Genomic DNA, 144,179 nt, shown 5'->3' with positions numbered 1-144,179 from the left:
CAATGAATCATTAGATATAAAAAATAGTTTGTATAATTGTCTTCATGGTTATACACATCAGTCATAGAACACAAATTACAAGTCCTTGTCAATAGAATAAACACTTCAATTTGTTTGATTTCTACAACTGCTCATTTTCTCCAATACTGAAAAATAAAATTACAGTTGTAATGAAATAAATTAACTATGATTTATCTTTGGTGTTTTAGCATGTCTTACATGAATAGCATATATGATTCATTTGCATTTAGCATTCAAGTCATTTTTGTGATAAGTTCACATATTCACCTGCTAATCCCAACAAGTACCAGATATCAAAAGTAATATAAGAACTCTAGTAAACTGCAGGCGATATCTACCATACATTTGTCTTTATACATTTGTGGTAGGATGCTTTATACAGTAATATTGTCTAGTGAAAATATATTTTAGTAACTAACGCCTAATTATGATGAACTGAAAGTAGTTACTACGTATATATACATATATATATGGATTAAAACTGACGTGGAAAGGTAACACATGCCCACCGAAAGCTTTACTTTTGTGAAGCCCAGGTGGTCCGGTGGTCTAGCCGGACGGCTGCAGTGCAGGCGATTTGGTGTCAGGATATCACAGTAGCATGGGTTTGAATCCCGGCGAGGGAAGAACCAAAAATTTGCGAAAGCAAATTTACAGATCTAACATTGTTGGGTTGATGTTTAGACGAGTTGTATATACATAAATATATTGTCACGGGTTTGGGTAGCGTGTACGTGACACATTTAACTCTACTAATAAAAAAGGATGTGGTTCATGCGATTGGGAAAATTACGTTAATCAAATCGAGAAATAATGTAATACATGTATACAATATATGATTTATTTGACTTCTAATGCTATTTTTATGACAGGATTTCAAACGTTACAATAAAGTTAATTTGTTCTTTAGTTGTCTTTTTCTTTACTTTGACTTCATGAGCTAATCGTTTTAAACGGGTTAGTCTGCCTTGTACCAAATATTCGAGCCTTGTACCAAATATTCGAGCCTTATATCAAATCAATATATCGAGATTAACCCCGTATATGAATAAATATATGTACGCAAATGTTCTCTTTTCGGAATTATGTCCGACTAGAACTCGCTTCAGTCACTTTAATGTTGAAGTATAAATTTATATTTTCGTCCTGAATAGCTTGTTTCTTCTTGAAATTTGTAATAAATTGTGAGAATCACCTCAGTAAAGTAATTTTAAAGCTTAAATAAGCTATACAATATATATGTTTTTATATTAAAATCATTAAATAAAATAAATTTTCTCTGTTCCTTTTCTTTTTGTGAATTTTGTAATTTTTCCCGTATGTCCTATCCTCTTTGATTGTCGAATCCCAGAACCTCGAATAAGCCAAACGCTCTTGTTTTTATATTACGATGCTATGTAGCTATAGCAATTGCTAAAATTTAGCTGTCCCCATGGTGTCCCCATAGTTACAGCTAAGAGTGGCGCGAAATTCGCCATCTCTTAGGTAACGACTAGAATCTCGTATTTTCATCCCAACACCGTGTTACTTCTTTTTACTACCAATATAATACAGCTTTCGTTAAATAAACCTCAAATAAACTTTATTTCATTGAAAACTATTACCAAATATAGAATCGGGATGAATTTACCCATATGGAGCCTCTGAAAGTTTCCTTCTATTTTCATCCAAGTACGCACATGCGCAAAGTTAACTTTCGAATACACATCCTCTATGGAATTTTGTACATCAGGAGTTTGTAAACATTGACCGATAAGACAACAATTTGAAACAAAAATGAAATGTTGGCATGCTTAAAAGTAAGACAAGAAGAAGTCCAACCGACGTATAACCTCTGAAACAGCTGCCATGTGCTTAAACGAAAGAAATCCTTTAAAACCTGAAAACCAGATGTCCCACTTCGTACACAAACTGTATCATGTAGGTTGACTCCTCCACATGTGCTTACATTTACCAATCTCATATACCAAATATTTATGTAAATGAAATATACCATTAACTGTAACATACGTTACGTTAGGTATAAGTAATGTGCAAAGTTAATAACTTGCACAACCTCTTGTAATAAAAGGGGGGGGTCAGTTTGTAGATCATTACAATATATACGAGTCTAAATTGAAAACTACGTTCAAACCTATGATTGCGTTGGATAAAAACCGCAATTTTTATACGTGTGCATGTCAAACAAATTTCGTTGTAGAAGGGTCTAAAAACAGCACAAACAAGAATGTGTCCATAGTACACAGATGCCCCACTTGCACTATCATTTTACATGTTCACTGGACCATGAAATTGGGGTCAATACTTTAATTTGGCATTGAAATTAGAAAGATCATATCATAGTTAACATGTGTACTAAGTTTCAAATTGATTGGACTTCAACTTCATCAAAAACTACCTCGACCAAAAACTTTAACCTGAAGCGGGACGAACGAACGGACAAACGAACGAACCGACGAACGGACGAACGGAGGCACAGACCAGAAAACATAATGCCCCTCTACTATGGTAGGTGGGGCATAACAACATTTTCCAAAAGACCAAAAAAGTGAAAAAGTATATTTAAACAAAACACATTTGACTAACAGGTCGAACAACTGATGTTCTTTAACCCTGCTGACTGCCATTGACGATTGCCAAATAAAATTGATCACAAGATGTAACATATATATATACATTTGAATTATCCTTTACTCTGATCATTTCATGAACTAATATTCTTGACTTGAAGGCATATTGACATAATCATATACGCACATGACTAACATTTGAACACAACATTTGTAAGGGTTCCGCGGAACCTAGTGTCTCGCCTATTTTTGCTGTAAATCTCAGGCTCAACAACAATGAGGAATCAAAGCAATAAAAATATTCCTCTTGTTACTATTTTATGATTGTAAGAAAAGTCCATTTAAAAGTAAATTCGAGAAAAAACAGAGTAATCTTTTTACAAACTTTACTTCTGGATACAATCTTATGATTATAAATAAGCTTCTGTCCATGTTTGGTACAAACCCAGGCTAGTTTAAGAATATAATTAAAATTTTAAAAACTTTAACCACAGAGTGAATGTAATGGTTCCCAGCAGAAAAACTAAGTCCATTTAAAAGTAAAATATGGAAAAAATGGATTTATTTCTTTACAAAATTTACTTCTGGATACTATCTTATGATCACAAACAAGCTTCTGTCCAAGTTTGGTACAAACCCAGGATAGTTTAAGAAAGTTATTAAAATTCTAAAAACTTTAACCACAGAGTGAATGTTTTGTTTCCCCGCAGAAAAAACTTAGTCCATTTATAGTAAAATACGGAAAAAATGGAATTTTATTTTTACAAAATTTACTTCTGGATACTATCTTATGATCATAAACAAGCGTCTGTGAAAGTTTGGTAGAAATCCAGTATAGTTTAAGAAAGTTATTAAAATTTCAAAAACTTTAACCACAGAGTGAATATTTGTTGACGCCGCCGGACGACGACGGAATGTAGGATCGCTTAGTCTCGCTTTTTCGACTAAAGTCGAAGGCTCGACAAAAAGGAATTTTACCTTTAGATTGATATCTCAACAGCTAATAGATTGCATGTGTTGTGTGGTCTAGATGTCATGATTCTGAACTTTAAGAGTGTGAACAAATTAATGTTAGATATATATAGGAAGATGTGGTGTGAGTGCCAATGAGACAACTCTCCATCCAAGTAACAATTAAAAAGTAAACCATTATAGGTTAATGAAATTGGGGTCAATACTTTAATTTGGCATTAAAATTAGAAAGATCATATCATAGTTAACATGTGTACTAAGTTTCAAATTGATTGGACTTCAACTTCATCAAAAACTACCTTGACCAAAAACTTTAACCTGAGCTTCACACTATCTTCTTTTTTGTTCAGTGGACCATGAAATTGGGGTCAATACTTTAATTTGACATTAAAATTAGAAAGATCATATCATAGGGAACATGTGTACTAAGTTTCAAATTGATTGGACTTCAACTTCATCAAAAACTTCCTTGACCAAAAACTTTAACCTGAAGCGGGACGAACGAACGGACAAACGAACGAACGAACCGACAAACGGACGAACGGAGGCACAGACCAGAAAACATAATGCCCCTCTACTATTGTAGGTGGGGCATAACAACATTTTCCAAAAGACCAAAAAAGTGAAAAAGTATATTTAAACAAAACACATTTGACTAACAGGTCGAACAACTGATGTTCTTTAACCCTGCTGACTGCCATTGACGATTGCCAAATAAAATTGATCACAAGATGTAACATATATATATACATTTGAATTATCCTTTACTTTGATCATTTCATAAACTAATATTCTCGACTTGAAGGCATATTAACATAATCATATACGCACATGACTAACATTTGAACACAAAAATTTGTAAGGGTTCCGCGGAACCTAGTGTCTCGCCTATTTTTGCTGTAAATCTCAGGCTCAACAACAATGAGGAATCAAAGCAATAAAAATATTCCTCTTGTTACTATTTTATGATTGTAAGAAAATCTAAGTCCATTTAAAAGTAAATTACAGAAAAAACAGAGTAATCTTTTTACAAACTTTACTTCTGGATACAATCTTATGATCATAAATAAGCTTCTGTCCAAGTTTGGTACAAACCCAGGCTAGTTTAAGAATATAATTAAAATTTTAAAAACTTTAACCACAGAGTGAATGTAATGGTTCCCAGCAGAAAAACTAAGTCCATTTAAAAGTAAAATATGGAAAAAATGGATTTATTTCTTTACAAAATTACTTCTGGATACTATCTTATGATCACAAACAAGCTTCTGTCCAAGTTTGGTACAAACCCAGGATAGTTTAAGAAAGTTATTAAAATTCTAAAAACTTTAACCACAGAGTGAATGTTTTGTTTCCCCGCAGAAAAAACTAAGTCCATTTATAGTAAAATACGGAAAAAATGGAATTTTATTTTTACAAAATTTACTTCTGGATACTATCTTATGATCATAAACAAGCGTCTGTCAAAGTTTGGTAGAAATCCAGTATAGTTTAAGAAAGTTATTAAAATTTCAAAAACTTTAACCACAGAGTGAATATTTGTTGACGCCGCCGGACGACGACGGAATGTAGGATCGCTTAGTCTCGCTTTTTCGACTAAAGTCGAAGGCTCGACAAAAAGGAATTTTACCTTTAGATTGATATCTCAACAGCTAATAGATTGCATGTGTTGTGTGGTCTAGATGTCATGATTCTGAACTTTAAGAGTGTGAACAAATTAATGTTAGATAGATATAGGAAGATGTGGTGTGAGTGCCAATGAGACAACTCTCCATCCAAGTAACAATTAAAAAGTAAACCATTATAGGTTAAAGTACGGCCTTCAACACGGAGCCTTGGCTCACACCGAACAAACAAGCTATAAAGGGCCCCAAAATTACTAGTGTAAAACCATTCAAACGGGAAAACCAACGGTCTAATCTATATAAACAAACCAGAAACACGTATATATTACATAAACAAACGACAACTACTGTACATCAGATTCCTGACTAAGGACAGGTGCTACTATGTCTACTAGCGCTAATAACTTTCACTTGTGATATTTACTATTAAAAGTTCCATCTGATCACAAGGAAAATTTACAAATCAATATTTTACAATTACTTTTTAAAAGACCTATTGTGAATGCTGTTAGTATCAAATTCCTTATACATGCATAAACCATGTGTTATTTAGGCATAATATTCAATAATAAATAACAATGAACAAATACTGTTAGTTTGTACAAATAGCATTTGCTTCTTTTATCTTCCTATTTATTGTTATTGTTAAACTCTTAATGTTTAGTTCATACCCGTAGAGGGGGTTTGGAGGGTTCGTCCGAACCCCCCTTGAAAACAAATAAGCACTGTTAAAGGCAATGTTCTGTTCGAATTGTGACTAATAAAGTCCAGTTTGTGAGTCCAACGAACCCCCCTTGGAAATTCCTGCCTACAGGCCTGCAGTTTCACTGTACCTACCTGAGCCATTTTATGTAGATTTTCAAACACAGCAGCCATCATAGCAGTAACACTGATTTCAATCAAGTTCTGCATGTAGTGTACAGCTTCTTCATCATTCAAATGGAGAACAAATTTATCTTGTACCTGAGAAATATCAACATAAAGTAATTAATGTATTAAATCAATCACAACAAACAAAGCTGCATCATATGGAACAGGATCTGCTTCTCATTCCTGAGCACCTAAGATCAGTTTTTACTGGATGCATGTTTGCTCAGTTTCTATGTAGTGTTTAGAAGACTAGGTATTTTGCGTTTTTGCCTAAGTTATGTTAGATCGTTTTCCATTTATTGAGTTTGACTCACTTTGATAGATTTGCCTCCTTCTTACGCATATTAATCAATGATACAGATTCAATGCAATAATTCATCTATCATTACAAAATAAGATTATTGAACTGCATCATGTAAAACTGTATATATACTATTTCTAATTGCTTATATTAAAATAATAAAAGACATATTCAAATTACAAACACTGGATAGTCAAGTGGACAATAAAATTAACGTTTAAACAAATGTCATATCTAGCTAGAGGCAGCCCCAAAATTCTAAAAATTAATTACATAAAGGCATTACCTTTTTCACAGTTTTGTCGGGCTCTAGTGCAATATCAGGAATGCTGGCATCTACAACCAGGGCAAACAAATTCAATATCAGATTGGCAGACCTGTAAATATATAGAAAAAATACACCACCCTAAACTATTTGACTCTTCAATGTCTGTACTGAATGAACATGCAAGTACTTCCTATCTTCCTTCAATCATTACTATGGTAACTTAAAATCACAAAGTTGTTTCTTCATTCAATTATCAAGCAAGTTTTTTACTAGTCTTTTTTCAATCATTACCAAATCTTTCCCCATTACATTCCAATGAAAAATATGCATTTACCTTCTCAGAGCAAGAAATGAAGTGTAGCAGTGTTTCTTGAAGTCATGGAAATGATCAGAGTTTGTTCCGCCCATGGCGTCTACCATTTCTCTGCTGAGTCTCATTGGTGGGGGAAGAACCTTTGGATCACGTCCAAGTATATAACCAAAATCTACATGGAATAATTTTCCTAAAAAAAAATAACATGTCTGATATATAATATCCAATAATCTATACAGAATTTTTTTATTGGAAATAAAAGAAATGGTCAAATATAATAGAGGATTCATTTCTGAAATTCTTTTGTTTCATTATCTTTTGACACAAAAACTGAAATATTTTGAAGCATTTCCCTGTAACAGTCAATTCAAACATATTATTCTAAGAGCTATCTGAACTGGAGGCTCTAAAGAGCCTGTGTCGCTCACCTTGGTCTATGTCAATATTCAACAATGTTTTGGTGATGGTGATGTGTTTGTACATCTTACTTTACTGAACATTCTTGCTGCTTACAATTGTTACTATCTATAATGAACTTGGCCCAGTAGTTTCAGTGGAAAATGCTTGTAAAAATTTACAAATGTTATGAAAATTGTTATTAATTAACTATAAAGGACAATAACTCCTTGGGGGGTCAACTGACCATTTTAGTCATGTTAACTTATTTTTAGGTCTTACTTTACTGTACATTATTGCTATTTACAGTGTATCTCTATCTATAAAAATATTCAAGATAATAACAAAAAACAGCAAAATTTCCCTTAAATTACCAATTCAGGGGCAGAAACCTAACAACAGGTTGTCCAATCCATTTGAAAATTTCAGGGCAGATAGATCTTCACCTAATAAACAATTTCACCCCCATGTCAGATTTGCTCAAAAAGCTTTGGTTTTTGAGTTATAAGCCAAAAACTGCATTTTACCCCTATGTTCTTTTTTTAGCCGTGGAGGCCATCTTGGTTGGTCCGCTGGGTCAAACAACCCATTTTTAAACTAGATACCCCAAAAATGATTGTGGCCAAGTGTGGATTAATTTTTCCCAGTAGTTTCAGAGGAGAAGATTTTTGTAAAAGATTACTAAGATTTACGAAAAATGGTTAAAAATTGACTATAAAGGGCAATAACTCCTAAAGGAGTCAACTGACCATTTTGGTCATGTAGACTTATTTGTAAATCTTACTTTGCTGAACATTATTGCTGTTTACAATTTATCTCTATCTATAATAATATGCAAGATAAATACCAAAAACAGCAAAATTTCCATAAAATTACCAATTCAAGGGCAGCAACCCAACAACAGGTTGTCAGATTCATTTAAAAATTTCAGGGCAGATAGATCTTGACCTTGTTAACAATTTCACCCCATGTTAGATTTGCTCTAAATGCTTTGGTTTTTGAGTTATAAGCCAAAAACGGCATTTAACCTCTATGTTCCATTTTTAGCCATGGCGGCCATCTTGGTTGGTTGGCTGGGTCAAGCCACACATTTTTAAAACCAGATACCCCAATGATGATTGAGGCCAAGTTTGGTTTACTTTTGCCCAGTAGTTTCAGAGTAGAAGATTTTTGTAAAAGTTAACGACGACGGACGACGACGACGACAGATGACGCCAGACGCCAAGTGATGAGAAAAGCTCACTTGGACCTGTGGGCCAGGTGAGCTAAAAAGAGCACTTAACAGTAAAATCACAAAAATACTGAACTCAGAGGAAAATCTAATCGGGAAGTCCATTATCGTATGGCAAAATGTATCTCAATAAGACAGCAACCCAGCAACACAAAAAAGACCAGAAGATTTCTGGACATATATAAATGATCTGCATCAAAAACAATTGTGGTGAAACATTGATATCCAACTATGAAGTATTGTTCTCAAATCCCTATATATCCAATGTTATCTTTTCATCCTATTTTGTAATCATAAAAAGTTGTGTTTACTAACCATTTTTTGTCAAAAGTAAATTATCTAAATGTCTGTCACCAACACCTAGTAAATATGTCACCACACAGTAGCCAGCTGTAATAAAGAATTAGATTACCAATTATGTATAACAACACCTAGTAAATATGTCACCACACAGTAGCCAGCTGTAATAAAGAATTAGATTACCAATTATATATAACAACACCTAGTAAATATGTCACCACACAGTAGCCAGCTGTAATAAAGAATTAGATTACCAATTATGTATAACAACACCTAGTAAATATGTCACCACACAGTAGCCAGCTGTAATAAAGAATTAGATTACCAATTATATATAACAACACCTAGTAAATATGTCACCACACAGTAGCCAGCTGTAATAAAGAATTAGATTACCAATTATGTATAACAACACCTAGTAAATATGTCACCACACAGTAGCCAGCTGTAATAAAGAATTAGATTACCAATTATATATAACAACACCTAGTAAATATGTCACCACACAGTAGCCAGCTGTAATAAAGAATTAGATTACCAATTATGTATAACAACACCTAGTAAATATGTCACTACACAGTAGCCAGCTGTATTAAATAATTATAATAATTATATATAACAACACATTTTAACGTAGATATCATCTACTCTTAAGGAGTAAACATAGCTCACTTTATAGTTCAGTGCAACTACAAACTTCACCATCATCTTTTTTTCCAATACAAAATGTTTGCTATCATGAACACATTGCTATTCTCTAAACCTGATCCTAGTTGAGAAAGAAAAACATCTGTAAATGTAAGAAAAAAATCTGTTCTTCTCTTACATTTACAGATGAACTATGTGATTTCAAACAAAGATTTTATATTTTGTGGGTTTTGTGGGTACATGTGTACCATGAAATAAAATGCTCTATATGCCTTGTATGCAGAGATTATCAAAACCACAAAATCAAATATCGACAAACAGCATTTTTTTGTTAATGATAAATCCTAAGAAAATAATTGAATCCAAAGAAGCAGTGGGAAGTATATTATTTTGTGCGTCTTGTACTAAGTTAATACAAGTGTGTATGAACGTTTTGGTAATATTAACCTTATAGCTGTCTAAAATGCTAGTTCTCAGGTCAACCAGATTAACCAAGAGTTGGGAAACAAATAATTAATAGGTTTAAATCCAAATTCGACTGACAAACTTACAGATTGAGGGACCTCAGTGGCCAAGTGGTCTAAGTAGTTCTACTACTGTAATTACTAACAAAACACTGAAGTTATCAAATAAAACTTAACTCATGCAGGTGTACTCGACTCCCATCTTAAAATTGACTAGGATTGTCAGTTTTTCTATCCAAGATTGAGGTTTTCTGCAGGCACTAAGGCTTCCTCCACCAATAAAAACTATCCAACACATATAAGCCCAAAAGTGGCGTTAAAACACCAAAAAAACCCAAAAACAATCAAATAAGAGTGTTTACAGTCAATAATTAAACCCTACCACAACTTTTGATGTAGTTGTCAATAACCTCTGGTGAGATACCATATGCTGCTCCTTCCATTGGAGCATGTTTCTTTAGAAAGTTATGTATAGTTCCATCTGTTGCTAATAGTTCTGCTAAAGGTAGGCACTCTTCAATCATCTGAAGAAAACCTGTTTAACAAAAGTATATAAATGTAAAGAGTCTTCTATTTCTTAAATTTGGACAATAAATCAAATTGAAAATATATTCATTCTTAAGACACATTATAGCTGAGTTGATTTTTTTTCATATACAATCAGGTCATTTTTTAATATATAACATAAAATTGAGAATGGAAATGGGGAATGTGTCAAAGAGACAACAACCCTAACAAAGAAAAAAACCAACAACAGAAGGTCACCAACAGGTCTTCAATGTAGCGAAATTCCTGCACCAGGAGATCATACCTGTAAGAAAGATGTGATTTTGTCAATGACAATAAGAAATATATCTTTGGTCATTTATTATAACTCAGATATAACAGGCTATTATTTGAACTTGGAATTATATTTAATTATGGGATTTGCTTGATTTCTTGTTATAGAAATTTTTAATAAATTCCACGTTTATTCTGTACTGAAATGTTCTGTGCTGCGCACAACACTTTCTATTACAAAGAAAATAGTATTTTTTCAATAGAATGTACTGTGCTGCGAACAACACTATCTTACCAAAATACATTGTATGGAAAGTGTTATTAACCACTCAAAAGATTATAATACCAAAAAAACATGGAATTTATTAAAAATTTTAAACTATGCAAATTCCATGATTAAAAATAATTCCAAGTTCAAATAATAGCCTGTTATATCTGAGTTATAATAAATGACCACAGATATTTTCGTATTCTCATTGACAAAATCACATCTTTCTTACAGGTATAATTTTATGAATTGATGTTTCCCTTATTACAATCAAATCCTTCTGAAGCCCACAACTCCCCCTCCATTTCTTCCGTACTGGTGCTATGTGTCTGTTACTCTTTGAATATTGAAGAAAATCTCTATTTGATAACTCCTTAATGAAAATGTAATTATAGCATGCCTCACTCTTTTTTCAAATGGAATACATTGTTATACCTGTTTATTCCAATAATGTATTAACAGTAACAATGTGTTATCTTTCTTGTTATAAGAAAGAAAGATCACCAGAGTACTTGTTGCTCCTTGGTCATTATTTTACAGCTTTCAATAACTTATACAATAAATTTGATTGATACAAGATTAAACAACAAGTGAAACTGCGAGCTACTGCTCACTGATGATACCCCCGCAGCAAGTGGATAATAATATGAGGCAGGCATTACCTGTAAATGGGGACGAAGTCTGTATGAATTATTTTTTTGTAACTTAAATATTTGTTAAAAAAAAGAAACGGAAATACCATAACGTTTCCGATTTTAGTTCTGTTGTTAGGGATTTTAGTTGTGACGTTATTTAAGTTATGACGTCATATGCAATGTAAACAAAGAAACGCTATCATCAGGTAACGTTTTTTCATATCAAGGAATTATTAAAAATGAAATTGGTATTGCGTTCCTTCCTATTTATACTAGACTTATAAATATATATTTTACTCAAACATTCATACAAACAAAACCGGAAAAAGGAAGTACATTGTAGATTTCTGCGCAGGTCGGTAAAAATATGCAAGTGTTCGGTAAACAGGAAGTTGTTGAGTGATGAATCTGAAAACGCATCACACAGTATAGCTGACTTAGATAAACCCTGAAACCAAATTTCAGAAATCCTTGTATTGTAGTTCCTGAGAAAAATGCGACGAAAAATATTCATGGGACGGATGGACTGACTGACAGACTGACGGAAGGACAGACAGAGGTAAAACAGTATACACCCTCTTTTTTAAAGCGGGGGTATAATAAACTAATCATAGATATCAGGATTACAATTTGCATTTACGCCAGATGCAAAAGATTAATCAGTGACACTCCAACCAAACTAGAGGCTCTTAAGAGCCTGTGTCGCTCACCTTGGTTTATGTGAATATTAAACAAAGGAAGCAGATGGATTCATGACAAAATTGTGTTTTGGTGATGGTGATGTGTTTTAAATCTTACTGTAATAAACTGTCTTGCTGCTTACAATTATCTCCATCTATAATGAACTTGGCCCAGTAGTTTCAGTGGAAAATGTTAATAAAAATTTACCAATTTTATGAAAAGTGTTAAAAATTGACTATAAAGGACAATTACTCCTTAGGGGGTCAATTGACCATTTTGGTTATGTTGACTTATTTGTCAATCATACTTTGCTGAACATTATTGATGTTTACAGTTTATCTCTATCTATAATAATATTCAAGATAATAACAAAAAACAGCAAAATTTCCTTAAAATTACCAATTCAGGGGCAGCAACCCAACAAAGGGTTGTCAGATTCGTCTGAAAATATCAGGGCAGATAGATCTTGACCTGATAAACAATTAAACCCCTGTCAGATTTACTCTAAATGTTTTGGTTTTTGAGTTATAAGCCAAAAACTGCATTTTACCCCTATGTTCTATTTTTAGCCATGGCGGCCATCTTGGTTGGTTGACCGATTCACGCCACACATTTTTTAAACTAGATACCCCAATAATGATTGTGGCCAAGTTTGGATTAATTTGGCCCAAAAGTTTCAGAGGAGAAGATTTTTGTAAAAGATAACTTAGATTTACGAAAAATGGTAAAAAATTTACTAGAAAGGGCAATAACTCCTAAAGGGGTCAACTGACCATTTCGGTCATGTTGACTTATTTGTTAATCTTACTTTGATGAACATTATTGCTGTTTACAGTTTATCTCTATCTATAATAATATTCAAGATAATAACCATAAACAGCAAAATTTCCTTAAAATTACCAATTCAGGGGCAGCAACCCAACAAAGGGTTGTCTGATTCGTCTGAAAATTTCAGGGCAGATAGATCTTGACCTGATAAACAATTAAACCCCTGTCAGATTTGCTCTAAATGCTTTGGTTTTTGAGTTATAAGCCAAAAACTGCATTTTACCCCTATGTTTTATTTTTAGCCGTGGCGGCCATCTTGGTTTGTTGACCGGGTCACGCCACACATTTTTTAAACTAGATACTCCAATTATAATTGTGGCCAAGTTTGGTTTAATTTGGCCCAGTAGTTTCAGAGGAGAAGATTTTTCTAAAAGCTAACGACGACGACGACGGACGACGGACGACGACGACGGACGACGGACGACGACGACGGACGCCGGACGCCAAGTGATGGGAAAAGCTCACTTGGCCCTTCGGGCCAGGTGAGCTAAAAAGAGAACCAGATGCTCCGCAGGGCGCAGCTTTTTACGACCGCAGATGTTGAACCCTGAATGGTTGGGGAAAGTATGGACACAACATTCAAGCTGGATTCAGCTCTAAATTTGGATTGTGATTTAAAAATAGTTGACACAGCATAGATTTCTGACACAGAATGAATGTGGTCTAATGAACTTTAAAAAAAATTTGCCTTTGAGCAATTCACTATGCTGTTGAATATTAATCCTCTCAAAAAAATATTTGAAGAAATTTTCTTTTTATTTATGAAATCTTAAATGAGAAAAACTTTCCCTTATTCCAAAACTGATCTCAATTCAAATTTCTATTGAGTTTGCAACAATAACTGCTCATTTAAATACATCATAAAATATTAAAATGTAAAAAAAGTGCTTGTTATCACTGAATGGTAAAGATTGTTTTAATTTATCAGTTGGTAGTAATGGTGAAAATACATTGTATATTGTATAAAACAATGATTTAAGTTGATTCAACTACTATTCTGGACAAAGAAAGATAACTCAAATTTACAAAGAATATTGAAAATATCTTGCTTTTGCACAAATATCTATTCTGGACAAAGAAAGATAACTCCAATTGAAAATTGATTGCTATTACACAATATTCTGCAATTAGATATTTCTTGCTATTGCGCAATACTGTCAATTGAAGATTTCTTGCTATTGAACAATACTGTGCAATTGAAAATTTCTTGCTATTGCACAATACTGTACAATTGAAGATTTCTTGCTATTGCTGAATACTGTGCAATTGAAAATTTCTTGCTATTGCACAATACTTAATATAATAATTTTGAATCCTGATTTGGACCAACTTGAAAACTGAGCCCATAATCAACCAGATGCTCCGCAGGGCGTAGCTTTATACGACCGCAGAGATTGAACCCTGAACGGTTGGGGCAAGTATGGACACAACATTCAAGCTGGATTCCGCTCTAAATTTGGATTGTGATTAAATAGTTGACACAGCATAGGTTTCTGACACAGAATGAATGTATTCAAATAAACTTAAAATTTTTGTTTTCTCTTAGAGCAATTCACTATGCTGTTGAATATTAATCCTCTCAAAAAAATGTTTGAAGAAATTTTCTTTTTATTTATGAAATTTCAAATGAGAAAAATTGAACCCAATTTTTTATTCACATCCCCCTTTCCCTTATTCCAAAACTAATTTCAATTAAAATATTCTAATGGAGTTTGCAACAATTACTACTCATTTAAATACATCATAAAATATTAAGATGTAAAAAAAACTGCTTGTTATCACTGAATGGTAAAGATTATTTAAATTTATCAGTTGGTAGTAAAAAGTGAATATACATTGTATATTGTATATAACAAAGATTTAAGTTGATTCTGGACAAAGAAAGATAACTCCAATTAAAAAAATTCTTGCAGATATTTCTTGCTTACTATACTGGACAAAGAAAGATAACTCTTAATTAAAAAAAAAATTGCTATTTCACAACATTGTGAAATTAGATATTTCTTGCCATTGCACAATACTGTGCAATTGAAAAGACTTGCTATTGCACAATACTTAATATAATAATTTTAGATCCTGATTTGGACCAACTTGAAAACTGGGCCCATTATCAAAAATCTAAGTACATGTTTAGATTCAGCATATCAAAGAGGCCCAAGAATTTATTTTTTGTTAAAATCAAACTTAGTTTAATTTTGGACCCTTTGCACTTTAATTTAGACCAATTTTAAAACTGGGCCAAAAATTAAGAATCTACATACACAGTTAGATTTGGCATATCAAAGAACCCCAATTATTCAATTTTTGATGAAATCAAACAATGTTTAATTTTGGACCACGATTTGGGCCAACTTGAAAACTGGGCCAATATTCAAAAATCTAAGTACATTTTTAGATTCAGCATATCAAAGAACCCCAAGGTTTCAATTTTTGTTAAAATCAAACTAAGTTTAATTTTGGACCCTTTGGACCTTAATGTAGACCAATTTGAAAACAGGACCAAAAATTAAGATTCTACATACACAGTTAGATTCAGCATATTAAAGAACCCCAATTATTCAATTTTGATGAAATCAAACAAAGTTTAATTTTGGACCCTTTGGGCCCCTTTTTCCTTAACTGTTGGGACCAAAACTCCCAAAATCAATACCAACCTTCCTTTTATAGTCATAAACCTTATGTTTAAATTTCATAGATTTCTATTTACTTATACTAACGCTATGGTGCGAAAACCAAGAAAAATGCTTATTTGGGTCCCTTTTTGGCCCCTAATTCCTAAACTGTTGGGACCGAAACTCCCAAAATCAATACCAACCTTTCTTTTGTGGTCATAAACCTTGTGTCAAAATTTCATAGATTTCTATTAACTTAAACTAAAGTTATAGTGCGAAAAACAAGAAAATGCTTATTTGGGCCCTTTTTGGCCCCTAATTCCTAAAATGTTGGGACCAAAACTCCCAAAATCAATACCAGCCTTCCTTTTATGGTCATAAACCTTGTGTTAAAATTTCATAGATTTCTATTCACTTTTACTAAAGTTAGAGTGCGAAAACTAAAAGTATTCGGACGACGACGACGACGACGACGACGACAACGCCAACGTGATAGCAATATACGACGAAAATTTTTTCAAAATTTGCGGTCGTATAAAAATCTAAGTACATGTTTAGATACAGCATATCAAAGAAGCTCAATAATTTAATTTTTGTTAAAATCAAACTTAGTTTAATTTTGGACCCTTTGGACCTAATGAAGACCAATTTGAAAACGGGACCAAAAATTAAGAATCTACTAACACAGTTAGATTTGGCATATCAAAGAACCCCAATTATTCAATTTTTGATGAAATCAAGCAAAAGTTTTATTTTGGACCTCCATCTGGACCAACTTAAAAACTGGGCCAATAATCAAAAATCTAAGTTCATTTTTAGATTCAGCATATCAAAGAACCCCAATTATTCAATTTTTGATGAAATCAAACAAAGTTTAATTTTGGACCCTTTGGGCCCCTTATTCCAAAACTGTTAGGACCAAAACTCCCAAAATCAATACCAACCTTCCTTTTATGGTCATAAACCTTGAGTTTAAATTTCATAGATTTCTATTTACTTATACTAAAGTCAATGAAAGTTATGGTGCAAAAACCAAGAAAAATGCTTATTTGGACCCCTTTTTGGCCCCTATTTCCTAAACTGTTAGGACCAAAACTCCTAAAATCAATACCAACCTTCCTTTTGTGGTCATAAACCTTGTGTCAAAATTTCATAGATTAATATTTACTTATACTTAAGTTATGGTGCTAAAACCTAGAAAAATGCTTATTTGGACCCCTTTTTGGCCCCTTATTCCTAAACTGTTAGGACCAAAACTCCCAAAATCAATACCAACTTCCTTTTGTGGTCATAAACCTTGTGTTAAAATTTCATAGATTTCTATTCACTTTTACTTAAGTTAGAGTGCGAAAACTAAAAGTATTCGGACGACGCAGACGACGACGCCAAAGTGATAGCAATATACGACGAAAATTTTTCAAATTTTGCGGTCGTATAAAAAGGACAAATGAAGTACAAAGTTGTAGAGCATTGAGGACCAAAATTCCTAAAAGATATGACAATACAGCTAAAAGCCCATATCAATGACCAAAACTCCCAAAAGCAATACCAACCTTCCTTTTATGGTCATAAACCTTGAGTTTAAATTTCATAGATTTCTATTTACTTATACTAAAGTCAATGAAAGTTATGGTGCAAAAACCAAGAAAAATGCTTATTTGGACCCCTTTTTGGCCCCTTATTCTTATATAACTGGGCCAATAATCAAAAATCTAAGTTCATTTTTAGATTCAGCATATCAAAGAACCCCAATTATTCAATTTTTGATGAAATCAAACAAAGTTTAATTTTGGACCCTTTGGGCCCCTTATTCCAAAACTGTTAGGACCAAAACTCCCAAAATCAATACCAACCTTCCTTTTATGGTCATAAACCTTGAGTTTAAATTTCATAGATTTCTATTTACTTTTACTACAGTTACTGTGCGAAAAACAAGAAAATGCTTATTTGGGCCCTTTTTGGCCCTTAATTCCTAAAATATTGAGATAAAAACTCCCAAAATCAATCCCAACCTTCCTTTTGTGGTCATAAACCTTGTGTTTAAATTTCATAGATTTCTATTCACTTTTACTTAAGTTAGAGTGCGAAAACGACGCCAAAGTGATAGCAATATACGACGAATATTTTTCAAATTTTGCGGTCGTATAAAAAGGACAAATGAAGAACAAAGTTGTAGAGCATTGAGGACCAAAATTCCTAAAAGTTATGACAATACAGCTAAAAGCCCATATCAATGATATAATTACTCGGGACTGGTGATACCCTATATTGGATTTTAAACTCCACCAGCAGTGGCATCGACCCATGCAGTGGTTGTAAATATACTCATCATACATACCAGGATCAAATTTGGTATGCCAGACGTGTGTTTTGTCTACAAAAGACTTAGTGATACTCAAATCCAAAAGGTGATGAGGCCAAATAAGTGTATTACCCAAAAAAGGTCTGAAATGACTTGAATGCATAATTTAAGACTAATCACTAGGAAATATTTACAGGGTTATTGCAATAACTTAAAGTGGAAGAAAAATGTGAATATATCCCCCAAAACAACTCTTTGATAACAGATGAACAATTTCAACATATATGACATTGTAATATGCAGAAATCCGTACCCCTTGAGAAATGCTGTTCAAGGAAACCTCATACTCCCTAAACCAAAAACAGAATTATTCAAAAAATCTTTTATGTATTCTGGACCATTCTTGTGGAATAATTTGCCAATACCGTTAAGAAATATTACAAATATTAATTCTTTCAAATACAAAATAACAGATCATTTATTGAAATCAACCTAGCTGTATAAATAATATAAAAAACTGATCATGTCATCATGTTTATTTTTTCATCACATTTTATCAAGTTGTATTGAACATTATTATCACACTTGACTTTTTATGCTAATGTATGTATGCAATGTACTAGTATATGTTTGTGTTTTGTTTGATTTTTCATTACGAGGGCCTCAGGGAAGATTTGTTATATAGCTAACTGTGTAACCCTCTTAAAATAAAGTATTGTTGTTGTTGTTGTTAATACTCCTGTGAAGAATAATAGATCTGGGTAAAAGCTATAGGATTTGACTATACAAATTAGGTAGCATTTTATCATGTCCACAAGTTATTCTGTCTGCATAACCAACCACCCAAAATCAATATACTTTAAGCCAGATTTAAATAAGAATGCACCTTATAACATGCATGGAACATCCTCGCTAGAAAATAAAAATATATCAGTAAATGGGATGAAAATATTTTTTTTATTCGACATGTTGTAAAATTGCAAATATTAGCAAACAGAAAGGAGTTATCCCACATATAACAAAATAGTTGCAAGTAACAAGTTAATATAGATAACTATATTCAATGTCATTTTGTTCTGTACAGAGGAACTGGGGAAACAAGGGTCTCGAAATTTAAATCAATCAATCAACAAATTTAAAATGGATAACAATATCCAGGTGTTGAACAGACAAACAAGACCACACACTTTCAATGCCAATGCAAGCTGCTGGCCAAGCATAAAGATGCTCTAGTTAGTCGGAAGGAAATACAGGGAGATTTCACTCTAGCAAATTTCATTTAAAGTGGAGTATAATTATGTAATTCACTTACCATGTTTGCTACTTGTAGCTAATACTTTATATGGTGTTAGTTTGAGGTCTAAATTTTCTGTCTGAAGTAACTGAAAATAAAATACAATCAGTAAAGTTGAATATAATTTATAATGGGAGGCAAAAAATTACAGCTACCAATAAAACAACAGTTACAGTAAGTTGTAAATTTACTGGGACTACATTAGGACAGACCAAAGATTTGTATACTTTACAAATATTTGGACAGACATACAAAGATAAACCAGTAGACTCTATCTTTTCTATTAAGATTATGATAATTAACTATTTGAATGATGTCCTCATCATGTTCATATTTGTTAAAATATTCCACACATATTCAGGACAATAAAATAAAAGGAGTAAATGATGATTAAAAATACATATATATTTAAAGTCTTCAAATATTTCAAATTGTTAAGCATACAAGCAGACAATAAACTTCCTCTAATTAAAGCAGCAACATATCGCGGCTACAAAAATATTTTAAGATATAAAAGAAAACCTGACAAAAGAAATATTCTGCCTTTTTTAAAATAGGTTTAATCTTGTTAAAAGTGTCTGAAATGTATGAATACATTTAAACAAATATTGCATTTCTCATATCTCATAAAGGGCAATTTTGTTAAATTGATTTTAGAAAAAGTTATAAGAAATTTAAGAGCAATCTAACAAATTGATTTGTAGCTGGTAAAGATTTTGAGTTATTTCCCTTTGAATGCAGTCATCTGATAGGTTAAATATAGAAAAGGGGAATTCCAATTATAATAGACAGCCATTTTCCTCAATTGGGAAGTGAAAGAAAATATTATTTAAAAAATAATAATGTAAAAGGTAAATCAGTAAATTGATATTAACAAAACCAAACTTCTATAAAAATATTAAACATAAATGTACACTGCTATTCATTAAAATGTATAATATGAATCATGTAGGATAAATTTAAAAGTGAAAGTTAGAATGCACCAAACATAAACACTGAAATATAACCAATGTGGCTGGGTAGGACTTTCATTAAAATCAGACATCAATTTCAGAGAGTGGATTACAAAACGCGCGTCTGGCATATATATAAAATTTAGTCCTGGTATCTATGATGAGTTTATTTACAACCACTGGGTGGATGCCACTGCTGGTGGAGATTTATTTCCCTAAGGGGATTATAAGCCCAGTAGTCATCACTTTTTGTACTGACATGAATTATCATTGATATTGTTATTTATAAATTAATTGTTTACAAAATTTTGAATTGTTTGAAATACTAAGGGCATAGATTGCCTTAGCCGTATTTGGAAACACTTTTGAAATTTTGGATCTCAATGCTCTTCAACTTTGTACTTTATTTGGCTTTTTTTTTAAAACTTATTGGATGTGAGCATCACTGATTAGTCTTTTGTAGACGAAACACGCGTCTGTTTTATATCTAAAACTTAGTCCTGGTATATATGATGAGATTATTTACACTTTTATGAAATACTTATGGGTGTCAAGGTCATTTTAGACTGGACCTTTGTCCCTATACAGAATGCATCAACAGACAAGACTAGGGGGTAAAACCACTCTAACTTACCAAGAAGGGCCTACACAGTCCGGTTACATTTGTAGTTGTTTATAACAGGACTTTAACAGACAGTTTGACCAAAATCATTCATGCATATCAAATATGTTTTGTTGATTTTTGTTTACAGAAATATTATATTAAAATAAAATATATTTTAGAACTATGGACAGAGAAGACCGAAGACGTTTCTTTGTTATAGGGTCTACTATACTTGAAGTTGTTACTCCAGTATTTAAACATAAGCTAGAGAACAATTACACTAACCATGGAGTAGCATGCTTTAAAGATTATTTAAACAGTCAGCCAGTGGTCCATACCCTGTTCCATTTAAGACACAGATATATGAAGTGTTGTAAAGACAATGGTAACTGTATCAGTAACAGAACCCTGCCAATCAACTACTGTCAATGGGACCTGCTGTATACAGAAAACCCAGGGCCAGGTCAACATTACTGTTACTGTAAATATACAGCTAAATCTGTCCAACTGGAGGATCTCGACATCACCCTGGCAGGCCTTATTCTTCTTAACTGCTGCACCCTGGGGCCAGCCGAACAACTAGCAATCAAAATGCTCAGGCAGTACAAGAATGACTACTTAAGCCACAACACAAAATGTGGCATAACAAAACATGAATATGATGCATTGTGGCCACATATCACACGTTTTGTTCTACAACTTGATTCAAGCAAACAAGATGATCTGGTCAGAATAAAGAATAGACCGATGGATGAACAACTTTGCACTAAATACTTCATTGACCTTTTGGATGTTCACAAGCAGTTGGATCAGGTACTACAGTGTTTTTAAGAAATAAGGGAAACTAGAAAATATCTTGTTATATCACTTATAATTCTATTATTATTTGCATATTAGGAATATGTTGATTTGATTATTTTAGAAGACTTCCGGAGAAGTTGTCCTTGAAGGTGTTTTTTTTTCAATAGTTGACTTTGACTAAACTTCTTTTTGTAACCAATGTAAACAAGATGGCGGAGATAATGACACAATCGTATAAGTGATAATCAAGATTTCTAATCAATCATGACTTTTTTGGATAGACCAACAAAAAACTTCAATTTTCTGGGATTTCAACTTAAGTGAGTTCAACACATCCAATGCTCATCTGTGTAAATAAGAATTGTTATTAAGAAAATAAGACTCCAATAAATATGGACTTTACAAAGAGATCAAAAACATTTTGATAAAGCATCTGAACAGCTACATAACCTTGTAAACTTTAAAAAGTTAAATGTTGATCATAATTAAACATAAATGGGGAACTGAATTATTACTCACTAAAATGTCTTATAAATCTTTCTTTTATTAGATTACACTAACAGTTCAAGAGTTGAATTCTACATTTCAAACATTAAGCACAACAGTCCATGGACTTAATACGTCATTGCAAGGAATTGGATGGAATATACATGGATCATTCCAGGGAGTAAACACAACTTTACAAGGAATACAGACAACAATGAATGTAAGTTATCACGTTAAAAAATGGCTTTACTATCAGCTAAGATCAACTAACAACTAAAATAGTTGTATTTGTAATTGTTATACAACTAAGAAATACTGTAAACCAATCATTAACGTGGGTACTTTATTTCACTTTTAGCCTTTTTTAGCACAATTCACATCAATTTAATTTTGAGATTTTTTTCATGTTCTTGGCGTAATTAGACAAGGCAAGATCTAAGTTTAAAATTTTGGCAAAGATTTATATTCATGTAATTTTCTTCTCATGAAAGTTGCGAAAAGAAATTGCTCGTGAAAATTAGCTTGTTTACACTATATATATTAAAGACTCAAATCACTTGCAAAATGGCAGGATTGAACATAATGCTTCTTAAACAACAGAGAATTCTCTATAGTATCAATACTAAATCATGAAATAATTCATCATCAGTTCCATGCAGCAGGTGCACTATTTCAACATATGTGCAATCTCCTTGTGAAATGATTGGGATCTGGGTTGAAAAGAACAAGTTGAATTCACAAACTAGTGTTCCACTTTTTCTGCCAAACATCAGCATACTAGAATCCAGCCAAGAAAAGGAAGATCAACAAAAGCTTTTTGCCTTGAAAATCAGTTTTGTCAAGATTGTGAAAAATTAATAGTTAAAAATATAAGCAACATAAGGAGTAGGTTTGATAATGCCCAAAAACTGAACCTTTTTTTAGCTTAAATTTGAAATTTGGATTTAGAGACCAAAACATGTATCACAATGAATTATCATTAATATAGAAAATAAGCTTTATTGTTAATAAATCATGTTTTGGGGTTTTATTAATGACTTCACAAAAGGTACTAACTTTTGATTTTTTGCAAAAAAGTCAATGAAAATGGGTAAATTTCAATTGATTATTGGACTGGTAACACAGAACGCATATGTCTATGTTCCGGACCATATGAGTATTTGAGTATGAGTATTTGGACCATGTATGGTCCGACCGTACGCATATAGTCGGGGTAATTAACACTCTGTTACAGTTTACTCTTAATACTTCCAAACTCTTCATATGGTGTGACCGTTCATTAAAAAGACGTTTTCATATAGATAATTTTATTATAATATTATAATAAAAAGATAAGTTAAATAAAATTAAAAGTTTCACATATTTAATTTAACTTACTTGTCAAAACTTTAAGCATATTTTATACCGAAGGTCATTAGCGATGGTCTTTACCGATTTGTTATTACATGTGAATGGCAATATGTCAACTGAAAAAAGTAAAAAATTTCTTGATGAACTGTTACACAAGAAGTCACTGAAAAGTAACATAGTTTATTTAAGTTGTCTTGTGAATATGGTGTATTGCAGTCATGTTATGATATTTGAGATCTAGAGCTTCTTAAAAACACTGTAAACATATCAGAATGGCCCTAGACCTTGTTATCACTGTACACAGCCATATAAAGGCTAGCTTTTGACTCACAAACAAAAGGTGTAAATGAAAAGGATCATGCACAACCAAGACTTGCAAATGCAAAACAAGAGGCTCTCAAGAGCCTGAATCGCTCACCTTAATTTTTTGGTTAAATCTCTCATCAATGATTATTTTGGCTTTTCAATTTATTTAAATGTTCTTTGAATCGTCCTATTTTCTTCAAAAGCAAAAAAAAATCATTTTCTCCTATGTTCTATTTTAGCCATAGGAGCTATGTTTCTTGACATACAAGGAAATGAAATATAAAATTTATACTAGATACTCTGAAACTCATTTAGCCTAAGTTTGGCTGAAATTGATACAGCAGTTTCAAAGGAGAAGATTTTTTAAAGTAAGTCAACATGATGAACAAATTGTGAAAAAAAGTCTTTAAAGGGCAATAACTCCTTAAGGGGTCAATTGACAATTTTGGTCAAATAGACCACTTTCGAGTTCATCCGTCACCGGCAAAAACTCGTCAATTATACACGCCTTTATGACGTCATTTACCAGATAGAGGGGCTCGCCTGTATCCCTGCACTTTTTACGTTCATCAAGCGTCTTAGTGATCGTCTTTGTGCAGGATAAACTAGAAATAATGGTTGCTCTGTAGGTACTTACTGACATTTCCCTAATGACAGCAGTGTTGATTGTCAATTTTGAGAATTCAATTTGCCGAATAATTCGTACAATATAGAATTATAATTTTCCAACCACTCGCTCAACATTGGAAGGAAGTGACGACGCCCCCTAAACGCACAAATGACGATGATAAAGGCGCGTATTATTGACGAGTTTTTTCCGGTGACGGATGAACTCGAAAGTGGTCTATTGACTTATTTGTAGATCTTACTTTGCTTAACATTTTTGCTATTAACAGTTTATCTGTATCTATAATAGTATTCAAGATAATAACCAAAAACTGCAAAATTTCTTTAAAATCATCAATTCAGGGGCATTATACCTGAAAAACCAGTTACCCAATTCGGCTGAAAATTACAGGACAGGTAGACCTTGAGCTAATAAATACTTTAACATCTTGTCTTATTTGCTCTAAATGATGGAGTTTTTGAGATATAAGCCAAAAACTGCATTTTACCCTGTGATCTATTTTTAGCCATGACGGCCATGTTTTTTGACGAAATAAAAAATAAAGCACAAACTTTATTTTATACACCCTACTGATCATTCAGTTGAAGTTTGGTTGAATTTAGATGAGTTGTTTTAGAGGAGAAGATTTTTTAAAGTTAGCAAATATGATGAACAAATTGTGAAAAATTATCATTAAAGGACAATAACCCCTTAAGGGGTCAATTGACAATTTTGGTCATATTAACTAATTTGTAGAACTTACTTTGCTGATCATTTTTGCTGTTTACAGTTTATCTTTATCTATAATAATATTCAAGATAATGACCAAAAACTGCAAAATTTCCTTAAAATTACCAATTAAGTGGCAGCAACCCAACAATGGTTTGTTTGATTCATCTGAAAATTTCAGGGCTGATAGATCTTGACCTAATGAACAATTTTACCCCATGTCAGATTTGCTCTAAATGCTTTCGTTTTTGAGATATAAGCCAAAAACTGCATTTGACCCCTATGTTCTATTTTAAGTAACGACGGCCATGTTTTTTTACGGATCAAAAATCAAAGCACACACTTTTTGCAGGATAATCTAAGGAACAATCATGCTAAGTTTTAACCAAATCCATTCAGTAGTTTCAGAGGAGAAGATTTTTTAAAGTTAGCAAATATGATGAACAAATTGTGAAAAATTATCATTAAAGGACAATAAACCCTTCAGGGGTCAATTGACAATTTTGGTCATATTAACTTATTTGTAGATCTTACTTTGCTGATCATTTTTGCTGTTTACAGTTTATCTTTATCTATAATAATATTCAAGATAATGACCAAAAACTGCAAAATTTCCTTAAAATTACCAATTAAGTGGCAGCAACCCAACAATGGTTTGTTTGATTCATCTGAAAATTTCAGGGCTGATAGATCTTGACCTAATGAACATTTTTACCCCATGTCAGATTTGCTCTAAATGCTTTCGTTTTTGAGATATAAGCCAAAAACTGCATTTGACCCCTATGTTCTATTTTAAGTAACGACGGCCATGTTTTTTTACGGATCAAAAATCAAAGCACACACTTTTTGCAGGATAATCTTAGGAACAATCATGCTAAGTTTTAACCAAATCCATTCAGTAGTTTCAGAGGAGAAGATTTTTTAAAGTTAGCAAATATGATGAACAAATTGTGAAAAATTATCATTAAAGGACAATAAACCCTTCAGGGGTCAATTGACAATTTTGGTCATATTAACTTATTTGTAGATCTTACTTTGCTGATCATTTTTGCTGTTTACAGTTTATCTTTATCTATAATAATATTCAAGATAATGACCAAAAACTGCAAAATTTCCTTAAAATTACCAATTAAGTGGCAGCAACCCAACAATGGTTTGTTTGATTCATCTGAAAATTTCAGGGCTGATAGATCTTGACCTAATGAACATTTTTACCCCATGTCAGATTTGCTCTAAATGCTTTCGTTTTTGAGATATAAGCCAAAAACTGCATTTGACCCCTATGTTCTATTTTAAGTAACGGCGGGCATGTTTTTTGACGGATCAAAAATCGAAGAGCACATTTTGTGCAGGATATACTAAGGAACAATCATGCTAAGTTTCATTCAAATCCATTCAGTCGTTTCAGAGGAGAAGATGTTTGAAAAATTGTTAACGACGACAGACGACGACGGACGCCAAGTGATGAGAAAAGCTCACATGGCCTTTTAGGCCAGGTGAGCTAAAAAAGCTATGATACCACGGGGAAGTAAATGTCAACCCAAGCCTACATGTACGAATGTAATTAACGATTAAAACTAACTATGGCATCAATGCTTAATTATTATGTAGTATTAAAATTATAAAACAAGAGGTGGTCACAACGACAGCAAACCAGATTTATTAACATTTATTTGTGTCCTGGCAATATCACAAGAACCATTACTGATGAATGGTGAAAGTGAAAATCATCAATATCAAATTTGACCTCCATTTTGTCATCAGTATCAAGGTATTAAAATTTGAAAAGCTTAGATTGAATGGTTCATGAGTAAATGCAACAACTTGAATGGAGATCTTTCAAGAACCATAACTCCTATACGATAAAAGTCAAAATGGTTATTATTGAACTTGACCTCTATTTTGTCATCAGTCACAACATATGAAAATTTCAAAAGCTTTGGTGGAATGGTTCATGAGAAAATGCACGGACACGACTGGAAACACCATTTTTCAATCTAACAAGAACCATAACTCCTGAACTGTAAAAGTCAAAATCGTCAGTATTGAACTTGACCTCCATTTAGTCATCAGTAACAACATAATAAAATTTGGGAAGCTTTAGTAGAACAGTTCATGTGTAAATACACGGAAACGACTGAAAACTCCATTTTCAATCTTTCAAGAACCATAACTCCTGTACGGTAAAAGTCAAAATCGTCATTATTGAACTTGACCTCCATTTTGTCTTTAGAAACAACATATTAAAATTTGGGAAGCTTTGGTCGAACGGTTCATGTGTAAATGCATGGACACGACTGGAAACTCCTTTTTTCAATCTTTCAAGAACCATAACTCCTAAACGGTAAAAGTCAAAATCGCCATTATTGAACTTGACCTTCATTTTGTTGTCAGTAACAACATATTAAAATTTTAAAAGCTTTGGTTGAACGGTTCATGAGTTAATGCACGGACAACATTTGATTGCTCCCCGCCCGACTTCCCACTGTACATCCCCAAATCAATAACAGACATTGTTGTCCCAAAAATCTGGTTAATAATACATTATCACGTAACCATCATTGTTTTTTTAGATAAAGTTTTTGTATTAATGAAACTTCTAATATGACGTCCTTATTACGCTTTGTAAACAAAGCCGTGTTCTAATGAGCATAAAAAATATGTTTGACACATGCGCACGAACTTACTGTGTATATTAACGTTATTTCCATCGTTATCCTTTAAAATGTATACATCTAAGAAGCTAGCATAAACTTTTATTATATATTTTTATAAAACAACATATATTTACCCTGCTCATAGTTTTTAAACTTATCAAATATGATATGTAATGCACAGACTCCTCGGGGAGGAAACGGGAAAAGCCAAACATTTTTACTGTATTTTCGTAAGCTCCGACCTATAAACATGCTGTATTTGTCATATTAGAATCGAAATAATTCCTTCGTGTCATGCTCTATGCTCATTTTAACATGGGTAGGAATTATATTTGACCACATTTTACACCTCGCTAACGCCCAGTGTAAAATGTCGACAATTATAATGCCTACCCATGTTAAAATGAGCATAGAGCATGACACGAAGGAATTATTCCTTAATTTTATAATGTAATTTAAAAAAACCAACTATATGGTCCAAATACTCATATGTTCCGGCCTGTTAATAATCAAACAAGTATCATACTCATATGGTATGACAAATATGCATATTATATTACTTTATAATATTAGTATAAAAATCACATGTATAAGAAATAAACAATTGACCTCAGATTTTAATCTAAATTTTAGTCTTATAAATTTGTTTTATTTTCAGAAACTACTCTACTATGCTGAAAAAGGTGTAACTTGTACATGTCAAAGAGAAACTCCCGATATCCAAAGTAAGTCACATATATTATTTTCAATGTTTATATAATAATTATCAAATACTGATATGTTTAATAAAAAGAGATCCAAATGTAGAATGCATACCTGTTTTTTAGGGCTCAGTGATTAAAAAATAACTTATAAGCACAATTTGTAAATTAGTGATTAAAATATCAATATTAAGTCATTAAATGTTTAAATTCCAAGTAGAGAATATTCAAATTTGTTTTCAAATTACAAATATTGTAAAATACCATATTCACATCCCAGCTAATTTTTGAATTTCTCTTCCTACTTTATTTTTTTTAAAACATTTAAATTTACTTTTTATCTTTAGGACAGCAAAGAAAATCCTACATACTAGGACAAGATATCTTTTACCAAATTCAGCAATTTACTACAATACCTTACAGTACATTCCTTCAAGAAAACAAAGCTGTGATAACAAATGATGGACATGTGGCCTATATACAATTGGATAATTGTTCAATAAAGATTTATAATACAGAAGGTTCACATGTTTGTACAATACCACTACAGGGTAAACCATGGGATATAACTGTAGTCAATAACTCTACAGTAGCTGTTACTATATCTTTCAGTGAAAGTATAGACATATGGGACATAAACAATCAACAGAAAGTGAAATCAATACAATTATCTTTCGGGTGCTATGGCATCACAACTATAAACAACAAGTTAGTAGTAGGCTGTCGGAGAAGAATGATGATTATAGATCCTCAGACAGAGGAGGTGGAGAAGACCATTGATACTGGTGATCGTACTCCTATCAGACTGTGTGGTTCTGGTGATGGTATATTTTACACAGATTACAACAGTTATCACCTGTACCAATACAGTTACTTTAATAACAAGATTACCAAACTAATGTTACCATCACAGCCCAGTGATATGACCATACTACAAGATGGTAGTGTGTATGTGATATGTATTAATGGATCAGTACAACATGTGTCAGCTGATGGAAAGAAGTATAAACAAGTTACTCCAAAGAGATTAACATCACTGGGATGTAGATTTGGAATAAATTATAATCCCAGACAAAACAAACTGGCCATTACTGATAAAAACTCAATTACAGTGTTTAATGAATGCTGATTTATACACTTAAATAACAATCTTCCTTAGTTTCATCACAATGAACTAGTTCTTGCAAGGTATTAAAGTGAATGTGAAAGATCTTGTGAGTGGATTCACTTTTAATATTTTATCTTTTTTGTTATCTGAATTGGAACATCAGTCAGAAAGTTTAAATAATTCATTATGACATCAAATTTTCTTGCTTTCCTCTGAATTTCCTTTTGTGACGGTTGAAAAAAGGCAACCATGTCTGATGACGTCATATAGAAAGAATACATCTTTTTGCAGATAATTCGAGAGGAAGGAATAAGTTTGCCTGCATTTTGTTTGAAAATCATTAGAGAAACAGATTCTACCCTCAAATCTCGTGTAATACGATATTTATCCATTCTCGACAGTTAAATTTTAAATATTTAAAACACTCTGCCAGCCTCGTGTTTTAAATTTGAAAATTTAACTGTTTCGAGTGGATAAATATGGTATCACACTCGATGCAGTGGTAGAATCTATATGTAGTTAATTTTATCGCTATTTTGTGCATTTTTCTTTTGATCTTTTTTTGTGATAATTTTCATATCATGCTTCTTGCTTGAGATGAAAAAATTATTGCTAGAAACTAAGGAGGACATGTGGCGTTGCTAACGAAATGGACATGAAATTGACAACGTCATCATAGGTAAAATAGCGATAAACAGATTATCATTGGTCATCTCAACTCGATTGCTTTTCTCACTTTCGCTGTACCAGTGAAAGCGAGAAAAATAATCTCGTTGAGATGATCAACTATAATCTATAAGTATATTCAGGACATAACATGGATTGGTTAGTAGAGAAAAAGAAAAGAAATAGATAAAGGAAGATGTGGTGTGAGTGCCAATGAGACAACTCTCCGTCAAAATAACAATTTAAAAAAAGTAAAGCATTATAGGTCAATGTACGGCCTTCAACAAGGAGCCTTGGCTCACACCGAACAACAAGCTATAAAGGGCCCCAAAATTACTAGTGTAAAACCATTGAAACGGGAAAACAAATGGTCTACTCTATATAAAAATACAAGAAACAAGTATAAATTACATAAACAAACGAAAACTACTGTACATCAGATTTCTGACTTCGGACGGGTGCAAACATTTGCAGCGGGATTAAACCTTTTAATGGATCCAAACCTTCTTCCTTTTTCTGAAACAATCGCATAACATCACAACATAGAAAACCACATGATAAAATATCAATTGGCAGGCTTAACTGAATCAAAAAACGTAAATTAAAATACTATGAACGAATAAATTTGTTCAGCGATATCTGAATGCAAATGCACAGTTAATAAAATATTAGGGACAAACATTCAAGGTCAAAAAGCAAAAAAACATGTCCAAACAAAGAGTATATATCTAATTAAAATCGTAAAAGGCAAGATATATAAATACAATAGCTTAAGGGGGCTCGCGGGTCTAAATGATTTTTTTAATTTAATATAGGATTTCGCTATATTTTTCTATAAATGAACTTTATCTTATCCTTAATAGAAAAATGAAATAAAAAAATGGGGTCACCGTTCATTTACGCTCACAATCTGCCTTTGAAAGAAGCATGCATTTTTGTAAAAGTCCTTTTTTTCTGTTGAACTAATAGGAGAAATAGCGGTAAAATCGAAATAAAAAAAGAACTTAATTACAGAAATCGCCCAAATTTTACAATTATTTAGTTTATGTACAGCTAATTCGAAAACAACAATAAAAAATATAGGTCACTGATGAGTTAAAAAAGACATTTCAATTTTAATGCCAAAAAAAGGCATTTTTGCACCAAAGGGAGATAATTTAGAGCTTTTTAAATGATATTGACTTTTTGAAAGTCACCTGGGGTCAACATGAATTATTTTTTTGGAATAATTTTTGAACCATATGATAAAGTAACAACTACTAAAGGTAATTAATAAAATTTGTAATGTAAAATAAAAGTTTATTTTTTTTCTAAAAATCTTATACCCGCGAGCCTCCTTAAAGTATAGATTACATGAATTTGATAATAAAATTTGCCCAAAATGTACTTTTTTATATTCATGAAGTTTTTAAGTCTGCTGGATTTAATCCTTTAAGAATGAAGTTTTTTTTACAAATAAGAAAGTTTTCCTTATTTACAGATTGATCCACCATCTGTATAGCCCTTTATATAATATATTGCAAATTGCTTTTATATGGCTGCTTTTGATTCTGATATGTATATACTTTCGATTCTAACTAAAGTCATAGATACTTGTAGATAATATCAAGCTTAAACATCGGTCATTGTTACAAGGCTCACCTGGCACAAATCAACATTAAATCAGTAAGGTAATTTTTTTCAATCACAACAAAAGTACAACTATCTAGGCATCACTAACCTTATCCATCAGAGTTATAATCTGTAATATAAGTTGATCCTGACGTAAATCATCACCATGTTTAAACATCGTCACATATTCACCTCCTGTACTTGTTTTAAAAGTCAGTCTACATGGCATCAACGCACTCTGTAAAATATTATTCAAAGTTAGACAAGTATTTATCTGTATATTCTTAATTCCCATAACATTTCAAATTTTTACTTATTCAACGTAAAATCTGAAGCTTGAGTAATAATCCATCCGTAAAGATAGAAAATAAGACAGAAAGTATACAAAACAAGAGTGCACACACTGAAATGTCTCGCCTTTTTTACAACCATTGATTTTATGTTGATGTTCCTTAATATAAAGCTTTACTACAAGTACACATAAAATGAGGACAAGGTAATATGATTCCTACCAGACAGACATATACACATTACAATCATTCAATACAACAAATACAGTTGACCTGTAATTAGTTATAGCTTAATAAAAACAGACCAAATCACAAAAACTTAACACTGAGCAAATGAACCATAAATAAAACATGTGAAACAAACATGTATATAATGAAAATATTTCCATACACCAAATATAGTTGACCTATTGCATATAAGAAAAAAAGACTGTAATTCATAAACTTAACTTTGACCACTGAACCATGAAAAGATAACGGTCAGCTGACAACTGCATGTTACACATGTACACCTTACAATCATTCTATACACCAAATGTATAAACACTTTTTACATTTTTGATCTATTCAAAATAAAATATGTAGCTTGATCAGTAATAATGATCTGTGAGATAGTAAATGAGACAGCAACTATACAATACAGGACTTTTTTTTCAAGTGGTCACTGAACCATTAACATGAGGTCAAGGGCATGGACATGTGACAGAAGGGAACTTCGTAACATAAGGAATCTATATACAAAGTATGAAGCAGCCAGGTCTTCTGCTTTCTGAAATATATAAAGCTTTTAAGAGGTGAACTTACGCCTCCGCCCTGCTGGATCACTATATCTCTATGTTGAGCTATCTGGAGCTAAGGTTGCAGCTTGACAATAAAAAATGACAAAAAATAGAGATGTGTTGACCTTGAAAAGTAGACCAGTGCCTACATCTTAATTAAGCTTAAAATGTTGTCCCCAATTAAATCAATTGTAAATGGAAAGACTCCATTCAGACACATCAACAGTGTTAAAATGGTAAATTTCAGTAGCAAGTAGAAGGGCATTGAAGACAAAGTATACCTTCACAATATAAAAAGGATAACTAACTATGTGGTGTGATTGCAAATGAGACAACTCTCCACAAGAGACCAAATGACAAAGAAATTAACAACTAGAGGTCACCATACAGCCTTCAACAATGAGCAAGGCCAATACAATATAGTCAGCTATAAAAGGCCCCTAGATGTAAATGAAAAATGTAAAATAATTCAAACGAGTAAACAAACAGCCTAAGGCCACGGTTTTTTAATTTGTTGGTTTACGGATTTTCTCTATGAAAAAGTCGGGTCGGTCGGTCGGAAAAAAAAAGAAAAAAAAGATCTTTCAAGACAGAAAACTGATATGCAAAATAAAAATATATTTCACCTTTCTAATATATGTTTGTCATACTATTTTTTCATCGTTCTTAAATTTTAGTTTGATAATTATTATTGCTCAGCTGTAAACATCGCATGACATTGTCTAATAATTTCCCGTAAAAAAAGGGGGGGTACACTGACAAAGACGAAATTAAATCGTCAATTCACAAACAAGAAAAACAGATTCACGTCAGTTATTTGACTTAGCTTTTAATCATAACTTGGTGAAAAATAATAAGCACGAAAACTAATAAAGAAAACAAAAAGTAAAAACGTCGTACGAAAATAAGTTTCAACACACGTGTCAAAAACGTAATAGACTCGTCCATTGGAAAAACGAGAATATCAGGTTAAATAATCTGTTGTCATGCATTCCCGTTTATTATCCAAATGGACGATATTTTTTTATTATCTATGAAACAAGAAAATATCAAATGATTTGTTAAAATTCAGTATTTTAACTTGATGTCTTGAACTTCCACCTGTCCACATTTGGACAAGTCTATTTATATGAGAACATGCATCTTACAGACTGGTGACAAATAAGGAAAACAAACTTATTGTGTAATTGGTTTTAAACACAGGTTTTGTTCCGCAAAATTATTTGCGCAAACAACCTTTCAAGGTCATTAATAATTGATTTGTCTATTTTTAGAAACGTAAACTGAAAGTTTCATTTTTCACAACAGAAAGTGTCATCACTTCTGTTAGTGATTAATGCATTTTATTTCATAAAAAAGGATATTTTAATTATTTTTCAGGGATAATGCATTTCTTAGGGTCGGCGAGAATAAAAAAAAGCCTGAAAATTCGATTTTATTTTTATTTTGGAAATCGGCAAAATCGGGTCGGCGGAACCGTAAACCAACAAATTAAAAAATCCTGGCCTAATTTATGTAAAAAAAAATGAAGGAGAAAACAAATATGAAACACATCACTAAACAACAACCACTGAATAACAGGCTCCTGACTAGGAACAGACAAATACATAAACTGTTATACACATTTAGATATATGCCATATATACTAGTAGTGCAAGTTTAAATATTTTCTCACCTTTAACAGTGTAGCCTTTTCAACACAGATACCATTCACTTTAATATTAGGATCTAAAGGTAGAGGCAAATCATCAAAACTGGCAAAGTTTATTTTGGTTACCTCAGGATCTTGCAGTAAGGCTCGAAGTCTTTCTATCTAAAATGTTAGTACATGTATATATGCTAAAAGTGTTATATAATAATTGCAGTACATGTATGGTCAGATCATGTTTTTGTTTGTCATATGAATTTGAACTATGCATGCTTTTTCAATGGAAAGTGTGACATCACAATATTAATGCATTCTTAATAGAATGAAAACCCATGAGACAATGATGTATATGTTTAAACTTTTATATAATATTTACAGTACATGTATATGTCGTGTACAAGTTGTGATTTTGTACAGGTTATAACATGTACAAAAATATTGTACATGTTATAACTTGTATAATGCAAAAATACAAGTTATAACATGTACAAAAATACCCTATACATGTTATAACCTGTACAAAATATTGCTTAAAAATGGTTTTAACTTGTACAAAATTTAAAATAAATCTTAAAGAAGTAAAATTTACATTTAAATTCACCAATGCATAAAGAACAACAATAATCTTTATATCAATATCTTTGGATCTATTCTTTAACATTGTTGGCCTTCAGCATGACTTATGTAAATCTATAACTCACTTTTTGTTTTAAAACTATAATATCATTGCATGAGGTGAATGTCATTTTGATGTTTTAAATATATATTATTTACTTTGAAAGCATTTATTTGTAGTCTTTGGATGTTGTCTGCTCCATTTGCGAGTTGTTGTCGTTAGACACATACCCAATTTCAATTTTCAATTTAATTTGTAGACACATCTATCCTGGATATCCTCTTATGTCTTTTAGTGTCAACTAGAATAAAAGTATTTTACTATTGCCTTCAAAGTGGACACTCACAATTATAATTCATCAAATAAAGATAAGTCCATAGATAGGCATAAGAGGATCATAAGACATGTCCTAAGATATATGGGTCGTTTTAAATGTTTTTCGAATTTTCAGTACACCGATGCTAACTTTTTTATTTCTAATGGAAATTTCAGTTGTAATGGTTTAAATGAAAGCTTGTCGATTTGTGATTCAGAACATTAATAATAAACACACCTTACATCTATTTTGATATTAAACTGCATTTAAGACCCATTTTGGGGGTATTTGTCTGCGTACAGTGTCAGAAAATCAAAATTCAAATGATTTTTTTTGCGATTTTCTGATCGGCTTGATATCTGCAAAAGGTACTTTTTAAGAACGTTAAATATTACCTAACGAAAAATCGTAGCTTCTAGATCATTGTATGTAACATATAATCTACAAACTAAATCGAATCTGCGTACAGGAGGTTCATGTCTTTCCTGTTACCGCTACTTAAATCAGCCATTAAATTATTATCCCTATGAATATTGAATCAGTCAGTGTTGATCTCAAAAGTACAAAGTAATCTTTAAGAATTATATAGAATTACTGTCTGTTGATGAGGTAAATATGCGGTTTTATTGACTTTTAAAGTGACTATAAATAAATGCTTCAAAGTAAATGATATATATTTAAAACATCAAAATGACATTCACCTCATGCAATGATATTATAGTTTATAAACAAAAAGTGAGTTATAAATTTACATAAGTCATGCTGAAGGCCAACAATGTTGAAGAATAGATCCAAAGATATTGATAATGAAGCCTGGTCCAATGAAAACTATTTCAGCTCTCTCTTGCTTTTACAGAGTAAGCATATACAACATTGTTTTAGTCTTTGCATGTTATAAACATGAGAGGGGGGAGTATTTCCCAAAATTATAAAGAATCGTTCTTAAATTTGTTGGAAGGATTTAGAAACTAGTATCTAATGTAATTGTCATTGAGGAATGCAAGCTTTTAATAAATAGTTTCACACTTATTTCAACCATGATGGACTGCATAAAACATACAATTACACGAAAACACATTTTGCCAACATTATTCATGAAACATATATTTCTGAAACTTTGTGAACATTGTCCTTAACAGAAAAAAGACATGTTCTGGCCTATTTATTGTTTGTTCTTTATGCATTGGTGAATTTAAATGTATATTTTACTTCTTTAAGATTTATTTTAAATTTTGTACAAGTTAAAACCATTTTTAAGCAATATTTTGTACAGGTTATAACATGTATGGGGTACTTTTGTACATGTTATAACTTGTATTTTTGCATCATGCAAGTTATAACATGTACAATATTTTTGTACATGTTATAACCTGTACAAAATCGCAACTTGTACACGACATATATATGTTTAAACTGTTATATAATAATTACAATCATCACTTTATACTTTTTGTTTTTTGTTCAAGAAAACCATAAATCACTGTTAGGGTATTTTTAAAAAAGCTTAATCTTATAGTATACTGAACGACTTTAGAAACGCAACACTCATTTTGTTGATTTTTTTTAACAAATCATGTTTGATTCTCTTATAACTTCTTTTCATGCTTATCATACTCCTTTCTCCTTACAAAAAATCAAAATCTGACTTATCTGTGGTTATTGGACATACCGAATTTTTGAAGTCGCACAAATTTCTTAAAGCGAAATTTTAGACCCATGAAAGATTGTTTCAAGTTTTTTTGCTTTGTGAAAGTTCTTTCAATCCTTTGCCTCACTTAATTCAGTTTAAAAATTTTGCATCTCCATTTGCCAAGACTGAGAAACAAAAAACTGAATTAGCCCTTAAGAATACTGCCAACATGAAAACATAAACGTGCTGCAACCATACTTTATGACTTTAGAATCTCGTCTTACTGTCAATGAAACAATGAAACAATGAAACATCAACAAAATTTGAATACGCAACGTCATTTGCAAGACAGGTTTATGGCCGCAACATTAACTGCTAATCAAACTGCCCAGTGCCATTGAAAACAGATTCATACCATAAATGCTTCCAATCTACTGAATTGCCAAAGAATTGACTGAAGGAAAACCCTTAAAGCCCTCAAGTTCCAACTGCATAATTGCCAAAACCAATTAACGGGTTAAACAAATGCAAAATCAGAAGGTGTAAAACAGAACCTAAAACATGTCAGACAGAATTTGTTGATCTTTCTGACCATCATTTTGGCGTTTGTAACAGGCAGTCAAGGCTTTTGACGGTGACACATTCATTCAAAAATAACACACAAATAATCTAGTGTTGCGTTTCTAAAGTCGGTCAGTATATTATATCATAATTTGTGACATTTAATATATTTCTTCGACTGAATATTCATACAAAACGTAACAAGCTCACAATTATATGCAGCTAACACAAGTTAATCTATGCTTTGCTAAAAGAATTTAGAAACCCTAAAATTCCTTCAGGGCAAAAGTATAAAAGCAAAGTCAAGACGTTATAAGGTTTGCCTGACAATGTTTTTTAATAAAATATTACACTGATGAAACAATTACCTTTTTCTTTCTATTCCCACTTTCTCTAGTCACAGCCTTTACCATGCTGACTAATCTCTCTATAAACATTTGTTGTCGCGCCAGAGTAGCTCTCTTTAACCGGCATTCCTGACCACCCTAAAATATAAATAAATAACATAAATTAATTGGTGTTTCCTCATTGTATTCCTAGTCACCCTACACTTAACTATGATTAAAACATTAGTATAAGTAATTTATAGCAATTTCTTAAATATGATATGCGTCTTAAAAAATTTGATTTCATGTCTATTTATATTTCTATAGTGTGGTTTTCGTTGAATTATATAACTAGAACTCTGTTTGAACTCATAAAACCTTGCAAAATACAGTTCTCTTCCCTATAACATGTTTAATAAGAATTATTTTCTCCCATTAATGACACCTTAAGCATGCATTTTAAGACTGTGTAATGTTTCATTAAATTTGTCTTGTTATGTTGGAGGAGTTGCATTTACAATACATTGCATTGGTTGATTCAGTAAGGGGGTGTCCCAGTGTTGGACCCCAATTCCTGTTATCAATTAAGACCATACTGAGGTGCAAATGACTAAAAATAAAATTTGTTTGATTTCATCAAAAATTGAATTCTTAAAGGTTCTTTTGATATGCTGATCTTAACCATGTATTTAGATTTTGGATATTAGACCATAATATGTTAATGTTTCTTAAGTATAAAAAATAACTAAACTTTCAAATTTCCATTTTTTCAGTTTTTCAGACCACATTCATTCTGTGTCAGAAACCTATGTTGTGTCAAGTATTTAATCACAATCCAAATTTAGAGCTGTATCAAGCTTGAATGCTGTGTCCATACTTGCCCCAATGGTTCAGGGTTCAACCTCTTATCACATTGCGAGATAGGTCAAACAAATTAACCAAATTAAGTGTGGTACTAGAAATGTCTTATTGAAAAAAAAATATTAGTTGAACATTTAAATTTCATGCATTTGTGGTTCATCTGTACCAACAAAATCCACAAAATTGGTATTTAAAATAACAATGAATCCACAGACACAGTAATACAAGGGTTCTAGCCTGAAAACTGTAGGAGAATATTACTGGATAAATCAAACAATGTACTCTATACATAACTTCTTGAAATAAATGACATTTACCTAGTTCAAGATCCTGTGTTCATTTCATTATACCCATTACTTACCTTAACTAAAGCCTGGCTAAATCTCTTCATGATACATAAATACATTTCATTAACTCTCTGTTCTTTAGCAGTTGATTCATCATTTTCACATTCCACAGAAACATACCTTGGAAAAAAGACATTGGGATTAAAGTATTCACTCAATAAAGTTCAACATTCCACATAAAAATACCTGGTAAAAAAGACATTGCAAACATTTGGGAAAAAAATTGTTAAGGGTTCCACAGAACCCAGTCTCTAGCCTTCTTTTGCTTTTAATCGCAGGCTCAACAAAAATGAGGTAAAAATTAATAAAACTATTCCTCTCGATACTATATTATGACTGTAAGAAGCTTTTGTCCATGTTTAGTAAAAGTCGAGTTTATGAATGTTATTAAAATTTTAAAAACTTTAACCACAGAGTGAATGTAATGTTTCCTGGCAGAATAACTAAGTCCATTTATAAGTAAAATACGGAAAAACAGGATTTTTATTTTACAAAATTTACTTTTGGATACTATCTTATGATCACAAACAAGCTTTTCCTATAGTTAATTGTCCATTTTTAGATGGTGACGTTCCCTTGTCACTATCTTACTGTGTTTATATATCTCAACTTGTACGATTCGCTCATTAATGTAACAATGTCTTAGATTTTAACGAGAGAAATCTATGTATTACTGAAAAATTATTACACCAGGGTTTTCGATATCACAAACTAGTCAAAACATTTACTAAATTTTATCATCAGTATAAGGACATCATTCGTAAATATAGCTCAACATGCAGACTTTTTATATGTTTAGGTATTTTACATCCAATCTTTTATGGAAATATTCTTTGTAAAGCTCAAAAATGTCAGCATTCACCTCAGAAACTAACAAACCCTTAAAATAGACTTATTAAGAAGGGATATAGTTACAATACTGTTGTCAATTCATTAAAGATTGCATATTTTGGCGTTAAAATTGATTCACTTATAGGGTCTTTGCATGGGAACTAAATACATTTATTCAAAAAACAGTTGTTGGCATGACACGGGTTATGTTCTTCTCATATATGTTATGATGGTATGAGACTAAACCCCTAACAGGAAGGATTGTGTCTGATATTCATATGATGAAATCATAGTATCTGGAGCTGGCATGTCAGTTAACTGCTAGTAGTCTGTTGTTATTTATGTATTATTGTCATTTTGTTTATTTTCTTTGGTTACATCTTCTGACATCGGACTCTGACTTCTCTGGAACTGAATTTTAAATGAGCGTATTGTTATGCGTTTATTTTCTACATTGGCTAGAGGTATTGGGGAGGGTTGAGATCTCATAAACATGTTTAACCCCCCATATTTTTGCGCCTGTCCAAAGTCAGGAACCTCTGAGTTTTGTTAAGTCTTGTATTATTTTAATTTGTTTCTTGTGTACAATTTGAGAATTAGTATGGTGTTCATAATCACTGAACTAGTATATATGTGTTGAGAGGCCAGCTGAAGGATGCGGGAATTTCTTGCTACATTGAAGACCTGTTTATGACCTTCTGCTGTTGTTTTTCCTATGGAGGGGTTGTTGTCTCTTTAACACATTCCCCATTTCCATTCTCAATTTTATTTTGTCTAAGTTTGATAGAAATCCAGGATAGTTAAATAAAGTTAGTTAAATTTCAAAAACTTTAACTACAGAGTGAACATTTGTGGACACAATGTAGGATCGCTATGTCTTACTTTTTCAACAAAAGTTGAAGGCTTGACAAAATGACATTGTGACTAGAATATTCACTAAATGAAGTTTTCCATATTCCACATACACATACCTGAGAAAAACATAACTTCAATAACTCATCTAAAATAATTGCAGCCATAAAATCTTTAAATGTAAGATTTAAATTTGTTGATGTAATATCAAAGCTAAGTGGTCTTTTTACAGTGAGGAAATCTATGATAAAAAAATACTCCACTTACTAGGTCAATCAGAAAAGGTATTTTAGAAAGTATAAAATCCATACTAATCGATATCTTTGAGGGAGGATACAGTTATGTAATGTTTTGGAGTGGAGAAGAATGATCTAGATCTTGAATTATAAGGAGACTTACCAGTAAAAGTAGTTAGCTAATGTGGAATTATCACAGGCTCTCTCTATAAGGAATGATGCAAGGTCACTCTGTTGAGGATAAGAAAATAATTAAACTTAAATAGAACAGAAAAGTGCATATTTTGCTACAGAATAAAGATCAAACTACACTGGCATATTATTTTAATGTCTTATTTTCTGGTTTAAATGCTTGTAAATGGGCTGTCAATCAGTTTCTTCTATAGTTGCCAACCTCTGACAATGACAAATCATGAAATGATATGACATGACATGAAGTGTGTGAAAACATGTACAGTAATTTTATAGTGTGTTCTTCTATATAGTGATGTTATACTATTGTTTCAGATAAGGATGAAGATTTGGTACCATTTAAAAGTTTCAGACTGCTGCAATTATTTGGACTTGTCCTAAGTCAGGAATATGATGTTCAGTAGAACCATGTTTGTCAATGTGGTTCATAATAGTTTCTTGTTTTTTATATAGATTAGAACATTGATATTCTTGTTTGACTGGTTTTATACTATCATTTTTTATGGCCTGTTATAACTTGCAGTTCAGTGTGATCAGGCTCTGTGTTGAAGTACTTTAACCTGTAAAAGTTTACTTTTATGAATTGTGACTTGAATAGAGAATTGTCTCAAACCACATTTTCTTATATCTAATTATCATATAACAGGGTGAAATTTTATCCAGCCTTAAAATTGTTTGAAATAACGTTTTATAAAAGAATATGTGGTATGATTGCCAATGAGAACTCTCCAAAAGTGACCAAAATGACACAGAAATTACCAACTGTAGGTCTCAGTATGGTTCTTCAACAATGAGAAAAGTCCATACCGTATAGTCAGATATAAAAGCCCCTAAAATGACACATGTAAACAATTCAAACGCGAAAACGGCCAAAAAATAAACCAAAATAAATCTGCAACACAAAAAATCAAAGCGCTGTAAGCACTGTAGGCAGTTAACCAAAAACCAAGGCAAACATTATTATGAAAACTGTGGCAATGTTGCTTCAACTTTTTTTTAAAGATTTAAAAGAACAACACATTAAACATTCATATATAATTGCACATGTATGTTCATTTAATGAATTAATCATTAAGGCAAATAATTCATATCTTATCAAGGTTTTCAATAGCAACACACAGGCCATGAATGGCCACGCGTCTTTCATGAGTCAGCAGTGGTACAAATTTGCAATGATTGCAGTTCTTCTAGTTGATCGTAATTGTTCGTATTAGTTGACTGTTAGTGGTTCTAGTTGACTTTAGTACGAGCTTGTAAAAGAATGAATGGACTTACTTTCCTGGAAAGAAAACTAAGTTTGTGTTGTACAGTACAAAAGTTACAAATCAGACAAAATATTTATTACTACAGGGATCAACGGTGGGGTGTGTCTGACCTGTCCATAGTAAATGTAAATGACTCCCACCTTCAACCCAAGTCCATAATGTCTAAGTTTGGAATAAAATGACAGGTGTTAGGGTCTAGCAAAGTGATATGCATATGGGTCGCCTATGAGATTGACCTTGTATGTCATTCAATCTTTTTTTAAATGACAAACAGGAATGAATATGGTTTAGGCGTTGGTATCTCAATCTTTTACAAGTTCCAAAACACACACAAGAGGGTGTGGGGTGGCCCTAGGGACTACCCCTATTTTTCATTTGATTTTTCATACTGTCCCATACATGAATATATATGGTTTATGGCTGTTTCCAATTTCTCAATCAGGAGGGGTAGGGTGACTGCAGGGACTCCCCCTATATTTCAATTAATTTAGAGTTGGGGATCCCATCTGTTTTAAAGTTCTTAAACATGAGGGGTAGGGTGACCACAGGGACTTCCCCTATGTTTCATTTGATTTGTTATGTAGTCTTATACATGAGTGTATATGGTCAAGGGGTGATGATCTGGAATTTTTCCAAGTTCTCGAACAGGAGGGTGTACAGTGACCATAAGGACCCCTTATAATTCATTTGATTTGTAATATTGTCCCATACATAAATATATATTGTTTAAGATGGTGGATCTTGACCGTTATAAATTCTCCCACGACCTCCACCTATATTTCATATGATTTGTTATATTGTCCCATACATAAATATATATGGTTTAGGGTGGGGGATCTTGACCGTTACCAAGTTTTGGTCATATTGGTCTCCTGTGGATAGTTGTCTCATTGGCATTCATACCACATCTTTATTTTTTATATATATAAGAAACTTCCAGCTATTTTAACTGACCTATCAAAATTGAGAAGAAAAAAATACCCCTTGAAATTGCAGATATATGTTTAACTTGAAAAGCATTAAACATGCATTACCAACATTTATCACTGATAAAGAAAATTTATACTGTTACCAGGAACATATATATTGTTAGATAAACTGTTCCCAGCTGTCACATTGTATTGGATTTTGACATTAAAATTGGTGTACAAAATATTTTCTGCTTTTTCTTTCTTTTGGTTTTCAAATCAAGTGTTTATATTTATTTACCATGCATAGATGTATTTTGTCACCTGTCTGGATTTTTTTAATTGAAAGCCAAAACCCGTGATTACCCTTATCCGCTTCCGGAATCTGATCCGATATTGTATTGTCTTCTCGCGGCAGCCATTTTATTTTTAATGTTGTTTTTGACAGATAGTGAGATCCATGTACGATTTTGCTCAGATTTACACATTATTTATCGGCGATTTTATGTATAAAGCTAGGATGAACAAATCGCTGTCATGAATAGTATTGATGAAAATTAAGTTTGAGATCGTTTATTAGGAAACTTTGGTAAAAATGTTTGCAAAGTTATTTTTTTTTCTTTCAAGGTCCTTCACGCATGTCAGGCGTAGCTAGTAACCATGAAGAAAGTCTGACTGCAAAAGTGGAAGGTCGCAGACCTGTGACCACCGCACTTGAACCCCTTCGTCCAAATTGAAAAGATACGAAAATTTTGTCTTCTAATTCAAAATTGCCGCCAACAGCGTGATCAGTCGAACTTATACTGACGTGTATATACGTAGTTGACTACGTATTGACGACAATCAATATTCCTACGACTTTTGCAATTTGGGAAATCTTAACTACTTGTCTTTTGAGATTTTCGGCAATTAAATATTTCATACATTTGTTCTTTGACATCTTAGCCAAAAGCTCGGGGGATAATAAACTACATAAGGATTCCTAATGTGCTCTACTTCCTTTGTGCAACTTCAAAACTTTTGGGAAAATCGACGATCATTTAAGGTTTTTCTGGTCATATTTTTGTAATCCAGAATGAAAAGTATGAAAAAACTGTCAAATAAGTTATAAATAATATAGTAGCCAGCTAGATGATAACAATGGCACGTATTTCAGCATTTATTGGGCAGCAAACAAAACCAGGGTGCTCGCATAAGGCAGCTTAACTGCCTAAAAACAAACAACAAACACTAAATTAGAGGCTCCTAAATTAGAACAGGAGAGTTGTCTCATTCCACATCTTCTTTTTTTTAATACATACAGAATGTGGCTGTGTTAAGCATATTAGAAAGCTTGATTGTTGATTGCTTAATATCCAGAAGAAAATGTCATGTTAATGTGTTTTTAAGGTTATAGAGATGAGTCATCAATCAATCAAAAAAATGTACAAATCTAAGAAACAAAGAACAAAATAGACCTTATATGACTTGTCAACAAGCATTACCAAAGATATAAATTTACCTCTTTGGATAATTTCATCTCAGGACTTTCTTCTTGTTTAGGTGATACCCCTCCTAATGCATCAATTATAGAATCATGTGACCCAGCTCTTGTAAGCATCGTGTGTGTCCTGAAAAAAAGACATTTATTTATCTATTCATTTATGATACCCCTGCTAGTGCATCAATTATAGAATCATGTGACCCAGCTCTTGTAAGCATTGTATGTGTCCTGGAAATAAACAGCTGTGCCATGAGCGCATGATACGCCCGTCGTCTTACGTGGAAGTTATATGCAATAATCATAAATAGTTTCTGAGAAAGTTGTAAGCAATAACCATATATAGTTTTTGAGACACGGCGGGGAAACCCCCCACCCTGGTTTCTTTTTTACAAAAAACTAAATATCACTAAAATAAAATTTTGAATCAAAATCAAAAAGTATACAGATCTAAAGATTAATATAACAAAGAAGTGTGTAAAGTTTTAAGCAATAATCATAAATTATTTTTGAGATACTGCGCGACATGTAAAAAAAAACTCCCCTGTTTAACAAAATACTCAATTACTCAAAAATAAAATTTTGAATCTTCACCAAAAAGTATACAAATCTTTAGATCAATATAACAAAGAAGTGTGTAAAGTTTTAAGCAATAATCATAAGTTGTTATAGAGATACGGCACAACATGTAAAATAAACAGCTGCGCCATGAGCGCATGATACTCCTGACGCCTTGTGTGGAAGTCTTATGCAATAATCATACATAGTTTCTGAGAAAGTTTTAAGTAATAACCATATAATGTTTTTGAGACACAGTGGGACATGTGTAACCCCCACCCTGTTTTTTTTTTTACAAAAAACTAAATATTACCAAAATAATTTTTTTTAATCAAAACCAAAAAATATACAGATCTTTATATTAATATAACAAAGTATGTAAAGTTTTGAGCAAAAATCATAAATTATTTTTGAGATACGGCGCGACATGTAAAAAAAAAACCTCCCCTGTTTCACAAAAGAAAAGAGGGACGAAAGATACCAAAGGGACAGTCAAACTCATAAATCTAAAACAAACTGACAACGCCAAAGCTAAAAATGAAAAAGAAAAACAGAAAAACAATAGTACACACGACACAACATAGAAAACTAAAAAATAAACAACACGACACAACATAGAAAACTAAAAAATAAACAACACGAACCCCACCAAAAACTAAGGGTGAAGTATACAGATCTTAAGATTAATATAACAAAGATATGTGTAAAGTTTGTAGCAATAATCATAAATCGATTTTGAGATATGGCGCGACTTGTAAAAATACCCTCCCCCTTTTTTATAAAATACTAATAACTCAAAAATGAAATTTTGAATCATCACCAAAAAGTATACAGATCTTTAGATTAATATAACAAAGACATGTGTAAAGTTTTAAGCAATAATCATAAATTGTTTTTGAGATATGGCGCGACATGAAAAAACCCTCCCCCTTTTTTGCAAAATACTCAAAAACTCAAAAATGAAATTTTGAATCATCACCAAAAAGTATACAGATATTAAGATTAATATAACTAAAAAGTGTTTAAAGTTTTAAGTCATGATCAAGAATCTTTTTTGAGATACAGTGCGACATGTGAAAAAAACCTCCCCCTGTTTTAGTAATAAAGTGCCGTAACTCAAAAAGTTGAAATCTTATTTTCACCAAAAGTATACAGATCATTTGACCATCATAAGAAACAACTATATTAAGTTTCATGAAATTTGGATAAGTCGTTCTTAAGTTACAGTGTGACTTGTTTACGCCGGACACCGGACATTTGTATACCATAATACGTCCCGTCAAATTTTTGACAGGCGTATAAAAACCCTCCACCTTTTTTACAAAATACTCAATCAATCAAAAATGAAATTTTGAATCATCATCAAAATGTATACAGATCTTAAGATCAATATAACAAAGACATGTGTAAAGTTTGTAGCAATAATCATAAATAGATTTTGAGATATGGCGCGACTTGTAAAAAAAACCTCCCCCTTTTTTACAAAATACTCAATAACTCAAAAATGAAATTTTGAATCATCACCAAAAAGTTTACAGATATTAAGATTAATATAACTAAGAAGTGTTTAAAGTTTTAAGTCATGATCAAGAATCTTTTTTGAGATACAGTGCGACATGTGAAAATAAACCTCCCCCTGTTTTAGTAATAAAGTGCCGTTAATCAAAATGTTTAAATCTAATTTTCACCAAAAAGTATACAGATCATTTGATCATCATAAGAAACAACTATTTTAAGTTTCATGAAATTTGGATAAGTCGTTCTCAAGTTACAATGCGACATGTTTACGCAGGACAGACAGACGGGCGGACACCAGACATGTGTATACCACAATACGTCCTGTCATAATTTTAAATCAAGAAATAAAATATTTATTATAACAGTGAAGTGAAATACAGAAAAAAATATCAATTATAACTTGAAGATTGATTGATTGTTGGTTGATTTATGTCCAGTGGCAAAATAAAATAGGAAGAACAGCAACTATATTACCGTCTTTTGGTATGTATAACGCGCACATTTATACCCTAGGTCATGTTTCTTGTAAGAGGGGTGCGTGTTATACATGACTACAAACAATTTCTTAGCCTTTTTTTCAGGTCCAAACTCCGACAAAGAAATTTCCAAGTGAAGTGAAGAGTACGGAATATTTTTGCTAAAACCTCGATTGTTTTTATGTTTTACATGTTATAATTGTAATATGTATCGTATTGTTCTTGATTTGTCATGTTTTATTCAAATAAAATACATTTTATATCTTTGTTGTTACGTTTATTGTGTAAATTTGTCCATCTGTTTTGCAATCCGGTAATTTGCCAAGTCTTAATAAAGACACAATAAAGCTGTTGCTGTCGATTAAATTAGCCTCTGTGTTCCTTGTTGTCATAACTTACTGTTTTTGTATGTGTTCATCATAGAGATTTGAAGAAAAGTGTATGAAAATTGAATAAACCACGCTCGTTTTGAAAAGATAAACCGCCATTTTTTCTAATGTATTGATCAGGTGATCGCAAGTCATGTGGGTCAGTCATGTGACTTTATATTGTAAAGTGATGATTTACTCTGAAAAATTTATAAGGAAAAATACGTTTTTACTTTGTAACTTTTAAACTTTTAAACAACTGTTTAAAACCATTCAAGAAATTATATTTGAAAACATGATAATCCCATAATTGTAACCTAAACGAATTTAATAAGGAACAAGGTCAACCTGTCACTGATTTGTTTTGACATTGATTAGACCCGTTGATTGAGGTGTGATAATCCGGATTAACAGCTAGAATCATCAAACAAAAAATAAAAACAATGAGATTTTAACAATTTATTACAGCAGTAATGACATTTATTATAATTATAATTATTAGACTGATTCATAATTATTTTATTGTTTGAATCAGAACAATAATTTGGACATTTAATCTTGTCCTTGATACTCAAACAATTTATTAAATTTAAATTAAAATATTTATCTCAAACTTATAAAATTCTTATTCATTTGTTAGAATACTTTCAATTTCATATTAATTACGTATTCCGTATGGAATTCTCCGACATTGGTGTTCATTTAAAAACTTCCTGTTTACCGATAAACTTCCTGTTTGCCGATTTTGGAGCTGTAACTTTTCTGAAAATGTCTAGGAGTATTATATGACCAATAAACTTTTTTTTCCTTGTTTCTTGGACCACAAAGGGGGTGAGCACTATACACAAATGCGCACTATACATACCAAAAGATGGTAGTCATGACCGATTATGACATTATTTATAAATCTTTGTTCTAACCTATAGACTTTTCTCTGAATATTTGGTATCTTGTCCACCATTTGCATCACTGCATGATTTTGTCTACGTTAATCTTCATGTTTATCGCTAAACACATAACACCCTATCTTACCTATCCCTATCAAATGGACTCCCTTCTTGATGTTATCTGGTCAGTGTCATGTGTATCCCCCCCCCCCCACACACACACACATAACAGCCTATCTTACCTGTCCCTATCAGATGTATCACAAATGGATTCTCTTCTTGTTGATATCTGGTCAGTGTCATGTTTAATTTTATCAAAGTCCTCATATCTCAAAGCTTGTACCAGTTGAAACAGATACAAAAATAAGTCCTAAAATGATAAATCATTAAAACCATAACCATAATGATAAAGATATAGAATAAACATGGGTTTTTTCTGATATAAATGACTAACATCCTAATGAACATGTGCCAAAATTATTTAACTACTTGAGAGTATACTATCTTGACCACAAACTTGATTTTTTAGATACAAAGTACTTAATTTATTGCTGATATAACTGTAAAAATATCTCAAATGCTGTCATTTTATAAATATATTGTTTTATTATCAAAATGTTTTATAGTGCTCTGATAGCATTCCCTATCTTGACTGGGTTTTTTTCTTCCCATACTGCAAATTCAGGAATTACTGTTATGCATTTATTATTGAGATTTTTCAAGATGAGATGAAATGCAAGTTTGAAAAATCTGTATATAGGTCTAAGTTTAAAAGTTTTCAGAATGTTAGTTCTTTGTATTGAGACACTCACCAAGTCACATTATTTGCATCAGTAGAAAGAGTTTCTAAATTTAAAGCATATGAATGTAAGCAATGTCTGTATACCTTACCTAATCATCAGATGGCATATTTTCTCACAGTCGGATGTGTAAAAGCTGGAGATAAAAGTTCTTAAGCATTGTACAAATGTCTGTATATCTTACCTCATCATCAGACTGGCGTAGTCTAGACACGGCATATTTCCTCACAGTTGGATGTGTAAAAGCTGGAGATAGAAGTTCTAAAGCATCGTCAGCATCCATTGGACTCCAGCGGCTCATTAGTTCTATAGCTTGTTTGGCTTCCTGTGGCATCTTCCAGTTCACACATTTCAAAAACTTTGTCAGTGCCTATGAATATAATAATAAATTTAATTATTGAATTTTCTGATCAATGTGTAACTAACCAATGTTAAATAAGTTTCTGAAAAGTATATAAGAAAAGAGAAAATTGTGTATCTTAAAAAAATTATTACTGTAAATTCAGAAATTATTGCAATGTTTTTATTATTGCGAAAAATGCAATAAATTTAACTTGCATTTTGAAATATTTTATATGAATTAAACAGGATTTTTATCAAAAATCGCAAAAACTCTAATCCCATTTAAGTCTAAAATGACAAATTTGCATTAATAAATGAACGCAATAATTTCTGATTTTACAGTTAGTGACAGGAAGATTGTTGAAGGACATCTGATGAAGAACTCACCTCTACTCTACAGATTAAATCATCAATCTTAATCAACACATGCTCATTTTTTAAAACTTTTGCGCAACAAAATTATTTGGTATCAGTTTTTATGGGAGAAATTTAAAAAAAACATTCCATTTGTCTTTAATAGAAAGTTCACACTTTTATTTTAATGATAAACACCTTTTCAAGCAGTCACAAAAAAAAAATATTGTCTTATGGTCACAGAGATGTAAGGTCTTGTGTGGCTAGGACATTGGTAAATGTGTACTACAAGCATAACCAAACAAATTCTGTATTTTTAAGGACGATATCTTAAAAATTATCAGATTTGTATGTCTTCACAAACCTATGTAGTAGGCACAGATAAATATTAAATGACATAACCTGTTCATCTTAGGAAGATGTAAGTAACCTCTCTTGCTTCAGGGAGGGAAAACTTTCCTTTGTCATTTATCACACCCTCAAACTCCCGCCCTCATCGCCACCCCAATAGAGAAAATATGTGTGGTGAACATGTTACTTAAAGTATTCATGTTTATTCCAGCAATTGTCAAGATATAGCACTCTGACAAAAGATACTTCATATAATGTCCATAATCTTTTTTTTCTCTTATTTTCAAAGAACATGTATATAAATGTGTTACCTTTTTCTGACTAGATAGATAGAACCTAAACTTCCAAACTAAATCCTGCTCTTCTGATGTCAACATTTTAGTTGGCGGAAACCCAACAATAGCCTAAAAACAATCAAATAAGTAATTAAACTAATAATCTGTATACAATATATAGAATTTCTTCTATAAAATACACTTGGAAATCTTTTAAATAATAATGTGGAAACTGTGATACATAAATTTTCATTTCAATTCTCTAAGATTAGCTGTTTAAATATAAAAAAGAAGATGTGGTATGATTGCCAATGAGACAACTATCCAAAAAGACACAAACATTAACAATTATAGGTCACAGTGCGGTCTTCAACAATGAGCAAAGCCCATACCGCATATAGTCAGCTATAAAAGGCCCCGATAAGACAATGTAAAACAATTCAAGTGACAAAACTAACGGCCTTATTCATGTAAAAAAATGAACAAAAAACAAATATGTAAAGTCCAGTATTACCCTAAGAAATATTTTACGATATATGTGGCTTTAAATAAAACAACTTCCCTGAATGTTTAAAGATGACAACTTCAAATACTCTTTTTTAAATGTGTATATAAAGAGATTTTAGCTTTTGGCATTATTTCCATATTGTGAAGTACAATACAACTAAAACTTACGTTTAACTGATCCCTAGTTTTAGCATCAGGTTTCATGTCCCTATCTGTTGGACCACTGTGGAGACTTCTAGCTAGTTTGTGATGCTTGCTTTCAACCAAGTTTTCCTTAAATTAAAAGAGTATATAATTCAATGAATGTGTATGTTGCAGATCATGTTTAGTTTATTGCATATAAAGTAAAAGGGCCATTTAAATATTTTGATTTGTTACAGTTATTTAGAATGAATTAAAGGAATTATACCAAAAATAATTTATTATCTTAAATGATTCATTTGCTTTAATCATCAAAAGGTAAAAATTATTGAATCAAGAGGAACTCCAAGTATAACAAAAACAGGTATTTGAAAGAGAGAAATATGAAAACTAAAATATTTGTTGCTACTTTTGTTAAAAAAAAAAATATGCATATTATTACAATCCTTACCGTCATAATTTCCGGGTCAGGAACACAAACTATTTCTGCCTGAGTACGATACTGGTAAGGTTCATCACCACCCTGCAAAATATTTAGGAAAAGGAAACTTGATTTATCTGAGTACAAAAACTGCAATATTTGACACACAAAAAGATATTTAGTAATATACAGCTACTAATTAACTTATAATTTTCTATTAATTAGCTTGAAATTAATATAATAAACATGGAGTATAGTGAAGTTCTCAAAAGAAGTTCTCTTATATAGATTTAAACTAGTCTGACTAAAGAAATTTATTGATGGTAAATGTTTGACAGCAAGCCAACATAATGATAGTGCATCAATCTTTAGCTTCTTTTTATTATATATATGTTAAGAAACATATACAAAAATAAATGGGGAATGTGTCCATGGGAACCAAATGATGCCTCCACTTTCAAATCATATACAATATAAAGATACATAACTGAAGAACTGTAAAAGTGACACTACCCAAAGTTGTACTTGATCTGAGTTTTGAGGTATTAAGTATTGTGTATAAGTTTCACAAAATTTGGTTGAGTCATAATTAAGTTAGAGAATGGAAACGAAAAAAATTCCATTTGTAAGGGAACATAACTCAAACAATTAAAGTGACAGCACCAAAATACAAATTTAATCTGTATTTTAAGGTAATAAGCCCTGTGTATGAGTTTGATAACATTTGGTTGAGGCAAACCCTAGCAATTTTTCATTGTAAAGGGACATAACTCTTGAACATTTAAGGTGACAGCATGAAAAATTCACATTTTATCCATATTTTGTGGTAATAAGCATTGTGTATTAGTATTGTAGTAAAGCAACTTTTCCATTTGTAAAGGAGTTTAACTCTAGAATGGTTATAGTGACGACACCAACATTTGGTTGAGACAAACCAGTTAGAGAATGGAAACTAATTTTGGGACAAATGTATGAACGGACATGGATAAGAAACGAGTGACTGGTGAAAAATTATGTTCTTCCAAATCTTGAACCAATGCATACAAACATCATAAACTTAGTCTTCTGTGCACGAATTTATCATTTTTTTCATTTAAATTTCATATAATCCTCAATTTTTTTTTCAATCAGTCAGTGTTGTTGTGAAAGTACAAATGTATGGCAGGTAATTTAAGTTCGTGTTTTGAAGCCGAAGTTTAACGATGGTCACCTGTTTGTCAACAATCGACAAAAAATAAACAAAAAAGCATGGAAAGAGAGCACGTGTTTAACATGTAAATTCAGATAATAGTTTATTTTAAGGACATCCATGCGTATTGTGATCACCGGATTTTTACGAGATGGGTCACACTGAGGTCACTTTGCATACGGAAAATATGTCGGGGGAATTGGTTGCTGGAAGCAAGCAATTAAAATAAAGTAAACTTCTTCTAAATATGAATAAATTAAATAATTTTCTTCAGAAAAAAGTATATGTACTTAAGTTTTATAATGAAAACTATCCATTGAGTTATAAAAAACATATGCATTATTTTTTTTGATTTGAGGTTTCTTATTACTTTAACTCTAGAATGGTTATAGTGACGCCACCAACATTTGGTTGAGACAAACCAGTTAGAGAAAGGAAACTAATTTTGGGACAAATGTATGAATGGACATGGATAAAACTAAATGCCTTTGTTGAAGGCATAAAAATTAAGCTGTAAAAATTAAAGTCATACTTATTTGTTTATATAGTTGTTTTACAAATAATAGAAAAGATGTAGGTATTATTTGGAAAAGGTGGAAATACCTACAAACAAATAGCATTTATAAATTGTAATTTTCCATTAATATTATAACAAATTGTATTAGCATATCCATGTATAATAGGGAGAAAACAAACAAATATAATGACCTTACCTTCTCAAAATAAATAACAGTATACTGTAAATCATTGTAATGGACATATGGGAACTCTATCATCAGATACATGAAGTTAGAGTCACGTTTCTGCTTCTCGTTGATCAGTTCTATTTCACGAAATGTCAGTCGGTCCAACCAATCAACCTTCACCATGTGTCCATCTCTGTGCTTCTTACTTAACTTTAAAAAGAAGTGAATAAACAATTAGGCAATGTGTCAGGTCTTGCCATCTGTAACAATAAATGCAATTCAAAGACATTACAAGACTGTAGACTCAATAAAAATGATTTGGAAAAAAAAGAGAAAAAAAATTATTGAAAAAAATCTACATTTCTTACATGTTCAAATTATTTTTAGAATGGTCCTCCTACACCATGTACAACTGGTTTATATTAAGAAATCTAATCTAATATATAGTCTTTTATCAAAATAGTTATAATCTCTGTTTTTACTAGAAAAGATACAACTTGTACATGTACTACAATTGCTTGTGGATTCTTGATTGTCAAGACCTGTCCAAAGTCAGGAACCTATAGTTCAGTTGTTGTTGTTTGATGATGTGGTTCAAAGTGTTTCTTGGTTTTTATATAGATTAGACCGTTTTTCATGTTTGAATGGTTTTACACTAGTCACTTTTCAGCCATTTATAGCTTGCTGTTTGGTGTGAGCCAATGCTCTATGTTGAAGAGTTGTGACCTTTAATAGTTTCTTTTTACAAATAATTTTTATAAGTTTTAGACTGAAAAGAAGACCAAAACGTACTTAGTGAGAGATAAATCATACTTTATAATCTATCATCTGATCATTATAATCCTAATAGTTTTATAAAACAGTTTTTGATCCTCAATGCTCTTCGACTTTGTACTTGTTTGGCTTTATAAATATTTTGATATGAGCGTCACTGATGAGTCTTATGTAGACGAATCCCCTGTCAGGCGTACTAAGTTATAATCCTGGTACCTTTGATAACTATTAACACCACCCAGTCAATGCCCCTGCTTGTGGACGTTTTGTCCCCAAGGGTTTCACCAGCCCAGTAGTCAAGATTTCGGTGTTGACATGAATATCAATAATGTGGTCATTTTTGTAAATTTCCTGTTTACAAAACTTTGAATTTGTCGAAAAAACTAAGGATTTTCTTATCCCAGGCATAGATCAACTTAGCCGTATTTGGCACCTTTTTGGAATTTTTTATCCTCAATGCTCTTTAACTTTGTACTGGTTTGGCTTTATAAATACTTTGATATGAGCGTCACTGATGAGTCTTATGTAGACGAATCGCGCTTCTGACGTACTAAATTATAATCCTGGTACCTAATAATAGTTACCTTACCTTGACAACCCATTAGCTGGACAACCCATATGACCATATTACCATTACTATACTGTGGATTCATTATTGGATACCAATTTTTGTGGAGTTCGTGGGTACAGGTGAACCACGAAATTAAATGTTCAACGAATAACATATTTTCCATCAGTTTGTATGCAGACTTTGCCAAAACCACGAAATTAAATATCAACGAACATGTAATTTTTCCTCTATCCACGAAAATTGGTACCCACGAAAATAAATGAATACACAGTAGGTTAAACATGGTTGGCTAAGTTATTTACCTTTGCGAGGCGACTCATTTGGTCATTAGTATCCTTAGTTTTACCAGGTGTGGTAGAATGGTTCTGTGGATCAGCTTCTACATTTGGCCAAACTTTTAAATCTATCATACCCTTTCTAAAAGTTCTGGAAAAGAAAGAAAGAAAATCAATATAAACCTATCAAGTCTTTAAATATAGATACTTTACAACAATTTACAAATATCTTTCAAGAGCCAGTGTTTTCCCTAGAAGGTCCATACATAATGAGATCACCATACATTTAGACACTTACCCTTTAAAACAATTTATCCCTTTGTGTTCAATTTGTTTTAGAAAAGACTTTGAAACAACCCGAGTTCACCCCTTTGGTCAATCTGTAGTTTCCTATGTAATGTTTGTTATTTATCTTAAGTCTTACTTCTTTTTTCTATTGCCTTGTCTGTTTCTTTCTACAATTGATTTGTTTAAATCACTGCATTGGAATTTTCCTGCTTTACTTAACAATCCCTTAGAAATTCTTTTTAGTAAAACTTTTGAACCAAGGCTAGTAAATGCATAAAATGCAATGTGTGTAAGAAAACAAAGATGCTAAGATTAGTATAGATGTTATGGTTCTAAAGGAATTTGGTTTTCAAATTAAATTCTTTTTTTCTTTCTACAAACAACTAAAATGTTGTTCTGTATCATGGTTATTCTATGTTCATACATTTGAAAATTATGTCAATCACAAATCAGCCATATTTTTAATACTTTGGTGAATAAATTCATAAACACATACAAAATTCTCTCAAGAGACTCTAGCTGAAATACAATATTCATGTAATTAATGTAAACATTAAAATCCTACCCCCTTTTTCCAAACAGACTGATGGCTGTTCCCCCTACTGGTATAGCCTTGTTGGTACCATAGATGTCCCATATCGTCATAGCCATCATAGCATTCCGCGGTAAGTCACTAAACTTCAATGGCAAAGTGATCCATTCATTCCAACTAAAATAAATGTATAAGTCTAATATAAATCTTCTCACAAACAATTTTTTGCTTTGCTAATTGTTGAAGGCCGTATGGTGACCTATAGTTGTTAATATTTGTGTCATTTTGGTCTTTTGTGGATAGTTGTCTCATTGGCAATCATACCACATCTTCTTTTTTATATGCATTGTTATGCAGAAAAAAACGTACCAATCTGACATGAATCATACCACACATCCATATTATTATACTAATAGTTGTGAAATAGTTTCTTTTTTTCTTATTTCTTTTATCAAAACAATTATCAATGATTATTCAATAAACTTCACAACATTAATTATTCTATCAAACAAATTTAACATTAATGAGAGAAAAGACTTGTAATACATTGATCAACATGATATTTGAAACTGAATTTCTATAGTGATATAAACTTTGATATGCAAATTGACATCATTGATCATGCAAGTCAGGAGCCTCTGGTTTTTGTTAGTCTTGTATCATTTTAATTTTAGTTTCTTGTGTACAATTTGGAAATTAGTATGGCATTCATTATCACTGAACTAGTATATATTTGTTTAGGGGCCAACTGAAGGAAGCCTCTGGGTGCTGGAATTTCTCGTTACATTGAAGACTTGTTGGTGACCTTCTGCTGTTATTTTTTCTATGGTCTGGTTGTTGTCCCTTTGATACATTCCCCATTTCCATTCTCAATTTTAACTTTGCAATTCTATAACAATGTAAAATATATTGGTCAGTAATTAAAGATATAGAGCTTACTTCCATCTAGTGCTAAAAGCTTTGTATGATGTACTAACTGCCAGTGACAAAGGTCGCCCATCTGAGTAGATTCTACAGGTCACATAGAGGTCAGAATGTCCTTCCTGATACGCACCAGAGAACTTTAACATTGGATCATTCAGAAGTTCTTGGTAACTTGGCCTCTGTCTCTCTCCTTCCAATGTACCACTACAAATAGTCCAGTTTATTGTTAGAAACTTTACCTTCTTTAAATTCAATGCTAGGAACCAAAATAATAACTGACAATTTTAGTGGCAATCTTATATCAAGAAAACCAGTTTGGTTGAGTGTGGTCCAATGTTCAGAGGGTGTCAATTTGCTATTGTGCAATACACTATGCTGTTGCTAATTGACCCCAGCCCCTCTTCCAAAAAAAAAAAAATACTCCCCTTTGTTTAGCCAAAAAAGAAATATTCAGAGAAATTTCTGAAATCTGACATGTCTGGAAAAAATATTGTGCCCCCAGTCCAATTTTTTTTCTTTCCCTCCCACTATTATTTTTTTTACCTTCCCCCTTTTTCCCCCAAAAAAAATCTTTCCCTTAAGTCATGCAAATAAATGCAACAGTAGTATACCGCTGTTCAAAACTCATAAATCCATGGACAAAAAAAAAAATCGGGGTAACAAACTAAAATATAAGAGGAGAACAAAGACACAACACCGAAACGCAACACACACAGAAACGGACCAAGCATCAGACAAAACACCACGAGAATAACAAATATAACATCAAAACCAAATATATGCATTTGGGATAGACAAGTGCCGTGCCACGTCTTATCTCAATATCTCAAAAATAAGAGAAAACACAAACGACTCAACGTTAAAATGCAACACACACAGAAACGAACAATAATATAACAATGGCCATCTTCCTGACTTGGTACAGGACACTTTTAAAGGGGAATAAAAGTGGTGGGTTGAACCTGGTTTTGTGGCATGCCAAACCTCGCACTTTAATGGCAAAGTTGAATATAACATTGAAATGACAACATAATATTACAGGACTACAATACAAATAAATAGGAGAACATATTAGACAAAGAAAAACATGATTAATAGATAACAAAAAGCATCAGGTTTAAAATTCAATAGGCCTTGTCCACACAAGACTCACCAGTGACGCTCAGATATAAAAGATCGAAAGTGAAAAAAGTACAAAGTTGTACAGCACTGAAGATCAAAATTTGAAAAGGTTTTGCCAAATACGGCTTTGTTTTTATGCCCGGGATAAGAACATTCTTATTAAATAGAACAATTCATGCTATTGCAAACAGTAAATTTTATCAAATGAATATGAAAGAGATATACATAATGAAACTGAAGTATTAACTAATTACAGAAAACTAAACCCGAATACATAACGCCCAGATGTAAAAGATTGAAAGTGAAAAAAGTACAAAGTTGTACAGCACTGAAGATCAAAAGTTGAAAAGGTTTTGCCAAATACGGCATTGTTTTTATGATTATGTATATCATTTTCATTTTCATGTAAGATATGATCTCAATGCAAATTCCAATGGAGGTTTTGCAACCATAATAAACCATTTGAATACTTTTATTACATCATAAAAGTCTTAAAATAGAAAATGATATACATAATCATGGCTCCAATTAGCAATTTCAAATACAAAAATGTAGTAATGATTAAATTGACAGCTTAAAATCTCAAGACAATACAACATATATTTATGCATCATTTAAAAGCAGTGAAAGGGAGGTAAACAAAAAATAATGTTGTGTTTGGATTACCTCCCTTACACTGCCTTTAAATTTAAATTGTCTGAAGCAATTGCCCATTACCCATGAAAACTCTTGTTTTCCCCTTTTTTGCCCCTAATTTCTTCACAGTGTATGCTATTACCCCTAAAAGCCAATCCTTATCATTCGTTTGACATTTGTGGTATGGAAACTTGTATAATTCCAGAGAGATTCTTACACCGTTCCACAAGTTAAAGAACTTATTGCTATTTGGAAATCTGTCCAGCCTGACCCAAGAATCTTTCCCACTTGAACTATTGATATCATACAACATTCACTTTTCCATTGTGGCATCCCATATTTGGAATTATGTTGTCAAAATTTTATAGGAGTCTGTGTGAAGTCCAGTAAATTGGCAAACAAATAGCAATAAGGTGTATTGTCTGGATACGAGAAAAATGCTAATAAGGGCCCTTTTTGGCCACTAATTCCTCAACTGTTTGGACCATAACCTCAGAAACAATCCTAATCTTGCTTTTGTTGTTATAATGCTTGTGTTTAAATTTCATAGATTTCTTTTTACTTACAAAATGACTTGTATATGACTAAGTTATTGTCCGAAAACCAAATGTCTTCAGATGACGTTGGTGCTGACGAAGACAACATGATATCAATTTAAGACTGCTGAAGTTTTTACGGTCCTATTATATGTTATATGGTTTGCTACTGACCCCCAACAGATCCATAGAGGGTAAATAAAATCCCCCTCTATGGATCTTTAGGGGGTCAGTAGTTAACCTTATAATGAATTTATCACACGCTAGACTTTTTCTGCTGCGTGTTGTTGAAAAATAAACAATGAAACACAACAACATTAATAGATGACGTCACCATTAATGCATCACAAAACCCCCTATGAAATTTACTAACCCCCGTAACAGTCGCATAGGGGGTCACCATGTGACGTCTTTAAACCAATCACAACATGATAATTCATCCGCAGTGGGATAATAAACATTGAATGTAGTTCCTGCACCCAATTTATTCTGCATCATAATGACTGTTTACCCAAACAAACCTTCAACCTTCACTTCAGAGAAATTGAAAACCCTTGAAATGTAAGATTTCCTAAATAATTGTGTGATTTTTTGTTAAAATAAAGTATGAGTAATTGAATACATTTTGATCTGAACGTTGACATCAAGATCACAACTGTAAACATAATTAAATCTGTCTGTCAGCTCTGTCATCCCACTTTCTGTCAAATACAGGGGAAGTAATTTACTGATTAAAGCGGTGATGGCACAGAAATCTGTAAATCATACATTTGTAATCGAAGGGATAAACAAGCTTAAAAGGCAAAAGAATGAAAAGTATAGAGGATAAACAAGCTAAAAGTCTTATGAATTAAAAAAAATCTATTTTCCCTCACAAATAAACAGATTTATTGATTTGTAAATAGATTTTTTTTAATGTAAATAGTTTCCCCGACACCGTTTTTTACTTTAAGCGTTTCACTGAACCAGACCAATTTAAGTTCTTAATGAATCACATGTTCTCAAACATTTTAAGGATTTCATGTTTTTTCAACTATGGGAGAGCTGTCAGATAAATTTTGACATCAAATTATGCCTCTTCACTGTGTTGAAGACAGAAGGTACTTTAAACTTTTCCATGCTGTCAATGCATATATTTTACCACATCTTAATATGAGGCAGGTGTTACCTGTGAAGGAGGACAAAATCCGTATAAAATCATAAAACATTACATTACTCACAAGTTGACACAACACAGGCACTTGTTCTGGTATCAGGTTCGTTCGCGCCCTATACACTTTCGCACCCCACACGTGCGCAACCCGCACATTCGCACCCCGCACGTTTGCACCCAAGGTCCATTAGCTCGCTACACTTTCGCGCCCAATTTTAAATCAAATTCCAGTTGAATAATTGGAAATTCATGATTGTTGTTATAATTAAAATTGCTTTGGTGTAAGTAAAACATTCAAGATTTTAAATGAAAAACACAAAATATAATTGTTTTTAACAGCTTGGTCCCTTTGATCTGAAACAATAAAATATAACGATACACTATTATAACCAAAACATGATAAAATTTATTCAACACACAAAATAAAACGTAGTCAGAATCTCACTTTATTTTGAAACAAGTCAATAAAACAAATTTATAGCAATACACTTACCAAAACTTAATTAAGAGTTATTCAACACAAAAATAAAACATTGACAGAATGACAAAATCCCACTTTATTTAGAAAGGATTTTTTTATAACAATACACTATCCATAACATGATTGAGATTTATTCAACATAAAAAAAAATGCTGTCTCTCTTTATTTTGAGACAATGACAACAAATATTAGAATACACTTGCCAAAACTGGATTACAAAGCTATAATTATTAGATACACAAAACCAATTGAAATTGGGCGCGAACATGTAGGGTGCAAAAGTGAAAGGGGGCAAACATGAGTGGGTGCAAATGTGAATAGGCGCGAACAGACCCGGATATACGTTGATAGTGGGTCTTCCAATGGATAGATACAAGTGCCTGTGTGACACAAGCAGAAACAGTTGACATGAATTTGACAGCTTAGTGTCCCTTCAAAGGAACATGTACACACTCCAAAATAAGCAATCCTTCACATTGTGAATAAGTGAACACCTAATGAAACTTAATCATTGTTGAATTGTGTCTTAATTAATTTAACTGTTAAACTGTTTAAGGCAGTGTTGGCACGTTCCTGCATGCGGGGAAAAGTGACCTTCGTAGGCTACGCGTACATGAACCTGCATCAAATTTGATAAGAAACTGTCTTATGATTGGGAATGAAGCATGAAAGATACACAAAAAATATCAATTATTTCCTGATTTTGTGAATCTGGGTCAATACAATGTATGTTTCTGTGTGAATTCAGTGAAGAGAATGGTGAATAATGTTTTTTTAACTTGCATTTAATGTATATTAGTTAGAAAAACTTGAAATTAAATGTAAAACACATTATACACAATTATAAGTAATAGAATAAATTACAATACATGTATGTCTAAAGCAAGATGCATCTGATAATTATATATCCATTCAGAACTCCGTATTTATCATTTGCTACTTCTACTGATGCACCTGAAATATGATCATGTGATGTAGATAAAAAATGAAATTTAAACTTTTGATTCAGATGTTCAGTTTTGTTTTCATCTCTTTTTTTTTTTTTTAAATAATTGTATATCACATACATGACATAAACCTTCTTAATTTCAAAGATTCATACTAAATATAAAAAACTATCCCCAAAAGACCAAAATGACCAAACATTAACACCTATAGGTCACCATACAGCCTTCAACAATGAGCAAAGCCCCTACCGCATAGTCAGCTATAAAAGGCCACAATAAGACAATGTAAAACAATTCAAACAAGAAAACTAACGGCCTTATTTATGTAAAAAATTTAATGAAAAACAAATATGTAACACATAAACAAATGACAACCACTGAATTACAGGCTCCTGACTTGGGACAGGCATATACATCAATAATGTGGTGGGGTTTAACATGTTAGCGGGATCCTAACCCTCCCCCTTACCTGGGACAGTGGTATAACAGTACAACCTAAGAAACAGACTATAAAAATCAGTTGAAAAAGGCTCAACTCATCAGATAGACAAAAAATAAAAGTGGACGTGGCCGGGTGCTTATAAATGCAGACACAAAAAGACACAACGAACAGATCTGAGAGTACTCACAGTTATCTGACAGCTAGTTCAAAGCCACTAACAACTAATAAAAAAATTATGCCTCTAAGACTACACACTAAATCTGTACACATCCAACATACAATGGATTTAGTGTAAAGACGTCATAAACAGCCAGAAAAAAACATGACCTTGTGGAATGCCAAGTCAATATTTTTGATTTTTGATTTTTACAGAAGTCCAACAGAAATTGAAGAGGATGAGGATTCCTGTCCAAGTATTTGGCAGCAATGTCCTGATTCTATTCTGCTTCATATATTCTCATTCTTAGAAGCGAAACACTTGACAGCCTCCTCACAAACCTGCAAGGTAAAATATGATCATTGGTCAATGACAAGTAAGGGCATTGTATGTTACTTTTTCTGGTCAGTTTATATTTTGACTATGTTAAAATATGAACACCAGCTTTGTTGACAAATGATTGTAGAAAATGATTATCCAAATAAAGGTATGAATTTTTCATACATATACATTGTAATTTGTAGAAAACAGTCATAATTTTTTAACATTTGCACATGTTTTACATGAAAAGATATGAAATGAAAAATCAAAATAAAATTATGGCTTGTGTTATGTTAAGCCAATATTTTCGTATATCTCAACAAGAGTTTGACTTCAACATAATTTCACAAAAAAAACAAAAACAAAAGGAGATGAGGTATGATTGCCAATGAGACAACTATCTACCAAAGGTCACATCATAATATTTTCTATCATAGATAGATTTCTAAAAAATGAAAAAATAAATCTAATCTACAGGATGTAAATCAAAAGTGCATGGTAATCAAACTATTGTACTACTTACTACAAATACTATCTATATCCTGTGATTATAACCTTCTTTTTTTTTGTGATGCCGAGACAATTACATTGTATTAAAGATTTTGATTGATTTTTGCTTGCAATATAAATTAAGCATGCCTTTGCCTGTCTTTCAATCATGTTATATGTAATATCCTTCATATCATATTGTGTCATTAAAACATTTTCTACTTGAAATAGGATTGGAACAGAGTTACAAATGATGAAAGCTTATGGAAATCTCTGTTAAATGCTAAATGGGGAGTGAAAAATCAAAAGTTACCACCATCAAAAGAAAGCTGGAGGGGTGAATACAAACGTTTGGATTTTCACTCGCCCATCCATCTGAGTGAGACCCTGACAGACCATGATGATGAAGTACTTCATGTCAGCTTTTCTCATGATGGCAAGTTATTCTGTACCACATCAAAAGATGCTACTATCAAAGTTAGTATTTTCCTCTTAGTTGTAGATTTTTTGCTACATTGTACATTGAAGACCTTTTGATGGCTGTTTTCTGCTTATTAGTCAGGTTGCTGTCTCTTTGACACATTCCTGTTTCTATTATATATTCTATTGTCTTCCTGGTAATGAAATGTTTTCAAAAAGGTGCACTGAAAGATAATCTGAGTATAAACATGTTTGATAAAAATGAAATGGTACGTAACACTTTGGTATTTTGAAAATGCAATTTGCAAAGAGATAAAATATTACTAAAAGTTCACCAGACACTCTTCAACAATTGTTAAAAATTTCATAATTTCTAGATGATCTATTTAAACATTTTTTTATATAATTGTATTAGACAGTATCCATAATATTTGTAAGAATGAGTTTGTTAATAATGCAGTTATAAATTTAAAAAAACTCTGGTGTACATAGTAATCTTTTGTATGGCTTTTTCTGCAATGTTCTACACATTTTGTATGGTACATGTTTATTCATAATAATTTGTACAGGAAAAGGGTATTTATGATGAGTTTATTTCTGGTTTTTTTTATAGGTTTGGAATGTAGGTGATCCAACAACGATCAAACACACTAAAAGTTTCCGTGATTTGTTGTCATGGGACTTCACACAGTTTTCTTGTTTTAATCAGATTGACACGTTATTACTTGTTTCCAGTGTAAAAACAACAGATTTTATGGACAGAAGAGGTTATGTTGCTATTATTTCTCTTCCTCATGGTAGGTAAACATATCTTTTATATTTCCATCTAAATTTAAACTTTTTAATAAAATTGAGAATGGAAATGGGGAATGTGTCAAAGAGACAACAACCTGACCATAGAGCAGACAACAGCTGAAGGCCACCAATGGATCTTAAATGTAGCGAGAAACTCCCACACCCAGAGGAGTCCTTCAGATGGCCCCTAAACAAATGTGTATACTAGTTCAGTGATAACCATATTTGTGTGAAGTCCCAAGATAAATTTAAAACATAAATGGCAAAAAAAAAATTGTTAAAAGATTAGGATAAACCTATAAATTATCAAACATGAATAAAAAGATATCTTGTCAAAGAAACAGCAGATGTCGAAAAATACCAAAAGATTGGAGCAAATGTTTGCAGGGGCCTGGGGCCTAGTAAAAAGTATATTTGGCAAGTCTAGATGAATAACCTTAACTCTTGGATTTCAAAAGAAAACATTTTGTTGATCTGACCAAACACAACTTTGAACATTTAAGTTTAAAAAAAATTGTCACTCCTCTTACCAAACAGAAGATTCAGAAATTAACAACTATAGGTCACCTTATGGCTTTGAACAATGAGCAAAACCCATACTGCATAGTAAGCTATAAAAGGTCCAAAATGACAAATGCCAAAAACTGACTGCCTGATTTATTTACAAAACAATAAGCAATAAAATGAATATGATTTACATCAGCAAACAACAACACTGAATTACAGACTCATGTATGCTTACACCAAACTGAGACAGTGGTGTAACAGTACAACATAAGAACAAAATATTCTGAAACGAGGCGGGATTTTTAATTGTTTATTTTCTTTCAAATTATTATAATTTGTTATCTTATATTATTTCAACCCATTTTTAATTTCCATATCAGATTTCCGTATTATCCGTGTAGTATCCATGGATCCATCACAGTTATTTGGATCTTGGCTGGACAATAGCACATTCCTTGGAGGCTGTTTGGAGATCAGTCTAGATAGATTCACTACTACTGTACAGATAGAATCATTTGATGTAAGTCTTACTGTGTTAGATAAAGGGAATTTAAGGGTCTTCAATAAAGTGAATTTAACACCAAATTTCTTGATACCTGTAGCTATATATAGGTAACAACAAACATGAAAATTGTACTTTATATTTAAAAATTTTCTTATCTAAGTATAACTTTTTTTTACTTCTTCAAGTAAATAAAAAATACTTGTACAAGTATTACCCTGACTGGATGTTATCTGTCTGAATATGTATGTAAAATTACCACAAGACGTTAAGCAGCCATACATCATTCATTTGAAGTTAATGTGATTTCTTACCAAAATCCTTATATGATTCCTTAAAACCCACATATTTTCCTCTGTTCTTGTTATTCATTGGAAGACAGAACATTTTAATCACTTACCAAACGCTTATATGAATAAAACATCAAAAACTAACTTGAAACAAGTTATTAAAATCTAACGCCAGTCTTCACCATTTACCACTAGTTTTATATGCTAGACTAGTAAAATTCTATTCAGACTTGTAAGTTATTGCAAAACTCTGTTTAGACACAAAAAAAAAGTTGCAATATTGGTGTTCGGACCGTTATTTGGAAAAGATTAAGTTGTAAAAGAGTTTCCTCAAACAAACAAAAACATGCAAGCAATAGTCTATTCAAATCATGTTTTTATAAATATAAGAAAATGTGGTATGAGCGCCAATGAGACAACTCTCTATCAAAGTCACAATTTGTAAAAATAAAAAACAATTATACATGTTATAGGTCAAAGTACAGTCTTCAATATGGAGCCTTTGCTCACTCCAAACAGCAAGGAAAAGGGCACCAAAAATGACTAATGTAAAACCATTCTAATAGAAAACCAATCTATATAAAAAAGGAAAATCACTTATGAACCACCTCAACAAATGACAACTACTGAACATGAGGTTGCTGACTTAGGATAGGTACAATCGAATACACCCGGTTTAAAGTGTTTAAGTAGTAAACACCCTTCACCCTTACCTAACAATAGTGTAACATCTCAATATAGAAAGACACACTATAAAATATCAATTCAAATGGCTTTAAATATGATTCTTTTCTAAAGGTTCCAGATGGTTCTGTGGAGATAAAAGGTGAAGAAAGTGAAAATCTCCCTGAAGTGGAAGAAGGAACAGGGAGAAATCTGTTTACATTTTGTAGTGAAACTGCTAGTTTAATTAAATTTTTGACAGTAGCTCATATTCCTGTTAATGGTGACAAGGGACCACAACTCTACTGTGATAAATGTGCTAGTCAAGAAAGAGACACAAATCCAAGAAAAATTCCTAAACGAGACCAAACACTCTTCACTTCAGACATAGAACATCCTGTTCAATCACCCAGTGTTTTATATGGGGATGAATGGGATAAAAACAATAGTGCTTCATGTTCATACAGTTCAACTAGTGCTATAAAGGAGAACAATTCTCTGTATCATATATCATTGTGTAATCAATGTCAAAATGGAAATGTTAATCGTAACTTAATTTTTGTAACAGGAGAATTTGCTGTAGCTTTACATCAATTAGGATTTAAGAATGTTTCTCCTGCAGTATTAGATCTACCCATGAGTCCATCAGATGAATCGGTACAGGAAGGTGAAAGTCACATGGTGGTCAATTTTAGTAACAATGACATAACACTACGGCCTATAAGAATATCAGACAAACCAGACAACTTATTAGATTTATTTGGACATGTCACAGGTCTTACTTTGTCAAATGATCACAGGTATTATTAATTTGCATTGTGAAAGTTATTTTTTTTGCAATTTCACATTTTAGCTATTTCACATTATTTGGTGTATATCTTTGAAACAAAAACAGTGACAGCATATCTCAAACAATAAAATTTATCAGTAGATCCAGATCAATCTCCTTTATCAGGTTTATATGGAATTTTCTGAAAAAACAAATTACTTGAACTTAAGGAGGCTTGCGGATACATCAAATTCAGCCAAAAATTAAACATTAGTTTTTTCATAACAAATTTTATTAATTACACTATTAGTTATTACATTGCATTACTTTATAATATGGTACAAAAATCACCCAGACAAATCAATTTGGTTTGGCCACAGGTGACTTTAAAAATGTTTATATCATGGAAAAAGCTCCAAATTATCTCCCTTTGGTGCAAAAAAGTCATTTTTTGACGTTTAAATTGAAATATCTTTTTTAACTCATTTGTAACCTATATTTTGTATTATTGTTTTCACACAAGCTGTACATAAACTAAATAATTGTAAAATTTAAGTGATTTCTGTAATTTAGTTGGGTTTTTTTCTCGATATATTACCAATATTTTTCCTATTACATTGTATTAGTTCAACTGAAAAAAAGGACATTAACAAAAATATATGCTTGAAGGCTCTTTCGGAGGCAGATTGTGAGCTTAAATGAAATTTTTTTAGCAAATTTCAAAGTTTCTCATAGTTATAACCTTTATAAAACAATAAACATGATTAAAGAAAATGAGGGAGAAACTTTAACAGGTATAAGTGACCAGAACAATATGATCTGTTTGGACATTATGACTGAAATGATAAATTGTATTACAATTACAGTCCCTGGACTCAACTTTCAACAATCCTGATTTTGACAGAATCCTTCACTATCTAAATGTGCAATGTTAATATACATGCTTAGGCCGTTTTTATTAAATAAGTTGGTTTACGGATCCGCCGACCCGAATTTTCGCTAATTCAAATAAAAATAAACGCACATTTGTCCTTAAAAATTATTTCCGCCGACCTCATATTTATCGATTTACTAAGAAAATTTTAAACGGAATTTTTGTGTTTACGTTTCGTATTCTGGTTCCTATTACTGCATTAAAAAAATCGTAAACCAGTGCACCGGAAACGTGACTGGTTAGCTTTCCCTGACACCCAAAAGCGAAAAAAGGTCGCCCTGTTCTTGACGATACCAGTCGCATCCGTCATCGGACATTTTCAATTTTTAACAAGTTGATGAAACATCATTTTTTTATTGATAATTTAAGAAATTAAGACATAAACGGTTCATTATCTTAAGAAAAGAGGCTGCAGCATTGTATTTGCAGTGTGTAGCAGTTTATTTGATAAAAAATACAACTCAGCACCTCGAACATTTTTGCTAGTTCCGGTGCTTGTCACTCGAAAACGTACATCAACCTAAATTTCGACGGCAAAATAAGTTTGTTACTTCATTTAAACGTGATAAAAGTTGCCTCTAGTAAATGTTTAATCCATTTATTGCATTAAAAACGTCATGTTCCTTTCCAAATAACTTGTCAAACATCGTTTATTTTTGTAAATTTTCTTGCATTCGTCCGCCATTTACCGATTTCTAAACTACGGATCTGAACCGGACCAGCTAAGACCGAAATCCGTACTTTTACAATAATTATTATGGACGCACCGGCGAAACAGCTGACAGACGAATATTGACCACAAAGGGAAAAATTATGTATGTCACATGCATTAAGAGACTTTTAGTTACATCTAATTGATTGGTGTCTATAATTCCCTATATTTTTTTATGGATTAAATTTGTTTCAAACTTGATTAAAGTTGCTTAACTCCGAGACTATCACAGTTAGCTAATATCAATATATTATGGACCAGGTTAATAACTTATATATTTTTTTATGAGAAACACTGAATTTCATACTTAAGATAGTTTTGAATTAAATTGTAATTGATATATTATAATTTCTTTACATTTTTCAAAATAAAAAAAATAAATTTAGTGCTAGATATTAAATATTTAGTTGGAAGTTTCTCACAAGAACCTAAGTAAACTTTTGATTTGAAATGTTACTTTAATTGTATACTCAGATATGAATTGAACAATATTAAAAGAACATTATTTACATATGACCCTTTATACTATAGTAAAATCCAAACATTGTAGGGCACCACACGAATGAGCACTTCTCTTTCAAATCTCACCACTTCACCCTATCAGTTTCAAAAAGAGAAGTCACTTCTCCCTATAATTCTGAAGAAGTGTGAGCCCTGCAGATATCCGTAAACCAAATAAAAAAAAAAACTGGAAAGATCTAGTTTAAATTTATTTTTTTTCCCTCCTCCTACCCTAAGTTTTTTGGGCTGATGTCCGTAAACCAACTTATTAAATAAAAACGGCCTTATACATGTACAGATATGAATTTTTTAAGACATTTCCATGTTCATGTTTGATACAAAACACAAAATTTTAAAAACTATAACTTTTAAACAGAAACAGAAATTTTCACCCGTTTATTTTTAGCAAAGTGTTACTAAATTTATAGGCCCTAAACTACATGATGTATTTTAATTTTTGTGAAATCATACAGATTACAGTTACCATGTTAACAAGAGACAATTTTCTTGCAAACACAAGAATATGTAATAGCGCTGCTAGTAAACAGGTATATTTAACCATCAAATCACTAATTGATGCATTCAGAGCTTAAAATACAATATTTTTATCCCCATTCTAAAGAAACAGACAAAAAACAACTTCAAATCAAACATTTAGAATATGTCATATGTCACCAGCGAATTGATGCCACGAAAATTAGTGACATTATCCAATCAAAATGCGGGTAACATACATGTATTATGTGGCGTTAAAATGTTCAATTTACTTCTTTTTTTGTAGGTATTTGTTCCTGAATTGTAGACCATGGATTGGTAAGGTTGATAGAACTGACCCCTGGGCAACCCCTGACCTGTCACCTTCAATAGAAATCAGAGTTATTGACCTTTGTACACTGCAGGACACTGGAAGACGATATCAAGGTCATAAAGGATTCTCCCCATCAACAATGTGTTGTTTTGTTTTTCTTGATGTTAGTCCAGATTATGTTGGAAGGTATGACTTTTTCTTATAAATCAGATTATGTTGGAAGGTATGACTTTTTCTTATAAATCAGATTATGTTGGAAGGTATGACTTTTTCTTATAAATCAGATTATATTGGAAGGTATGACTTTTTCTTATAAATCAGATTATGTTGGAAGGTATGACTTTTTCTTATAAATATCTGGTTTCTAAAGCATGCTTGGACTAGAATTTATTAAGTATCTACATGAACTTATGTTTGGTGTTTTTTTAACGTAGTAGCCCAAAAGGTTTAATTTTTCTTTCTTTTTTTTTTAATTTATTTTTGGGGGGATGTTACTTCAGTGTCTAGCTACCTGCTTGTTTTTATTTTGATTAGTTGTAAAATCTTTGCATTGAAAATGAAAAAGGAGTGGAGATCCCAAATCAACAAAACAACCAATAGACGTAGAAGACAATATAGTTTTTCACAAATATCAAATATCTATCAGTACAATAGTTTGTAGGTACACATCAGAGGCGGATTTAGGCAGGGGGACCCCCCCCCCCCCCCCTTTGGGGAAAAAAATTGGTTGCTTATATAGGGAATCACTGAAGTGTGACTGGAGCGGGCCCCCTCTTAGGTCAGTCAGTTGGCCCCCACTTATGAAAATTTCACTGCACATTTTGATTCTTTTATAAATATATAAATATTTGGTAGATTAAGTGAGTAAGGGGAGACAAATTTAAATTTCAAATGTTTAGTTACTTTATTAGAAGCAAATGATGATACCATAAAATTATTTACCATTAAAATATAGTATTTTTTAAAACAACCACTTAAACTGATACCAATGAAATAAATGGGAGCTAATTTCCAAATGCTTGTAGAGTAAGACTTTAGTTGGCTTGCATGCTTTGTTTGTATAAACGTATAGCTCAAGCATTGTAATTCATATAGATATCTGCAAACAATATCAAAAGGCATTGTTAAACCTCTACATATATTATACTGTAAATTCAGAAATAATTGCTAGAAATGCGACCGGTTTATTATTGCAATAATTTAAACTTGCATTTTGTAATTTTTTTATATAAATTAAACAGGATTTTTCTCAATATCGCAAAAATAAAAATCGCATTTTAGCCCAAAATGACAAAATCGCAAAAATAAATGCACACAATAATTTCTGAATTGACAGCATCTAAATTTGAATTAATGTTTATTAATATCCAAATTACAATTATACAATATACAAACAAAGCAAGCAAGCAACCCAAAGTCTAACTCTACATGCATTAGGAAATGAGCTCTAATTGATAGTATTATTAAGAAATTAAACCTACTATATTTTATTTTTCAGTGGAAGTGAGGATGCTAAAGGATACTTATGGGACAAACATTATTGTGTTAATCTGGCAACATTTGAACATTCATTTGGTGTTGTCAATGCTGTAGGCTTTAACCCTGCTAACCAAGAATATTTAGTAACTGTAAGTGATGATTGTACAATCAAAATCTGGAGGTCAAAAGCTTTGATGAAAGACTTCGGGCGAGTTTGATAAAAGGATATAAAGCTTGAAAGATATTGGGCGATTTGAGTAATAAGGACAAAGCCCTGTCAGATAAAAAAATGTGTTGAATCTGATTAAATTAAACAATATGTCAGCTTTGAAGAAAGACCTTGTTGTATTACTATAGTGCTGCAATTCAATGTAAAAAGTCAATTTAACACTGGCAAGAAAATTGCTAACATGTGAATGTATAGAAGAATAATTACATTAGATGTATGTTTCATTATAATACGTTATTCTGATTGGCTAATTGCACATCACATGTTATTCCGTAAGCAATTGCATGAGACAATAACATTTCATTCATGATGACACGAGATCCCACAATAAAGTGCACAGGTGAATTTAAAATTTAAACTTCATGAAAAACGTGTTTTTATAATCCTAGCTAAAAAATGTAATTATAAGTATTGAATGCTTCTTTTTGTAACTTTATAGGGTTGTAAAAGCGTTGATCGTGCGTACATTTTTAGAATGAAGCGCTTCCGCGCCTCATACAAAATGTACTTCGGTCAACGCTTTTACACCCCAATAAATTTACAAAAAGAAGCATTCAATTCTTAAGTAACGCCAAAACAAAAGGCTGTTTCATCATGCTGTCAAATTATTTGTATGAAATTTAAAAATGTTTGTTTTGAATGAAATTGTAAGTCTGAAAATTGTGACCATTATCAATTATCTTGAAATACAAACAAGACTTTTGTTGCAAGGAAGCAAAAATCGGCTTCATTTTTAATCAAATCAGAAATGACTACTGTTTCATTTACAGATAATTTGCTTTTTATTAAATCTTTCAAAATACAAAAGCAAGCTTTTTTCGTAATACCCTTATAATTGTAAATGTGGATTGTCCATTATTTTGTGAAGAATTTTTCTGTATTGTTTTCTTTGTGCCATGGTTCTAACTTTTATTAGTATTTGGAAATAATGTTGCAATGATTGTTATGGGATATCAATAGATCTAGACCATGCATGATTATGTTACTGTTAAATAACTTAATTTTGGATGTAACGCGTCTTCTGATTGGCTGACATTATTTTGTTACGCGCCCATAGACATATTTAGTCATGTTACTGTGACGTTTAAAATGGACTTTAAAATTAAATTATAAGAAATGACTGTAATATTTTTTCTGTCTATTCGAAATAACATAAAAAATGTGGTGCACACTTAAATAACCCGCTACACGCATTATTCAGTGTGACCACATTTTTTATGTCATTTCTTCTTAGACAGAAGAATATTACAGTCATTCCTTAAATAAAAAAAACAATGTACATGTTTTAATTGTTACTAATAAAATAATGTATGAAAAAAACATGCTTTTGATGTGTTTTGACTTGAAGTATTATGTAAAACTTTCAAATGAAAACATCTTATTAAAAAACTGCATGCTATATTAAAATTGTTATATACAAAATAAACTGTGATAATAAAATGTTATGTTGCATTATAAATGTAATCAGTTGTTACATATAAGATCTATCCAATCAAAATAGAGATCATGCATCTCTTGGCATGACTTACAGGGATCCAGACAACACTCTGATGTACTATCAATAACTTCACGATTTTATCTTTTGTCAAAATGATACACTTTCAAAAATTTGAATTTCATTGTAATTATTATCAATGCAGAAAGTAGAACAGTGTGGTTTGAGATCCTTGTTGGCCATGCTTCGACACAGCAATATTATTAATATACATTGTATGTCTGTTAAGTCCAATAGTTAAGGTGAAGTATAAGATTTATGACTTCTGAATGCCTTAAAAATGTGTTTTTAATAGTGTAATTATCATTATTATAAAATGATATTTATCTGAGTTAGTATGGATTATGAATCTACAATTGTACCAAAGTAATAAATGGAATAAATTTTAAAAAATGAATATATTGTACTTTGTTATTATTATTACAAATTTACCAGAAAACAGTCTTTATAGGATGGACCATAGACATTCATTCAAAAAGTTTCCGGCCACTGAATGTAATGAAATTTTCAAATAGCTGAAAGGGTGATAGAGCAGATTGTTACTCTGAGAAAACGTTGTAATACGTTGCCAAGCCAAGTTTCCATCTGTCATATGCCCTTTGTACTTGAGCTCGTTTTCATAGTTCAATGACTACTTGAAGAAAAAATAGAGATTTTTGTAATCTTAATTTCTCTTTTTTTATGAGCAATTGGTTAACTATATTTATCATGTCCTCATGCCATTCAGACGGTTTATATCTGAACTCAACCTCATTTCATGGATCAGTGAACAAGGTTAAGTTTTCATGGTCAAGTCCATATATCAGATACTAAAAGCAATAGGTCAACTACATTTGTTTGGTGAATGGAGTGATTGTAAGATGTACATGTTCAACTAGCAGGCGTCATCATTTTCGTGGTTAAAAGGTTAAAGTTAAGTTTTTGTGTTTCTGTCTTTTTTTTTAAGTATATATGCAATAGGTCAATTATATTTAGTGTACAGAAATATTTTACAATGTACATGTCAGTCTGGCAAGTTTTATTTCAAGGCTCATTGCTCAGCGTTAGTTTTTTGTTGAGCCTGCCACTTTTGTAATAAAAAGCTTGACAGGGATAGTGATCTGTTAGGGGCGGCAGTGGTATGAGCTTACTTCTTGAAAGCTTTTTATTATAGAAGATGGAAGACCTGGATGCTTCATATTTTGTATATAGATGCCTCATATTACGAAAATTTTGTCTGTCACATGTGCATGATCCTTGGCCTCATTTTCATGGTTCAGTGACAAATTAAAAAAAAGAGGATTTTTTGTAATGTTAATTTCTCTCTTATGAGTAATAGGATAACTATATTTAGTATGAGCGTACCTTGCAAGATTCTCATGCCTGTCAGACAGTTTTCACTTGACCTCCACCACATTTCATGGATCAGTGAAAAAGGTTAAGTATTGGTGGTTAAGTCATTATCTCAAAAACTTTAAACAATAGGTCTCGTATATTTGGTTATGGAAGGACTGTAAGGTGTACATGTTTAACTGGCAAGTTTCATCTGACCTTGACCTCATTTTCATGGTTCAGTGGTTAAAGTTAAGTTTTTGTGTTTTGGTCTATTTTTCTTTTACTGTACGCATTAGATCTATAAGTATCATATTTGGTGTATGGAATGATTGTAAGTTGTACATATCTAGCTGGCAGGTGTCATCTGACCTTAACCTCATTTCCATGGTTTAGTGGTCAAAGTTTAAATTTTGAGTTTTGGTCTTTTTTTTCTAATACTATATGCAATAAGTCAACTTTAGTTGGTGCACAGAAAGATTTGATGATGTGCATGTCAGTCTTACAGGTTTAATTTGACCTTGACCTCATTTTCGGTGATTTAGCTTTGTGTTTTGGTGTGTTTTTCTTATATACTATAAGCAATAGGTCAAATATATGTGTTGTATGGAAGAATTGTAAGCTGTATATGTTTGCCTGGCATTGTTCATCTGACCTTGACCTCATTTTCATGGTTCATTGGTCAATGTTTAGGTTTAATGGTTAAGTCAATTTCTAAGAAACTAAGCAATATGTCAACTATATTAAGTGTATTGAATGATTGTGAGGTGTACATGTATCTCTTGTTTGGTTTATATGACCTTGACCTCATGCTATGAAAGTGGGGGCATCACCTGTGTTCCATTGACACATCCCCCCTTTATTTTCTCAATACCATGTGTCATGCAGAAGAAGTAGAAAATGCCAATTTTAAAGTCTACAGTTTGACCTGAACATGTTCAGTATCTTAACCACCTCAATTGATCAGAGTTCATTGGAACATACTATCTAGAACATATTTCTTCTTCATATTCTACAATATATGTCGCAATCTTTGCAAAAATTTAATGATTTTCTAGATGATAGTCTCTGTAACACTTATGTTTCATCTAACAATGTTTATTTTGAACAAATAACAGTTTATTATTACATAAATGATAATAACAGTGCAATACATTAATTGTCAACAATATCTGGATTGGTAACTAATAAATATTCAATCAAACTATATTTTGTAACAAACTATCAAAATGTTTTATAAAAATATAACAATATAGCAATAGTAAGCACCAAACAATTGCAGCAAGCTACATATGAAAAGTGTCAATATGATTGTAATTGATAAAAATAATACATTCTCACTATACATTTTAGAGTCATAGAAATATATCTATAAAAATATTATCAGGACTGTGGTTTATAAAATTGCAACAATAAATAGAGTTCTTAAGAATATGGGGAGGGACAATGGGTTTTGAAATACATTCCAATTACTCTAGGAATAAAAATCATTTCACTAAACAGAGGGAATGATGAGTATGTGACATTAACTTAACTTTAGTGGTTGTCCTTGTTGCTGTTAAGTTTATGATAAAAAAAAGAACTTTGGGCAATGGACACATATTGAGATGTACTCAAATAGAACTGGACACATGAAATATATACACGATGTACATGATATCAATGATAAATCAAGATATACACGCTATATAAAGTTAATGGTGCTATTTATGAAAATCAAAAAATTAATGCTATATCTTATAAATGTGAACAGATGAACATACAAAAATGTAGCTATAAATAAATAAAAAGCTCTATCTAATTGCTTTTAATTTACAGCATGGATTTCAAGTGATTAATAATTACAACAATAATATGGATTTTTTAAATAGTTTTTGGTATTTTATCTAAATTTGCTAAATATAGGGTTCAATCAAACTTCTTCAACTATATAAATCTTGATAAAAAGTGGTATGATTGTTTTAAAATGAAACTATCCATCATATAAGAAAAAGATGTGATAACAGGTCACTTTCAGGCCCTCAGCATAGAACAAGACAAATAGTAGTCTCTAATTATGAAGTGGAAGTTGGATGTTGAATATTTTTTACACAAATAGCATTAATTTTTGCTGAGAGTGACAAAAAAAAGGAAAGAAAAAGCAGCTTTTCTGTAGGATGTATAAAGTGTAGAGGTTAGTTAGTGTCCTCTTTCATTTGACTGTTGGAGAGGGTCAATTGTCTTCCTTGTACCCCACCTAAATCTCACCAAGCTCCAATGTCAGCCACATGTTTGTAACTAGTCAGAACAATTTTTGATGATATAGTGAGGTTTCCCCACTCCAAAATTCTACATGATAGTTTCTAGCAACACTGTCTGCAGTGAATGTTGATAAGATTTAGGTCTAATAAACAAATTAAGAAAAATGGATTTCAAATTGCTACCTTTTTTAATACCCTATTTTTCAAAAAGAGGAGACCCTTTACACCCTACATTTCTGTTAGGCCTCAGAAATTTCCAATCTCAGGTTTTTTTTTCAAAAAAACTTAAAAACACATTTTTTTTGCTTGTCCTTAGAATTTTCCAATGTCTTTAATTTCAGTTTCATGTGATACATCTTCAGAATTCCTCTTCATTGACCAATAGTTCTGAATTCTTTTGATGTCGGTGCTGTTATATGGTTCCCAGGAAATGACTTCTCCCTTTTTACTGTCACCAATTTTACTTAATGATATCACAGAACTTCCGGTAGATAACAATACCTCAACGTCATTTCCCATGTGAGCTGAAGGCGTTACTTTTAAAACTGTGATCACCTCACCATACTGATATGAATTTCTCTGACCTATATTTACAATTAAGATATCACCATAGTTACGACCAACCCACAAAGTGTCACCAACATTTACAATAGAGCATACTTTTATGGACTCGTCCATTTCTTTCTGACTACCACCAGACACAGAAGACGATACTCTAATCTTAGGTCTGACATCAGTCTTTGGCAAGCTACTACAGCTTGATGACCGAGACCCTGGTCTTGGACTTCGTGGTGGGATGATAGGTGGTTTACGATGTGGTCGCAGTGGCACTGGTGGAGGTGTTTCACCCAGTTTAACAGGGGCTGTTTTGATTGTTGGCGTTCTTTTTGGTACTGGTGGTGGATCACTTTTGTCTGCTTTATCGTCAGATACAATCCATGTGCACTCATTAAGGTCACTGTCATTTTCAAAGTCTCCCGACTCCATGACTTGATCACTATTATCTTCATCCTGAACATCATTAAAATTTGCATTTATATTGAAGTAGCCTGCATTAGGTCTCTTACTTCCACAAATATCAACTGACTTTAATACTGATGATACCATATCTATAGACTCAGAACTACCTGACAAGCTTATGCCAGATATATATTCAGAAACTACAAATCCAGTAGGTGAATAATCGTCCATTACCAAAATGTATGTTGGTAATCTTAAGTCTACGTCAAATTCAATTACAATAGCACTATCGTTTATTAAGCACCATACTCTATCATCGTAATAGACCAGGGATTTAACCATTCTTGTCGTATGTAATGCTGTATTTTTAACAAGTCTTTGGACAGGTACGTGGTCCTCCACCATACAAGTGGAATTACTAACAACACATATACTGCCACCACAACCAATCCATATTTCATTTCTGGACTGTCCACTTGGTGGAATGTTAGCCATACATGTAGCTGGAGAATTGCCAATTGTCAATGTTTTAGTAGTTCTCCATCCACACAGAGCCTCACTTGTGTGTGTTTGTCCACGAATATTTCGTATTGTAACAGTTTTACTAACTGGTTCAAATACCATTACTTTTCCTGTATCAAGGGTCACATATACTTTTCTGTCCTCCTGAAAAATATTTAATAATGTTTATATACAACTCTCAAAGCTACTACAGACTTCAAGAGTATCCTTAACTACTGTTTTTTGCTTGTATTTTTATTATGGAATTATTAAATCAGATTAATTTACCACTGTCCCTAAATGTAAACCAAAGTGAAAATAATGTTTCAATATCCACATAAATCCAATTATTTCTTTTATTTGTTTTTTATCACATTGTTTTTATTTGCCTTTGTTTATATATATAAGGTTTCCTTAATATTGTGTATGCTTGGTTTGATTTATATGATGATGAAAATGTTTGTATTAAAAAAGCAGACAACTTCATAAGTTGGTAAAAATTGTGCCTGATTTTACATTGTCTCTCTCGGAGTAATGAAATAGTAAACTAAAATATTACATCATCGATTCAAATTTCATTGTAGAACATTGTAAACCAACAAATTGCTTTGGTGTTCACTATTGAGCTTAATGTCCAGAATACAAAAGATTCTGAAATGGCAAATTTAGTGTAACAGTTAGACTAATTATACTGTAATTTGATGTCATGACAACAAAGTGGAGAATCAAATATTAAGTCACCTGTGAGTCTTGTTTTATAAACTGAATACTTGTTGCTATGGCATAAGGTGTAGCAAAAGTACATAAAGGTTTCTTCTCCTTCTTGACAAAGCACTGATGACTGTAGGTCTCAATCTTATAACCCTGTATAATAAACAAAAATATGCATGATATAAACAATAATTAGACAAGGATGCAGTAGACTCCTGCCTAAAATAAATTCCAGCCTAAATTTCCAACTCTCAATTCACACAGTTTTTATTGATGGAGAAAGCCAGAGTGCCCAGAGAAAACCAACGGCCTTCAATAGGAAAACTGACTATCCTTAACAAAAAAGATTGGAGTCAAGTGCATCTGCACAAGCAGGGTTCCAACTCACAACCTCAGTATTGACTGGCTAGTGATTACAGTAGTAACTACTTAGACCACTCTGCTACCAAGGCCCCTTGTTACCTTAGATACATACCTCAGTACCTATCAAGATATCTTTGTCCTTCTGACACATACAGATCACATGACCTTGTTACCTTAGATACCTACCTCAGTACCTATCCAGATATCTTTGTCCACCTGACACATACAGGTCACATGACCTTGCTACCTTAGTAACCTACCTCAGTACCTAACCAGATATCTTTGTCCACCTGACACATACAGGTCACATGATCTTGTTACCGTAGAAACCTACCTCAGTACCTATCAAGATATCTTTGTCCTTCTGACACATACAGATCACATGACCTTGCTACCTTAGTAACCTACCTCAGTACCTATCCAGATATCTTTGTCCACCTGACACATACAGGTCACATGACCTTGCTACCTTAGTAACCTACCTCAGTACCTATCCAGATATCTTTGTCCACCTGACACATACAAGTCACATGATCTTGCTACCTTAGTAACCTACCTCAGTACCTATCCAGATATCTTTGTCCACCTGACACATACAGATCACATGACCTTGTTACCTTAGATACCTACTTCAGTACCTATCCAGATATCTTTGTCCACCTGACACATACAGGTCACATGATCTTGCTACCTTAGTAACCTACCTCAGTACCTATCCAGATATCTTTGACCTTCTGACACATACAGATCACATGATCTTGTTACCGTAGAAACCTACCTCAGTACCTATCCAGATATCTTTGTCCACCTGACACATACAGATCACATGACCTTGTTACCTTAGTAACCTACCTCAGTACCTATCCAGATATCTTTGTCCACCTGACACATACAGATCACATGACCTTGTTACCTTAGATACCTACCTCAGTACCTATCCAGATATCTTTGTCCACCTGACACATACAGGTCACATGATCTTGCTACCTTAGTAACCTACCTCAGTACCTTTCCAGATATCTTTGACCTTCTGACACATACAGATCACATGATCTTGTTACCGTAGAAACCTACCTCAGTACCTATCCAGATATCTTTGTCCTTCTGACACATACAGGTCACATGATCTTGTTACGTTAGTAACCTACCTCAGTACCTATCCAGATATCTTTGTCCACCTGACACATACAGATCACACGACCTTGCTACCTTAGATACCTACCTTAGTACCTATCCAGATATCTTTGTCCACCTGACACATACAGGTCACATGACCTTGTTACCTTAGATACCTACCTCAGTACCTATCCAGATATCTTTGTCCACCTGACACATACAAGTCACATGATCTTGCTACCTTAGTAACCTACCTCAGTACCTATCCAGATATCTTTGTCCACCTGACACATACAGGTCACATGACCTTGTTACCTTAGATACCTACCTCAGTACCTATCCAGATATCTTTGTCCACCTGACACATACAGATCACATGACCTTGTTACCGTAGAAACCTACCTCAGTACCTATCCAGATATCTTTGTCCACCTGACACATACAAGTCACATGACCTTGTTACCTTAGATACCTACCTCAGTACCTATCCAGATATCTTTGTCCACCTGACACATACAAGTCACATGACCTTGTTACCTTAGATACCTACCTCAGTACCTATCCAGATATCTTTGTCCACCTGACACATACAAGTCACATGATCCTGTTACGTTAGTAACCTACCTCAGTACCTATCCAGATATCTTTGTCCACCTGACACATACAAGTCACATGACCTTGTTACCTTAGATACCTACCTCAGTACCTATCCAGATATCTTTGTCCACCTGACACATACAGGTCACATGATCTTGCTACCTTAGTAACCTACCTCAGTACCTATCCAGATATCTTTGTCCTTCTGACACATACAGATCACATGACCTTGTTACCTTAGATACCTACCTCAGTACCTATCCAGATATCTTTGTCCTTCTGACACATACAGGTCACATGACCTTGTTACCTTAGATACCTACCTCAGTACCTATCCAGATATCTTTGTCCACCTGACACATACAGATCACATGATCTTGTTACCGTAGTAACCTACCTCAGTACCTATCCAGATATCTTTGTCCACCTGACACATACAGATCACATGATCTTGCTACCTTAGTAACCTACCTCAGTACCTATCCAGATATCTTTGTCCACCTGACACATACAGGTCACCCTGCTGCCAGGTAGAGTATCACCAGGTGGAACACAACCATTATTATCTTTAGTAGTATATTTATCTAGTGTAGTATATTTTCTACCATCTTCAGATCCTTCCCACAACCATATAGTTTCTGCTTTTCGAGACTATAATTTTAAAAGTTTATAAATTATAGAAAATATATCAGAATTTACAAAATTCATCCACAAAATCAAGTTCTTAGAATAAATTTCAATATTTTTTGAGATTCCTTGATTAAAATTCAAGTAAAATTCATATAATTTTGTTCCTACAGTACTATAAAATTGTATGTGCATATTTAGAAACAGAAAGCACTTCTTCAGTCTGTGGTTGACCCGGAGCTGGAGAACGAACTCATAAGCAATACCTATAAATTTTGACTTTTTACATTGTGACTTGGATGGAGAGTTGTACCATTGGCACTCATACCACATCTATTTATTCATATAAGCCTGCTTTCATAATATAACTCCGATATTTTGTTAGCGAAATTATACATACATCAGAAGTGAATGATATGCAGTCAATTGGTCCATCTTTCAGTAAACATGGTAACTTAAAAGTCTTCTTTAATGATATAAACTGAATGGATCTCATCCACAAATCTGAAACAATATCTTCAGCAGACGGCCTCTTCTCAGCTGACCTGGCCCAACAATCTCTCATTAACTGTTCTACAGATGGGAATCCTGGGTCAACATTGTAATCCTACAGGGAAAAAAATATCATAGGTTGAGAAAATTTTACGTAATGATACAAAATATCTGACACCACAAAGGAAAAGTTATTGTTGTATGTACCAATAGTTCAAGCTGGACAGATTCTCTGGCCAGCCAGAAATAGCGATAAGGAGTATAAGTGTCCTGGTAGATTACCGCACTAAAATAAACACATAAATTTAGCCAACATTTTATCAAAACTAGCCTATTTTTGCCTAAAATCTGCAAAATCTCCCTTTTGATTTCACTTTAATGTCAAGAGTCATATTGTGTTGTCAAGGATTGCTTTATTTCAATTCTTTTTTAAACTTTTCTTCTGAAGATTAATTATGTTTTTATAATGATATTGTAACATTTTCATTTTCCTTTTATTTACAGGACCAAACAAGACCCAAAATGTGCCTTCTGCTTGCTTTTTTTTTATTAATGACCGGACATGAAGTACATTCTATTATTTGAAAGTGTAATTGTTTGCATTTGTGTACCAAATTTACCTTTAGATTCGGTCTTTTTGACTGAGTTTTCATTGCTGTAGAAATTTGTGCAAAATTTTTGTATTCTTCAAAAGGTCTCCTTCCTGACAACACCTCATATATCACCATGGAGAAGGAAAATATGTCAACCTGTAAATGACAAATAAACAAATAGTTTGTCTGCTGAAAACTGTTTGATTGATGGCTGTTTAAGGAAGCTGGCTTGTCGTGTTTTAGATTTTTGTCAGATTTTCGGAATCCTCTGGTTTTATCCATTTGAATGCCTTGAAATATTTTGCCTGGTGACCCCCATTTTTTTTTGGTAAATCTTTTACATGTATAATGATAAGCCATCTGTAAAAGTCTTATAAATTTTTAATTACTTATTAACAGTTTTTGCGAACTTCAACTTGTCAATGATAAAGCTATGGAAAAGTCAAGAGAGAATATTTTCCCGCCATAATTTCAATGGCTATAATCTCGAAAACAAGCATGGTGATCTATATATTTTTTTGGCTCTTTGGATTTCTTTATTTATTCCCTATCTATAGAAACTAGTGTTTAGAAAAGTTAATTACATTGAAACTGAGAAGCGAACTCCCTTAACATCAAGCAAAAATTACAAGATATATGATACATGTTCTGGACGACACTATTTTAATGCCACATGTTTTACAAGAGGTGGCCATGCAGAGTAAGATAAACTGGCTCACAAGGTAACATTACATTATACTGTTGATTTTTTTTTTTCTTCTGTACTAATTTTCTTAGATTGAGGAAAACTTACATGTTCTTGAATATTTTATTTTATGATTTTGCAATAGTGTGCGTACAAGTCTATAGGAAATTTGAAATTTGTTGAATATTTAATTTCATGGTTCTTCTGTTCCAACAAAATCAACAAAAATTGGTATCCAACGAATAATAATGAATCCACAGTACAGTAACTTAAAGATTTATCACCATGATCACCCAGACAAGTTTAGCATATCACCTTTCCCAGACACATTAAAATGACAGTGAGTCTAAGCTCATATTTGAATATAAATCATCCTTGCAGGTTAAAGCAGCAAATGTTGATTTAAAGTCCTTGGTTTGATCCATACTAGGATAAATCATATGAGGGAAACATGTTATTATGATTTCATTGAAGTGATTCACTTTCATAGTAAAGCAGATAAGAACTAATTCCACTAATGGAAATGATTTTTTTTTTAAATGAGGAAACAGCTGTATTTCCTTCTAATCATAATTTCCATAAACATTTATTATAATAATTATGGAAAAATCTAAGATTTCTTCCAACCCCCACCCCCTCATATTTACATAGGGGGTCCCTGGGGCCCCGGACTCCACCCCACCCACCCCCCTCCCCCATCATGGGATATTATTTTTTTTTTATTATATAGGGAATCAATGAAGCATGTCTGGAGCGGGTCCCCCCTTAGGTCAGTCAGCAGGCCCCCCTTAGGAAAAGTTCTGGATCCGCCACTGATTTATTGAATTAATGTAAAAAGACATTAAAGGCCTTACAGAAAAAATTACAGGTTAACATTTTTAAAACAATCTCTGGATGAAAAAATAAATACTTGTACAGTAAAACTTTGTCTAGCATAGATAAAGATATGGATAAAACATATACATATTATTTCATTATAATCATAATTCTATACTATAGGTTTTGTAAATTTTGTCATAGCCGAGGCCGCATGTACTTTAAAAAGTTGTATGTACCTTTTCATCATAAGATTGCCCTTCAATAATTTCTGGTGCCTGATACCCTGGTGTTCCCACTAGTCCAACAGTACCTCCAGAAGAACAAAATCTTGATATACCATAGTCAGAGAGTTTGACATTGACAGGAGAGTTCAATTCAAGGGAGAAAACTAGTATATTGTCTGATTTTAAATCTCTGTATATAATTCCATTTTTGTGAAGATATCCAAGGCCACTAGCAATCTGAAATGAGAGTAAATGTGGTATATTATTATCGCTAAAGTTTTATTTATGTAGAGTTTATAAACAGATAACTATCAAACTTATTCACAATTGGTCCACTGGCCCCATTGTTAGTCTATCTGTCCATCTTTCAGTTCCATATCAGGTTATTAACATGAACTTGAAAGTACATACATTTGTTATGATGCCAAATAAGGATTTTAACAGGACTGAGTTATTCATTGGAATTTTCTTTTGTCATTTTTTTTCATTGTTTTTCAAATATGACACTGACACAATTCTTGAAAGTGTCTATACAATTTATTAGCTGCTTTTTCTAGATTCCTCAGTTAAAGCATGCTATTCCATTTAGTTTATTACAGGTCCGTAAATCATTCCCCAGTACCCAGTAATCAGTGTTCAAGAGGTCATGAGACGCAAAGTAAATTTAGAATAGTGAAACATACCTGAAACAACATTTTATATGTAACTTCTTTTTCAAACACAGCAGGAAAGATTTTATCCTTGTCTCTGTATTTGTTAAATGGTTCCCTGTTTACTATGGCCTTATCAATACTGGTTCTAAAGTTCCCAAGGGGAGCGAACTCTAGACACATCAACAGGCTTGGTCTGATTGATATACCAAGGAAGGAAACAATATATGGATGATTAAGTTTACTGGTAACTAACACTTCTTGTCTCATCTCCATAAAAGCTCTCCATGCCTGAAAAAAGTAATTATTGTAAATTAAGAAATTATTGCGTTCATTTATTATTGTGATTTTTGAAGAATGGACAAAAGTGCAATCTAGGTTTATTATAGCAATTTCAGGAAAATCTTAATACAGATGTATATATTCATATCATATCAGAATGTGCTTTCTTATTATTGTGATACTAAACTCAGCATTATTTCCAGTATTAATAAAAATCTTCCTGAATAAAGAGTATAATATTCTTGATTTAAACAAATATCTTGCATTTATGGTTCCATATACTCATATTTGCCTTCACTGTAAGTAAGAAGAGATTACATTTAATATGTAATGTGAACCAAAGAAGCAGAGCAAACATGCTGTTGAAGCCTTTACCTATAGGTGCTTATATCTTAGTGAATATTTTCCTGTGAAAAGTTGTTACAATCATATCACATCTTTTGATATATAATAATATCCTAGATGTACAGTTATTCTAATTTCCTCAATCTCTTAAAGGTTCTCTTTTTAACAAATAATGATTAATAAATTACTATCATATTTAATATGTGTTATTTACGTGAATACTGGTAATTCATTATAATTCATAGGATGCCAAATTTTGATGATTTTGTGGTTATAGGTGAACCACTAATCTAAATGTTCAGCAAATTACAAATCATGTATATGCCAGCTGTATACTAACCTCAGTAAAACCAGTTAATCAAATATCCATGAATATACGAAGTTTCCTCAATCAACGAAAATTGGTACCCCAGGAAAATTCATAAATCCACAGTATTATTCAGATAACTTACTTTGATACTATTAGCTTCATCAACATCAATGGTGTAAGCAGAATAATTTTTATAAATATCATCTTGTTCTTCATTATCTTCAGCTTTTTCTCCTCCTGTGTGATAACTACTGTCTAAACTACTCAATTGGAAGCCAGCATACGGTGCTCCGTGGTATAACTTCACAGCCACATCAACGTCACCATATTGTCCTTTAAGAACTTTACCTGCGACACCAATACCTAGCAGATTATCCTCTTCAACTGACAGTTTTGTAATGTCTATTATAAACTTTTTAGGAATTTCATGCATCAGTAATTCTGGGACTAATTGCACCAGAGGTATTTTTAGATTTTTAGGACATGTGATGGTATCAGATGACATAATGAGCCTAGCACAGTGCTCTACTGAGAAATGGTCAAGACCCTTAGGTAATGAATGGATCGTGTCATAACAGTCTGGACACATAGCATATCTCTGGACTCTAGGCTGACCATATTCATCCCACTCCATTAAACCTAACAAAAATATAAGTTATAACTCTAACAATTATCTATATATAAATAAAATAAATACATATCCTTCAAATCTTTGACTAAAACACACATATGATAACAAAAAGATTTGAAAATCGTAACTATAAAGATCCCTTTCTAGGATCCTTGTCATTTAACTCATTGAAAGTATCTTTTCTTTATATTGTGTGGATAATGTGGAAAGTTTCAAATACTTGAGGGGAACACCCCTTTTTGAGTTTATTTAGTGATCATGCAGGTATAACTATTCTCATATATCTGCTACTTCATTTTCCCTATTAATCTGAGGATCTGTGAATAATTAAACTACACAGAAAAGAATAGCTTTTGTATATACAATGCAACAAGTAAACTAACAGAAGTTGAAATACCTTGACCAAGAGATTGTGATTCTGTGGAAGGTTTCATTTCTTTTCGATAAATGGTATAAAATAAGTGTTCAACAAGTGTTATACAAACCTGGGTAATGATCATTGAGCAAGTCATCAATCTCGTCCACAACAATCCCCATGATGGAGTAGTCTCCCTTAGTTGATTGTACTGTTATCAAAACACCTCTGTGTGGAGCCATGCCTTGACCTTGTGGAACAATGGTGGCCTCCACAAGTAAGCAACCAGAATCATGTCCTAGATACAAACCATCTTCCCAATAAATCATATCTTTCTTTACGATCTGTAATCCACTGTTAAATAAAATAATACAAATAGACAAATATCATGCAACTACAATTAAATCAAATAATCTTTAACAATTAGGAAAACTCTTTTTAGCTATCAATTTTCAACTGAAACCCGTCTATTTTAGAGAGATTTTGTGAATATGACAGAAATTTGTTGTTTTTCTTTATGAACAACAAATGTCATGAAAATATTTATTTGCATCTAGCATTTAGAGTGGGGTGATCATTTTTGCCATATCTTTCCATGTTTTCTTCAGTTTATGTTCAGGTATTTATTTTTTTGAAGTATACTGATATTTCTATATGAAGATAACTTCAAATGCAAAATATTCTTAGCTTGAAAACGTGTTTGTTTTGAGTAAAATCGTCTGAAAAGTTGGATTAAAGGGTGTTTGAAATTTCCTAATTTTTTGTCAACGTGGGACACATATTCGCCATTTTTACATATCTATTTAAAACCAAATAACTGCAGCTTTAAACAATATTTATCAAATGAATTTCATCATTGACAAATAGTAGACATTTAAAAGGTGTAAAAAACTGAAATTTAGGGCAATCAGTCAAAGAATTACTAAGGAATGCTTCTTTGAAATCGTTTTTGTCATTCAGGAAATTGGCTGAAAATCGTTGTCCATTTATGGGCATAATGATTCTGGTCTGTGGGTCTGTCCGTCCATTTGTTTGTCCCCCTTTAGGTTAAAGTTTTTAGTCAAGGTAGTTTTTGATAAATGTGAAGTCCAATCAACTTGAAACTTAGTACATATGTTTCCTATGATTTGATCTTTCTAATTTTAATGCCAAATTAGAGATTTTCACCCATTTTCAAGGTCCACTGAACATAGAAAATGATAGTGTGGATGGGGCATCCATGTACTGGGGACAAATTCTTGTTTTTATATATTTTCTAATTTTATTTTAATGTTAGTTTGTTAATAGCCTCTTTTGTATGGTTTCAAATTTTGACTTTGAAGTTCAGAGGTCTAAGGGTTCGAGACTCTTCCTTTGATGTTTGATCTTTGTAACACTGACTTGTTATATGATCTATAAGTAGTGTTGCTCATTTTTTTTTTAAATAAACAGCTGCGCCATGAGTGCATGATACGCCCGACGCCTAGTGTGGAAGTCTTATGCAATTATCATAAATAGTTTCTGAGAAAGTTTTAAGCAATAACCATATATTGTTTTTGAGACACAGTGGGACATGTGAAACCTCCACCCTGTTTTTTTTACAAAAAAATAAATATTACTAAAATAAAATTTTGAATCAAAACCAAAAAATAAACAGATCTTTATATTAATATAACAAAGAAGTATGCAAAGTTTTAAGCAAAAATCATAAATTATTTTTGAGATACGGCGGGACATGTAAAAAAAAAACCTCCCCATGTTTAACAAAATACTCAATAACACAAAAAGAAAATTTTGAATCATCACCAAAAAATATACTGAACTTTAGATTAATATAACAAAGAAGTGTGTAAAGTTTTAAGCAATAATCATAAATTGTTTTTGAGGTACGGCATTACATGTAAAAAAAACACCTCCCCCTTTTTTTATAAAATACTAATAACTCAAAAATGAAATTTTGAATCATCACCAAAAAGATTACAGATCTTTAGATTAATATAACAAAGACATGTGTAAAGTTTTAAGCAATAATCATAAATTGTTTTTCAGATATGGCGCGACATGTAAAAAAAAATCTCCCCTTTTTTACAAAATACTCAAAAACTCAAAAAAAGTTTTTGTCTGCCTGTCCATCTGTCAGGCGTAAAATATGAAAGTTTGAATCATCACCAAAAAGTATACAGATATTGAGATTAATATAACTAAAAAGTGTTTAAAGATTTAAGTCATAATCAAGAATCTTTTTTGAGATACAGTGCAACATGTGAAAAAAACACCACCCTGTTTTAGTAATAAAGTGCCGTAACTCAAAAAGTTGAAATTTTATATTCACTAAAAAGTATACAGATCATTTGACCATCATAAGAAACAACTATATTAAGTTTCATGAAATTTGGATAAGTTGTTTTCAAGTTATGGAATAACCGTTTCACAAATGATATCAGATATGTTCCTTACGTCGTAACTACAATCCCCTTCCCTTTCATGAATTTGACCTACCGAATTAGACTTTTTACCGGATTTGTAATCACATAAGCAACACGACAGGTGCCGCATGTGGAGCAGGATCTGCTTACCCTTCCGGAGCACCTGAGATCACCCCTAGTTTTTGGTGGGGTTCGTGTTGTTTATTCTTTAGTTTTCTATGTTGTGTCATGTGTGCTATTGTTTTTTCTGTTTGTCTTTTTCATTTTTAGCCATGGCGTTGTCAGTTTGTTTTAGATTTATGAGTTTGACTGTCCCTTTGGTATCTTTTCTCCTCTTTTACGGTGCGACATGTGTACGCCTGACAGATTGACAGGCAGACAGATGGACGGACAGACGGACGGACACTGGACATTTGTAAACCATAATACGTCCTGTCAAAATTTTGACGGACATATAAAAATTAAAGATTCCAGAATTGTTTTTAGACAGATGAAATTATCTATAACAAACAGTTGGTTTTTTTTTTTTACATCAATGACATTTGTCTTTGTGCCTGTGCAAAAGTTTTTTTAACTTTTCAATACAAATGTATAGAGCACAATAATTTACTTTGAGGTTATTTCTACATGAACAACTTTCATGTAAATAGTTAACAACCTTATACATACCTGGATGCTGAGCTCTGTCTCTCCAACATTTTGTGGAACTTTGCAGGTGTAACAGATGACGTCAGAGATTTATTTAGAATCCAGTCTGATGTTAGTAGTTCTATTCTATACATCAATCGTGACAAAAGACGACTCCAGAATCCAGAGGGAATGAATGCCATCTTGTAAAGTCGGATAACCTTTAACCCTAGTTCATCAGATCGGTTAAGGTCAATGGCAGGGTACTTGGATAGCTGAGAGGGTATAAATAATCTAGAAAAAAAACAATTGCTGATATGTTTTATCAATATTCAATGAAATAATAAATAAATGTAAAACTATGCTGAAAAAGAGTACACTTTAAGACATGTCGATTTTTTTCACTAAACTCTGGGTAAGACCTATATTTTCACTTTTTTAAGTTGACTGGCATGGGTAATGGGTAGGAAAAAGTTTTCTAAGACAAAAAAAATCTTAATTTACATAATAAAATACAATTTGTTTGGCTTAAACTTACTTCCCACCAAAATCTACGCTGAGAGCAATTTCAAATCTCTCCATTAACTGTATATACTGGTCTACGTAATCATCGGGGAATCGTGAATCCTCACTGAATATCCTCCTTACTTCAACCTTACTTATTTTTCCTCCTCTAACATTGGGATCATGTACCTATTCAAATAGCAAAAGATAAAGTCATGTGAACAGGTGATTTCATCTAATATAAATAACTCACAATTTTTCTTAAGGATAATAAGAATACAAATAATTCAAATAATTCAATTCATGTTAAATATAATTAACTTTGCTCTTTTAAGATTGAGAATCTTTCAACATCTGACATCAAAACAAGATTAATTCATGCAATTTCTATGTTGCGTTGATGAAAATTGCTTAATGATAAAAGTATCAAGAAAAAAATAAGACAAAACTATTATTCTGTAAGTTGATGATGGGAATAGAAAATTGCAAACAATTGAAACAATTAAATTGGTTTTAAAATGAACACTGATTTGAAGACTGTCTGAAAAAGTGTAATTCCCAACTATCAAGAATCAAAAGCAGTTCCTGCTCAAGAAGTTCCAATATATGGTTACCAGATCATATCTTACACCGTCTTATTCTAATTTGTTTTTGAAGACTTAAAATTGTTCAAAATAAAAAAATTAAAAAAACCATGTTGTTGTCAGAAATTTGACAAACTTTTAACCATATATAAATGTCATTTTTAAATCACTTACTACATGTAGGAGAACTTTTGACAGGACATCACACAGCCATGTTGGATCCAGAAAGTACAAATTATTTAATCCTTTCAGCTGATCATTAAAATGCAGGATTGTCCCATTTTCTGTTAAAAACTTTGTTACTGGAATAAATAAAAAATAAACATTTTTAAAAACCTAATGGCACCTTTATAGACTGGATTTTGATTGTTTAATAGTATATGTATTTTTCATGTATTTTTTTATTATCAGAAGATTCTGAGAAAATAGAGATTAATTCAAATGAAGAGTTTAAAAGTTGCAGACATAAAATAATTTACATCAGTATCATTGTTAAATTTTTCATTTGTAAACGTAATGTTCTACTTTAACTCATTCGCCCCAAAGAGGTTTCTGGAAAATCAGGCATTTTTGAAATTTGCAAACTCTTGATGCTGTAACTGATGCTGATCTATTAAACAACATATTGAGATTTGGGGATGGATGGCATAGTGGGGGTTGGGATGGGAGGTGGAAGATTTTCTCGTGGGTTTGAACCCACCCCCACTGAAAAATGGTAATTTTCCAATTTTAAAATGACCTTGAGAGGTGAACATTGACCAGACTGTGTTTCTTTGTCATTCAAGTCTTACCCTATAGTTACTGCAGTCCATTCATGCTTACTGGGAGTATATGGGACTTATTTGTCTTACTGGCGAATTATTATTGTTAAGTCAGGTCTGCCTAAATGTTTGTTTTTACGGATATTTGACAAAACGGTGACCTAGATTTTGCAGACTAGTTTCCTATTGGCCATATTATACCTCGTTGTGTTCCTATACCACATATGCATGCATTTACAATATTAGTTTATACCTACAATGACTACCAGTTATGTAGTGGCCATCAAAAGATGCCAACCCCACCTGATTTTGGATACTTTTCACGTTTTTCCAATTTTGAACTCTAAACGGCTTTCAAAGTGCCACATTTTCATAAACAGATATCTGAGAAGAGTTTATGGACCATTAACTGCTTGGTTGAAGTCCCTGCTATCATGACAGTTCAGGTGGGGCAGTTCAAAAAAGGTATGGAGGGTCTAGGGGCATCAAAGAATGGTTGTCGCCATCACGCCTACAGGCAGGATTGGGTGTTAAAGGGTTAACATGACTATAAAAATTTTGCCAGTATTTGAAAGACATTACAATCTATACACATAAAACATTATCTAAAAGGTAAACCCACCTTGACGAATTTCTTCAGCCGAATCAAGATCATTGTTTGGTACTTTGTTTATAATCTCAAGAAACTCTTCATGTTCTAAAAATGGTTGTCTTTTTTCATCTAATTTAGTTTTCAAGCTTTCCTGCATGGCCGTCTCTAAATGAAGGTAACTCTTTGGTATACTCCTACCCAGTAGTTTGTTAGGTCTGTTGTTTGGATCTGGTACCCTTGTTGCAAGGTCATACAACTTTTCTTTAAGTTCTGATATACCTGAGGAAGAAACAACCAAACATATTCAATTTGAGTGTATTTATAATTATTTTAAACTGAAAAATGTTCTAAAAGACCTACAATAAAATTGTGAATGGAAATGGGGAATATGTCGAGGAGACAACAACCTGACCAAAGAGCAGAAAGCAGCAAAATACCACAAAGTCTTTTTTTTAATTTGGTGGTTGCTTTGCTGTTTCATTAAGTTATGACCCAGATCTACTTTTATTCATAAAACAATTTTCCAAACATGTTTGCCTTTTTTTCAATAAGCTATATAGCAGATATTCCTGTCTACTTTCAGAATTAAGTTGAAACTAAACAAGTAAAAAGACAGATCCCTTAGACACATTGCGGCTCATTAATTTGAAGCTGCTTATAAATGTGAATTCCTTCTGTTCAGAAAGTGTTTTTTGAAGAAAAATGTGACAAAAATATCTTGGGAAAACACAGATGGAAGAACAGAACATACAGTTGAACAGACAACTGAACAGACAGATGGATAAAGAAACAATTGCAATAAAAACCTAAATTAAAAAGAGGGGTATAATGAAAGAAACTTACCTTCTTTAGTTGTACAAGACACTGGTATAAAACTATCAGTATCTAGCCTAGATGATAAACCACTGGCACGGTCTCCTTCTGGTCCGTAACGGTCCAGTAATAACTGTTTTATTCTCAAGACATCTTGTTGCTTGGTTGGTAAGGTGTTTCTGTCTAAGAATGTGGCAACCAACAAGATACTGGCATTTGGCATTCTTGCCTAATAATACAATAAAGAAACGAATGAAATGAAATATATTTTATCTAATAAATAAGTACAAAATGGATGATATTTTTAACTGTTTTAAAAGTTTTAAAATCACCATGACATCTCCACTCAATACAAATAATAAGTCCAAATGACTGAATGCTGGGATATTAAAACAGTCACTGTTTCTTTGATCAGGCATATTTGGTTTGGATAATAGCAGAATGCATACATATCTATGTCATCTCTAGATCTTATACATGCAAGTGTATCTGAATACTTTAATGTCTTTACATGTCTTAACATAAAAAAAATCTTTTAAGTTCGTCACTCTTGGAGAGTTGTCTCATTGGCAATCAAACCACATCTTATTTTCATATTCTCAATGAAGTTTGACAACCATTACCTGAATACTGTAAAGATACTGGCCGATTTTGTCCAATTCCTTCTCCAGAGACCATAAATCCCACACTAACATGTAAAGTGAGTTTGGTGTGTAGAAACAATGATGGGTTGCTGCCACTGTAGGATCACCACTCATGTCCCAGAGAGAAAACTTTATGGTGGGATAGTCCTGATGCTGAAGATAAACAACATTATTTATTTTTGCTTTGCTAATTGTATTGTTTTAGCAACAATGGGGGAAAAGACAATTCAATTGATTTATTAAACACTCTTAAAAAGATAAGCTCTAAGTTCCTACAGATCTAGTTAACTGAGCATAATTTTCTTTTTGTATCAATTATCTTCATTTTTGAAAGTTTAAAAAACAAAATAGTAATTCCCATAATATTTTTTTTAGATGCAATTACCAAACTTACTGATAATCAATTGTTGAGTGTATTGACAAAAATAGTCCACCTCTTGTCAGAAAAACATCCCATCTTTCATTTTGTTTTAAGGGCATGAAACATGATTATTGACTCAAGACACAACTGAAAAAGTCAATGTAACTAAAACTTTGTAAAATAACAGAGAAGCTTTATAATTATGAAGATTCACTACCAATTGGCTTTATAACCAAATATCATTATGAAAACAGTCTCTGGAAAAAGCGTGAATCCTGGCATGAAATAAACAATATACCTTGAAGAGTTTTAATAGAGTTCCCTTCGGTGGAAGTTCAATGTCATGTCTTTGTACACCAAGTAAATGGTGACTACCCAATGGCTGCCCTTTCAACAATCCTGCAAGAGTTGTCTTTCCTTTGTCCTAAAGATAATAAAAGAAATATACATTTGTTAAGGGCTTTTCTCACTTCTCTGTTAAAACATGCATTGTATCAAGGGAAAGGCACTTTCAAAATGGGAGGAAAATTTCACTTTTTTACTATAACTGACCCAAACTAATAGTTAAGACTTCAAAGTGCCTTCCCTATTAGTGATTAAATAGCAAAGGCCTATTAAATGATGTATTAGAGGCTTTTTTAAAATATCAAAGAATAAATTATTGAATTTATTTACAAGCTCTGTTTTACACAAAATGTTTTGATTTGCATTATTTTTCTCTCAGTCAATGAATTATTTTGTTTATTTTGAAAGAGGAAATATTAATTAAGAGTATTGACTTGATTACTGAAAATTCAGAAATCATTGCAATGTTTTTATAAATGCAAATAATGCAGCTCAATGAGTATTGCAATGATCAGAACTCGCATCATGATATTTTCTTCATAAATCTTGTAGCTTTCTCTAAAATTGCACACAATAATTTTTGAACTAACAGTATCAAATTATAATTCAGGCAAACATGATCATCTGACTGTCAAACTATAATAAACCAAGACCGCTTTTCCCAAATTGTCAACCTACAATTGTTTATTTTATCATTATTTTCTTACCTTTTTTCCCAGAATGACAAGCTTCATTTTATAATACTTCTCAGATTGTCTCAGATCATTTCTCAAACTTAATATAATTTGTTTAGATCTCTGTTGCTGATCTGTAAAATAAAATAAAATTATTGTCACAAATATTTCTTTATAAAAACCGTTCTAAAACATTGAGCGGAAATCATTCTAAAACATCCTAAAAGTTTACAATTGGCCAGATATAACATTATAAGACACTGCTTCTGCATAAAACTTATTGCTATTTGTCCTCCATTACTGGACATCTTAAAAGTTCCTCAAAATTTTAAAGTCATAATAGAAAATATCTGACACCACAATGGAAAAGTGATTGTTGTATGATGTCAAAAGTTGAAGGGGGACAGATTCACATCTTGTCCCACTCATTTTAGAGACTGTATTGTCTGTATATCGGTATTAATGACTTGAACCATATAAAATCTTACCACAATCCATGTCAATCAATTTCTTCATATCTGTAATGTTGACACCCTCCATTTTAATTATACAGGTGACCTTCAACTTGCCCAATTCCTTTGGTAATGACTTAATGGCAGGATTACTGTAAACAACATTATTGTAAAGTTTTCATAAATAAATGGAGAATGTGTCCACGAGACGCTAATAATGTGCATGCATGTAACAGTATAAAGTGACATATCTAGAGATCAGTACAAGTGACACAACCCAAACTCTACCTTGATCTGTGTGATTTGTTAATAAGCTGTTTCTAGACCCCCTTAACATAAAATTGTCCATATTTTGAGTTAGAGCTAATATAGTTTTTTATAATTTTGATATGATTTGTCCAAAAAGAAGTACACCACACTGTTGAAATAATATTGAGAAAGTGCAGTACCATTGTGAAAGGGCAGGTGCAATTTTTTTTATTTCCTTTCTTATGAAAATAACTATGTTCTCTGACCATTTAATCCACTTTCTTCACGTTCATTAATCTACTTACTGTGATATGTCTAAATGATGTAATGATACTAGATGTGAAACACTCGAATGAACTTGGTTCAGGTTGTTATGGCTGAGGTCAAGGTCATGTAAACAATTTCCTAAGAAAGATGGAAAAGAATAGTGATCTTCCTCTATATGTCTATCTTCTTTCTTTTTGTTTAATACCGCTGAAATTCTTCTACAAATATAATTAGCACATTTTGAGTCAAAATTTGAGTTTTAAATTTCCATATATAGAATGCCATTGCAGGAGAATTTGTGATTTACCAATGTCCCAAGCATAGAATCTCCTCATGCAGTGGAATTTATTCAAGAGGTCAACTTTTGCAGACATGACTTCTGCTGGTTACACTTTAATCTATTTCAACACGAAAACATTCTCTGTCATTGGTGGGCGCCAAAGTATAATTACCCATTTAAGGGGGCTCGCGGGTCTAAATGATTTTTTTTATTTAATATAGGATTTCGCTATATTTTTCTATAAATGAACTTTATCTTATACTTAATGGAAAAATGAAATAAAAAAATGGGGTCACCGTTCATTTACGCTCACAATCTGCCTTCAAAAGAAGTATACATTTTTGTTAATGTCCTTTTTTTCTGTTGATCTAATAGGAGAAATATTGGTAATATCGAAATAAAAAAAGAACTAAATTACAGAAATCGCTTAAATTTTACAATTATTTAGTTTATGTACAGCTTATTCGAAAACAACAATATAAAATATAGGTCACCGATGATTTAAAAAAGATATTTTAATTTTAATGCCAAAATATGGCATTTTTGCACCAAAGGGAGATAATTTGGAGCTTTTTCAATGATATCTACATTTTAAAAGTCACCAGGGGTCAACACAAATTGATTTTTTGGAATGATTTTTGTACCATATGATAAAGTAACAACTACTGAAGGTAATTAATCAAATTTGTAATGAAAAATAAATGTTTGATTTTTTTTCTAAAAATCTTATACCTGCGAGCCTCCTTAAGCACCATATATATATATACTGTTAAAGAAAAATGATAATATAAATGCCAACTTAAGCCCACATTAAGTAATCCATATTTTCATTCTTAAAAACATAAAAATACATGTAGTTACATTTGTAACTAATGATTTTTCATATCAAGTACGCACAATATAAGAATGGCATGTCAAGATCTCTTGAATAATTAAGGAAATTATTTAGCCAAAAGCTAACATACAGTTTATTCAATGAATTTGTAAGATAAACAATTTCTTTTTAAAAGTCTCAAAATGGATTTATTATGAATCAATTTTAAAAATATGACATCAAATACATTGTTAATTTGAAATGCATTTTACTTTTGGTTTTTACATAGTTTGCATGAGGAAGATAAAACATTCTTTTCTTTTCATAGCAATAACTTATATTTGTCCACATCACTAATTTGTCTATCAAATTGAAGTCTATGCATGTTAGCTTTTCAAGTGGATGAAAATGTGTTGATCAACGACATTTTGAGTATGATACAATTCTGCAACTATGAAAACACAAAAAAACCTGTTAACTTAAACTAAAAATTTCTAGGGGGAGACAGATTCTCCATCAGTTTCAGTTTTTATAAATCTTTGCTTTCAAATATTGAACTTTGAGCGTTTCAAAGTTAAATCCCAAAGAAATGCTCTGGACCTGTGAAATTTCTAAAGTTTTGTTTTCATTTCGAAATGAATATGCAGTTCAAGTGAAATTTTACTACACTACCTGTCTCCACACTTGAAAGGAATGATTAAGTTCTCAAATAGTCTTCAAAATTTCTGTTTTATTGACCCTAGTCTAAAATAATTTGTTTTATTTTATACTAGAATTGGTCAGTGTTATCAGCATGCTTGGTTACAAAACATGCCTTTACTAACTAGTATTGTAAATAAAAAGAATGTTTTTCATTTATTATTGAATTTAAATTAGGTCATGCTAAATTTTATTTTATACAAAAACTTGTTATGAAATTTTTTTAAAATTACAATAATTGCTCTCTCTTTTAAAGTAATAATGATTCAATCAACAAAAAACAAAAAAATGATATGTGACCATAGAAACAGAAATGAAAACCATGCTCATGAACACCAAAACTAAAGTTGTAATTTGCACTTATTGTTGTATTCAATTCAAGTATAGCTGATACCCAAAGTTTGGTTTTTGAAAAAAATTAAGGAAAAACATTGTTTGAACTAGCCTTTTCACTCATTTCCAATAATTGCAACCTTGTAATAAAATTCAGATATAATTCAAAAGTTATATGTTAAAAAACGTCACATGGAAATTAAATTACGGTAAGCTTTTCCTTTTAACTTGGCAAAATAGAAATGTTCAAAATATGATTACCAGTAAAATATTTTTTTGTTTGTAGATTTTTAAAGAAGAAAAGGTTTAATTTTCAATCTAACAGAGCTTAAGCTAAAAATACGGTAAAAAAGAAAGTGAATGAGTAAAATCATGCAAGTCAATGTTAATGTTCTCAGGTCAAATTTTCTAAAGACATATAAACTGCACAAATTGTATGCTCTTACAACTAATTTCCTAATGCTTGCAGAGTAAAACTTGGCTGGCTTGCTTGCTTTGTTTGTATAAACGTTAGCTCAAGCATTGTAATTAAGATTGACATCTACAAACAATATAGACAGGCATTATCAAACAAGTATATAATTTGATTGAAAGTTATCATAAATACAATTGTCAATATACAAAAAAAGCAAGCAAGCTAACCGAAGTCTTACCCTGTATGCACTACAAAATTAGCTATAATGCAGCTCAAGTTTACTAGCTGACAGTTCAATTTTGAGAAAATCTTGTATTGCTGATAATTGTTTTACTGCTTTACCCTAAAGATCACTCAGTGAAAGTTGGGTTTAAATTGGTCTAGTGGATTGATGTGGAGAAGTTTTTTGTTGAAGTTTACAATGACGCAAGTCAACAACACCTACCGAAGGCAATAACTCACATGGGTTCAAATGAGATAGGAGGCAAAATCATTATCACTGAAACCAAGATGTCTTAATATACCAGTCCCACAAAAAAGAATGTGTCCATAATAAATGATGCTCACTCACACTCACACTATTATTTTCTATATTTAGTGATCAGTAAAATTAGGGTGAAAACTTAGTTCATCAAAAACTACCTTGACTATACTCTAACCAAAAACTTTAACCTGAAGCAGGACAGACGGATGTATAGACAGACAGATGAAAAAACCAAAGGAAGAAAGAACAGACACACAGACTGAAAAACATAATACCACTAGGTATAAAAACATACAACCATGTGAAAATTTCATTAGTTACAGAAAAAATGATTTTTTTATGACAGATTTAAAACTGAATTAATGTATAGCTTGACTACTGTATAAATTAGGCACATAATGCATTATTTTGACCTGAGAACTTTAATTCAAGTTTTAAATAATTAAGATAGAAATGTGTAACTTACTCATTATAAAACAGAAAGTGTTTCAAATTCAAACTGAAATATAACATACTTACTCATAAAACATACTAGAAAACAAATACTTTTTAAAATATATAGCTTCTATGAAAAGATGGACTGAATAAATACCCATATCAAAAAGGCATGCATTGCTTGTGAAATAATTCTATAATGAACAAAATGTTTGGTTTTACTACCAACATTGGCCATCTAAATGAAGACCTTGTAATTATGAATGAATGTGATAAATTGTCCCACTAATTCTAATATTGAAAATGACTGAAGGCAAAATGAGACAATGAGAATGGTCTACAAGTAAGTGAGGTATAAAAAAGACCTGGACTATAAAAAAAAAAAATCCAGTGTAATAAGGTTGTATGATCAACTAAAATCTGAAATAAATTTTATGGTAGCAAAAGTTAAAAAAAACTCTTGAACAGTAATTACCTATTAGTAGGTTTTGGTCCTAAACAGTTATGTGCTAATTCCATTAAATATAGTTGTGAGCACTCCCAATGGTCTGGGTCAGGGAGTCTGGATATCTTATTGTAGCTAGCATAAAGCTCAACTAAACAACCTGTCAAAATAAACAATACCTTTGAGAAATTAGAGCCACTTTCTCTCAGATCTTTTGTTCTCTTTTTCTAATAAACATTTAATCATGAAATACCATTTGTCATTTTTTTTTTTTTTCAGACATTTGCACCGGCCATAAAACTGTTCAAGTGACAGTCTGGTTTGACCTAGAATCTGTTAAGGGAGCTGGGTTGTCTAGATTTGCGATAATATACTTTTCCTAAACTTCTGCAAAAGATTGGGTTAATGTTTCTTTAAATTTCAATAAATATAAACTAGGGATTTTTACAAAATTATATTGCAATTGAGGTAGCACAATACAAAGATTTTTTACTTCCAATCACTAACCTTTAAAATGGCGTAACTTTCTTATGAATGCATATAAAATAATAAAAGAGTTATATATAGATAGATAAAAGATTTATATTTTAAATGGATGCAATGTCGTTATTATGCAATTATTATGTAATCAATTATTATGTTATTAGTGGCACAATCTCGGCCTGTTCATTTGTTCAGTGGAAATTTGTTGAAAAATATTTTTAACACACCTAACATGGACATTGGTTACATAACTGTTGTATAATACTAACATTGCATTAATTAGAAAAAGTAATCTGTAAGCTATCCATAACTACCACTTTTATAAATTTCCAAGCATTATTAACCCTTTCCTCCATTGAATTTTTTTTTTTTTGCATACTTGATTTGCATAGAAATTTTTTGATAAAATGCTGAACATATGCTTTACAGTTTTAAGGCATTGCGAAAAACAACTATTTCTTCAAATAAATTTAAGTCGGATGTTCCTATGATATTCCTTTTTATATTGTCATATTGGATACAAATTTTATGAAGTCAACTGCAGACACTTTGTAGTGTAGTCAAAGTGTTTTAACTGAGGTACTACACAGGTGTCAAAAGGCGTCTTTATGGAGTAAGGGCGGTGGCGTCAAAAGGCATCATTAGAGAGGAAAGGTTAAGAAAGTTACAGCATTTTATAATTTGGGAGTTGGAGTTATAAAATCTTTGTATTAATTGTGCTACCTTAACAATAACAGTTATTTTATGTGGGTTATGTAGGGTAATCTGGATTTTTACTTATTGAGAAAATATTAAACAATTAAGTTGGTTAAAATCAGTGGGGGAATTGATTTCCAAAATTACTCTCAAAATATTAAACCAAAATAGGTGGTAAGTGACCTTATTTTCTGGAAAAAAAACCTAACCAAAAATTGTCCTATCAATTTCACAATAATTATCTCCCCTTGATTCTAAAATGATTTTTGTTTCTGCTGAAAATATCAATTACACTTAGTGACTTAATTTTTTCATAGTTAAATTTCAGGTTTTAAATGATTTGTTGCATACTGAATGATAAATGGTAAACTATCTTTAAAATACCATAAGAGTATTTTGCAACATGCTCAGAAAGGATGCTTAGAAATTACAACCTTCTTTAAATAGAATCTTTGATTATAAAGATTTATCTAAATATACCAAATTAATTGCCTTCTGACAATCTTTTGATTAGATGATCTATAATTTATACAATCTGTAACATATAACTTTACCTAATTTGACAACACTTTCGTTAATTTCCTCCAGTTTGTTATTATTCAAGCGTAACGTTCTCAATGTACCACACCAATACTGTTCCAAGCTGACAGGACATCTATCTAACTCATTATGGGAAAGATTTAACATAGCCTGTAATCAAATAAAATACTCCTTGATATTTATTCTGTAAGTTAGGTTGAATATGTACAGAAATTTACAATTTTTCTTTTATTTATAGTCTAATAAAATTGAGAATGGAAATAGGGAATGAGTCAAAGAGACAACAACCCAACCATGGAACAGACAACAATTGTAATGTCTACAATTTTTTTAACTTTCAGTTTATTTTTTCTTAAGAATATTATGAAACATAATTTTAAGCCAATAACACAATAAATATGAATTATGGTTGTCCAGATTTTTTGTGTGTGTACTTTTCATATGAAAGTCAGTCTAGGAAAGACTCTTCCACATTTTTAGGTTGATTCCCTCCGTAAAATTTCGGTATGCCTTTCTGGATATTCAAATAGTATGTCAAACTTGTTTAATAAGATGGAGGTACCAGTCTACCACTTTTATGCCTTGACTTACCATATTACAGTCCCAAGCATTAGGAAAGGATACCAGTCTATTATGACTAACATCAAGGGTAGATAATCCAGAACATTTCCTGATATACTCGTGTGGTAACATTTCTAGCTTGTTCTGGGATACATTCAGGTAGTGTAAATTTGGACACTGAACAAAACTTGAACTATCTAAAATGAAAAAAAAACAAAGTCAAAAGCAAATATATAGATATATTCTACAAGTATAATTTTTAGCAATTGAAAACATGCCAATTTCAAGGTGTCATTTTAGATTTTTTTTCATTCTGGAATCTCAAATGAGTAGGTGTTTCAGTCTTGTGTGTAAGGAGATCAATCATCATTTTTGCTTTTGAAATTTCCAATGAAGTTTGAATTGGAGCAACAGATATCCACTGAGAAATACTCAAATATGGTTTTAAAAGAATTTCTAATGAAGGAAATATATATGTTTAAAAGAAATCTTCATATATTTTATAAATAGGATTGAAAACACATGTGCAGCTATGAACAGTATTGTCTACATATGACAAAGCTTCACAAGTCTCTGGGAAAGTGAAGTCTTGTCAGTCCTTCAAAGAGACTGTTAACTAGAGAAGTTTTAATTGCCAAAAAACAAATACATCCATGGTAATTTTCAGTGTGAGCACAAAGAATAACACACTACTGTGGATACATATTTATTTTCATGGGTAGTGGTACCATTTTTCTAGATACCAGCTCAAGCGAGAAAACCAATGATAATCTTTAATATATATCTTTATTAGCCTCCCTTAGGAGAGATAGTGATATGAATACAATATCAATGCATTACACAGTATACACAAATTTGAACAGATAAACACAAAAAAAATAAAGGAAAGTGCTTTAAACTTAATTCATAAAAAATTTCAATTAGGAATGAAGAAAACTTTTTCAAAACTTGTACACATATGTGACGCATAAAAATTGAAAACGTTTTTTCTGCTCACAATCTAGTTGAATTCGGTTTCACATGACAGTAAAATATAACAGAAATCTTTGAAAAAATGCACTAAAAGTTATTGGGTTTATGCATCGTAACTTGCACCTGTTAATGTTATTACCTGTAGTCTGTGAGGTAACAACTGGATACTGTGAATGCAGTGTCTTCAGTAGATATTTCAGATTATTATTAGAAAGATTTAAAGTGACTAGAGATTGGAGCTGAAATACTTCATGGCAAATGTCTTCTAACTTGTTATCTCCTAGCTGGATTTCTGATAAACTGAAATTATAACATGATAAGTATAGAGAAAAAAGTAAAATCACAAAAATACTTCTGCTGTTGTTCGTTCTATTGTTGGGTCGTTGTCTATTTGACACATTCCCCATTTCCATTCTCATTTTTATCAAATAATCAAATGGCCAAATCACAATGAATCAAAACCTCAAACATATCAAACGAATGGATAACAACTGTCATATTCCTGACTCAGTATAGGAATTTTCTATAGAAAATGGTGGAATAAACCTGGTTTTATAGCTAGCCAAACCTCTCACTTGTATATGACAGTAGCATCAAATTCCATTATATTGACAACGATGCATGAACAAAACAAACAGACATAATAGGTAAAAATGTCAAAAATACAGCAGTCAACAGTGCGTTATAATCTTAATCACTTTAAAAAACCTACAAATGATTATAGAATTGAGAACATTGTCTTTCTCAACCAGGAATTCCCATGGACTGAATTCACATTACTCTGTTGGATGTTAATCAGGCAGTTATAAACCTAGTCCTTGTCAGATTGTTCAGCCAACATTCCTATCTTACAAAAAATAAATGAGAGTACATTGTTTACTTTAATACAATGTACTGCTCACAGGGAACAATGAAATAAGTTCTGACAAAGAGTAAGACAGTTCAGAACTATCATCTTCTTCATATTATTTTAACATTGTTTTCTTACAATGATTAAATCAAGGCACATGTATTGTTCTTTACTTTTTTCATACTGCTTATCTAATTAGTGTAAAAGTTATAACACAGAATGAGGCTAGTCCCGAACTATCGTTTTCACATAATTTCCTAACATAATAGAGGCATTTTTGGTGCTACCAAAAATAAAAGGTAAAGTTGCTTGTTTTCCTTATTTCCACTATACTCAACAGATTGTAAACATTGATTGTGATCATAAATTGAGTTCACACAACATTTACAGGTAACAAATGACCGGGAAAAAATTGTGTCAATAAATTAAACCTGATGTAAACTTTGAAATGATAATAGTAATGTCAAGAGGGTTAAAGTTATTTTTTCAAATTCAAGTGGACAAATTTCCTCTTCAAATAAGGAACTGATAAATGTAGGAGTTATAAAAAAACATGCAACAATAATTGGCATTGCACAAGGTTATATGTTTCCCACTCTGCTGATTGACACTTAATTCATTGGAGGTGGACTGATTGATTTTAAATTCTTTCAAAAACATGGTTTATCCATTAGTTGAAAGTGGGCCTTTTTCATATCATTATCTCAATTCAGTGACTGGAAAAATTATTAACCACAAAATAACATGATGGAACAGCAACAAAAGATATAAAAGGGTGGAAAAGCAGCGTGGAGGCCTTATACGTCTTCTGAAGCAGACAGAATTAAGGTTAAAGTAATAATATCATGATGGTACCCAAATTGCATCTATTTTGACAGTTTTTTCACCTACGTTTTTTTTTTGATCCAGACAAAAAAATATTTTGAAACAAAGTTGAAACAAATACACTCCACAAGAGACCAAATGACACAAAACTAAATACTCTAGGTAACTGTACGAACTTCAAAAATGAGTAAAACCAATATTGCAGAATCAGATATAAAAGTATGTCTATAAACATGTAAATAAACCTACCTGTCACATAGTATCTGACCCTCAGGTGAAGATAATTTGACTAGTTTGTTATCTATAAACCTACCTGTCACATAGTATCTGACCCTCAGGTGAAGATAATTTTACTAGTTTGTTATGTATAAACCTACCTATCGCATAGTATCTGACCCTCAGGTGAAGATAATTTGACTAGTTTGTTATGTATAAACCTACCTGTCGCATAGTATCTGACCCTCAGGTAAAGATAATTTGACTAGTTTGTTATGTATAAACCTACCTGTCACATAGTATCTAACCCTCAGGTGAAGATAATTTGACTAGTTTGTTATGTATAAACCTACCTATCGCAAGGTATCTGACCCTCAGGTAAAGATAATTTGACTAGTTTGTTATGTATAAACCTACCTGTCGCATAGTATCTGACCCTCAGGTGAAGATAATTTGACTAGTTTGTTATGTATAAACCTACCTGTCACATAGTATCTAACCCTCAGGTGAAGATAATTTGACTAGTTTGTTATGTATAAACCTACCTGTCGCATAGTATCTGACCCTCAGGTAAAGATAATTTGACTAGTTTGTTATGTATAAACCTACCTGTCACATAGTATCTGACCCTCAGGTGAAGATAATTTGACTAGTTTGTTATGTATAAACCTACCTATCGCATAGTATCTGACCCTCAAGTGAAGATAATTTGACTAGTTTGTTATGTATAAACCTACCTATCGCAAGGTATCTGACCCTCAGGTGAAGATAATTTGACTAGTTTGTTATGTATAAACCTACCTATCGCATAGTATCTGACCCTCAGGTGAAGATAATTTGACTAGTTTGTTATGTATAAACCTACCTATCGCAAGGTATCTGACCCTCAGGTGAAAATAATTTGACTAGTTTGTTATGTATAAACCTACCTATCGCATAGTATCTGACCCTCAGGTGAAGATAATTTGACTAGTTTGTTATGTATAAACCTACCTATCGCATAGTATCTGACCCTCAGGTGAAGATAATTTGACTAGTTTGTTATGTATAAACCTACCTATCACATAGTATCTGACCCTCAAGTGAAGATAATTTTACTAGTTTGTTATGTATAAACCTACCTGTCACATAGTATCTGACCCTCAGGTGAAGATAATTTGACTAGTTTGTTATCTATAAATCTACCTGTCACATAGTATCTGCCCCTCAGGTGAAGATAATTTGACTAGTTTGTTATGTATAAACCTACCTATCGCATAGTATCTGACCCTCAGGTGAAGATAATTTGACTAGTTTGTTATGTATAAACCTACCTGTCGCATAGTATCTGACCCTCAGGTGAAGATAATTTGACTAGTTTGTTATGGGCAAGATTCAAATGAACTAAGTTAGGCAAGCACCATGGTATTTCTGGAGGTAATGTTGACAAATTGTTCTCATTAAGGTCCAGCTCAACAATTGTATTATGTACACCAGCCACCCAATCATAATTAAAACCACCTAGACTTAAGTGTCTATACTTGGCAACATGCTGAAAAAAATAAAACAGGAATTATAAACATGGGCATAGAACATTTGTCTCTGAAAATGATTCATACATAAAAAATGTTATGCACAATAAAAAGAAACTTGAATTCCTATTTTGCTAGGAAGTTTAATGCACATAGCTAACATATCATGTAAATAAAACAAGGACAAAAAATGTAACACAGGTATTTATAAAGACTTGCATCTTCATTTTTATATTATAAATGATCAGAATATTTTCTTTTAATGTGGGACTGTTTTTCAGGATAGGATTTTAATTCTTTTAATTAATGGTTCACGTATTTGCCTTAAAATCCTGTAAATTGGTAATAACTTATTTTGTGATATTCAAATTTCACAATTTCTAGTTTTCTCCATACTGTTTTTCTTCTTCCTGATTGTAGTCCACTTATTCAAAAAAAAATTAAAAAAAATCTTTAACTCCAAATTAGAAGAAATATAAGATAAATAAGAAATTGTATATTCATGCTGATTATGTTTTCAACTTAAAATGACTTAAAACATCTAAAAACTGCATATCATTTTACGCACTTATTCGATTTTGAAAACCAAGTTTTTATTTTTTTATCACAAATTACATAATATCAGAGATAAAAAAATAAGTACATAGTACATGTGGTTTGTCATTGACCTTGTTGACACAAATAAAATAAATCTACATTAGTTTTATCAAAAAGGAAGTCTTGTGATCAAAATATGATCATTAAATTTTATAACATTTTCTTTTACTTTGTTGCAACTAGGAGTGAGAGTAAGCAATCAGTTTATTCCCATACAAGAAGGGGGTAGGAGGGGTCCTGATCCCGAAATCCCAGGCTAAAAAACACAAAATCCAGAGGTCCTGAATTTAAATAAATTTAAAATCCTGACACCTGGAAATTCCAAAAAAAGAATTCCAGGATCCTGAAAGGGTCAATCCCGATATCTCAGGCTGTAAAACACCTCATCCTGATAAAGGTCCTATCCCCCCTCATATTATCTCAATGGAAAAAAAGATTTATATAGAATTAGCTTTACTTTATATAATATCATATACTATGTAGTATTAAATGCTTTCAAGAAAATAATCCAATCCTTATATACTGTGTTTCTCCAAAATAAAATTATAAAACTTATTATCAATAAAAAGTAAAAATATTTCCAAAAATGTTGTCAGAATTAACTTTACTATATATATATATATATATTTTAATAAAATCATAATATATTTTTTTTTCAAGAAACCATCTCATCTTCTTTCATTATGTACTCTAAAAGAAATTTAACATGATATTCATCGACATCATGATTAGAAGAAAATAAACTAGTCTGCATGAATTTGAACCTCTTAGGCCTTAATAAAACTAACTGGCATTTCACAGCATTTAAGAAAACCAAAGTAAATAAGTTTATTTATAAAAAATTCCAACCCCTTCTGGTGCCTTTTAAAAATACATCTAGAATTTCCTTTTTTTCTTTTTTCTACTGAGAAAGGTAATATTCAGTCAGCAAGATCAAAGGAAAACTTTGTTAGATAGCAAAAAAATACAATATTTTAGTACGTTACTTACTCTGTGGTAAAATTGATTGATTGTTAATGCTAAATGTCCAGTGGAAAATATTTGAAGGCCATACCTTGACCTATAATGGTTTACATTTATACATTGTTACTTGGATAAAGAGTTGTCTCATTGGCACTTGTCAACATCTTCCTATATATATGTTCAGGACAACTATGTGGTAGGACATTCTGATACTTGGTCAGGAAAGAGCCACTGAAATTCATGCAATTAGGGGGAAAATTTACTTTTTTATGTTTTCAATTCACAAAAAAATAATCAGAAAACAGTTATTTTCAATTAAAACTGCACCCATTGTTACTTGATTTTACTCCTTGTAGTTTCTCTTAATTGACCAGTACCAGAATGTCTTACTCCAGCGTCAAAAGTTGCTAATATAAACATGGTTTTTAATTTTAGTTTCTTGTGCTTAATCGGAGTTTAGTATGACGTCCATTTTCACTGAACTTGTATAGATATGTGTTTAGGGGCCAGTTGAAAGACGCCCACAGGTGTGGAAGTTTCTTGCTGCATTGAAGACCCATTGATGTCTTCTCCTGTTGTCTGTTCTATGGTCGGGTTGTTGTCTCTTTGACACATTCCCCATTTCCATTCTCAATTTTATTTATCATAATGACATCATCATACCCCTGCCTCCTGATCTTCGTCACAGAAGTCTTCGTCCCTGAAACTGATACAAGACTCAAGAATCCCACCAGCTATCTTGGGGAACTCTCTACAAATTTTGTCCGTCAGGTTTGCTCCCATGTCATATAGAAATTTAGCAACTTCATAATGACCACCTAAAAAAATACAACATAAACTTTAAAAAAATTACCACAAAAAGTAAAAGATACATTATAAGCTTTATCAATTGGAATATACCAACATTACAAAGAGAGGATTAGAAATAATAACCTGTTGACACAGAGATGTGCCTTGACTGTCTGAAGGCATAAAATTGAGAAAAAGACTATCTGATGGACAGCAACATTGCTTATTAATTTAGTTGCTGGATCAAGTGGACAAAAGTCGGCCTGAAAATGGTTGACAAACTGAGATGTTCTGGTTATATTGCCTAACAATTGATTCCATTATCATACACATTACTGACTATGAATTAAGATATGAAACACTTAAAACTAAAAAGAGGGTGTAACTTTATAGTCTATAACAGTAAATAGTGGAAGGGTATGCAGTAACCTATAGTTGTCAACTTCTTCATCAGTTGGTCTTTGGTGGAGTGTTTTCTCATTTGCAATCATACAACATCCGCTTATTTCTCGTATTTTACAGAAAACTAAAAGACCAACCTGAACATGCAGCATAAAGGGGTGTACCATTTTCACAATCTTCTAATGAAATGACCAACCTGAACATGCAGCATAAAGGGGTGTACCATTTTCACAATCTTCTAATGAAATGACCAACCTGAACATGCAGCATGAAGGAGTGTACCATTTTCAAAATCTTCTAATGAAATGACAAACCTGAACATGCAGCATAAAGGGGTGTACCATTTTCACAATCTTCTAATGAAATGACCAACCTGAACATGCAGCATAAAGGGGTGTACCATTTTCACAATCTTCTAATGAAATGACCAACCTGAACATGCAGCATGAAGGGGTGTACCATTTTCACAATCTTCTAATGAAATGACCAACCTGAACATGCAGCATAAAGGGGTGTACCATTTTCACAATCTTCTAATGAAATGACCAACCTGAACATGCAGCATAAAGGGGTGTACCATTTTCACAATCTTCTAATGAAATGACCAACCTGAACATGCAGCATGAAGGGGTGTACCATTTTCACAATCTTCTAATGAAATGACCAACCTGAACATGCAGCATAAAGGGGTGTACCATTTTCACAATCCTCTAATGAACTGACAAATAGCTTTGGATGGTTGATATCCATGGCAGGACTCAGCCACATCTTTACAATCTCCAGATTACCTCCCCTACAAGCCGCAAACAACAGGCAACTCCTTACACCATCATCTTTTACCATTTCTGAAAGTTAGAATTAAATATTTACATATATTTGCATATGTAAATTTTTTACTTGCTTTCCTATATCAAGCATGAGTTAAGAAAAAAATATATTTAAGAAATTTTCAGTTCATTATTAAACATTAGACTGTCCTTTGATGTATACATTCCATTCCTTGTGAAATTCAAAATACAATGTAATTAGCTATGCAATTTTTTTCTTAATCATCATTGCATCTTAAATAAAGTAGCCTAAGCATACTTTAGACACTGCAAAGTTTGAGCTAACATCTTTCATCATAGGTAAACTGTAATTGATCACTATTCCCAAGAAGTTTAGTGTATCTATCTTTTTATCAGAAACTATCATTTAAGGGTTTGATGTTTGTAACAAAATCTACACAAACTGAGGACAAATGACTGTCATTGAGAATTTACTGTCATAATGTGTGCTGTGCATTGGCAGATATGCTGCACAAATAAGGTAATCAAGCTGTTTTCTTCAAACATAGTTTTCATTTCCATTTGTGTAAACACTTGTTTTTTGTTAAATTCTTTCCTTTAACTGTTAAATATCTTAGTTTTCTGTTTTTTTCTAAACTGCATGATATCTGTGATTGGGATAATATTCTTTTATCATCACTGCATAGTTTAGGAACACTTAGCAATATCTTAGCTTGCTTTAAATTATGAAGTTGCTTTCATTAAAAATTTTAAAAGGTTACTGGAAAAACCCTTTGCATGGTTTGGCAATACTATTGGTCCTTTTAAGCTTTATCAGCTATTTAACTCTTATATTAGGTTTTGGAAATTCAAATATTTTAGCCTTAAGCATCACTGAAGAGACAATAGTTCAATGTATAAATCCATATCAGGTGCAGTAAACTTGGTTCAGTTCATGTTAATATAATAAATAGCGTTGATTTCAAGTGATAAAAACTCTTGATAATTTCAGATTTGGAGATGGGACAAGAGCCTCTGAATTTACATAAAGAATTTCAATCATTTAGTTCATTGAATTATTTTCTCTGTTTGTTAATACACAACATCAAATTATGACAATAATGGTAAGTTAAGTGGAAAATTTTACATAAATTGGTGAAAAGATTCAAAAGTGCTGTACCCATAAACATATCCCACTATTAAGACCATTGTTCTGCCTACATAGTCTCTGGTATTCAACAAATTTGTGTTAACCCTATCATGTGTTAATATTGAGACCCCCCCCCCCCCCCCCCCATGCCATGTTTTTGTATGTGATTGTTTGTATGGTGGTCTTTTTCTTTTTTAGCCATCATGGCGTTGTCAGTATATTTTTTACTTTAGTTTAAATGACCCTTTTGTATTTTTCAACTCTCTTTTAAAAGAAATTTTTAAAATGGAGCAGGTTCAAAGACATTTTGAAAACTGACAAATTTAATAAATACGAGAAATAGTATGAAGAAATTATATATTAGAAAGTTTACAATGTGTTACATATGTTATATTTGTTGTACAGCAAACTGTAAGATAAGAAACAGGTAATTAATAAAAGTAGCCAAAGAACTTTTCAACTTTAGTTTCATGCAAAACAAAGGTTATCACGTTGTAATATTATTGAAATTATTTTAAAAAAAAGTTTGTAAATAGTATATATCTAAGTTCATCTATTTGTTTTTAAAGTTCTTATCCTTAATTTAACATACAGAAAATGTACTTCTTTTCAGCAATTATATCTTATTTTAACTTATTATAAAGGAAGCTAGCAAAATTGCATGATTTGTACAAGAAAACATTATTTTAGTATTATGTAATCACTAATAATACTTCAAGCTTATCTGCAAGTTAAGAAAAACTCAGTGATATTATATATTCTAATGGACAGTAATTGCAAGCTGACAGTGACATTTTAAAATATATGTAAAATAGAGTTCCCAAGCTTGTGGTTAAATATGACTTGAGTGAGATGATACAATTTTGCCATATAAATCAAATCAAAAGTAGTAAGCATAAACATATTGCTATCCTTATATAACAAGAAAAGTCCACAATAAATCTACACTGAAAATTTAGATTTTCCCCCTTTTTTAATGCTGTTTCAAAAAACCATAACTTCAAATCTTATATAAACCCTAAATGTTTGTATAAAACGTCCCAGTACCCTGTTGGTTAAATATAACACTTGGTTAGTTTAAACCTCTGTTGTTCAACTTGGTAATGTACACAATGGTTACATCAAGTGGGGCGCCCATATTAACTGGGGACACAATTTTGCCGTTTTATGATTTCGAGGTGTAAAAACTTCAAAGGATGGCTGAAATGGAAGACATATACCGGTAAATGATATTATATAACAAATATGATTATTTTTCAAAACTGACACTAAATTGCGGCACCAACTGAATGAAAATCACAGTAAAACGGACAACGATTTTCGGCCAATTTCCTGAAGAAAAAACACAAATTCAAAGAAGTATTAAAATTTCTAAGTAAATCTTTGACTGAATGCCCTAAATTAAAGTTCTTAACACCTTTGAAATGTCTGCTATTCATCTATAATGAAATTGATTTGATCAATGTTGTTTAAAGCTGCGGTTATTTGGTTTTAAATAGATGTGTAAAAACGGCGAATATGTGTCCCCCATTGACAAAAAAATCAGGAAATTTCAAACACCCTTTAATCAAACAAACACGTTTTTAAGCTTAAGAATATTTTGCATTTGAAGTTATCTTCATATAGAAACATCAGTATACTTCAAAAACATTTAAACCTGAACATAAACTGTAGAAAACATGAAAAGATGTGGCGAAAATGAGCACCCCACTCTACTAACTCATGCTTTTTTTTACCAAAAGAAGAATTATCAGCACCCTTCTCAGGTTCTAGAAAACTGTTAACTCAATAAATATTATTACTTTTTTACAACAATATAAATGTGCATTCACCATCAAAGTTCATTTTAAAAATAGTGCAACAACTACGTGACAGTGCGCATCTTTTGTTTGAAATTTTTTTTTTATTATTGAATTATACTTGATAGTAATGAGCATGATGAGATAACCAAATTGTTCAAGTTATTTTTAATTTTGATGCGCAAATTTGTTTATTGACATAAAAGATAAAGGATAAAAAATATGTTTATTTGATTATTTCAGTGAGGTAAAAATATGAACATAAACCTTGATGCAAAAAGTGGGACAGTCTGTAAACTATATAAATAATCTGTTTTTGATAACTTATGGTCATAGAAAAGAAGAGTATGTTTTACCAAACTTATAACGACTTTTCAAGATCCATAATAAACACAGAAATGTACTTTTGGACAACAATATTGCTTGGTTAAAATTGTAACAAGGTGTACAGCAAGGTTAAATCTGAATCATTTAACCTAGGATTTAATAAAGGGTACAATTTAACCACAAGAAGAACAACATAAAACAACCTAAGATCAAATTTAACCAAGGGTTACCAGTAATCATGGAAATATATTTAACCTTTTGGTAAAAAAAATCACCAATTAACCACAAGGTCCAGGTGAGAAATTTGTTGACATTTAAATGTATCATTCCATTTTTTCTCTATGAGTAATTCTTGAATTTTAGAACAAAAATGTCAAAATAATAGTGACCTGAACTCCTGAAGCATCATAAATGATTTCAGAAAAAGGAAAATTTAATTGATTTCCTTAAATTTTCATTATATTGATTCATGATATTTCTATTTTACTGTAGATTCATATATTTTCAGATACCTTTCGCTCTGGATTAAGGAAAAAGTATATTTTCACTGTTATGTGATCTTTTCGTTTTGGTTAAAATTGTTAAAGTCCTATGGAATTTTTTTAATTTTTTCCTATACCAACAAAATACATAAAAACTTGTATCCTATAAATAATAAAAAATCTTCAGTATAACATAATGATGTAATGCCTAAGTTCAACTAGAAACAATGATTAAGATCAAAATTCAAAACTGACCGACAGACAAATAATATTCATTTATTAGGTATTAACCAGAAATACAAGATTTTTTCCTTGCCTCATTTCAATAGAAACTGTGAAACTGAAAAAAGTACTTGAAAAATAGAAGTTAATTGAACCATATCATTGAGAAAAAAAAATTACCTTGTATCGTTTCCTTACCTTTATAATAACCTAAAATTTCAAATAATATAGTTAACTCAGGACTACTACTTAAAGACATCAATACCATCAATGGAAATTAGTATAGCGCAGAACACACTAAAGTGTTATAAATATGTGCAAAGCTAAAATTGTTCAATGCTGTTGCCAATACATTTGTATTTGTTCTACATTCATATAAATATATATGAATAAGGAACCTTATGTCTTACCTGCTATGTGTGCTGTAAGTGTAAAAGTGTACGTTTTAATGTAGACTGTCAAAAACTCAATATATTTATCAGTAAAACACAGAAATTCATTTTGCTCAGCATGTTTTTTATCTCTTGATTAACAGAACTTCGGAAGATATAAACTATCAAAGTTTTGTAAAATTCTGTGGAGGTTTGACCAAGTTATTTAATTCTTGTTTAGAAATTTAAATAAGGAAAACATTTTACATTATAAGATGAAGAAATAAATCATTTTTTAAAAAGATGTTTTCAGCCATTGTTGGTTTCTTTCATATCCTTGTGACCTACATAATAGACATGAAACTAACTCAATCATTTAGATGAACAGTAATATGAGCCTTTTCATTAGAGCAGGGATATAAATATCTACAAATATACAGCATTGCCAAATGTGGTCTTTATTCATAGTTCCATGTCAGAGCACAACCAGATGCTCCGCAGGGCGTAGCTTTATACGACCGCAGAGGTTGAACCCTGAACGGTTGGGGCAAGTATGGACACAACATTCAAGCTGGATTCCGCTCTAAATTTGGATTGTGATTAAATAGTTGACACAGCATAGGTTTCTGACACAGAATGAATGTATTCAAATGAACTTAAAATTTTTGTTTTCTCTTAGAGCAATTCACTATGCTGTTGAATATTAATCCTCTCAAAAAAATGTTTGAAGAAATTTTCTTTTTATTTATGAAATTTCAAATGAGAAAAATTGAACCCAATTTTTTAATCACATCCCCCTTTCCCTTATTCCAAAACTAATTTGAATTAATATATTCTAATGGAGTTTGCAACAATTACTACTCATTTAAATACATCATAAAATATTAAGATGTAAAAAAACTGCTTGTTATCACTGAATGGTAAAGATTATTTAAATTTATCAGTTGGTAGTAAAAAGTGAATATACATTGTATATTGTATATAACAAAGATTTAAGTTCATTCTGGACAAAGAAAGATAACTCCAATTAAAAAAAATCCTCGCAGATATTTCTTGCTTACTATACTGGACAAAGAAAGATAACTCTTAATTAAAAAAAAATTTGCTATTTCACAATATTGTGAAATTAGATATTTCTTGCCATTGCACAATACTGTGCAATTGAAAAGACTTGCTATTGCACAATACTTAATATAATAATTTTAGATCCTGATTTGGACCAACTTGAAAACTGAACCATAATCAAAAATCTAAGTACATGTTTAGATTCAGCATATCAAAGAGGCCCAAGAATTTAATTTTTGTTAAAATCAAAATTAGTTTAATTTTGGACCCTTTGCACTTTAATTTAGACCAATTTTAAAACTGGACCAAAAATTAAGAATCTACATACACAGTTAGATTTGGCATATCAAAGAACCCCAATTATTCAATTTTTGATGAAATCAAACAATGTTTAATTTTGGACCTCGATTTGGGCCAACTTGAAAACTGGGCCAATAATCAAAAATCTAAGTACATTTTTAGATTCAGCATATCAAAGAACCCAAAGGTTTCAATTTTTGTTAAAATCAAACTAAGTTTAATTTTGGACCCTTTGGACCTTAATGTAGACCAATTTGAAAACGGGACCAAAAATTAAGAATCTACATACACAGTTAGATTCAGCATATTAAAGAACCCCAATTATTCAATTTTGATGAAATCAAACAAAATTTAATTTTGGACCCTTTGGGCCCCTCTTTCCTCAACTGTTGGGACCAAAACTCCCAAAATCAATACCAACCTTCCTTTAATAGTCATAAACCTTGTGTTTAAATTTCAAAGATTTCTATTTACTTATACTAATGCTATGGTGCGAAAACCAAGAAAAATGCTTATTTGGGTCCCTTTTTGGCCCCTAATTCCAAAACTGTTGGGACCGAAACTCCCAAAATCAATACCAACCTTCCTTTTGTGGTCATAAACATTGCGTTTAAATTTCATTGATTTCTATTTACTTTAACTAAAGTTATTGTGCGAAAACCAAGAATAATGCTTATTTGGGCCCTTTTTTGGCCCCTAATTCCTAAACTGTTGAAACCAAAACTCCCAAAATCAATCCCAACCTTTCTTTTGTGGTCATAAACCTTGTGTCAAAATTTCATAGATTTCTATTAACTTAAACTAAAGTTATAGTGCGAAAACCAAGAAAATGCTTATTTGGGCCCTTTTTGGCCCCTAATTCCTAAAATGTTGGGACCAAAACTCCCAAAATCAATACCAGCCTTCCTTTTATGGTCATAAACCTTGTGTTAAAATTTCATAGATTTCTATTCACTTTTACTAAAGTTAGAGTGCGAAAACTAAAAGTATTCGGACGATGACGATGACGACGACGACGACGACGACGACGACGACGCCAACGTGATAGCAATATACGACGAAAATTTTTTCAAAATTTGCGGTCGTATAAAAAGTAAAAAATATATTTTTTAATATACAGTTTCATAGTAAATGCACCATCAACATGATAAAGCATGAACCCCCTAAGCAGTGATGTTACAATTTTTATCAGGAAACGAAGAGTGTCTAGAAGTGTGCTGCACTATGGCAAAGAAAGATCTACAGTCAAAATACTTTAAAAAATGTGTTTGTCTTTTCAAATATAAGGAAAAAGGAATTCATGACAAGAGAGAACATTAAATTTCTTGCCTGCTTCAATAACCAGAATTGATTTTATATATGTTTTACTACAAGTATCATATTCATATAAACTAAACATTAACAATGGGGTCTGCCAGAAAAACTCAACATTGACCAATGAACCAAGAAAATTAGATAAGAACAGATGAACTCTGCAAGACAGATTTTGATTGATTGATGGTATTCTAACACCACTTATGAACGCCACTTATGAACGCTACTTTTGGGCTATTTCGTTGTAGCAAGTTTTTATTGGTGGAGGAAGCCAGAGTAGAGAATAATTGTCCCTCTGGTAAAGTTTGCCCCTCTTTCCTTTGACATGTTCACCTAACAATCAGATCATAGACCACATATAGTCGACCTAGTACTGGGTACTTCTTAGCTTAGTATCTGGGAATCCCTTATCACATAAATTTAACCTTGATCCATAAGGGTCAAGGTCAGGTGAACCCTGGACCTCCACTACAATTTAACACTGGTATGGTTTTTGTTAACCCTTCCATGGAAAGAAAATTTGTGATTGGTTCTACTTATAATAATTCTAAACGGTAGTTACATTGTATGGTGAACCAACACCTGGCTTGTTTAAAATGGCAAACCTTTGTAAGCTGTTTGCTTCATGCTTTGAACAGTCAGACAATGTGTGATAAATTTAAATTTGTCTGGCAAATATGACCAATTTGGAATCCTTAACTTGTACACAGATACCCCATCCGAATTATCAATTTCTATGCTCAGTAGGCTGTGAAAATGGGGTAAAAACTCTAATTTGGCATCCCTTACAGAAAAATAAGGCTTCTTGCAAATATTTGCGGCAATGTTGCTGCAAATAGTTGCGGCAATATTGCTGCAAATATTCATTTTTCGTATGCAAATTAGTTTTCTTGCAAACAGTTGCTGCAACATTGCCGCAACAAATTGCGGCAATATTGCTGCAAATGTTTGCGGGAAAATCAGTAGCTGTGATTGTTGCAGCAATATTGCGACAAGTTCATTAGCTGCAATGTTGCAGCAATATTGCAGGAAAATTAATTTCTTGCAATATTGCAGCAACATTGCAGCAAATCTTTCAACAATTCAGGTGTAAAATTTGGAATTAAAACTAAACATTTAATAATTTATGATTTAATAATAATAAAAAAAATGTCTCTGTCCTCTATAGGTTGAAAATGGTCTCTGTCCTCTATAGGTTGTCGTGTTACATCTGTGTAGCTTTCAGTTCTGTTTCTCTGTAAGTCTCACTGTCCTTAAAGTTGAATTTTCTGATTTCAAAAATACTGCAAAATAAAAGTTGAAGAATTTTAATTAGTAGACATAAAAAAAATAACTAAAATTATAAAGATACACAGATATAAGTTACTACTATATGGTTTAATTTTGGATGTAACGTGTCTTCTGATTGGCTGACGTTATTTTGTTATCAGCCCATATACATAATTTAGTCTTGTGACCGTGACATCATCAACGTTTTTTCATAGCTTTTTACGGTTTAAAATGGAATTTAGTATTAAATTATAAGAAATGACTGCAATATTTTTTCTGTCTATTCAAAATAACATAACAAATTTGGTGCTCACTGTTAAATGACTTGCTATGAATGAATTTGTTTCACTTAAAGGGTCAATGTCTAAAAGTGATTAAGTCCTTCTACTTTCACTGAAATTATTCTCCAAGTGGATCTATTCAAACCTGTTTAGTGTTTGAAAGACAACTTCTACTGTGATCAATGATTTTAATGTTGGACATATTGTCAGGTTAGCATCCCAGGATCCTAAGAGTCTCTAGTTAAAGCTTTAATTGCTCTTAAATAAAACCATATCTAGAAATTTACTTTTTCTAACCTAATTGCAGTAAAAGCAGCAAATGTTTCTAAGACATAAAATGCTTTAATTACAAAATAATGTAAGATTTAAACTGAAACTTGATTCATTGTGGCAGCATTCTTTAATGTTTTTGTCAGTTTGTTATGTAACATTGCAATTATTTGGTACTTAGTGTTATTTTGTTTGATTAAAGATTCAGATTAAAAAAATCAGCCAAGACAAAACTAAGTCAATTATTACAGTAAAATTAGGTCCCATACAAAAGAAGGCTTCTAGAAATTGCATATAACTATAGAATACATTTAACCTCATGCCAGTACTAGGTTGTTATTGGTTTTTTTTGAATATTTGTTTTTCATTGAACTATAACATAATTGGTCTTGTCTATTCTTTAAAATGTTAATTTATGTGATAAGTTGTGTATATATGAAAGCTATACATTGTTGCCATTTGTTGACAAACCTCTTATTGGCACAGTTAAATCACAGATCTCTAATTTAATACCAAACTGCTTTTATTAGAAGATTTCTTGTTTCAATATAAGTAATGTTATTTCTAAAACATACAGTAATTAAAAGATTTAAAAAAATATCTACTGTCTTACACAATTTTGATAATATTCATGTGCATAAATCTATTGTCTAATACCTTTGCCAACTCTATTAAATTAAGAAGACTCTTTATTTATCACTATTTGAACTGTTAAAGAGCATGCACTTATTCAAAATGGTGGACATTCAACTCCATTTTACTTACCAAAAGATGTTGTCCAAATTGTGTGTAAACACCAATCTTCCTGAATCCAAGAGTCATGTCAACTGAAGGCTATCATCTGCATTACCCAGTGTCAATAGAATCAATTGGATCTTTTGGATCTAACATGTCTAAATCCATTGTAAAATTCATATTACTTTGTTCCTGATAGAAGACATCTTTGTTTGTTGTATGCATGTTCATGTCCAGTTCAAATTTTGAATATATGTTGATCAAGGTTGCTTAGGGTATTGTTTCAATGTGATCCCTTTGAAATTTGCCCATAATTATAAATATCCATTGCCTAAATCTTGAATATTTGTTATTTATTATAATAAATAAATAATTATAAATACATCTTTTTTTTATCTTTGGTGTTATAAGTTATAATGGAAATATATACAAACAAGAAATGCTCTGCCCTTAATTTGGCCTCAAACTCTGTGTACATTAATTAATTTATGGTACTTCCTGTCTTTACCACTCCACAGATAAAGAAAACCAGATGTGCATGGCACATTACATTTCTATCACCAGCTCATATTACTAATTGAGATGAGAAAGATAATTTGTGTATAAATAATTTTAAAATAATGATACTAGAAATTAAACTGCAGGTGAGGCTAAATTCATTTGATGGAAAATATTAGAATTAAAAATATTGTTTATAGAAAAATGTCACAAAAAAGTGACAAAAAGGCATAATAATACATATAGAACAAAAAGTATTTTGACTCAATTATTTAGATTAAATTTGTTGAAATGAATACCAAAGTATTCTTTTCTTACAAAATATCTAAAATTGTGATAAACGTGCATGCAGTTTAGGAATTCTTTATAAGCATTAATTGTTATTTGAAGATTATTTCAAATAAATTATTCAAATATCCAGATTTATCCGAGTAAAATAAAGTATGACCATAACAAATTTAGATAATTTGAAGTAATTCCACAACCGAATGTTCAAAGAAATCATACGTTGTGTATTATTTGAACCTTAAATCTTTAAAAATGTAATATTTTAAAATGCTTCAAATATTGGTGCATTAATACATGTCTGACATTATTAAAGAAACTTTTCTTGCAAAGTTGTTGCAAATAGTCATTCCTTAAATAATAAAAGAAAATGTTCCTGCAACTTTCTGGCAAACAAATTCTTTCTTGCAACATTGCAGCAAACTTGCTGCAATTTTCTTGCAAACAAATTTTGTTGCAGTAACATTGCGGGAATATTGCAGGTAGCTGCAACAACCTGCAACTTTCTTGCAAACACTTCTTGCAAACAAATTTGTTTGCCGCAATATTGCCGCTATATTGTTGCAATATTGCAGCAAACTTTTCATTTCTGTAAGGGATTTGAATTGGAAAGATCATATCATAAGGAACATGTATAATAAGTTTCAAGTTGATTGGACTTCAACTCATCAAAAACTACCTCTACCAAAAACTTTAATCTGAAGCGGGACAGATGAACGATCGAATTGACCAACGAAAGAACAGACAAATGGAGGCATAGACCAGAAAACATAATGCCCATAAATGGAACATGATAAACCACAAGAGTAACACTCGTATGATATTTCTGAAATGGCTGAAAGCAAACAGTATATTAGAATGTTAATTCATGCAAAAGATCTGAAGTGGCTAAAACTTATGAATACATTCAGTGACTTTCGGAAGCTGGACTTTATTACAATATCGAAATCATCTTTCTAGTCACTGTGGATTCAATAACATTGTGGAGTATTAATTTTTGTGGATTTTGTTGGTATAAGTGAATTTAAAAGATCAACAAAATACAAATTCTTTTAGACAGGGTACTTTGATAGGCTTATGGATGCAGAAATGGTCAAAACCACAAAATACAATTTTCCTCAATCCATAAAAAATTGGTACCCATGAAAATAAATAAATCCATGTAACTTTATATTTCAATTTGAACAATTTTTGTGGATTATTTTTTGTCCAGATGTAAATATAAAAAGTGCAAAAAATAAAACATTTTTTTTTAATTCTTAAATCCATCTGGATGCAAATAAAAGTTCAAAATAATACTACAAATAACTAGAGCGTTTTTTTCTTAAATTTTGTTTTGTCATTGAATATCAAACATAAGATGTATTTGAAGTTAATAAGGTTAGTTTTATGCTCACCCTGAGAGAAATTAAAAGTTGACGTACTTGGCTGATAGCTCAACAATCTTCTAACCACATCAGTATGTCCATACAGTGATGCCAGGTAAAATGGAGAGTTCTCAGAGAATATAGGATCGTCTTCCGTCTCCAGAATAGCTCCATTCTCTAACAGAATGTTTATCAACTGGTAATTACCATTTCTAGAAATAATTTGTAATGGAGTGCCCTGGAACATAGAAAAATATTTCTTAAAATTTCTGTTATGATTAGACTATAAATTCAGAAAGTAAAACATGAGTATTATATCTACAGTGACAGACAGAAAATGGCAGTTACACAAATTTGAATTGCAATTTTCAACCAGTAATATTTTATACAATATTAAGAGTTGGAAATAACATTACTTTCTCTCAAATTACTGTTTTTGTACAGATTTAGCACTAAAGTCTAATAACAAACTGCATGCTTAAATTTCTAAGTTTGCTTAGCATGATGCCATTTATGATCTTTATTCAAGCAGAACTAAACTGTGAATTTAAAACAAAAAGGGTATTACATTTAACAGTAAGTCATATAGTATAAGTAAGATAACCAAATGTGGAGCAGGATTTGCTTAACCCTTTCAAAGAACCTGAGATAACCCCAAGTTTTTTGTGGGTTTCATGATGCTCAGATTTTAGTTTTCTATGCAGCGTTTTCTATACTATTGTTCGTCTGTTGGTCTTTTTCTTTTTTAGCCATCATGGGCTTGCCTGTTCATTTTTTGACTTGTGAATCAACTCTCACTGAGTCCAGCTTAATGCTTTTCTACATTGGCATTATCTCCCTTTGAAAAACAGTTCCTCAATGAAATTATAAAATCTTTCCTTAGTTTCAGGGTTTGATATAAATATTTCATTTTCCAAATTATGACTTTAAAAGTTTATTTATTTGTCAATGAAATCATAAAAACATTTCAAACAATCTACATTTTAAATAAGGAAATATTATTTTGTCACGTTAATGTACTATAATCTCAAGTTAGAGGTCAAAGGAATGATGAGTTATTTCCTTGTGTTACAACTACATCCTAATAACGTTGTCTGTGATATAAATAGCCACTATATATATTTTCTGTAAGACAGATTAATGTATAGGATTTTGGAAGTTTATTTACAAGAATAGATCTGTGTATTTAAATGTTGTGTATGTATAACAATAATTTGAAGGTCAATAAACCCTGAAACTACATTAACTATGTACTCCCTTTGCAATAATAAATTGAAGTACAAAATGTACATGAACTATATAAAATCAGAAAATTAAAAAAAACAAAGAATTTAAGTTACTGTTCCAAGTTAATATAAAGAAAACTTGACCACTGTCAATAATAGCGATAACATTTTTCTTCAGTTGAATTATTTCTGGTTTTTTTTTGAAGGAACTGATATACCACAAGCATCTCCCGAAAAAAAAATAAAGTAGTCAACTGTCAATTAGGTAATACTGATTTTTTTGTCAATCTTGTCTAGCTGATTGATTTTGCTCTTAATAGTTTGTTCTCTGTCTTTTACAGTATTTTCTATGTCTATTATAGTTTTAAATATAATAGCAAAGGAGTAAAGTGAAAAACAACGGGTAAAATTTGTCATCTTAAGGGCAATTGCTCCAAAGAGGATACCAATGATGATTTTGGTATTCTGATATTTTTATTGATCTTCAAAGGTTTGATGGTATTTTTTGCAGCTTATTCTTTCTCACTTAATTTCAAAATAATTACCAAAAATGCAAGTTGCCTTGTTGAACAATTTTGCTGTTTAAATTTTCTTTAAAATTGTCATAATCTTATATAGTAAATAAATGGGGGATTTGTCAATGGGACACATATGATGCCCCACTTGCATATCATATAAAGTTATAAAGGGACACAGTGGAGGATCCAGACTCTTTTGTAAGAGCTAGCTGGGGCCCAATGACTGACCTAAGGGGGACCCATTACAGTCATGATTCAGTGATTCCCTATATAATCAAATAATTCATTCCCACAAAAGTGTTTGGGGGGAAGGCCCCCTAGATCCACCTATTAGACATAATTGAAGAACTTCAAAAGTGACCCAACCCAATATTGAATTTGATCTGTATAAGGTGGTAATAAGAGTTGTGTATATGTTTCCTAACATTTGGTTGAGGTAAACATAAGTTAGAGAACAATAATGAAAAACTCAGCAATATTTCCAAAATTTGTATAGGGATATAACTAAAAAAAACAGTGAAAATGACACGGGCGCTTTAGGGCGTATGACATTTGCGCTGATTTTGAAAATTTTCATTCTTTCATTTGCGCCAATTTCATTTTTTCATTTGCGCCGATTTTTTCTTTTTTCTTAATTGGATTTACAGGTAAGTTCATAATTTTACATTGACTGAGCACAGAGTATAAAGACAAATCAATTGACATTGCAATTGGTAAATGGCTATCCCAAGGTTTCAGGTTACCATTCCTTTCCCTAAATGAAATCGATGACTGCTTCATGTTTGACATTGTCTGACGCTCCTTCTGATGACAAATGTCAGACATTCTTAGACAACGTACAAGTACACATTCCATAACGGTCAAACAATTCATGATGGCGTCCATAAAATTAAAGAAGGGATGATTTCAACTTCACCACTGGAACTCTTGGTTTAATAGCTTCCTTGTGAGAAAATGTGAACTATAGAAATGCCCCCACCAGTACATATCATGCATATGCCAGACAAAGAAAAGATGGCCTTTGTTATCGACAATTACGCCAAATATAAAAGAGACGAAATTATAAGAAAGGATTATATTAGATGTGTTGCCTATATATACTCCGCAAGAACAGATTTATGATTTGAATGTATTCAGTTTTCATGGATTTGAATGCTGCTACATCTATTGTTAATTTGCTTTTATCATAGGTTTTTACTTCTTGATTTAAGCAGGAAACAACAGGTATATACATGCTATGATTGACTATTCATAACACATGTACAACTGGCTTACGGAAAAAGGTCTTTAATGATAAATGAAAATAACATTACTGGGATGGAGAGGTGTCTCATTGGCACTCATACCACATCTTCTTATATCATTTCACCTGTAATTTACCTGTTATTTACCTGTAAAAAAATCAGCGCAAATGTAAAACGCCGAATGACACCACCCAATTTTCAATATGATCTGTATTATGTCGTAATAAGTATTGAGTACAGGTATAAGTTTCTTAATATTTTTGGCAAACTTAAGTTGGAAAAAGGAAATGAAAAAGTCAGCATTTTTTCAATTTGTAGAGTGACATAACTCTAAAACCGTTATAGTGATGCCATATATTAAATTGAAATTTGTTCTGTGTATTATGGTTATAAGCATTGTTCATAAGTTTCATACCATTTGGTTGAGGCAAACCAAATCTAGAGAATGGAAACATAAAATTCAGCAATTTATTTTGTTTATCAAGGGACATAAACCCAAGAAAGGTAAAAGTGACACCAACTAATTTTGAACCTAATCTGTATTATGTAGTAATCAGTATTGTGTTTTTATCTCCATAACATTTAGTTGAGGCAAACTAAAGTTAAAGAACAGAAACCAACTTTGGGATGTAAGGACATAAGGAGCCATGGACAAGGGTAAAACTTAAAGCCCCTTCCACTACAGTGGGGCATAAAAAAGGTTTATAATCGTCATCATAATTATGCATTGATGACCAGCAAGATTATTTCTTATCTAATCTTCAAAAGCAGTTGATAAAGAAACATATAAACTGGAAAATTGATCAGCAAGACATGATCTTTAAAATTCAAACATGACTAAAACTGTAAACTTATGACTCCTCATATGAGTTACAATGTATACCATACCCATTTTTTAATGACATTTTTCAACCTGATGATACATGTATAATACTCTATTTTGCAAAGCACAGCTGGGTACAACAGGAGTCTACGGTCCAACCCTACACAGTTGGAGCAAAAATGGACACAATATTCAAGATTGATACAGGTCTAAATTTGGAATGTAATCACATATTTGATACATTATAGGTTTCTGACACAGAATAAATATAGTAAAATAATTTGAAATTGGTTATATGGTTTGAATTTATATTCAATTGAAGATTACTAGCTTTTGTCATGACTGTCATGACTGTACTGTTGTATAGTACTTAGTTAATCTATATATATAAAGAATTAGCACAATAAATTGTGACCAATTCATTTTAAGGCTAAACCAGATGCTCCGAAGGGCGTAGCTTTATACGACCGCAGAGGTTGAACCCTGAACAGTTGGGGCAAGTATGGACACAACATTCAAGCTGGATTCAGCTCTAAATTTGGATTGTGATTAAATAGTTGACACAGCATAGGTTTCTGACACAGAATGAATGTGTTCTAATGAACTTAAAATTTTTGTTTTCTCTTACAGCAATTCACTATGCTGTTGAATATTAATCCTCTCAAAAAAATGTTTGAAGAAATTTTCTTTTTATTTATGAAATTTCAAATGAGAAAATTGAACCCAATTTTTTTAATCACATCCCCCTTTCCCTTATTCCAAAACTAATCTCAATTAAAATTTCTAATGGAGTTTGCAACAATAACTTCTCATTTAAATACATCATAAAATATTAAGATGTAAAAAAAACTGCTTATTATCACTGAATGGTAAAGATTATTTTAATTTATCAGTTGGTAGTAAAAAGTGAATATACATTGTATATTGTATATAACAAAGATTTAAGTTGATTCTGGACAAAGAAAAATAACTCCAATTAAAAAAAAATCTTGCAATTGCACAATATTGTGCAATAAGACATTTCTTGCTTACTATTCTGGACAAAGAAAGATAACTCTAATTAAAAAAAAATGCTATTTCACAATATTGTGTAATTGGATATTTCTTGCCATTGCGCAATACTGTGCAATTGAAAAGACTTGCTATTGCACAATACTTAATATAATAATTTTAGATCCTGATTTGGACCAACTTGAAAACTGGGCCCATAATCAAAAATCTAAGTACATGTTTGGATTCAGCATATCAAAGAACCCCAAGATTTCAATTTTTGTTAAAATCAAACTAAGTTTCATTTTGGACCCTTTGGACTTTAATGTAAACCAATTTGAAAACAAGACCAAAAATGAGGAATCTACATACACAGTTAGATTTGGCATATCAAAGAACCCCATTTATTCAATTTTAGATGAAATCAAACAAAGTTTAATTTTGGACCCCGATTTGGACCAACTTGAAAACTGGGCCAATAATCAAGAATCTAAGTACATTTTTAGATTCAGCATATCAAAGAACCCAACCGATTCATTTTTTGTCAAAATCAAACTTAGTTTAATTTTGGACCCTTTGGACTTTAATGTAAACCAATTTGAAAACAAGACCAAAAATGAAGAATCTACATACACAGTTAGATTTGGCATATCAAAGAACCCCATTTATTCAATTTTTGATGAAATCAAACAAAGTTTAATTTTGGACCCCGATTTGGACCAACTTGAAAACTGGGCCAATAATCAAGAATCTAAGTACATTTTTAGATTCAGCATATCAAAGAACCCAGCCGATTCATTTTTTGTCAAAATCAAACTAAGTTTAATTTTGGACCCTTTGGACCTTAATGTAGACCAATTTGAAAACGGGACCAAAAGTTAAGAATCTACATACACAGTTAGATTCGGCATATCAAAGAACCCCAATTATTCAATTTTGATGAAATCAAACAAAGTTTAATTTTGGACCCTTTGGGCCCCTTATTCCTAAACTGTTGGGACCAAAACTCCGAAAATCAATACCAACCTTCCTTTTATGGTCATAAACCTTGTGTTTATATTTCATAGATTTCTATTTACTTATACTAAAGTTATGGTGCGAAAACCAAGAATAATGCTTATTTTGGCCCTTTTATGGCCCCTAATTCCTGAAATGTTGTAACCAAAACTCCCAAAATCAATCCCAACCTTTCTTTTGTCGTCATAAACCTTGTGTCAAAATTTCATAGATTTCTATTAACTTAAACTACCGGTACAGTTATAGTGCGAAAACCAAGAAAATGCTTATTTGGGCCCTTTTTGGCCCCTAATTCCTAAAATGTTGGGACCAAAACTCCCAAAATCAATACCAACCTTTCTTTTGGGGTCATAAACCTTGTTTTAAAATTTCATAGATTTCTATTCACTTGTACTAAAGTTAAAGTGCGAAAACTAAAAGTATTCGGACGCCGCTGCGGACGACCACGACGACGACGCAGACGACGACGCCAACGTGATAGCAATATACAACGAAATTTTTTTCAAATTTTGCGGTCGTATAAAAATTGACCCAGACCCCCAAAATGAATTTCAACCTTCTACATGTAGTATTGGACCTTGTGGTAAATATCAGAGCAATCAAAAACACTTCTACACAAGTTATTGTCTAGAAACTATAATGCTTATTTTGTGCCCCTTTTTGGCCCCTTATTCCTAAACAATTGGGACCATCACCCCTCAAAAACAATCCCAACCTTCCTTTTGTGGAATTGAACCTTTTGGATTAATTCATAAAGATCCATTCACTGAAACTTAAGTTATTGTCTGGAAGCCAAATGTTTTTGGAAGCAATGTTGCTGGTGCAGACAACAATGTGATACCATAATATGACCCTAAAAAAATATTTGCTGTCATATAAAAAGGACACATGCCATGCAGGAAATTCATGAGCATATATAATTAATAGCAAAATGAGAGATTTTATCTAATTATTACATAACTCTTTTGAAAACAGGTTATAACTGATTCGTTAGGAAGTGACTCCAAGTACTTCTTCTTTTGTTTCAGGTTTCTAATACCAAACTTCAAAACCTGACTGATTTGATCAAACTCTTCCTAATTAGTCATCAGATGCCAAGATTTCATTTTCAGAAGAATATATACTGTTAATAAAGATGTTGACATTGCAACCATTTGTTAATAAACAAACTATCTCCCTTGAACCTAACCAAAATGTTTACCTACCTTAAATAAAAACTTAAACCCCATACAGGACAGGTGAACTAAGGGAAGGACAGGCAGAGGGGTCGACAGAACTACAGACAAGAACCCATAAATGCCTCTCTACTATGGTGGGAGGGGCAGTAGCATATCCAAAAAATTTCATAAGAGGGGTACTGCCTAAGAGGGGACCAGCTCTAGTCATGCTTGCTTCAGTGAATCCCTATATAATCAAACAATTTTTTCTCACAAATTACCTCTATAGAAGGCAAGTTTACATCACAACCATTAGATATAAGCACAATCACAATATCAACACATATATCCTCCAATGTGCAAGCATAATTCAGTAATGGTAAATCCTCAAATAAAGGTACTGTTAGGATATCCCTGTCATCTCCGCTATCTTCCCATTCGTCCAGTACACTGACCAGTCCATTTTCTAAGACTTCAGCATTGCCAGAGTTGATCAACCTTATAATACCTGTTACATTCACCATATCTGTAATATAAAATGTTTGGTCTATTAGTTTTGTTTTAAAAGTAGCAAACATTGTTAAAATCAACAAATTTATAAGTACTGTAGATTTATTATATTTTGTTTTATACAAATTTTTGTGTGTTTCATGGGTATACATGTGAACCATGACTTTAAATGTTCAATGTATTAAGGTTGTTCACAGACTTTGAAAAAGAAGTGAAAGCAAATATCCATGAAAAACCAAGTTTTCCTTGAAAATAAATACTCATGAAAACAAATGAAAACTACAGTAGATCTATGCATTAATACATACACTAACAGTGTTTCAGCACAGAACCATAGAGATTAATATCAAGTATGTTATTGAATTGGAAATGTTTCCCATCTAATTTTATGGTATATATCTTGTCTTTAAAAAACTTTCTATCTAAATCAGCTATTTCTGTTTTCATTAGGAAACAATAACCATAATAGTTTTCACATAGCATTCTATCACTGACTTTATTTGAGATTCTCAATTCATCAAATCAGAATCTAATTTGTTCTGTAAAATATTCTAACCTCTTTTGATTCCTCAACCTCATACTAAAAGATTTGACTTTCAGGAAATGCATTCTGACCTTGACCAATATCTAATCATGCTAATGTTTGGTGTGTTTATTTTAAATATGATTATTTGAAGTGGCCATACTAAAAGATTTGACTTTCAGGAAATGTATTCTAACCTTGACTAAATATCTAATGTGTGGTGTGGTTATTTTACAAATGATTATCTAAACAAGTATCTAAGATAATATGCCAGGCTCTTTGAATCATATGTATGACCTTTCCTCAAAAATTTTAACTGGATTTACATAAATGTTATGTTGTAAAAACATTCAAACCTGAAACAGATTCAAACAGAAAATATGCCAAAGTTTGAATCTTTAAATGTCCATTGAGGCTAAATTTGTATAGTTGTTTATCATGTTTATAAGTTGATTATATCATGGATGAAATATCTTTCTTTTTTTATTTTAATATGATTTTAAAGGAGTAGTAAAGTATGATGTACTTTACAAAAAATATAAATTCATTTATAGGGAAAATAATTTTCATATTTCTAAAACAGGCTTTAAAAAAAAATGCATATTTTTTCAGGATAAAAAAAACATAATTATATGTAAAATTGAAAATAAGAAAAGAGGATGACAGAATTAAAAAAAATAATTATATATACATTAAGTATCTTTAACACTACATTATAACTTTCAGGAAATCAAAATGTCAATTCAAATGAGGTCATTATTGTGGTTTTCTAAGATTCATAACAAATCGAATCAATTTTACATTTTACTTATAAAATTAATCAAGGCTTTCTAACACACATGACATAGTTTAAACATGTTACATTTACAGAAAATCAAAATATCAACATTTCAATGACAAAATCATCTGTTGTTTATTTCTTTTCGAATCATTCCTGTTATAAAAAATACAAATTATAAACCAAGATTCAAATGCATAAGTCAAAGAGAAAATGATAAAATCAGGGGGAAAAAAGAAAGGCAAGAAAAATCAACAAAACACTAGATAGAAAACTGCAAGCAACATGAACCCTATCCAAAACTGTGATTACATACCAAGTAAACTTGTTTGCTCAATGCCTACTTCAAATGTTAAGCATAGTTTGTACTGCATATAAATCTGGTAAAAATCTACCTATAGATAAATACAGCTTTACCACAATGTCATTGTGTATATTTACTTTCATACTCCTTAAATTTTTTTTAGAGTACATTAAAAGTTTCCAAAACAGTTTGATGTCTTCAAAAGAAAGTCAATTTGTTTTATAGTATATATTTATAATGTTTTTTGTTATCTATTTTAAAAGCAAACAAAGGTTTACCGCTCTCAGATAATAACTGCATGAACATACCGTAGATCCACTGACTTGCTCTTTTAGTAAATTCTGAATATCTGGCCATTTTCCTTCGGGAAATTCAGTTAGAATATTCTTTAAAATTTACAACTTTAGAATTTTCTGACTTCAACAAAAGTTTTGATAATGGTACATCTGAGAAAGTTTATAATTGACTTCATGCAATTAATAATCTATCATTACAAACATAATGAGTTTATTCCTGCATGCAAATGTTATTCAAACCTGTTTGCTAATAAAGATGAATCTACTTTCCGTTCAACACACCAGTGTCACCACCCAATAATGGTAGGTCACTTATTAAGTCTTGTAAATATTTTATCAAAAATCAAATATCATAAAATATTATCAGTGGTGTTTGTGTCAACTGATTATTAAAAGTTCACATTGTCAGGTTGTCTTAGTAGATTAGGTCAAACTTTGACACTTCATCAGTAATTTTGGTACATGTACTATATATAGAGTCTATCAATACAACCATCTTTCTGTTTTAATACACATGTATCTATCACATTTCATTATAATCTTTTTAACTATAATTTCCAATGTCTGAACCTGAGTGTATAAGTTGATTAATAAAAAACTTCTTTTCAAACAATATAAAACGGCTTATATAGTTCCTTGATTGCTTTTAAATTCCAAGTCTGAACAGTGCTGTGATTTTTAGATACAATCCTAAAGATACTAAATCCATGCATTTGTATTCAACAATTCAAAACTGAGTCTATATAAATAAACACATGTTACTACTTCCTAGATGTTATTATGTTGATTCACATGAATAACACTATGTATTCCTCTCGAAAGTGTAAAAAGTTTACAGCAATACATGTAGAGCTGTCATTTATATTCTTTATAAGTAATATTGTAATTTAAAATAACCAAAGTATTAACACAAATATCTGTAATTTGTGTGTACACATTATCATGATTATAGGAAGACATATATACTTCCTGGATGAATTAAATACACATATATCTAACAGTTAAAGTACTTTATTCAAAGATTGTGATTTAAATCCATTCACCCACATTAAACGTGGGTTTTAGTTTGTAAAGCCTCAATTTTCAAAGTTAAAAATGCATTGTGCATGTCCTAATTATTCAACCCATAATGAGTTTACTAATTATTTTATGTGTCAGATATTTAGGCCTCACTAAGTTAGGAAGTTAAAAAGTAAAGGCTTTTTCTTATAAATTAGTGAAATATTTAGTTTTTAGGGATTATATGTGATAATTAAGTGTATACCAGCCTGTATAATACCTTAATTATATATAAAAATAAACAGCTACGCCCGTCGTCTTGTGTGAAAGTTTATTGCAATAATCATAAATAATTTCTAAGAAAGTTTTAAGCAATAACCATATATTGAGATACGAAGGGACATATGAACCCCCCCCCCCTCTTTTTTTTTCAAAAAAACTAAATATCACTAAAATAAATTTTTTAATCATAACTAAAAAGTATACAGATCTTAAGATTAATGTAACAAAGAAGTGTGTAAAGTTTTAAGCAATAATCATAAATTGATTTTGAGATACTGAGGGACATGTAAAAATAACCTCCTTTTTTACAAAATACTAAATGACTGAAAACTGAAATTTTAAATCATCACCAAAAAGTATACAGATCTTAAAATTAATATAAAAAAAAGTGTGTAAAGTTTTAAGCAATAATCATAAATCGTTTTTGAGATACGGCGCGACAAATACCCTCCCCCTTTTTTACAAAATACTGAATAACTGAAAAATGAAATTTTAAATCATCAACAAAAAGTATACAGATCTTGAGATTAATATAACAAAGAAGTATGTAAAGTTTTAAGCAATAACCATAAATCGTTTTTCAGATACGGCGCGACATGTAAAAACCCCCTCCCCCTTTTTTACAAAATACTCAATAACTCAAAAATGAAATTTTGAATCATCACAAATAAGTATACAGATCTTAAAATTAATATAACTAAGAAGTGTGTAAAGTTTCAAGTAATATTCAAAAATAGTTTTTGATATACAGTGGGACATGTGAAAAAAAAAACACCCCTGTTTTAGTTACAAAGTGCCGTAACTCAAAAAGTTTTAATCTTATTTTCACCAAAAAGTATACAGATCATTTGCCTATCATAAGAAACAACTATAATAAGTTTTATGAAATTTGGATAAGTGGTTCTCAAGTTACGGCGCGACATGTTTACGCTGGACAGACAAACAGACAGACGGACAGACACCGGACATTTGTATAACATAATACTTCTCGTCAAAATTTTGACGGGCATATAAAAACCTGACACCCCTCCCCCCTTTATTCTTATAAAAAACTTACAACTCAATAACTTTCTTATAAAAAACTTACTAATTTTGAATCATCATCAAAAAGTATACAGATCTTTAGATTAATATAACAAAGAAGTGTGTAAAGTTTTAAGCAATAATCATAAATTATTTTTGAGATACGGCACAACATGTAAAAAAAAAACACCTCCCCCTTTTTTACAAAATACTCAATAACTCAAAAATAAAATTTTAAATCATCACCAAAAAGTATACAGATCTTTAGATTAATATAACAAAGACATGTGTAAAGTTTTAAGCAATAATCATCAATCGTTTTTGAGATATGGCGCAACATGTAAAAAAAAACTCCCCCTTTTTTACAAAATACTCAATAACTCAAATATGAAATTTTGAATCATCACCAAAAAGTATACAGATATTAAGATTAATATAACTAAGAAGTGTTTAAAGTTTTAAGCCATATTCAAGAATTGTTTTTGAGATACAGTGCGACATGTGAAAAAAACACACCCCTGTTTTAGTTACAAAATGCCGTAACTCAAAAAGTTTTAATCTTATTTTCACCAAAAAGTATACAGATCATTTGACCATCATAAGAAACAACTATATATATTAAGTTTCATGAAATTTGGATAAGTCGTTCTCAAGTTAATGTGCGATATGTTTACGCCGGAGAGACAGACCGACAGACGGACAGACGCACAGACAGAAACAGACGGACACCGGACATTTGTATACCATAATAGGTCCTGTCTTTGACGGACGTATAAAAAATCAACTCATATATATTATACAAGATTAATTTACATAGAGTTTATTTTTTGTTGGAAAGTTGTTTTTTTTTCCTGAGAGAGTAATTGATGTTCTTTAAAAATATTTTTTCATTGGTATTCTAATTAGCTTTTACAATATTTATTTTATGAGGTCAAAGACACAAAGTTCCAAATATCCAGAGCAGCTATGAATCTGAAGATACACCACACAGTGTCCCTACTCACTAAGAAAGCCTGATATCAATTGTCAGGAATCTTTGTTTTCAGGTTCATTACAAAATCTGGTGATCTGATGAAGGCCTTCAATATTTATATTCTGAAATATAATGGAGCAATTTTCCGTTTTATCAAGGGGCATTTCTCTTGAAAGCCAAAAGTAAAATTAGTCAAATTTAAAAAGATTCTGTGGTTAACAAATTTCAATAGATTTGGTAAAGCTTCAAATTCAATATGTATAAATCCTTCATGAACCAAAAAATAACAAATATATTCCACTTTGTCAAGGATGATTTCTCAGGAATCATAAAAACTGAAATTATTTAAATGTGAACTGGATTGGTATTATGAACAATTTTTTTCTTATTTCCTGCTTATTTATCAAGGGGAATAACTAATGAAAATCAAAAGTGAAATTGGTCAAATTCAAACTGGATTTGTGTTAATCATTCAAAACAAAATTGTAAATGTGAAATGATTTAATAGATGCCTCCATAAGTTTATGTATGGAAGCCAATAGAATATGGTAAACTATTTTCTGTTTTATCAAGAGACATATAATTCTGAAAAAGCCAAATTTAAAATACGGTCAAATTTACATTGGTTCTGTGCTTTGAGTTCATTGAGGCTTGTTTAACTGTATGGAAACTCAAAATTTTGCAATTTTCCATCTTGTCAAGAGGCATAACAGTTGAGAGACAAAGGTGAAATAAGTCAAATTCAAAAGTTAAAGTTGATCTAAGTTTTTTTGTGTGTTCCAGAGGAACACTGACTAACTACAATTAATTAGTAGAGGCTTAAATATATATTACTATGATATTGTCTGGAAACCAAAATTTTTGACATTTCTATGGTCAAGGGGCATAACTCTGGAAAGATATTTAAATAAATTTTGTTATTCAAATTTAAACTGGATTTGAGTTGGTGGTCTGAAAGAATACTTTTCTAAACGCTTCAGTGACAGATTACTCAAGTTGGAATTCAACCTGTATGTGATGTCTTTATCAGCATAGTTCAACATTTCTGACCCTACAATTTTTATGTTCATGCATGTACTTTTTATTGTAGTTTCATAAATAGGATTTATTACCATTGATAAAATGATACAAGTATACATGTATATCTAAAATTGGTGAAGGTTAATATATATCTGTCAACAAGGGCTGTGCTAGTAGTTGTGGTATATACATACTGACTGATTTAGTTCAAATACATACACATCCATGATCCTGGCTTGTAAAACTGGTTTTACCAAATGATGTTTTGTACCAGACTAGCTATTAGGACCATGTGTTGGCTGTTGTTGTTTGTCATTTTTTGTATTTTCCTCGAGAAGTGTTAGTGGTTGTTGTAGTGTTACTAGTTAATGTATACAGATTCTGAAGTTTTGGAGCCAACAAATGAAGGCAGCTGTTCAGGGGACATTAATTTAGTTCACTAGCTGGTATAAAATAATTTAATATTTTTCCTTAATAAGAGGGTTCACATCTTCTTTTTCCTTAAAGTTTTTTTTTATTAAATATTAAATCCTTTTGTATATACTCACATGACTCATAAAATGAAGTAACCAAGGCCACATTTAAAAATATTTTGGTTTGCCCTAAAGGTTGAGACAGTAGGTAGGTAGGTAGGCATTTTCTTTTTCTTTTTTTCAAAAAAAGAAATTGAAGTATCAGATGTTTATTAGTCTTCATGCCTATTTGATTATAAAAAAAATTCTTCAAATCAGGACAATAAAAGAATTTGAGTAGGCAGCTTTTTTTCTGGGTAGGTAGCGTTTGGGCAAACAAACCTATTAATTATTTATTATGGCCCAAATGGTTGTTTCATAGTTTTGGTGGACAAAATCATCTGGCCCACAGTGGAATTAAATATAGACGCTGAAAAATCAACTAATTTCAGTTTCGTTTGTTTTCCTCAATAAATACTACAGGGTAATATTAACCCATCCATATAGAAACTAAAACTATACGGTACTCAAGTTTCAACCAAAAAAACACAACACCCACAGAAAGTGACCAAATAAACATTTAGTTAACATTTTAATGGTTAAAGGGAAAAGATAGGAGAACTTCCCCATAGGTAATAATTTTGGAGTGAACTATATGCATTGACATAGACAATAGATCCCAGGGAATAATTGGAGATTTAAACTTTTAAACCACTGTGTCATTGAGTCATTGGACCGTTATTATCAAGTGAAACTCAACTGCTTGTTAAATTTTCATCTTCTGTTGATACTAAAACGTGCCTAGCAAAATCCTGTTTAGTTGCCATAAATTATACATGGGTTTGTCCTTACTGGATTAAATTTTGAGTTTGAAAAAAAATAATTAGCGAAAGGGTCACTTGAGATCACATGGACCTAGGCTAGATGGCAAAACAAATCTATTAAACTCTATGTAAAGCTTTAAAATAACTACAATAAAGGAAATCAGACTTTTGTGTTTTAGTCATTTAGTACAAACTGCATTTATGTTACAAAAATTGTGAATGTCATACAAATAAATTAACAATGGTTTGATAAAGATAGATTGGTGCTACCTGTGACATAATAATAGAATAATATCATACCAAGGAATTGTATATATTTAAAAATATACAATTTCTTGATAATACATATGTATATATATATTTAAAGTCTCTTTGAATACACTAAATTGAATTAAAACACATCTTTAATGTTTTTAAGTAGGTGGCTGAATTTTGATTAAAATTAAAATGATTAATTGTTATAATATCCAGTGGCAAATATTTCATGCAAATTAAAACTAATGAATATGACTGTACAAAAAGTATATCTATAGGCAACACTGATGAGCAACCTATTCACTGGAAAATATTATATAAAGTTAGAGACATTTGATAAATGTATTAGTATATGTCTCTGATAAAGGCTCTATAATATATATATCATATATTTTTTTTTAAATCCTACCAGTTCATGCAGTTTCAATGTTCATTTAGAACAAACGACTCCAATGATTAGAAAACCATCAACTTCATGATAACAGGTAAGTTATTAAAATCCGTTTTATTTTATCCATGGCATATAATAAAACTGATATCTTTATCTACTTAAATCTACTGGCTAATGCTGTGTTTACATTGTTAAAACAACACTGAACAAGACCCGGAAGAACTCAGTTTCAGTTTATCCACGAGTTATAATTTATACAGCTGGGGGTTTCCCTCAAGTCTTATTTTTAACACAATTAGTATACATAATGGTTGGTTTATCCTGAGGTTTATCTTAGAGGGTGTTTCTTTTGTCAGTGTGGTGGGAATTTCAACGAATATACGATTTCAATTCCCGCCATTTTTTTCTATCTCTAGACCACAAATTTAACTACTTACAGTAACGCACCAAAATGTACAAAGTGGACACCGTATATATTTCTGATAAATTTGCATATCAAGGATTCCGACCGTGCTGTATAGCCAGTCAAGGTCGTTAAACACTCCCATTTCTTGTATCAAGGATTTCTTAATCACAATTTATTTAAACCAAGGATTTGATTTCTTATATAGTACAAGACCTTTTTAAAACATTTCAGTACTAATTATACTGAGATGATTGGAGATATGTTGTTATTAATAAGGCCCTTGAATAATTTTTGATACGATCCATGTATCTGAATTTGATTGTATGTCTCTAATATAAAAAAAAATGCAACAGTTCTAAAGTCCTCCGCCAATAAAAAATGTAAAGTAATGGATCCTGTGGATACATTTCAATGATTCTTAGATGTCATCAGTTTAGGTAGTAAAATCTTTAATTTTGTTTTCATTGGATGCATAATATTGAATAATAATCTATTCTGAGAGAAATGTATTTTCCCGCGTTTTGGAGTATATATATCGCCCACAAAGATCTTATAATAAGCTAAGTCTATTTCACATCAAATCTTTTATGGTATTATTTTATACAGAGCACAAACATGTCGTCATTCACCTAATAAGCTAACCAAACCATTTAACAGACTTATTCAGAAGGGATATAGTTACGATACTGTTCGGTCAGGTTATTAAAGATGGCATTTTCTGGAATTCGTATGGATTCACTTATATCGGGTCTTTGCAACAGCTAGAAAACAACACCTTTATTCAAAACCCAGTTGTTGGCATGATACAGTCTGATACAGACTATGTTTTTCTTGTATATTTTATGATGGGTGCTTGAATACCTGAGTTATCATTGGCATTTTGCTTAGTTTCTTATGTTACTTATTCTAACATCGGACTCGGACTTCTTTTTTAAAAGAGTTTTACTGTGCTTACAACTGTACGTATAACCGTGTGTGTTTGATTATTTTACTTTGTATAGGGGTGTAGGGGATGGATGATAAACAGTGGCGGATCCAGCCATTTAAAAAAGGGGGGTCCCAACCCAGAGTAACAAGGGGAGGGTTCCAACTATATGCTCCCATTCAAATGCATTTATCGTCCAAAAAAAAGGGGGTTCCAACCCCGGACCCCCTGTATCCGCCACTGATATATCACAAAACATGTTTTACCAAGCGCTGATTTTTTTCTCCGCCTTTCCCAAGCCATTGATAAAATTGAGAATGGAAATGGGGAATGTTTCAAAGAGACAACAGCCCGACCATATATAGAACAAACAACAGCAGAAGGTCACCAACAGGTCTTCAATGTTGGTTTTTATTTAGTCTTATATATATATTTTTTTAAATTTCGGTTCATTTACATGTTTCCGACTTTAGTTCAACGGCCATTTTCTAAGAACTGGTACAGGGACTAGCCTCCGGGTTCGGGTTTTTGTCACTAAGTTGACTGAGACCAAAAGCTTTAAAACAACACATGTTTTGAACAGTGTTCTTATAACAGTTTAGTTACTTATGAGGGGATGAACAGGGTATTGGGAGCATGGGAGAGAGGGTGCAGGAGAAGGGAGAGCAGGGGTGGGAGAAGGGAGAGAAGGGGCGGGAGGAAGGAGAGAAGGGGCAGGAGAAAGGAGAAAAGGGCATATAAAGGAGATAAAAATGTGTATTAAAATTGATAAAATTTAGCAGGAAAACAATTATCTAATAAATGAGTGAATCAAAAGATTCAAGAAAACAGTATTAAAAAGTAAAACGACAAAAAAAAAAAAACCAAAAACGACTCCGACGAAATCTCAAAAAGGAAAGTCCTTAATCTAACTGTAAAATCAAACAAATGGATAACAACTGTTATATTCCGAATTGGTTGAGCTAAAGGCATTTTCTTATGCTGAAAATTGTGGATTGGACCTTGTTTTACGGTTAGCCAAAACTGCCACTTGTATGACAGTCGCAGAAAATTGCGCGTAGACTATAGTAATGAAAAACCTTTTCACTAATTCATTACAATCTCTTATATATGGAAAAAGAATAAAAAAAACTAATAATTTCCAGGATTTTATTGTGAGCCATGCATGTATAGCGACACATGTCACCATCCTTATTTATTTTTTTTTATATCAATTGCTTCAAAGCTGACCAATATGCATAGGATTTGACCGAAAAAGGATGACATTACTGACTATAGAGTAAATTTTTTTTTATTTCCCCTGTCTGGTTTCATAAATTTCCGATTAATTCTAACTGATTTAGTTTTATTTCCAACTAACAGGGTGGAGTCTGAGATTCAGCTTTCAAAATTTCATTGGGTGAACAGTGATTTTCAAAAATAATTTGAATTGATTGATTTGAGGTTGCAAAATGTCCCGCGGCAAATATTTCAGGCATGTTTAGGACCATACAATACATTTTGAAATTGTTCTGTCTTTTGTGAAAATGATATAATAAAAAAAAATCTGAGAACATACATGCATCATCTATAGGCAAAACACTTGGTGCATTATAAAAGTTTCACCTTGAAATTGTACACTGTAGAAGAAGTCAGACTCTATGCTCTGAATATGCGCACTTTTGGTTCATATATATATTTATAAATATTCATAGTGGAATATAGTTGGGAATCTCAATTGTAAATCATGTCCAATTCAACAACAAAACACACCCATCCCTGTACACCCAAGTGTAAATTAATATGAACCAAAATGATATTAAAATCATATGTTTACGTGTTTCAGTTTGTTTCTGCATTTGAAGAAATATATCAAACAAACATATCTCTTTTATTTTGTTTTGGCGTTCCGAGCGCTGTTCTTTGTTTATTTTCGAGAATTATTTAAATAATTAATTAAACGATTATTCGTTTATTGTTGGCCACTGGGTTTTATTTTAAAATTGTGTGATTGTAAATTTCAAGAAATATTTTTTGAAATACTGAATTGAAAGAAAAAATATGTAACCGGGGGTCTGATAGATATAATTTTATTTTGTTCCAACAGATGCGCATTAAGTGTTGACATCCCAACATGACAGGCCTTTGTTTACTTTTTCCTCATTTCGATGTTGCTGTCATGTGTATACTGTATTTAAAAGTTTACAGTATCGGTAATCTATTTTTTAAAAGCTTCCGGAACCATATTATCTGTAGTCCAATTATATTCCAAAACTGGTTACACTTGGACAATATAGCAAAAGTTGTGTGCCAAAATAACCAAGTTCCTGGACAATTGTATAATTCTTCTTTGTTAATTCTGATTTTCAAAGACTGCTTGTATCATGTAATTCAACAAATCATATTCCGTATTATTTTCCAAAAGAATTTTATTAATCCAGGTTTCATAATGTGTTAAAAGTAAACAATTATTTTAAGTCAAACTGTCAGTACGGCATTCAGCAAGCTAAATAAAAAAATGGGCACCGAAATGAAAAAATAAATTATCGAATCTTTTTTAAATACTTTTTTATGTCTAGATGATGCAACCTTAGCCTACCAATTACGCTATTTTTGTGTAGCTGAACTTTATGTGAAACCTTTTTAAACATATCACGATTTTTTTAGAAATGATGGTGAATTTGGGATGTCCCTTTCAGAATCGGCTGAAAATGTTCTATTTTCCTTTCTTTATACATTGTCACAAACATTGTCAGTATTCAACTCAAAAGCTACTTACCTAAGAAGGGTTAGTTACGATACTGTTGTCAGTTCACTAAAGATTGCTTATTTTGGCTTTAATATTGATTCACTTGGGACAGGGTTCTTTCCTCTCATTTATTTTATGAGGGTATACTACTGAACCCCTAACGGCAGGGATCGTGCTTGATATTCATATGATGAAAACGATATCATATATTAGTTCAATTCAGGTCCCGAGCTCACATGTCAGTATGTAACTGCTAGCAGTATGTGTTAATTTATGTATCATTGTCAATTTGTTTAGTTTCTTTTGTGACCTATTCTGACATCGGACTCAGAATTCTCTTCAACTGAGTTTTACTGTGCGTAGTGTTGTGTGTATATTTTTTTCTAAATTGACTAGAGGTATAGGGGGAGATTGAGATATCAAAAACATGTTTAAACTAGCCGCAATTTTGCGCCTGTCTCAAGTCGTGAGCCTCTGGCCTTTGTAAGTCTTGTATGATTTTTAGTATAACTTATATATAACACAAACTTCTACAATTGAACCATATGTCTTTGACGAAAGATGTGTAAAGAAGTCATCATTAGAAACCTCTCAATAAATGTCAATAAGAAATTTTAGCTTTGGAACCATCTAATCAATTTATAATAGAAATTTAATGGAGTAGAATACGGCATCAAAAATGTTTAACCCTTACTCTTTATTTATATACAATCCTCACGTCAAGAACTATTCAATTAGTGCATTTTACACTTATTTTATGCTTTTGAGGAAAAAAAAAAGGTCCTAAAAAATCTGCCCCTCTACGTTTGGCAAAGAAATTTATTATCTGTACCACTATAAACAAGAGTGCACACAATGAAATGTCTCGCCTTCTTTACTAATCATTGATATTATGTTGATAGTCCTAATAATAAAGCTTTATTACAACTGTCACATAAACTTAACATAAACCAAGAAAACTAAACATTGACCATTGAACCATGAAAATGAGGTCAAGGTCAGATGAACCATGCCAGGTAGGCATGTACAGCTAACAATTCTTCCATACAACACACAAAATTGACTTATTGCTTATAGTTTAAGAAAAACAGACCAAAACACAAAAGCTTAACACTGAGCAATGAACAGTAAAAAATGAGGTCAAGATCAAATAAAACCTGCGCAACTGACATGTAGATCATGAAATATTTCCATACACCAAATACAGTTGACCTATTGCATATAGTATTAAAAAAAAGGCCAAAACTCAAAAACTTAACTTTGACCACTGAACCATGAAAATGAGTTCAAGGTCATATGACACCTGTCAGGTAGATCTGTACACCTTACAACCATTCCATACACAAAATATAGAAGACCTATTGCATACAGTATAAGAAAAACAGACCAAAACACAAAAACTTAACTATAACCACTGAACCATGAAAATGAGGTCAAGGTCAGATGACACCTGCCAGTTGGACATGTACACCTTGCAGTGCTTCCATACACCAAAATATACTACCTGACCGGCCCCACACCCCTGCCGAATATCCGCCTCAACGAGGCAGGATGAGTCGCTTCGCGACCCATAATATTTCTCGCTGTACCAATCGTGACAAGTTTGGGTGCTACGCCTCTGAATTTTATTCTTTAAAATTTATCGGGAAACGGCGTTTATCAGAGAGAAACTCCTCCTTAATGTTTTAGGGATTTTAATGAAATGTATGTCGAAAAAGGTAAGGGAGAGAGAAAAGGGAGGGAGACGGGAGAAAGGAGAAGGAGGGTGGGAGAAAATTACCCCCCTGTCCAACCCCTCACTCATTGTAAACATCGACGTTAAGCACGATATTGCGTCTCAAATGGTAACTTCAAAATTTTATGTTTTACGGCGATTACCGATCATTTGGGATAAG

The 144,179-nt window shown here is 31.8% G+C and overlaps 4 protein-coding genes across 9 annotated transcripts in view; 2 read left to right on the top strand and 2 right to left on the bottom strand.

The window, feature by feature from the left end:
• The window catches only part of LOC134714782 (phosphatidylinositol 3-kinase catalytic subunit type 3-like), an 80,872-nt gene extending 20,509 nt beyond the window's left edge, over nt 1-60,363 (bottom strand). The window contains exons 1-22 of one of the 3 annotated variants that reach the window (XM_063576340.1): nt 60,247-60,363; nt 57,346-57,534; nt 56,440-56,583; nt 55,614-55,737; nt 53,994-54,176; nt 52,122-52,193; nt 51,698-51,802; nt 51,059-51,151; nt 49,885-50,070; nt 49,143-49,270; nt 45,115-45,223; nt 41,412-41,479; nt 39,344-39,449; nt 38,164-38,280; nt 34,700-34,837; nt 32,065-32,193; nt 19,395-19,464; nt 10,359-10,511; nt 8,880-8,954; nt 6,959-7,127; nt 6,643-6,733; nt 6,023-6,148 (exon numbers count right to left, since the gene is read on the bottom strand). In XM_063576340.1, coding sequence (XP_063432410.1) covers nt 6,023-6,148; nt 6,643-6,733; nt 6,959-7,127; nt 8,880-8,954; nt 10,359-10,511; nt 19,395-19,464; nt 32,065-32,193; nt 34,700-34,837; nt 38,164-38,280; nt 39,344-39,449; nt 41,412-41,479; nt 45,115-45,223; nt 49,143-49,270; nt 49,885-50,070; nt 51,059-51,151; nt 51,698-51,802; nt 52,122-52,193; nt 53,994-54,176; nt 55,614-55,737; nt 56,440-56,583; nt 57,346-57,534; nt 60,247-60,317 — 2,646 coding nt within the window. In that variant the 5' untranslated portion in view covers nt 60,318-60,363. Of the gene's footprint in view, nt 1-6,022; nt 6,149-6,642; nt 6,734-6,958; nt 7,128-8,879; nt 8,955-9,312; nt 9,381-10,358; nt 10,512-19,394; nt 19,465-32,064; nt 32,194-34,699; nt 34,838-38,163; nt 38,281-39,343; nt 39,450-41,411; nt 41,480-45,114; nt 45,224-49,142; nt 49,271-49,884; nt 50,071-51,058; nt 51,152-51,697; nt 51,803-52,121; nt 52,194-53,993; nt 54,177-55,613; nt 55,738-56,439; nt 56,584-57,345; nt 57,535-60,246 lie in introns of those variants that run through there. The other 2 variants (XM_063576342.1, XM_063576341.1) reach the window with 2 other exon arrangements.
• On the top strand, nt 20,133-29,795 carry LOC134714780 (uncharacterized). The gene is made up of 5 exons (XM_063576338.1): nt 20,133-20,227; nt 21,113-21,746; nt 22,285-22,440; nt 28,528-28,594; nt 28,918-29,795. Exons 2-5 carry the CDS (start codon nt 21,117-21,119, stop codon nt 29,697-29,699), a joined length of 1,635 nt encoding a protein of 544 aa, XP_063432408.1. The 5' UTR covers nt 20,133-20,227; nt 21,113-21,116; the 3' UTR covers nt 29,700-29,795.
• Nucleotides 60,364-60,584: 221 nt separating the features above from the next.
• On the top strand, nt 60,585-72,634 carry LOC134714779 (F-box/WD repeat-containing protein 5-like). Its single transcript, XM_063576337.1, has 8 exons — nt 60,585-60,724; nt 63,020-63,152; nt 63,846-64,091; nt 64,648-64,831; nt 65,717-65,856; nt 66,927-67,591; nt 70,489-70,701; nt 72,014-72,634. Exons 1-8 carry the CDS (start codon nt 60,696-60,698, stop codon nt 72,210-72,212), a joined length of 1,809 nt encoding a protein of 602 aa, XP_063432407.1. The 5' UTR covers nt 60,585-60,695; the 3' UTR covers nt 72,213-72,634.
• Nucleotides 72,635-76,115: 3,481 nt separating this feature from the next.
• Nucleotides 76,116-138,607, bottom strand: LOC134714778 (leucine-rich repeat serine/threonine-protein kinase 1-like). 4 transcript variants are annotated; one of them, XM_063576336.1, is made up of 30 exons: nt 138,244-138,607; nt 129,877-130,121; nt 122,651-122,858; nt 110,787-110,963; nt 109,591-109,745; nt 107,170-107,387; nt 104,105-104,265; nt 103,024-103,190; nt 102,447-102,582; nt 100,744-100,873; nt 100,300-100,332; nt 96,847-97,026; nt 96,329-96,444; nt 95,874-95,974; nt 95,120-95,245; nt 94,440-94,613; nt 93,847-94,045; nt 93,034-93,282; nt 91,825-91,952; nt 91,101-91,255; nt 90,605-90,856; nt 87,661-87,884; nt 86,687-87,183; nt 85,641-85,898; nt 84,970-85,194; nt 83,257-83,385; nt 82,545-82,751; nt 81,989-82,168; nt 79,472-79,594; nt 76,116-78,895 (listed from the first exon to the last, which is right to left on the bottom strand). In XM_063576336.1, the coding sequence occupies exons 2-30, from the start codon at nt 130,117-130,119 to the stop codon at nt 77,582-77,584; spliced, it is 6,465 nt and encodes a 2,154-aa protein (XP_063432406.1). In that variant the 5' UTR covers nt 130,120-130,121; nt 138,244-138,607; the 3' UTR covers nt 76,116-77,581. The 4 variants fall into 4 exon arrangements, with proteins under 4 accessions (XP_063432406.1, XP_063432402.1, XP_063432403.1 ...); XM_063576332.1 differs by lacking the exon at nt 138,244-138,607 and adding an exon at nt 132,019-132,233; XM_063576333.1 differs by lacking the exon at nt 138,244-138,607 and adding an exon at nt 132,019-132,233 and having other exon boundaries at nt 122,678-122,858.
• Between the last annotated feature and the right edge of the window lie 5,572 nt (nt 138,608-144,179).

The sequence above is a fragment of the Mytilus trossulus genome, chromosome 4, assembly GCF_036588685.1.
Source record: "Mytilus trossulus isolate FHL-02 chromosome 4, PNRI_Mtr1.1.1.hap1, whole genome shotgun sequence".
In the NCBI taxonomy this organism is placed as follows: domain Eukaryota; kingdom Metazoa; phylum Mollusca; class Bivalvia; order Mytilida; family Mytilidae; genus Mytilus; species Mytilus trossulus.
The sequence above is the reverse complement of the archived record's forward strand: the minus strand, read 5'-3'. Positions and strand labels throughout refer to the sequence as shown.

Excerpts from the sequence above, each read along its gene's own strand:
- LOC134714780 (XM_063576338.1), top strand. The coding sequence starts at position 21,117 with ATGGACAGAGAAGACCGAAGACGTTTCTTTGTTATAGGGTCTACTATA. Across the intron at positions 22,441-28,527 it reads GAATACAGACAACAATGAAT|AAACTACTCTACTATGCTGA; the intron begins GTAAGTTATCAC and ends TTTTATTTTCAG. Across the intron at positions 28,595-28,917 it reads AGAAACTCCCGATATCCAAA|GACAGCAAAGAAAATCCTAC; the intron begins GTAAGTCACATA and ends TTTTATCTTTAG.
- LOC134714779 (XM_063576337.1), top strand. The coding sequence starts at position 60,696 with ATGCCTCTTCACTGTGTTGAAGACAGAAG. Across the intron at positions 64,832-65,716 it reads TATTATTTCTCTTCCTCATG|ATTTCCGTATTATCCGTGTA; the intron begins GTAGGTAAACAT and ends TTTCCATATCAG. Across the intron at positions 67,592-70,488 it reads ACTTTGTCAAATGATCACAG|GTATTTGTTCCTGAATTGTA; the intron begins GTATTATTAATT and ends CTTTTTTTGTAG.
- LOC134714778 (XM_063576332.1), bottom strand. The coding sequence starts at position 132,067 with ATGGCCAGATATTCAGAATTTACTAAAAGAGCAAGTCAGTGGATCTAC. Across the intron at positions 94,046-94,439 it reads AGTATCTTTACAGTATTCAG|GCAAGAATGCCAAATGCCAG; the intron begins GTAATGGTTGTC and ends TTGTATTATTAG. Across the intron at positions 91,953-93,033 it reads GGCTGAAGAAATTCGTCAAG|TAACAAAGTTTTTAACAGAA; the intron begins GTGGGTTTACCT and ends TATTTATTCCAG.